The following is a 144179-nucleotide window of genomic DNA, read 5'->3' on the forward strand; positions in this document are numbered from 1 at the left end:
AATCAAAATCACAATGACATGTTATTTCACTCACCAGGATGGCTGTAACAAAAAAAAAAAAAAAAATAGAAAAATAACATGTGTTGGTGAGGATGTGGAAAAATAAGAACCTACATGCATTTCTCATGGGAATGTTAAATAGTACAGCCACTGTGGAAAACAGTTTGATGGTTCTTTAAAAGGTTAAACAGAGAATTTCAATATGACCTAGCAGTTCCAGTCCCAGGTATATACCTCAAAGAATCAAAACTGGGTACCTAATATTTATTTCCAAGTCTTCATAGCAGCACTATTTTCAAGAGTCAAAAGGTAGAAAAAAACAAATGTTCATCAACAGAAGAGTGGATAAGCCAATTATGGTATACAAACACAGTGTAATATTATTCAGTCATCAAAAGGAATTCAGTACTGATATATGCTACAACTTTCATGAATCTTGAAATATTATGCTAAGTAAAAGAAGCCAGACATAAAAGATCACATATTTTATTATTCTTTTTATGGGAACTAACAAGAATAGGCAATTCCTTACAGCTAGAACAGAATTAGTAGGTTCCGGGGGATGAGAGTAGGAGAAAATAAAGAGTGATTGTTATTAAGTAGAGGGTAAGGGTATTCTGAGGTGATGGAAATCTTTTGAAACTGGAGAGAGGTAGTGGTTTCACAAAACTGTGAATGTATGTACTAAATGCCACGGAATTGTATGCTTTGAAAGGGGTAATAGTATGTTATGTGAATTTCACTTCAATTTTTTATTTCAGTTAACCACTCTGAGCTCAGTCACGACCTCAAACACCTCTGCTACATTTTTCCCGAGATAAGCTTGAGTAGGCTTTGATCTCCATGTTTACTGCATATTTCCTGTCTGAATTTCGTGAGTTCTCTTGTTCGCTACCATAGCTAGTTCTCAAGGAGATCAAACACCCCACTCCATTTAGGTACTGCATATTTAAATAATATTCCAAATCTTTCCCTAATAAAATGTCCTTATATCCTCTGTCTTTTAATCTGACATTTCTTTTCTAAATTTTGAACTCTGCTCCTTAAATATCAAGAGAAAAACTTTGATAATCAAATCTCTTTTGATTTCTTCAGAGCCCTGGGAAAATGACCATCCTCAAAAAGAAAAATATTAATATCAAATTGATTTTGTCACATTTAAACTGCACCACAGAAAAACTATGACATTTCATTTCGACTAGACCAAAACTTTTTGCAATTATAAAATAAAAGGTTCAGTGAGGAAAATTGAAAAAGTTTAGAAATATTCTTCATATTAGCAAACAGCAGCATTACACCATTGTTAACACATTGACATTAATAAAGCTAAGGGTTACACAATTTTCATGGGCTGACAGGTGTAGTGCAGAGCTAAACCTGGCCTTGGAATCCTAATAAATCTTTAAAATTCAGGCTATGTCATCTTTAACATATGATATGATGTGTGTAAAAGCGTTTTATGAAAATACAGTAATTTCCCCTTGTCTTCTGTTTTGCTTCTGTGGGTTCAGTTGCTTGTGACCAACCATGTTCCAAATATATTAAGATATTTTGAGAAAGAGAGACTAGATTCACAAAGCTTTTATTACAGCATATCATTATAAGTATTCTATTCTATTATTCTTGTTGTCAATCTCTTACAATACCTAATTTATAAACTAAATTTTAACATAGGCATGTGTCTATAGAAAAAAAAAAGTATATATAGAGTTTGGTATTATTTGCAGTTTCAGGCATCCACTGGAGGTCTTGGAACATATCCCCTGCCAGTAAGATGGGGCTGTTATACCTCCTCAAACCACTAAAGTATAAAATATTATTTACATGCTCTCTGTAAAAACTGATGGTGAAAAAAGAAACAAAGTTAAAGCTTCTGGATTATGTAATAGCATTTTTAACAAGGATATTCATTTATCCAACATTTATTGGATTTGTTATTGGAAAGGGCCATAATAGGCACCATGGATGAAGAGATAAATAAGGAAGTCTTTGACTTCAAAATGTTTTCAGTATGATAAGTGCCAATATATCTAATCAGACTTCTGGAAAGAAAAGACTAGAAAGGATAAGGCAAGAACCATATTAGAAAGAGATATTGGTTGAGTCTTTTGCATCTGCCTATAATGAAAAGGCATCTATCAGACAAATCCTTCTGCCCAGAAGAACTATAGTATCAGATATATTAGTCCATTCTCACACTGCTATAAAGAACTACCTGAGACTGGTAATTTATGAAGAAAAGAGATTTAATTCACTCACAGTTCTGCAACCTTAACAGGAAGCATGACTGGGAGGCCTCAGGAAACTTACAGTCATGGTGAAAGGCAAAGAGGAAGCAAGCACATCTTACCATGGTGGAGCAGGAGAGAGACAGAGAGCAAAGGCGGAAGTGACACACACTTTCAAACAACCAGATCCCCTGAGAACTCACTCACTTTCAGGAGAACAGGAAGGTGGAAGTCTGCCCCCATGGTTCAGTCATCTCCCACCAGGCCCTTCCTTCCACATGTGGGGATTACAATTTGAGATGAGATTTGCCTGGGGACACAGAGCCAAACCATGTCATCTGATAAATAAAACAAGAAGCTGTTTAAAACCATCAGCAAGCAATCAAGGCAGCTAGCCAAGGTCCTAGAAAGAAGAAAATTTTTGTTAAAAGTGAGCTTGACATAGTTAAGCTGATTTTTCCTCTCAAGACATTTGCTGACTTGTAAGTATCTACAGGTTAAGAATAGGCTGTGGCTCCGCCGGGAGCTGTGCCTCACGCCTGTAATCCCAGCAAGTTGGGAGGGCGAGGCGGGTGGATCACAAGGTCAGGATATCGAGACCATCCTGGCTAACATGGTGAAACCCCGTCTCTACGAAAAATACAAAAAATTAGCCGGGCGTGGTGGCGGGCGCCTGTAGTCCCAGCTACACGGGAGGCTGAGGCAGGAGAATGGCGTAAACCCGGGAGGCGGAGCTTGCAGTGAGCCGAGATTGCACCACTGCACTCCAGCCTGGGAGACAGAGGGAGACTCTGTCTCGGAAAAAAAAAAAAAAAAAAAAAGAATAGGCTGTGGCTCAAATCAGAGAAGATGAAGTAGCTAGGCTAGATTCACCCTTCCTGTTAAAATTAGCAGACAAAATAAAAGAAAAAATGGTTTCCAAGACATTAAATATTAGAAGGTAAAGAACAGTAGCCCCTGAGATACGTGAAACAAATGAGGTGACATCTACAATTACCCCAGTTTACTGCATTGAGAGAATTTCCAGACTGTAGCCAAGGAAGGGATAATCCTATCTGAGTTTATAAACTGTTACTAATTTGATAGCATAGAAACATTATTTTAATTTTGATCTTTTTATAATGAGTGAAATTAAACATCTTTTTTATATTTAAGAATAATTTTAATATCTTCTTCATTAATTGTCTATTCATGTCTTCTGCCAGGTTTCTATGAGGTCTTTTTGTTCTCAATATTTAAGAGTCCTATATAAATTAAGAATCACTTCCTTTTATAATACTTGAGATATATATTGTTAACACATTATTTTATTTTGTCATTTAACTTTAATTTGTCATACAACCCTTTTTTATTTGTATATAGTTAAATGTAGTCATTGTTTTTCCTGAATCTGAATTTTGAGGTGTAGTTAGAAAGTCTTTGCCTATACCAAGGTTATACAGGAATTTATTCCCATTTTCTTATAGCACTTATATGGTTTTATTATTTCACATTACATCCCTTATCCATTTGGAGTTAATGCTTGTGTAAACTGAATATAAGGATTTTATTTTACTAGTTTTTTCTCAATGTCTATTGTCTGTCCAACAGTCCCAGAAGCATTTATTTAAAAGTCCATCTTTGCCAAGTAATATGAGATCTCACCTTCATCATAAACCAAATATCCATGTGACTTCTGTGTCTTTCTGTATTTCCCATTCCATTCCCCTGACATGTCCATTCATTTAGGTACCAGTTGCACATTGTTTTAACAAGGGGTTTACAGCGTATTTTAATATTTGGCAGGGCTCTTGTAGTTTTTCCTTTTCAGTGTTTTTCAGCTATTCTTGCAATATTTATTTTTCAATACTAGCTTTCATATCAATTTTCCTAACTTCATAAAAATTTGCTTTTTATTGGGATTGCTTTAAATCTATAAATTAATTTAGAGGGAACTGACATCTGCATATAGTAACAGATTCTGTTTGAAAATAAAAACCATCTTTCCCGCTGAGGCAGGAGGATCATCTGAGCCCAGGAGTTCAAGACTAGCCTAGACAACACAACGAGACCCTATCTCTACCAAAAAAAATAAATAGAAAATTAGCCGGGTATGGTGGTATGCACCTGTAGCCCAGCTACTCAAGAGACTGAAGCAGATGGATCACCAGAGGCCAGGAGTTCCAGACCAGTCTGGGCAACATAAGCCCTATCACTATTAAACAAACAAACAAACAACAACAACAACAACAACAACAAAACCAATATTTCCATTTAAGTCTACTTTTGTATCTTTTAAGATGTTATAAAGATTTTCTCATATAGGTTTGGCATACTCCTTGTTAAGTTTACCCCCATTACTCCATCTCCTTTGCTATTATTGTAAATAGAGTCTCTCTGCTATTATGTCCCCTACCTACTTATTGTTTGTAACGTAAGGTCATTGATTTCTACAGGTTAATCCTATACCTGCTATCTTACAGGTATACTATTATATCATCTGCAAATAGAGACACTTTTAATTCTAATCCAATTATTACAACTCTAATAGGTTTCACTTCTCTAATTTCATTTGCTAATACGTTCAGTATAATGTTAAATATTAGTGAATGTAATAAGCATCTTTGCCTTGATGACCTTGAGGTGACTATGCCTCTAGATACATAGATAGATAGATAGATAGATAGATAGATAGATAGATAGATAGATAGATCTATATATAGATATATTTGGTTTAAGAAAGTATTCATCAGTTCTGTTTTTCTTCTTAGATCTATTAATATGATATATTGCACTGATAGATACTCAAATATTAACCAAACTTGCACTCCTGGAATTAACCTACTGAGTCATAATGTATTTTATTTTCTTGTTGTGGTGTTGGATTCTGATGGCTAATATTTTATTTAGCATTTTTGCATTGATGTTTATACATTACATAGACCAGTGATTTTATTTTTTGTACTGTCTTCACCATATTTAGGTATTAATGTTATATGTGATTTATAAAAAGAATTTGATCATTTTCCTTGATTTCCTATGCTCTAAAACAATCTATGTAGCATTAGGACTACCTGGACTTTAAATATTTTGTAAACTTCCCTTGTGAGGTTGTTTATTGATCACAAAGTTGTTTCTTGATATGTTTTATATGAAAAGGGTTTATTTAAACTTTCTATTTCTAATAGGTTCAATAAATTAAGACAGAGTATTTCTCTAGGAAATCATTTATTTCATCTACGTCTTCAAATATAGTTGCATAAATGTCAACAGCATAGTCTTTTGATTATTTTAAAATTTCTTCTGTTCCTGTGACTACTTACTTCTTCCTTGTATTGCATATTTGGGATTTCTCCCATTTTGGGAAATTAAATAAGTTAACTAGCAACTTGCCTATTTTGTTAATTTTTCCTGAAAAATCAAGATTTGATTTATTAATTAGACAAACTGACTTTCATATTTCTACATTGTTAATTTCTGCTTTTATCTTTATTATTTCCTGTGTTAACCTTTCATTTTTCTGTGTATAGCTTCTTGAGTTGGGAACTTAATATGTTTATTTTCATTCTTTAATTTTAATAAGTATTCAAACCTATAGTATTTTTCTAAGTGTTGCTCATATAAGTAATTTTCAATATTTAGGTGAAAAGGTATTTTTATTTTGTTATTGAATTTTAGTTTATTCATTATGACCAGTGAGTGTTGTTATGTTTACAAAACTTTCTGATACTCTCTTTGTGACTTAATGCAGAACTGATTTTGTAATTGTCCAATGTGCACTTGAGGAGAAACTGGATTCTCTGGTATCAGCATCAGTATCAGTGTCAGTAGATATATTTCCTTAAGATTTAACTTATTTATTACTTTGTTTAGGTCATATGTATCTTACTTAGATTTTTGTTTCTTGATCTGCCTGGTATTTAGATTTGGTGTCTTAAAGTTTGTCTTAGTTTGTTTCTAGCTGTGTCTAATTACACTCTTGTTTTAAAAATGTAGATTCTGTGTGATTCTGTGCATAAATATCCATAACAGTTATGTCTTCATTATGATTTTTGGTTATCAGAATTTATAACTACCCTTAATTTTAATGTTTAATGCTTTTCTTCTCTTGAAATTTACTTTATTGACATCAACCTTGCAATCTGCTGGGCCTTTTTTTATTGCTTCCATTTGTCTGGAAATCTTTGCTCCTTCCTAACATTCTTTATATATAATTTTATTTTAGCTTTGTCTTTTGTATGAAGCATATAGTTGGATCTGCTTCACAGGTCAAATTTAAATCTCTTGATAGCTGGTTAAACCTATTAACATTTATTGATATGAGTGATCAATTTTAGTGTTACAAATATTATGTGTACTATGTTTAGTTTCCATGATTTTTTATATGTATCATGTGTTTCTCTTATTTTTGTTTCTTCTAGAATTTAGAAATATTTATATTTTATACTTACATAACTGTTAAATATTTGTGGAGTTCTCTTTCTTGTTTAATCTTTACTATCTGGTTTGTTAGTTCATTTTTAGTGGTACTCTTTGATTTCCATTAAACTGCTTATATACCAATCAATAAGCTTCTTGATTGTATATATTGCTTATATTATAATCAATGAGCTTCTTGATTGTACATATTGCTTATATAATAATCAATGAGCTTATTCTACTTATTCCTTACCTCTTTCTTTTCTTCTATTAGCTACATTATTTGTCCTTTCTAAAAGCATATAATATTTACATGTGACATATTGACATACTTCAACCTCATCCTCACCTTTCTTAATCTTACTTATATTTAAAACTAAGTCATTTCTTTTGCTGGAATTTTCTTTTATTTGGTTTTTGGTTGGATGAAGTTTATTCTCTCAAAGTTTGCCCAAAGGAAAATCAAGAATACAATATACCTCAAGTTTTTACATGTTTAAAACTATTTTTGTATAGCTTAAGAGACAACTTAAATGGATATAAAACATTTGTCTCATACTTTCTTTTTTGATTTTCCTTGAAAATGATATTCCTTTGATACTTTGATTTATATTTTGCTTTTCCTTAGGCCACGAGTATTTATCTTTATAACTAATTGTTTTACTAAAATATGTATAGGGTTAATAATTTGGGGATAATTTTACCAAGTACCTGATAGTTCTTTATTTTTTTCTTTTTTCTTTTTTAGATGGAGTTTCGCTCTTATTGCCCAGGCTGGACAATGGTGCCATCTCAGCTCACTGGAACCTCTGCCTCCCGGGGTTCAGGAGAGTCTCCTGCCTCAGCCTCCCAAGTAGCTGGGAATACAGGCACCTGCCACCACACCCAGCTAATTTTTGTGTCTTTAGTAGAGATGGGTTTCACCATGTTGGCCTGGCTGGTTTCGAACTCCTGACCTCAAGTGATCTGCCCATGTTGGCCTCCCAAAGTGCTGGGATTACAGGCATGAACCACTCCACCCAGCCACTTCCTTGTAATACATAGACATAGATCTCATTTTACTTCAGAAAACGTTTCTTGTATTAGAGTTGTAAATATTATTTATTTGTCAGTGTTGAATTTTCCATCTTCAGGGAGTCCAGTTATAATTATGTTGGTTCCTCCTTGCCTGTGTTAATTTAAAAAACTTTATCTCTGACCCTTTTTACTTTTTCATTATCATTTTCTGAATTTCTTTAGAGTATCTTAGTTTTTATTTACATCTATTCTATTCTTGATTTGCAAGATTGATCTTGTCAATCAGTCTTCATTTCTGATATGATCTAAACTCTTTTTATTTTTTCCTGAAATCAATCCATTCTCAATTCATTTCTTTTTGTTGCTTGTGTTCATTTTTGTACATAGATTTTGAATATCTGATACAAGATCTTTCTTCATGTGTTCGTTTAAGGATGTATGCTTCAGTATGGAACTATGCATTACAATTTTCTTCTCCCTTCTGGTTGATCCAGAGTGGAGGAATGGCATTTTCTTCACCTGAAAAACTTATATTTAAATGTTGTATTTGCTTTTTCTTATGCTGTTGCTATGGTTTGAATGCTTGTCTCCTCCAAAACTCATGTTGAAATTTAACCCCCAATGTGGCAGTATGTAGAGGTGGAACCTTTAAAAGGAAATTGGGTCATGAGGGTCCTAATGAATGAATTAATGCATTAATGGGTTATCACAGGAGTGGGAATAGAGGCTTTATAAGAAGAGGAAGAGATAATTGAGTAAGCACACCCAGCCCCCTCACCACGTGATGTCTTGTGCCGCCTAAGGACTCTACAGAGTTCCCACCGGCAAGAAGGCCCTCACCAGATGTGGCTACTAAACCATGAGCATCTCCCCTCCAAAACTGTAAGAAGTAAATTCCTTTCAAAAAATACCCAGTGTCAGGTATTCTGTTATAAACAACAGAAACTGACTAAGACAACTGCATATGTAAGATTGGTTGTACTTCTGAATTTCTGTGAGCAGGCTGACAGTTGCGTAGTTTTTAAAATACCTAGTTTAAGACCACTTTTCTGTCAGTGTTACAACATGTAGTTTCTTTAATAGATGGTTGTTTCAGCAGGGAAGAAGGAATGAAGTGTTATGGCCTCCAGATGTTTGAATTTTTATTTTGTCTTGCAGGATCATCCATTTCTCTCTTACTCTTTTTCTCTTTAGGATGTAGTTTTCAGAGGCAGACTTTTCTCTCCTTTTTACTCTCCTCTTCTCGAAGTGTTGCCTTTCTAAGATTGCCTCCTAGAGGCCTCCCTCATTTTCAAGTAACTTTCTTATAGTCAGTGCTCAAATTTACTGGAACATTTTTTCAGCATCTCCTCTCATAAATTGAATTCTTCTTCCTACAGTTAATTTTAGTTCAATCATAGGTCTTTTATTTCCCTCTTCTTTCTTCAACACTTTTTCTCAACCCACCTTACAAAGGCTTATATTGGATATGTAAGAAGCACTTCCAGTAAAAATTAATATTTACTTTTTCTGCTAAATACAATTTTGAAGTTTGTAATTTCTCTGACTTACAATTGTATTCAATGTATGAGATTTGCGTGGTTACATTTGTTTTCCTGCTTTAGAGTTCAGCTCACTATGGTTCCCAAGCCAAATCTAGCACATTATCTGCCTAAAATAAAGTTTTATTGGAACATAGGCATACTAATTTGTTTATCAATTATTATGGCTGCTTTCACACTACAACAGCAGAGTTCATTAGTTGTGACAGAGATGCTATGGCCCCAAATCCTCAATTATTTATCCTTTACAGAAAAACAATTTACTAACCTCTGCTTTACTTGATGTTTATTTTTGGAAGATGTGTTAGAAGACATTCAAATTTAGGTGCATGATGTTGACTTGATGATGTATATATCCTCATAGAGAAGTTAATTTTAAGAATTTAACCTTACTAAAATATAAGCCCTTAAGAATTTTACAATAGATAAGCCAAAACAAAGCAATACTACATTTTTCTGACAGTAGATGATATAAGTAATATTTCTAAATACCTACTGTGAGATAGGCAGTTGGAAATTTGAATGTATTATAATGTTTCCCACAAAAATTCAAGTAAATATTCATTATTATTTCTCTTTCCACAGATGAGAACAATGGTGCCCAGAAAGTTTGCTTACTTTGTTCAAGAACTTTTTATTGATAAATAGAAGAGTTGATATTCCAACTTAGGCCTCTCCAGTTTCAAATTATGTATTCTACCAGGACTCATCTGCTAATTGCTGAATGTGAATTAGGCAAATTACGCAACTGGTTCAGGTCTTAAGAATGTCAGATGCCCTTTAAGAATATCACATTTTTTCCTTCTGTTTGAACTTGTATTATCCCTGATTAATTTGAACCATTTAATTCCACACTACACACTCCCAACCCCTTTCTTTATTCCTGTGCCTAACTTTCATGAAGGATAACTGTGTCTACATGAAGGAACACCAAGCCGAGTATTTTCAAAATATGCAATATAATAAACACATCAGGAAAATTGTATTAATACCTTGGGGACCAACCCATCCTTCTAACCAGAGAACTATCAAATTTAGCTTCTGCTTTAGTCTAAGACTCTGAAAGCCGGAATAATTAAAGATTTGAAGTTTTCTTTTTGTGTCCCACATCACCAAGCCTCACAAATCAACGAGAGTAAAAATGGTACATACATGCAGACAGACACACATACATACACACACACAGACATACACACATTACTGACTTGTAGAGCAAAGCATGGCTGCCCCTGTTCAGAGCTTCTGGAATTGAGAAAGCAGAATGCTTAGACTGTGCCTCCACAAGAAAGTAATCTGAAGCAAAATGTACATGCAGAGCACCCTGAGGAGCTCTCCAGCGTTCTTTATAATATACACTTTCCATGTGAAAACCGTCAGTCCTTCACTTCACCTCAACTTAAGGAGGTGCTTCCCCAGGCTGTGCCTTTCATTACAACCAATAAACCACTGAGTCCATTCTTACTGCACAAAACAATTTCATATAGCAGAAAATTTGACATAGAAAAAAATCTAGTTTTTACACCAGTTGCCTACTACACATGCAAGGACTCTCTAAGCAGACAGGGTTCCTCTGGCTAAGAACTCCTATTTTTAAATGATGTTTTAGGAATTCAGAGGGTGTGCATAATATCCTGCTTCCTTGCTTCTTCCAAAATTATTTTTTCTATAGTAGTCATTGCACAGGCACTGTTTTCAGAAATTGCTCCTCAGAATATGTTTTGGTTGAAGTGGAAAGGTTAAAGAGACCTCGCAGACCTGCAGTTTTAGGATGGCAATTTATTCCTATAAATAAAGGGCATGACAACAAACTGAATATTTTCCATTTTTGAAAATTCTTTTTTATTCTAGTGCTCACAGGTGACTCAAACTCTCCAAAAAACTTGGAAGAAGACTGTTCACACACATACAGCCAAAAAGACAGACAGAGAGACACTAAGTATTTGAGTAACATCTTTCAAAATTCTTTTTTTATCATAAAGTACTTTTATTCTTTATTATTATTATTATTATACTTTAAGTTCTAGGGTACATGTGCATAATGTGCAGATTTGTTACATATGTATACTTGTGCCATGTTGGTGTGCTGCACCCATCAACTCGTCAGCACCCATCAACTCGTCATTTACATCAGGTATAACTCCCAGTGCAATCCCTCCCCCCTCCCCCCTCCCCATAATAGGCCCCAGTGTGTGATGTTCCCCTTCTCGAGTCCAAGTGATCTGATTGTTCAGTTCCCACCTATGAGTGAGAACATGCGGTGTTTGGTTTTCTGTTCTTGCGATAGTTTGCTGAGAATGATGGTTTCCAGCTGCATCCATGTCCCTACAAAGGACACGAACTCATCCTTTTTTATGGCTGCATAGTATTCCATGGTGTATATGTGCCACATTTTCTTAATCCAGTCTGTCACTGATGGACATTTGGGTTGATTCCAAGTCTTTGCTATTGTGAATAGTGCTGCAATAAACATATGTGTGCATGTGTCTTTATAGCAGGATGATTTATAATCCTTTGGGTATAACCCAGTAATGGGATGGCTGGGTCATATGGTACTTCTAGTTCTAGATCCTTGAGGAATCGCCATACTGTTTTCCATAATGGTTGAACTAGTTTACAATCCCACCAACAGTGTAAAAGTGTTCCTATTTCTCCACATCCTCTCCAGCACCTGTTGTTTCCTGACTTTTATATTTAAGGTTAATATTGTTATGTGTGAATTTGATCCTGTCATTATGATATTAACTGGTTTGCTCGTTAGTTGATGCAGTTTCTTCCTAGCATCGATGGTCTTTACATTTTGGCATGTTTTTGCAATGGCTGGTACCGGTTTTTTCTTTCCGTGTTTAGTGCTTCCTTCAGGGTCTCTTGTAAGGCAGGCCTGGTGGTGACAAAATCTCTAAGCATTTGCTTATCTATAAAGGATTTTACTTCTCCTTCACTTATGAAACTTAGTTTGGCTGGATATGAAATTCTGGGTTGAAAATTCTTTTCTTTAAAAATGTTGAATATTGGCCCCCACTCTCTTCTGTCTTGTAGAGTTTCTGCCGAGAGATCTGCTGTTAGTCTGATGGGCTTCCCTTTGTGGGTAACCTGACCTTTCTCTCTGGTTGCCCTTAACAGTTTTTCGTTCATTTCAACTTTGGTGAATCTGACAATTATGTGTCTTGGAGTTGCTCTTCTCGAGGAGTATCTTTGTGGCATTCTCTGTATTTCCTGAATTTGAATGTTGACCTGCCTTACTAGGTTGGGGAAGTTCTCCTGGATGATATCCTGAAGAGTGTTTTCCAACTTGGTTCCATTTTCCCCCTCACTTTCAGTCACCCCAGTCAGATGTAGATTTGGTCTTTTCACATAATCCCATACTTCTTGAAGGCTTTGTTCATTTCTTTTTCCTCTTTTTTCTTTAGACTTCTCTTCTCACTTCATTTCATTCATTTGATCCTCAATCGCTGATACTCTTTCTTCCAGTTGATTGAGTCAGTTACTGAAGCTTGTGCATTTGTCATGTATTTCTCGTGTCATGGTTTTCATCTCTGTCAGTTTGTTTATGGCCTTCTCTGCATTGATTATTCTAGTTATCCATTCTTCCATTCTTTTTTCAAGATTTTTAGTTTCTTTGCGCTGGGTACATAATTCCTCCTGTAGCTCTGAGAAGTTTGATGGACTGAAGCCTTCTTCTCTCAACTCGTCAAAGTCATTCTCCGTACAGCTTTGATCCGTTGCTGGCGATGAGCTGCGTTCCTTTGGAGGGGGAGATGCGCTCTTATTTTTTGAATTTCCAGCTTTTCTGCCCTGCTTTTTCCCCATCTTTGTGGTTTTATCTGCCTTTGGTCTTTGATGATGGTGACGTACTGATGGGGTTTTGGTGTGGGTGTCCTTCCTGTTTGTTAGTTTTCCTTCTAACAGTCAGGACCCTCAGCTGTAGGTCTGTTGGAGATTGCCTGAGGTCCACTCCAGACGCAGTTTGCCTGGGTATCAGCAGCAGAGGCTGCAGAAGATAGAATATTGCTGAACAGCGAGTGTACCTGTCTGATTCTTGCCTTGGAAGCTTCGTCTCAGGGGTGTACCCCACCATGTGAGGTGTGGGGTGTCGGTCTGCCCCTAGTGGGGGATGTCTCCCAGTTAGGCTACTCAGGGTTCAGGGACCCACGTGAGCAGGCAGTCTGTCCATTCTCAGATCTCAGCCTCTGTGTTGGGAGATCCACTGCTGTCTTCAAAGCTGTCAGACAGGGTCGTTTGCATCTGCAAAGGTTTCTGCTACTTTTTTGTTGTTGTTTAGCTGTGCCCTGTCCCCAGACATGGAGTCTACAGAGACAGGCAGGCCTCCTTGAGCAGCTATGGGCTCCACCCAGTTCGAGCTTCCCAACAGCTTTGCTTACCTACTTAACCCTCAGCAATGGCGGGCGCCCCTCCCCTAGCCTTGCTGCTGCCTTGCAGTTAGATTGCAGACTGCTGTGCTAGCAATGAGGGAGGCTCCGTGGGCGTGGGACCTTCCCGGCCAGGTGTGGGATATAATCTCCTGACGTGCCCTTTGCTAAGACCCTTGGTAAAGTGCAGTATTGGGGTGAGAGTTACTTGATTTTCCAGGTGTTGTGTGTCTCAGTTCCCCTGACTAGGGAAAGGGATTCCCTTCCCCCTTGCACTTCCCAGGTGAGGCCATGCCTCGCCCTGCTTCAGCTCTCGCTGGTCGGGCTGCAGCAGCTGACCAGCACCGATTGTTCGGCACTCCCTAGTGAGATGAACTCGGTACCTCAGTTGAAAACACAGAAATCACCCGTCTTCTGTGTCACTCGCGCTGGGAGCTGGAGACTGGAGCTGTTCCTATTCGGCCATCTTGCTCCACCGCCCAGTCCTAAATCCTTTTAACAATGACAACTACAATCCCAGTGAGCACATCATAATATTTTCTAAATTTATAATTTTGTTTATAGTGATTCAGGGAGTAATACAACTTTTTCCAAAAGCAACACTGATGAGCTCAGATAAATATATTTGAGACAATATGTAACATCTCTATTGTTTTTACACCCAGTGGACACTGCTTTGAAACCATCTTTGGCAGGTTACTCTATATCACCAGTAAATAAAACAAAGGGCACTGTTTAAAATTGGCACAGAGGTGGCTGATGGGAATTGTGGTATGTTTGAATAGCATATTGAAGTAGATAGTCCTTGTCCTTTTTCATAAGAAAGTCCCCAGGTGAAAGGTAAGTACTTTGAAAACTGATGAAAAACACTCGAGCCTCTATTACTAAGTGACAACAAAAAATCTTAACACAAAATATTAAGCTATCAAGTTTATAAGAAATGTAGCTCTCATAAGAATGTAACTTTCAATTAGAGGATGGTTTATGCACTCTGAGACTATGCTCGACTAAGAATGCTAAGTGGGAAGTATTGATCAGAGACAATCTATGGGAGAAGATGAGAGGAAGGCATAAAGTTAGCTGGTAAAATTAGGAGTTACATAGTAAATTCAGAAGGAGACATTCAGTTTAGACAAACTTTAGGAAATATAGAGTCAAATAAGGAGAGAAATCCAGCTGTACTTTTTAGTGGGTTGCATTTTTTTTTAAACACGGAAGTGAGGGTAGCTGTGCACGTAATGAATTTCCTACTAGATAGATACAAACATATTGATCAAAGCTGCACTGAACATATTCCTTTTTCAGATATTTATGAAAGGAGAACCTCACCTAACGATAACAGGAATAAAATTTTTTTTAAATGCATGCAATTAAAATAAGTAAAAAGTGAGACAACCTCACAGGGACAAGTAGGTTCCAACCATGGGAAGATTTGGGAGTTTGTATCCCTGACAAAGGAATAGTCCATTTAAAAAATGACTTATGTAAGAAAAAAACATTAATTTTAGCTTATGTGTTTGAAGAAGCTTCCAGCTTCTGCTGACATTTTGTTTCTCTTGCTACTAGTCAGAAGTAGGGTTAATAATTCATATATTATATATCCATGTTGTCCCATCTAATCTATTTCTACTTTGCTGCTTGGAAAGGATCCCTGGAAATGAGAAATGCAGGGCGGAGAAAAGACAGACATACATGTTACTGATATTTTGACTAAGGTTCAAGGCAATATCTGTAGCCTGCTCCTAGGATTGCTTGCCTTGACTTACATTCATCCAGATTTCGGCCAAGACAGGAGGCAGAGAACAGAATCAATAAAATGTTAGCAAAATATCATACACAGGTTCACAGGAGAGTCTATTATTTTTTACAAGTCCGACATAACTGCAAGTCCTGATTCTGCTATTTTTTTTACTTTTTTACTTAGGCATCTTTGTCAAATTACAGTATATCTCTAAGCCTCAGTTCACTCATCTTTGTAATGAGGGTAATAATTATACTTCATATACCTCATAAAAATAAGTATATATAAAAACTATTCTTCCAAGTAGTTGTATGCATAATAGAAAATAATGTATCTAAGTTTTCTATAAACTCTATACAAATTTTTCTTTTTATCATTACAAACTTTAGCATGTACTGCATATAGCCCTCATTGTGTACTTGAGCATATGTTTTTAATTCCATAAATTCAGGAACCATATGTTACTCTTCCTTGTCAATGCATATAGTTCCTATGACATTTCTGAGGAAATCATAGAGAAAAAGAGAAATTGAGGAAGTTTTTGATTGATATCTCCAATTTTTATTCAAAAGAAAATACGCTACAAAGAGAGAGATGCATACTTGCAACCATCAGTGAGTCAATAGAAGGAGTGAACCAAAGACAAGTAAAAGCATTGAAAATGGTGCTAAGGACTCAGCTTGGGTTAGAGAGCATACATTTGCATGTAAATCAGCCTGGGAATTGAAGGTGTGAAAGGAAAAGGCAGGTCATTGAAGAGGCACTGCCTGAAGAAGATGTGTAAGTAGGAGGCACTGCCTGAAGAAGATGTGTAAGTAGAAGGCCCTGAAAGAATCTCCAAGTGTCCCACATATTAGTCTGGTTTGGGCAAAAGCATGTGAGATTTACTTTTGTTCTCATGAAGGTGACAGAGCAGGGTGACTGGAAGGGTCTCAAGAATATAATGAAGAATCAGGTTAGCATCAATGACTGTTGAAAGACAATGGATATAAACAATAGATATGTTACAGAGTTCATTGCCTAACAAACAGGCTAAGTGACAAATAACCCAATGGATGCTATCAATGAACAAAAGATAGCCACAGACAAGGCCACCCTTAGAATTAAGACCTCAATTGTGTATCCGTGTGTAAATTCTTATCTCATGGAATGGCTGAGTTTATATGGAAGTAATTAGATTAAGTTAGTTTCCATTAGGCAGATTCTGGGTAGCAAATGAGCTTACTTATTAAAAGGGAAATACTTACGTGTTTGCTAAGTGAAGTGACTATGAAATTTGTTTTCACTTCACAAACATTAGTTTTAAAGTGAGATAGGCTAGATTGAAATCTCAGCTCTATTACATTGTAGCTGTGTGACCTTAAGCATATAATGTAATACCTCTAATCCTGAATGTTGCCATGTATAGAAAAATAACTTGTAAACTATTTAGTGGAAAAAAAATGAGACTCTGGGGGCCTGGACTAGGGAAGCCAGGTAAAAAAAGGAAGCTAGCTCAGTTGCTCTGCTAAAGGAAAAAATGAGAATTCAGAAAGTAGAACAAAAGAATAAAGACAGAAAATGCAAATAAACATCAAGGCAGGAGGCAGAGGTCTTACTTTGAGACTTTTAGGACTGGGAAGAACTAACACTGAGTTTCAAATTGTGTTACCATAATGAAAATACTTCTATATTCTTAACACCCTCAGTAAAGTCTTACATACACACAAATGCCTTTGTGTGAATAGTTTGTGTGCTACTAAGTTCATCAACTCAGCAAACGCAAGATAGAAAAATGCAAGACAAATAGAATGACAAAAATAATCCTTAAAATCAACTCATTCAGTGGAAGTAGTTGGAAGCCACAGAGAAGTATAAGAATATAAGCTTCTAGCAATAGGCAAAGATTCTAGAGAGGTTTATATTTATACAACATATAAAATAAGGGGTTTATGAAATCATTTCTACAGCAATAACCCCATCTCCAATCTCTTAGTCTTCTTTATTCTTCTTTGTGGTAAGAGTACACGCTTTGTGTTTTTTATTTGTGTATTGTCTATTCCTCACAAAAAAATGTAAGTGCCATGAAAATAGTTTTTCTTATTCATTATTGCATCCTTGTAGATTACAAGCGCCTAGAACATAAGTATTGAATGACCGAATGGATGATTATATATGTAGATCTTAAGCTATAAGAAGAAGTTGGCTAACCTCTGAATTACACATATAAATAATTATAAAACAAAAAGCCCACCAACACTGTCTGATAACCTGGGAGAACATGAGTTAGAGGACTGTGAAAGGGAAAGAAAGATGGAAGAGGAGGTGTACCATAGAAAAGCACCAACAGGAAGAGAGGATTGTGGGTTGGCAGTGGGGTAGATGGTTCTTCCATGGGGAATAAAACTCTTTTAGGGTAGTTCTATCAGTCAGCTATTATCACTATAACATTGCATACCAATTCATCTCAAAACACAGTTGCAAGCAACAATAAGCATTTATTACTTGCTCATGCATATCAGCAGGTGAGCTGATGTTCAACTGATCTAGACTAGACAGCTGAACTGAACTCCAGGCCATAAGTTCATTTCAGGAATGCTGAAGGTATTTCCCACTTTCCCAGGACCAGTAGGTCGTCTGATTTATATGTTTTCCTTTTCTTAATTTTATTTTTTCTTTATTTTTCTTTTTTTATTCATATTTTTTTTAAAGGAGAAGACAAAAACTCAAAAAGTTAATCAGAATCATGAAATAGTCTTCCAGCCTACACTTAGCATCAGCACACTGTCTTTCTGTCAGCACTCCATTGGCCAAAGCAAATCACCTGGCCAGGCTCGGTATCAGTGAGGCAAGAAAGTTGAGGTTATGGAGGTTAAGGGAAGACAAAGGAAATGTACTGAATATTTGCTGCATGATAATTTAAACTTCCATAGGACACTAGCTGATAATCACAAATCCAAAAATCTTTTTTTATTATTATATTTTAAGTTCTAGGGTACATGTGCACAACATGCAGGTTTGTTACATATGTATACATGTGCCATGTTGGTGTGCTGCACCCGTTAACTCTACATTTACATTAGGTATATCTCCTAATGCTATCCCTCCCCCTTCCCCCCACTCCATGACAGGCTGTCCTGTGTGATGTTCCCCATCCTGTGTCCAAGTGTTCTCATTGTTCCAAAATCTTAATTGACAAATCTCAGACTTGACACAGGTTTATTTCTTACATGACAGTTCATTGTAGATCAGTGATGCAGGACATTTCTCCATAGTCATTCAGTGACCCAGGGTTTTCCATCTAATAACTGTTCCATTCTCTTTACTCCATCCTTCAAAAATGTACCATCCAGTAGAATAGTCATTATCCATATGTGACCGTTTAGCACTTGAAATGTACATGTAGTCTGGATTGAAATGTGCTTATAAGATAGACACCGAATTCTGAAGACTTGGTATTAAAAAAACAGAATATGAGCTATCTTTTAAACAATTTTTATATTGGTTACATTTTTTAATAATATATTGTGTTAAATAAGTATATTATTGAAATTAATTTCATCTGTTTGTTTTCACAGTTTTTATTTACATTTATTTATTTATTTATTTATTTATTTATTTTTGAGACAGAGTCTCCTTCTGTCTCCCAGACTGGAGAGCAATGGTGTGATCTTGGCTCACTGCAACCTCTGCTTCCTGGGTTCAAGCAATTCTCCCACCTTAGCCTCCCAAGTAGCTGGGATTACAGGCACATGCCACCACTCCCAGCTAATTTTTTGTATTTTTAGTAGAGAGAGGTTTTCGCCATGTTGGCCAGGCTGGTCTCGAACTCCTGACCTCAGGTGATCCACCTGCCTCGGCCTCCCAAAGTGCCGGAATTACAGGCATCAGCCACTGCACCTGGCCCTTTTCACTGTTTTTAATATGACCACTGGAATACTTTAAATTATACATATTTTTGCTTTATATTTTTCATCAGATAGCACTGCTCTAGAGCCAACCACTACACCAGAAAAATGAAAATAATGCTAAAGGGACTTTAACAAAGATTTTGGGGACCAACTGGGAGATTCATCATTCTGCTTGTATTCCACCGGCCAGAACTATCTAGGTGCAAGGGGACAAAGAATGTACTGGATCCAGGAAGAAGAGTGGAATACAAATACTCATGACCACTTTAATTCCTCATTTGCTATCTTGCCTTCAGCATCTAAAAATGAATTTCTTTCTATAAATACAGAAAAATAAATAAAGCTTTGGACATGGGCCAAGATGTTGCATCACAAAAGAGGAATGAAATAGTGTGGAAAGCATAAGGGAAGATCCATTATAATTGGGGAAATAATTGTTAAAGAAAAAACAATGAAGGCACCTATCTAAGTGGTAAATGACCCAGGCTCACAGGGTAACACAGACATTAAGGACCCAGATCTCTGGCTGTGAGATTACTATTCTTCTCCCCCTTAGGTTTTTTGGTGTTGTTTTTTTCCCCCAACCCCAGTGGTTACTTTGATAGACAATGAGAACAGAGATATTGCGAAATATTTGCTATTTATATGTAATCTCCAGATTCAAGTTTTTATTACATAAATACATAAAATATACTATATTTTCTTTTGTATCTCTTAAATGTTCTCCGACAAGCTTGTATGAAGAGTGCTGGTGAGATTAGGCTGTGGCCTATATCAGTTCTCTACCACATCAGGGTTTTAGGAGCAGGTAATAAGTGAGCAAACACAATAATCTTAAGTTTGCGATTTGGTGGACCCATGGAAAGAGAATGCCTATCATTAGTGTTTATATAACTACTCAGAGACATGATTTTCACATCCTAAAATACCTCTGCTCTATATTTTTCTTCTTAATATAATTTTTGTGAAGTTTTCAAATCTTCTAAGAAACATAATTCTACAGTATCTATTTCAGCAGAGTATACTGCAAAGAAACCCTGTTCTTGGTGAGTCTGCAAGTTTGTCTTCACCTGTTCTGTGCTGCTGTCTTGCTGTGTTGTGTTAACATTATTCTCAAACCATTTTTTAATGACTGGAGATAGCCATCACCAACTAATGATTACTCCTCCACCAATCTCCTCTCATCTATTCTTTGAGAAACAGACAGCAGCTTTTTTTAATTGTTTTTGCAGCTATCTCAATACAAAATTAACTTTGCTTGTGGATCATAATCTTAATTTCTCTGTATCCATCTGATTGGTCCATTCAAAAACACATTTTCTTTAGTGTGTATATTATTCTAATCCCTGGGCCTTTCCTGTATGGTATGAGGAACATGTTTTAAGAGTTACCCTGGTCTCTAACTCTCTATTTTCCTTTCTTGGATGAAAGAACAATTCCATCTGGCTGGCAAGACCTAACCCTTTTTCTTCTGGCAGGGGAAATAGACCAATAGATAATGATGATAGACAGATACCCTTATTACTTTGTGGTAGTTCCACAAACATAAAGCGTATTTCATAAGTCAGAACAATTTTTCCAAAAGACTCTATATTAAGTCTAATACATTAATTCCTTTAATAAATATTTAAGTGATGATAATGGGCCAAACACTTAGGCATTGGGGATATGGCAGTGAACAATAAAAAAGTTTCCTTGCCTTTAAGAAGTTAACAGTCTATCAGAGAAAATTAGAAAATTAAACAAATAGTTGGATCAGGTGTTACAACAGAGTTAAGGCAGGTTGTTTTCCAAGGAAGAAACATATAACTAAAAGATTAAAGAATGAGGAGATGGTATGTTCAGAGACAGAGAACAATGTCCTAGTCAGAAGTGCAGCATGTGTGAAGGCCCAAGAATAAGAGAGAACATCTCAGGTTGAAGGAACTACATGAAACATATTTGAACAGAAGGGACATATTTGATCCACAAGGGAGGATCAATGAGACAGGAGTGCACAGTGGTGACCCAGAGGAGGGAGAGGTAAACTCTGCCTGGGGACAGAGGCAAGCCATGGTAGCTTCATGTGAATTAAGTTTGATGTGCAACTTGACCAAGATAGAGGCAGTTTTGCAGGTAAAGGAAACAATAGTAAGAGGAAAGGCTCATGGAGATGAATGGCGAGTAACTTATCCAAGTGTATCTAACTAGTATGCAACAACTCCAGGGCAGCTCCTCTACAAAGTCTACGCTCTAACCCCATAAACAACCTTGGGGCCATTTTAGGGCGTCAGTAAAACATATAGAATCAAAGAGCCCTATATTAATTATTGTTCTCCAAAGAAACAGGACCAAAAGGGGATATGTAGATATATGCAAAGACATTTGTTACAAGGAACTGGTTCATGTGATTACGAAGGCAGAGAAGTCCTGTGTGATCTGCCGTTTGCAAGACGGAGTCTCAGTAAAGCTTTGGTGTAGTTCCAGACCAAGTCAGGGCAGGCAGTCATGACAGTTGCTGTTGGAGTTTGAAGGCCCAAGAACTGAGAGCACAGTTGCCCAAGGGCAGGAGAAAATGGACGCCTTAGCTCAAGCAGAGGGAGCAAATTCCTCCTTCCTCCATGTTTTTGTTCTGCTTAGGGCATCAAAAAAATGGATGATGTCCATCCACCCTGCTGAAGGTAGACCTTCTTTACTTAGTTTATGGATTTAAATGCTAACCTCTTCCAGAAACACCCTCGCAAATGCACCACAAATAATGTTTTACCAACTATCTCAGCATCCCTTAGCCCAGTCAAGTTGACACATAAAATTAACTATCAGAAGCCCTGAAGTTAGCTGGTGTGTCTTTTGACCTAATGATATTCTGGCTTTGCTTAGTTCCTTATTATTTACAATGCACTTGCGCTTTTAATTTTCACACGGGCCACTGAGCCTGCTTTTCTTAGGCACATATTACAGATGTGAAAACAGAACCACAAGTGATTACCCACGGTCACACAACCAGTGAATATTAACTGAAACCAAACCCAGATCTTCATATGTTAAAACATTGATTCTTTATATTAAGCAACACTAAAAATTATGTCAACATTAAATAATCCAGCAGATAAAAATTCAGGACTAATAGAGCTATGGATCCTATAATACCAAAATAGTTGTAAGTTTGAACACTATCAAAGACTCCTAATTTCTGCTTCTTTGTTTATCAATAAACGAGAAGCAAATAAGCAGAATTGTTGCTCATGTCAGAAGCATAGAAATTTACTATCTTGTAGAAATCCTTCTTGTAAGATAGAGGAAAGGCAGTGCCTTTATAACAGTGCTCTGAAGGTAGTTGAAGAAATAATTTTAAGTTGCGTCAGGTATTACCAAAGAAGTTAAAAAATGATTAGTCATATCCATAACCTTTACAATAGAGAGCACTGAGGCCAGTTACCCGTTGTTTATCTACTGCTTATTTTTAGTATGTTCTAGTCATTTGGCTATGTAGTCAATATTTTTTAGCAAAAACCTAGAGTGAGTCCACTACATTAGGGATAGTGAGGGAATAAAATAATGAGTCATTGTCCTTGCATAAGAATCCTTTCTAATTCAGTGGAGGAGAGATAATATCTAAAGTATATAGACAGAAGCAATAATTAGAGCAGATTGATTCCAATTATAGACTCATCAGAGCCAAATGGGGTTAACCTGGAACAATATCACCAAGAAATCAAAGCTTGACTTGGTAACATTTATTCATGCATCTCTCCTTTATAGGTTAATGAAGGCAGGGTTTTAGAGCTAATCTCTGGAATAATAAAAGACCCAGAGTTTCTGTCACTCACTAGCTCTCAGAAGTTGAACCTGTTACTCAGGCTTTCTATATATCAGTTTCTTCCTATGTAAAATAAGGATAATAACAGTACTGACATTATTGGGTGAAGATTAAATGAGATAATGCAAGTAAAATGCTTAGCATAATGTCTGGAAAAATATAAGCCATTATCATTATTTATCTAATATTTATTGGAGATTTAATAGGTACCAGCCACTCTCTGTATGACAAGAATACAAAGATGAATCAAAGAACATTGGATTGCTAAATCCCCTGCCAATAGTTTTACCAAGGTAATTTTTGAAGCAGAAATAACTTCTATATTCACGTTTTCATGACTTGTAAGCTAGTCATGAGTTCTACAAAATTCCTCAAGTGTTAAGAATAAGAATGATTCAATGTTGAGAGGGCAGGTGAAAGAACAGCCTTAAATTAGACAATTCCAAGGAGGATAATCATTCTTACTCTTCTTATTAAAAACAAAAAACAGTCCCTCCTGCCACTCATAAAGAAATCTCTCATAACTAGTGGCTTATAGTACCTAGAAAATTACTGGTTTAGAGTTTAGACTGTTTAAGCAAGACTAGTCTTTGTGAAGATGTATTTGGGCATAGAATAGGAAACCATCTTGAACTAAAAAGTACAATTGTCTTAAGTGCTTCTCTGCTGCATGGTTCTTCATTATTGAAGCAGATGGGTATGTGCAAAACTAAAAGATAATCCCCTAGTGGAAAACAAAACAAACCCCAAGTGTGATATATGCTAAGCCTGTATTTATATATTTTTGCCTATATGGATAAGTTCTTTGTTTTTGTTTATGTAGTAATATTGGAAAAGCATATGTAACACAAGAAAACTAACATAACTCATAATAGATCTCAGTGCAGATATAAGGAAGTTTAAAGCCAGATGTATGTCAACGTAGGAAAACCAAGCTAATAAATTTTCCAACAGACGTTTTTCTTATTCACTCTCTTAGATCTATCCCCAAACTACCAATCAGAACCTTTAGCTAAGAGGTCAATATTTTCAACAATACCCCCAGGAATCATTATAAATATACACAGACTAGTACTGGATCACAAGTGTTTATTGGATAAGCATAAAAATAATAAATAGATAACCCTTATTACCCCATATTATCTACAAACACTTTCTCCACTTTCTACAGGTGTTAACTCATTTAATCCTTATAGCTGTCCTATGAACTGAGTTCTCTTATTATCCACATTTTACGGATGTGAGACAGGCACTGAAAGAATGTGACTTGCCAAAGCCCATGAAATAGACTTCAGTTCCTCATTTGGAGGTAATAATGATCACAAACATACCAACAGTGCTTCACTGTTTACAATGTGATCTTAATTATCATTTTTCTATCTGAACTCTTAAAACACCATTGAAGTTAGTAGCAAAGTTATAAGCATGTTATATAAATGAAGTCACTTCAGAAGTCTCACAACTGAGCTCAAACCACGCCTTCTGACCCTGTTCTTATTTCTTTTCATTCTGGTTTCAAAAATTCCTTTCAACACTATTGTTCCAGAAACTTGCGGAGTTACAGAATCCTTTTTGTATACATACATATATATGTGTATACATATACACACACATACACATATATATATACATCTCAAACTCTTTTTGTGGGTATATTGCCTATATTTTAGCTCGTTTAATTCTCATAATTCCATGGGTAAGTTCTATCTAGATGAGAAAACTCAAGAACTGAGAGGTAAATAATTGCTTCAAAACATAGTAGGATTAGGATTCAAACCCAAGTAACCTGACTCTAAAGACTGTGCTCTTAACCATTACACTATGTGGTCTCACAGCAAAAAAAAAAAATCCTAAATGGTATTTATTTATTTATTTATTTATTTATTTATTTATTTTTTGAGATGGAGTCTCGCTCTGTCGCCCAGGCTGGAGTGCAATGGCCGCATCTCAGCTCACTGCAAGCTCCGCCTCCCGGGTCTACGCCATTCTCCTGCCTCAGCCTCCCGAGTAGCTGGGACTACAGGCGCCCGCCACCTCACCCGGCTAGTTTTTTGTATTTTTTAGTAGAGACGGGGTTTCACCGTATTAGCCAGGCTGGTCTCGATCTCCTGACCTTGTGATCCGCCCGTCTCGGCCTCCCAAAGTGCTGGGATTACAGGCTTGAGCCACCGCGCCCGGCAATGGTATTTATTTAAAAAAAAAAAAAGTATAAGTTTAAAATAGCACTTATGACTTGAAACACCACTTGGAAGGTAAAGTTAGTAAATCAATCAGTAAGTATTTATTGAACATTCTCCTTGGGCAGGCATTGTGATAAACACTGCTGAGAATATAAATATAATAAAATATTTTTATATTTTATGAAAAAATGTAAGCTATATCCCTCTTCTCAAAAGAAGTTCATTCTAGCTGTGGAAAATAGATTTCTATATATATGTAAGTAATCTTCAACAAAATTTAAACAATCATGTTCATAACACAATAAATGCTATAAAAATTCCTATGATATGGAATATAAAACCCAACAAAAGGAATTTTGTGGAGGGAAGTCCTTTTACAACTTAAACCAAAATAAAAATAAAAGTTGATTCTTAAGGAAACAGTATCCATTTCATATACAAACATAAAGAGCACAATTTAGTGATAGATTTGCCCTAAATCTCATTAACCCTTTTTTAAAAAGTGCATTACTTTGTATTTGAGATCTATATTTGAAGCAACAGAGAAAAAAATAAGAGGTAAAAAGTGCCTGACATCTTTTACATAGACCTAAATTCTTTCAAACATCTGATTGTGAAGAGTTGTCTACAGAATTTAATGAGATGCTTAATTGCTACATAAGACCATTGCTGCATTATTTCTTGATGAGAACACACTTTATGTCTACAATATTGATGAGAATACAATGGAGTACAGAACACTAAAAGACTATGTGCAACCTTAGATATCTTCTAGATAGAGATGTGTGTCCTTCCCTCTGAGTAAAAAGTACAGGCGTGTATGCCTGCTCTTCTGGTATCCTTCTCTTGATAGAGTTTATAGTAGAGAATCATGACAAGTACAAGGTCCATTAGTAACAAAAATAAAGGCAGGGTGGCAGTAAAACTGAACATCATTAGCAAACATCACACTAATTACTCATTTTGTTATTAGTGTTAACTGTGCTGCCAGTTAATTATATTTGAATAAGAAAATGACAATACACACAGAAAAATTCAAACCACACTGAAACAAAATGAAAAGGAATCACACTTGGGCATGGAAATTCACTGTAAAGAAGAAAACTTCTGTGTTAGGAAGCAAACAATCTGCTGGAGTCTTTTGCACCAAAGGAATATTTTTCATGTAAGAAACATTCAGAAAACGTGTACTATTATGCTAAAAGCATAGAAATGTGAAAAAAAGATACATAGTCCTCAATATTTAGGTTCACGTTTATTTTTAAAAAAACACATAAAAGATAATTGTAATACATTGTGTTAAGCATTATAATAGAGATTGGTTCCTCATACGGAAACATGTGAAACTTAAGAGGAAACCTCTAATCCTCTGGAGAAATTAGAAAAGGCATAAATGAAGACATGACTGTGGGTAGCATATTGAAACTTGAGCAAAAAAATAAGCACATGGAAAGAAAGAAAGCAGGGAAAATGAAATCCTGGAATTACACCAGGCTTTTCTCCTATGAAAAAGAAAGTTTGTTTGCAAGGTAAGTGACCCAAACAGGTGAGGTTTCCTCTTTAATAAGAAAAAATTTCCTGTGAAGGGCTGATTAATCCTGGCTAACATGTTGAAACAGCTCTGTATTAGCAAAACTCTTGAACCTTTCCCTCAAAGATCTTCAGATTGGTCAAAACTCTAGTCCTTTAGAAAGCAGAAAGGATTAAAATGCTGTTGGTAAAATTCACAGACGAACTGATAAAATGAAAATAGGATTATAAAGTACAAATTATTTGCTAGAAATTATCTGCAGCAAGTATATTCAATGCTATTTTTATTGTGATGCAAGTCACAACCCCACTCTTACTGCAAGGACTTCTGTGTTTGGACTGGTCAGAATCTCCTTTTTTTTTTTTTTTTTTTTTTGGATAAATGATAGAATCGACAATCTTCAGGATGGTAGTTTTCCTAACAAAAAAATGCAGAGGTCTCTCTAAAGCAGAGACCTGCATGTTTAATCAAATGACTCAGCCTGGGCAACATAGAGAGACCCTGTCTCTACAAAAAATAAGAATACAAATAAAAATAAATGAGCCAGGAGTGGTGGCATGCACTTGTGACTTCAGCTGCTCAAGAGGCTGAGGTGGGAGGATCACTTGAGCCCTCAGAGGTCAAGGCTGCAGTGAGCCGTGATTGCACCACTCCACTTCAGCCTGGGCGACAAAGCAAGACCCTATCTCAAGAAAAAAAAAAAATGACTCACCCTCTTCAAAAGCAAAGGAGGCTGACAAGTGACCCTAGAGGGGAACAAATATTGAGGAAAAGGATCCGACTGTAATTCTCTGAGGACAACCCCTCAGCTCCATGATATGCAAATGCCCTATGGGTACCTAGAATTCAGAGGGCATTCCTCCGTCAAATGTATACTAATGAGTCCTGCAAAGATTCTCAAACTCTGGGCATCAGTCCCTTGAGCAAATCTGTCTGGGCAGTTGATGTCACCTAGCATATTTATTAAATCAATTTTTAACAGACCAGATGGTGTTATTGTTAACCAAAAAATATTACCCTGTGATTTAATAGAACATAAGATATATAGATTTTTTTTCTTTTATCTCCCAACTGCCCCTGGAGTCCTGCTTTTGAAAATAAGATACACAAGGACAAATAATTTAAGTGATTCGTTCTCTGGTTTCACAAACTACTAAAGAAGAGTAGTCTGAGAGACAGATGACAAGGTGACAATCCATTACTAAAAAAAAAAAAAGAAGAAATCTCCCAGGAAACTATATTTGATGTTTTAAGCTGTAAATAGCGAATGCCCTTCAGGAATAATTTAGTTGAAGAATGTGGATTGTTTGCTGAATTTCATTCTTCTTATTTTATGACAACAAAACCTGCAACTTCCCCTTAATTTTGGGATACTGCTCCATTCACATCTCTTTCTTTCTTTAGTATAGAATAGGGTAAATCTCCTTTTAACATCTCATCTCTTCCTGTCACCCATGCTTAGATTGATAGCAAGAAAGGCAACCTGCCTTAAAGTGAAATGGTCTCTTGGCCTCTTCCAAATCCACTTTCTTAAATAGAATAGAAATCATCAGGTTTTATGTTTGAACATTGACCTTCATATTTTTGAAAACTGAAAAAAACTGCCATTTTTAAAGCAGTCAATAGCTTTTCTATTTCTCTAAATATTAAGGATTCTACTCATCTCTAAGAGAAGAGAAGACCACATTTTCACTTTAGGATGAGACAGTTTAAAACATAGTTTGGCTAGGTAAAAAATAAGCAAGGAACCCATATGGCATGAAAAGCTGTAAATTATTAAGGTGCTCAGGCACTTCCCTGGACTGTCATTGGCTAAGTATTCATTGCCAGTGATATTTCAAATATCTAGAATTTGTTTCTTCTTTAGGATGCTGTTTTTCCTTTCTGAGGGCCTGAATTCAAACAGGAAGTGGCAGGATCTCGTCAAGATGTTCCAACTGAGCAGTAGAGCAGTCTCTACAACATGGTAGAAAGCCAGACCCTAAGGAGACAGACAGCTGTTAGAAGACTTCTTATGGAGAGTCTTAGTATGTGAGTCTGGGAACCATTGTGTATAGTAGATTAGCTAGTTTTAAATTATTTTCTTCATTGTTGCTTCAGTCACTATGATCACACAACAGATTGCTCTCACACTAATAAACATGTACAATATAAAGCAACCATTTATTTTGCTTTTAGGTTTTATGGATTAAGGAGTCCAACAGGGTACAATAGAGGTGGCTTGTCTATGCCTTATAATGTCTGCGGTCTCAGATGGAAAACTCAAAGATGACAAAGTGCAATTATCTAAAGACTGCCCTCCTATGTCAGGTAGTTGATGCCTGCTGTTGACTGATGGCCTCTCCTCTCCAAATGGGCCTTTCCCTGAAGTCTCTCCAACATAGTGGCTTCAGGGTCATAGGCTTTTTTTTCACAGCACCTCATGATTCCAAGGATGTATGTCCTGAAACAGATAAAGAATGAAAGAAAGAGTTTGAGACGAGGGAAGGAAAGGATTATACCACGTCCTTTGACCTAACTTCAGAAGTCACAAAGCATCATTTCCACTGCATCCTACATAATAGAAGCAAGTCAAAAAGAAGGACTCATTCAATAGAAAGAAACATACTGGTCCCCACCTCTTGATGGAAGAGTGTGTCAACATTACTACAGCAAACACACTTTAAGGTGACTCCAACGAGAGACACACTTATGTAATTCATTCTCCTTTAAAGTAGAACTGAAGACTTGCCTCTAAACTGCAAAGTATGACAAAAACCTTGATTAGATTATGTTATGAGATAAATGTGGTGTTATGCTGTGACCTTAATTGGGCTATGTTTTATGGAATGAATCTTTTTGTTCACTCAAAATTCATATGTTGAAACTCTAACCCCTAATGTGATGGTATTTGAAGGCGGGTCCATTGGGGATGATTAGATCATGAGGTTGGAGACTCATGATGAGATTAGTGTACGTATAAGAACAAACACTGGAAATCTCTATTTCTTTCTCTATTTCTCTCTCCAACAAGTGATAATACTGCAAAAACATAGCAGTCTGCAAGTCAGGAAGAGAGCCCTTACCGGAAACCAACCATAGTGGCACCCTGATCTTGGACTTCTGGCCTCTAGAACTGTGAGAAAATAAATTTTTGTCATAAAGTCACTCTATCTATGGTATTTTGTTATGACAGCCTGAGCAGACTTGTATGTTATATAGCAAAGATGATGTGATGTCACTACCAGGATGCTATTATGCCATATAAGACTCATCTTGACAGACGGGCAAGCAAAGTTCTCCTGGCCTTGAAGAAACAAGTTGCTTTGATGGAAACCGCCTATAGATAGGTTCATAGGTCAAGTAACTACGTGGCCTTTAGGAACTGACAGTCTCAGGCCTAGAGTTGCAAGTTACAGAGGGAAAAACCTGAGCAAGCTTGGAAGTGACTTCTTTCCAGCCAGAACCTCCAAATGAGAATGTAGTCCAGGCAATGCCTTGATTACTGCCTGGTGAGATCCTGAAGCAGAAAACCCAGCTAAGCCATGCCTGGACTCTGATCAACAGAGACTGCGAGAGATAATAAATAGGTATTATTGAAACCACTAAATTTTTAGTAAATTGGTATTCAGCAATAAAAAACTAATAGAATCACCCATCACATGAAGAACATTTAGGATGGTGTGGCCATCTTAGGAAAATGTAATCTGCCCTAACTGTTCATTCCTCTTTGTCCATCCATAAATCTTCAGTAACCTGAGATGGACACAGCAGCTCAGGCTCAATTATGCTGTGGGAAATTAAGGAATGAAATTGTGTCCCCACTTTTAGCAAAGTAGTTTAGAGGAGAGTAGCAGCACAGGAAGAACCACTCCCAAGACCCCAGTAAGTAACTTGCAGAACATTGGAGCAAAGGCCCACAGTCAGAAAGCTGGGTGAAACAGCAAATTACATCCAGACAGTTTTGTGGAATATGTGAAGTGAACATGTTAGTCAAGAATTTTAGGACATGATAAGAGTTGGGAACCTGGTAAAATGGCAGTACTTTCTATTTCAAGTGTATTTGAGAATCAGACTTATTTGGGCATTGAAAAGGACTGTAATTTCTAGACCATGGCAAAGTCTGTAATGCATGGGTCACATATGTGTGGCATAACAAGACTAGACATATTAGAATGTACCACTTTTTATACAAATCATGGATTTGTTTTCCCTTCTTAAATTCAATTATGTTTAATCTTTTGTTTGTAGTTTGCTGACTACTCAAGAATTTAAATCCCTTTTTAATCCAATATGTCTTTATATTTAGAAATAAATATTTAATAAATATATGCTATGAACTTGGCTAAAAGTACATAGACAAGACTGTCCTCAGTGGGGAAACCAAATATATTCATCAAACACCATAAAATGCAAACATGTGCATTTTTCACTGTTCCTGTTACTTTACCCAGACAATTTTCTTATTGCATTAAAAGGAATTAAAAAAATCACCTTTGTATTTTCTGTTTGGAAAAATATAGTAATGATGATGATGATCATAAAAGTATTAAATGTTATTGAATATATTTTATGGCCAGACACTGCTAAACTTATATGCATTATTTCTTTTAATCCTCACAACTCTTCGAGGTGGATACTGTTATTTTCCCAATATTATAGATGAGAACATTGAGAATTAGAGACTGTTAAAATTACCTAAGTGACCCACTAAGTAATACAGATAGGATTGAAGCCCATTCTGTTTGATTTCAAAATTCATATTTTTAACTCAACCATGCAATGTCTTCTTTTCATACTCAGAATCATGTAGATGAATATGAAATCTTAAAAGTCATTTAATCTTACGGCTCTTCTAAGATTCCTTTATAAGTAATTCATTAAAGAAATGTTCTCAGAAGAAACCTGCAAAGGTGTGAAGCAGGACAGGACAGAGGAAGAAATGAGGCATAGATGTGGTTTCACGAGAATTTTAGTCACACCCTGGTCCTCTGGGGGGCTCTTATAACAGAATTGGTCTTTCCAACAGCAAGGTTACTGCGTGGTTACAGCCCCACATCAGGCAGTCATTGGCTGCAAGCTGGAGTTAAGAGAAAGGATAAAGGGAGAAAGAAGAGAGAGGGCTAAAGGCATCTCCAGGGAAGGTGGCTCCCATCAGCTTAGGAAAATCCTCAGAAAAAGAATACAGGTGTGTGCCATGATCAGTCAACACCTGTAGCAACCAGGGTTGGTTTCAGGGCCTGCTAAAGGGCAAGACTCTAACAACATTGATAAATGTGCCAAGTATTTAGCCAATCCCTGCTTGAATACCTTCAAGTGAGAAAGAACTCCCCATAACTCCCTCTCCTCCACCCAACAAGGTAGTCCATTATGATCCTCAGAAACCTGGTTAGAAAATTCTTCCTTTTGTTGGATGAGAGAATACTAAAGGGAGGTCATTCCAAGACAGCATATGCAAAAGCACAGAGTGTAAAAGAGCATGATGGTGTATGTTGTTCTGTAGCTAGTACTGTGTTTTGTGGTGGTTAGAACTTAAGGTGTAAAAGTAGAAAATGAAAAAGATGAGTCTAGGAAGATAGTTATAGGAAAGATCAACAAATAATGAAAGACAAACTTGCCTCACTAAAAAGTTGTGATGATGGCACAAGGTACAACTAAATGAGTTTTAGCAGAAGAGGCAAAGAATAATCTCTTCTAGAAAGCCAACCTGCTAGCAATAAAGAGAGCAACCCTACCTCGTTCCTTTCATGTTGTGGGCTTTCACATCTGTGTTTCCTCTGGACTTCTTCAAGGACAGGATGTTTGCATTGTGAATCCCTAAAACAATAAATGATTATGGAACTGAAATGAAGTGAACTCATCATAAGTAAGAGAAACCATTACAAAACCCCTGGTGAGAGATGCCACAGGTCTCAGTCAGGAGACAACAAGCCATAGCTCACAGGCCTAACCAGGCCCACCACCTGTTTTTGCAAATAAAGTAGAACACAGCCACAACAGTTTGTTAACGTATTGTCTATGGTTGTAGTCATACTATAACAGCAGAGTTGAGTTGCAACAGAGACCATATGGCCTGCAAAACCTAAAATATTTACTATTTGGCCCTTTTCAGAAAAGGTTTGCCAATCCCTGGTCCAGAGTAAAGCAGTAGTAATATATGTGAATAGGTAAGATAGATGGAAATGATACTTAAGAGCAAAAATCAATTGGAGTAACCACTACTCACTTCTCCTATTTTTATTTCTTCATGCCATGTACACATTAGAGGACATTATAAAAATGTATAAAAGCTTTCCAGCATTCCACGGCCTCTTTTGACAATTTCTACTTATTCTATCACAGTTAAATTAAATCATCATTTCTATAAAGACCCTTACACTCAGAAGAGCACAGAGTAGTCCACTCACTCCTCCTAGTTCTATTTCTTCATGCCATGTAGGCATTAGAGGACATTATAAATATGTATAAAAGCTTTCCAGCATTCCATGGCCTCTTTTGGCAATTTCTATTTTTTATTTATTCTCTCACATTTAAATTAAACCATCATTTCCATAAAGACCCTTACACTCTGAAGAACACACAGTCAAGTCCACTCACCACACAGGCCTACCGATCCAAAACAGAATCAGTATCCCATTCAGTCCACTTAGAATGAGATCATCCTGCAATAATGGGACAGTATCAGCCCTGTGTCCCTTATATAAATCTGCTAAAATGCCCCCGACTTTTAAATCGTTGGGACGTGCTTGTTTTCACTGCAGGCCTTCATAAACTGCCTAAATCTTTTTCACTTCATTAAGCGGCTCTGTACCAAAGTCCTTTAAAAACTTTTCATCAGAAAATTCCCCATAAGGCCTAAAACTTCTTTTCGCATCTCTATGTGGTTGGGACATAAAAGATGGCAATTCAAAGAAAAAATAAAGAACTGCCATGGTCCTTTTTGTTGGTGTTAATCTCTGAACAGCAGATTTAGGACGACTATTTTTTTCTAGTTCCTGGTTCTCCACTTCCTGTTTGAATATCCACTACAAAGTGTTGGTAAAATGTATTTATAGGATACAGTGAGCCAGTTGCTAGGCCTTTTGTATAGGACTTGAAAGATAAAGGCAAGTTCCTGTCTCTTAAAAAAAAAGTAATCTGCAGCCATAGAAACATCTAATCTTAGTCATAGCACCAACACCCCCACATGGGCCAAAAATACAATTCAGAATAAAAGTTGCTTATAAAAAATGGATTTTTAAAAATCACACCTTGAATAAAAAACCAATAAGAAAAACTTTTCCTACTTTCCAGGGAGGAAATTTAAGAAAAACAAAACAACAAATGGTGTATTGGTATTTTTATATTTGAAGATTATTTGCCTCAAATATTTAGTTGCTGTCACTATCTGGAAGAAAGTAAAGTTTAGCCCTATCATACACAGTGCACCAAAATAATTTTCAAATTAAAGAAAAATTTAAAAGTGTAGATAAGCACAAATATACAGAACTAGAGGAAAATATAAATTACTATCTCTCTGGCTTTAGAATGGCAAAGAATATGAGCCAAGATAAAGTCTATGAAAGACAAAGTGATAAATTTAATGTACAAAATCTATATATTTCTGAATATGTTAAAATAATATTCAAAATTATAAAACAGGTAACCTACATGGAAAATTTTCCAATGAATCTGACTACAAGTTTCTTCCTTTTAATTCTGTAAGAAGCAACACGTGAAGACACAATTTTTAAAAATATTTATAGACTCCAAAGTTATTCATAAAGAAGGAATACCAAATGGCCAATATTAAATATATTTTAAAAATCATTTAAATAATTATAAACTGAAACAGCAATGAACTATTTTTTTGCCTGTATTTTAGCAAAAAATGTTTATTTAACAGAGCACACAGATTTATTAGTTTAAATGTTTTTGGTTGTGAATAACAGAAAATCACTTCAAAATAACTACACGAAAGATGAGTGGACTCTTAAAGTTTTTCAAATTCAGAAGTAGATTTGTTTTTAGGCATGATTTAATCAGTGATCCAGCTCCAGTTCTAATACTTTAGATCAGTTCTATCTATCTGCATTGTGCTTAAGGTGGCTACCATTATGGAGGCAAAATGGCCAGCTCCAGTAATTCCAGGAGTCAGTTTCTTAGCATGTCATTGGGAAAAAGTGTATCACTTTTCTCAACCAGTACACGCCTGACATCCGTTCTGACTGGATAAATTTAGGTCATGTGACCAATTCTTAACTAATCATCACATTCAGGGAAATGGCACCTTCCAATTGGATTAGGTCTGTGTTAAATACTCGTGCCTGGACCAATCATTGTAGAAAAGGAGGTTGGCTTAAAGCATTCAGGGCCACCCTTGGCACCAAGGTAGGGTAAATCCTCTTTAAATCATATAATGAAGGAAGGAAAAAATAGCTGCACTGAGGCTGTACATAGAAGCATGCACAGTTAGGCACAGTGGGTGGAGCAATAAATTATTTCTGTGTATGGAAAAATTGGACTGTATATATAAAAGCCTTGAAAATACGTGTACCACGTTTGTCCCAGAAATACCAGATCTTGAAATTTATCCCAAAGGAATTATACAGTTCATTACAAAGATTTATCTTTTAGGATGATTTAGGGTAGCTGAAAAATCAATGCCTGACAATGGAAAAACAAATAAATTATGACACATGAATACAATGCTATATTATGCAACCTTAAAATATAAAATTTCAAAAAATATTACTGACAAGTAAAACTGTTTAAGATATGTTAAGTGATTGAATTCAGGTCACATTAAATTATTCTATTTTTATAAAAAGAATATACACATATGTGTAGTCATTGAAAAAGACTTAAATATATCAAAATATAAAGGGTTATCTCCATATAGTGGAATTGTGGATAGTTGAATTTCCTTTTTATGACCTTCTATATTTCATAAATTTTATTCATGCATATGAATTATTCGAGTAATGAGAAACATTCATATTTAGTTTTTAAAAAATAATAAAACAAATCCACATTTTTAAAAAATGTGATGGGGACTATGACTTTAAGAATGTATTCATGAAGAATTCTAAGAGTCCACAATTGCAAGTTGAGGGGAAGCCCACACAAAAGCAGAGCTCTAGGAATGAAATCTTTAAATAATCTGCTTCTTATCCCTGGAGGAGCACCAGCATTCACACCGACCTTTAGTTAAGCAGCCTTAGCCCACGTGAGAACCAATGTGCTGACTTCAACCATAGTGACTTTCCTACCCTCTGAAAAAGGGCTTTGGGTAAACAAAGAACTATCAAACCTCTCAAGAAGGATTTCCAACTCCCTGAGGAATCCCCTTTTGAAAATAAACACAAATACTCATTTATAAATCTGTGCAAATGATGGCTAACGGCCCAAAATTGCACCATATATAGCTCCATCTGCACTATATGTAGCTTCAACTTTCATGTAATTGATCCAAAGAGCAAAAGTTGGTGTGACCTGTGTGAAAATGTATGTGCACTGAGCTACAGGACTAACCATCTTAATTGAATTGAATTTTTTTTTAAATCAGTTAAATTATAGCTACATTTATTGGTTTCATTTATTGACATATCATAATATAGGCAACAGACCATAGGAGGAGAATATGTATCATTTAAGGGAAAACTGCATGGTTGAAATGTGTATAGCAATGGATGATGTGAGATGATTCCACACATATATGCTGTCTGCACACAGTTGATCCTAACTCCATTGCTGTAGAATAAACCCTTTTCTCCAGCAACATAAGACAAAATTACCTCAAGTGAAGAAAAGGGGAGAGAAAAGTAAAAGGGATGAAAGCAAAGTTTGTTCTTTTGATTTCTGATTTAAGGGAGGACTGAGTGCAAAATTCAAAACATTCTTTTATTCAGCATCCAATCAATATTTGTTCAGCACACAGAAGTTAATTAAATGAAAGAAAATCCCTGCCTTCATGGAATATACATCCTAGTAGATACACAGGCTATGCACAAAGTCTAAACAAGCTTCTTTGGTTTTTGTTTTTATTTTTCTGTTTTTTGTTTTGGGGTTTTGTTTTGTTTTGTTTTTGTTTTTTTTGAGACGGAGTTTTGCTCTTGTTGCCCAGGCTGGAGTGCAATGGCACCATCTAGGCTCACTGCAACCTCCCCCTCCCGGGTTCAAGAGATTCTCCTGCCTCAGCCTCCTGAGTAGCTGGGATTACAGGAATGTGCCACCATGCCCAGCTAATTTTGTATTTTCAGTAGAGACGGGGTTTCTCCATGTTGGTCAGGCTGGTCTCGAACTCCCTACCTCAGGTAATCCACCTGCTTCAGCCTCCCTCTTTCCTTAATATTAAGTGAGAATGAAAACAGAGAATTGGGTGTCTGAGAGAGTCAAGGCAGGACTTAATGAGAGATACGCTTGGCTAAGATGAAAGCTTAAAAAGCTTATTTTGCCTGAAGAGGAAAGGGGAAAGGCAAATTTTCTGTAAAAACCTAACCAGAAATGTATCTTTGGTTCTCACTTCTACCGCCCTCACTTAATTACTGGGCCCTCTTTTTTGTTCCTTAATGCCAACCGTTCATTTAGATGCCTCTAGTCAATAGTGTAAGAAAGAATTAGGCATGTCATATATTTACTCTCTATGGGTTCTGTTGTGCCTGTCAGCATCTGACCCATGCTGGAGAGTATTAAGGGAGGAAGGGATGAATGCCTGGATGGATGGATGGATGGATGGATGGATGGATGGATGGAGAGATGGATAGATGGATGGAGAGATGGTTGAATTTTTGCATGGGACATAGCTTAATAAGTGAAAAAATAAGTGAATGAAAAAGTAAAACAATAAATGAAGGAATTAGCAAAAGAATAATTAGGTAAAGCAGGGGAAAAGACATAAAGGTGCCTACAGAAAGCTTATGAAATTGAAAAATGGTGAAGATGGGAGTGAAATAAAAATAAATAATACCCTAAAGATGTGACTGAAGTGACAGAACTGGGGAGGGAGGAACAATAAATAAAATTGTAGAGCTAAGTCCCAAGGAAAAGGGAAAAAAAATCACAACATGCTTAAAGATGAGCAGAGGAGCCAGGGGAGAGGTTAGAAGATCAGCTCTGACTCCAACCTTGAATCTCCAGGCAGTGAGAACTTTTCTGCTTGTGCAAGCAATAGGCACTGAGGGCTTCCCTGAAAGTGGTGTTAGGTATTCATGCATTAGAGGAATGCATAGAAATATTATAAACTCTTGTTAAGGGTTCAAACATTGTGCACTTCAAGTTGAGATAAATTCTAGTTATTCAGTGATAGCCTTCATTATTATTTGACAAAAATGTATATCCTTAAATATTGAAAAATACAAATAAAAATCTAAAATTACCTATAACATCCCACTTTCAGAAATGATATTTTAAGAACTTTATACTTCTTTAATACGTGTGTATGTGCATATATATATGTGTTTAATAAAATATTGATTTAATCTAATTAAATTAGTTTAATATATTTAATATTTTGATAGTATAGTTTATTTAAACAGCTCAATATTATCTATATGCTTTCACATATATACACAAAAGCAAACATTATTTTTTGAGACAGAGTCTCACTCTGTCACCCAGACCAGAGTGCAGTGGAGTGATCTTGGCTCATTGTAGCCTCTGCTTCCTGGGTTCAAGCAATTCTCCTGCCTCAGCCTCCTAAGTAGCTGGGACTACAGGCGTGTACCACCATACCCTGCTTCTTTTTTCTATTTTTGTAGAGATGGGGTGCTGGCATTACAAGTGTGAGCCACTGCACCCAGTCATGTATATGTTTTCAACTTGCCTTTTTCACTTAAATATGCTATAAATATTTCTGTGTTAGGAAACTGCCTGTGGCATTATAATATTGTGTCACCATACTATTTTATTCTAGTAATGTACCAGAATTTATCAGTCAATCCTCTATTGTTGGAAAATTAGTTTTTTTCCCAATGTTTTGCTATTTAAAACAAAGTAATTTGGTTATGTTTTCCTTCATACTGTTTTATGCTATAGAATAAAGTCCTACATTCTTATAGCTTTATTATTGCACATTGCTCCTGATTGTGTCATTATTATAAAATCCTTATGCTGAAATTGCTTAGTCAAATCAAATTCAAAATGCTAAGGCTTTTGATGTACATATCAACCACGATGTCTTCAGTTGCCATTTGCCAAAAAAAAAAAAAAAAGACTCAATCAATGGAATGGCTTAAATAAAGCCTTTTTTAATGTATCTCGTAAATACAGTCTAGAAATAATTCAGGTCACAGAATTGGTTTTCTCCAGTAGCTCAACAATGCCACCAAGAACCCGCTTGTTTTGGTCTCCTGCTCTGCCTACAGTGATATGAGCCTCACCGATATAAAATGGGCTGCAAATAACTCTTAGAAATACACTTTTACTCCTTGAGGTTCAGAGAATAAAACACATCTTCCCCAGTTCTCAAACAAAAGGCCTAAGCTTCACCTTGGATGAATTTGCATCATGTGCTCATTCCTGAGTCCACTGCTTTAGCAAGGGAGTTAGATGATCTCATTAATAGTCCCACAAATACAATGAGTTCAAGTTTCCTCCAGCCTTCACTAACATTGAGAATTAATCTTTAAAAACCACAATAAAATCAAAAGCTGCCAAGTTGATAGGTAAAAAGAGTAGACCATTATTCTCTTCTCTCTTTTTCTTCCCTTTCTTCCTTCATTCCATCTATCAGTTTGGAAATGCTGAAAGCCTGGGCTCTAAAATCAGATGGTCTATATTTGCATTTTGATTCTCTGCATAGAGTTGTGTCATATTAGGTAAGTTAGAGAAATTCTCTGCAAAACAAGAATAATAATAGTAGAGTCCCCTCCTTGGGGTTCTCATGAAAATAAAATAAAATAGTAATTAAAAAACTGGTAAATGTTATGTCTTATTAACAATTATAGTATTATTTTCATAATTGAATTATTGTGAATTACTTTTTCATTCCAGTGCTCATTTTTCTGTTGGGAGTAGTCATTTTAAAGGTAAAAAGAAGGTTTTATTTTGTTGTTTGAAGTGTTTATTGTCTTATTTAAGACATATGTATTTAGGTACTCATATTTTCTTCATGCGTTAAAAGACAATGTCTACAGACCCTGGCCATGAGTGTCTGAAAATCTAGAAAGAGTAAAAAAATCAATCAATGATGAGAAGGTGAGGAAATATTGGCTTAAATATTCTTGAACAAGAAATCCTTTCCATTTCTCAAATACTTTGCAAACGAGGCACTGGTGTTAACATTATAGCTCCCTGGAATCTACACCAGACTTTCTTCACTATAATATTTCAGATAAAAGTGCCAGCTATGATAGTTAAAGGAATGACTAATGCCAAAATGAGTCACTGTAAAGACATTACAGAAGCCAGGTGCGGTGGCTTACACCTATAATCCCAGCACTCTGGGAGGCCAAAGTGGGCAGATCACCTGAGGTCAGGAGTTCCATACCAGCCTGGCCAACATGACGAAACCCTGCTTCTACTAAAAATACAAAAATTAGCCGGTTGTGGTGATGCATGTCTGTAATCCCAGCTACTTGGGAGGTTGAAGCAGGAGACTCGTTTAAACCTACAAAGTGGAGGTTGCAATGAGCCAAGATGGTGCCACTGCACTCCAGCTTGAGTGACAAGAGTGAGTAATAAATGTTATTTGTTAGACTTTTCATTAGTTCTAAAAATAATTAACTGTTAATCTCAGCCTCTTATACTGCAAATATTTTTAACAAATAAAGGGAATGTTTTAGGGGGAAATACACCTAATGAAAGAAGCTTCTCATTCACAAGTTATGAATACCCCTATCCTGACATAAGAGAACTAGCTTAGTTTACAGAAACCTTATATGAAGCCATCTCTCTGACTGGGAATAGAAATGACGATTTTTAGTTTGTTCAGCATGTAGTGTGGTTCCTGCCTGAGTGGTGTTATTTCTGGCACCCTGATGAACCACTCTTAGGATTGGTCAAACAGGATCCAAGCCCCCTTCTTCCCTTTCAGATATTTTCTTCCTCTGGCATTGGTTAGGAAAAAAAGAGCCTCTTTCTTCCACTTCAAATTATCAGTTCTTTGATTCCTGAACAAGTAAGTCCTATTGGAAATGAATTTGTTTTAGCTGTGTCCCAAAAATCTCCCACCCTGCCCCCTGCATGCCTGCCCTAGCTACATTTCCAGTGGGTGTTCAACCCTCATCCTTCCTTATCCCTCATGATATATAAATGGTGATTGTGAAAAGCTCTGTATTGTGCAAATAGTCTTTATTATCTTAAGCTTTAAAAAAAAAAAAACCTGTCTTTTGAGAAAGTGGGAAGGTGTGGCCTGTTCTCCAATATTTGGCAGTGTTCATTTTAACTGAATCACTTGTTAGGACAAAATTGCTATAACCTATAATAAATGTTAATATTGTCAGATGCATACTTGTACTGAATTAATATTTTATAGCTCCTCAGCCCTGTGTGGGTTGGCTGTTCTACTGGAATGCTCTACCACCATGGAAACGCTGGGAGATATTTTCTGTTAATTGTAAGAATGTTTGACAGATAACAGTACAGTACCATGGAATTAAACTTTATTGCTGATGAATTCTGATTACTTTATAACCTTATTCTATTAGAAAAGGTTTTGTTTTTGTTTTATTTTTAAGCATTGAAACACCTCTCCTTGTCCATAATCACTTTTTTAAAAACTTAGTCAGTAAGTATTTTATTATCTATATAATTATCATCAGGTAGAGAAAGATATCCAGTTTTTTTTAAATTAAAAATTATCTCTATTTTTTTAAAAACCCAACCTGTGAACTATGAATAAAATCTTTTTAGATAAATATTTCTTTAAAGAAGAAGAAAGAATCCTGCTAATATCTTTCTATGACTAAACTATAATTTTAGTCACAATTATGTTAGCCTTAAATTCTAATGCTAAAAGATATTGGGATTTAGCTAGAAAAAAATGTGTGATCCTAAAAACAAAATATATATGTATTATGCATTATTTATGTCTAAGAGAAATAGACGATGCTTCCACTCTTCCAGTCCAGTGAAAAAAAAATTTCTTATTTTTCTAAGCTTAAGACCTGTGAACCAGTTGACTCAGTCTTACTCTCAAACACTTTTGGCTCTTGTAAGTCAAGTTTATGATGGAAGCTAAGCATCCTAATCCTTAGGCAGAGCTTAGTAAAAGGACAGGTAACTGCTAGGCTTGTTCTTTCTTGTTTGTCTCTTTTCTCAAAATCACTTAACAAGGTCCAAGAAGCTGCTTATAGCCAACTAATTAAAACCCTTTATTTTGTTCTTTCACGGCGCTATGAAAAGCAATGGGAGGATTTCTCTCTGAGCTCTAAAACAATAAAGTCTTTCACTCATCGTCTGCCCTCCCCGTGGGTCCCTTGTCAGCACCCGTCTTCACAAATCTGAGAAGTGGAGAGTAGCTAAGAAAGCAACACTCAAAATATCCAGTTGAAGACTGGTGGAGGAAACATGTGACCACATCAAAAATGTTTCTCCTATCACAGAGAGTTTATTAAGGAAAGAGATTTTTTTCCAGTTGGGAGTAATTGGAAAGGTTTGTGGCAAAGAAGACACTTAAGTAGGATGTGCACTTGTTCTATGGGAGTAGCAAACCCAAGGTGGAAGGAGAAACTAAACAAAATGCGGTAGACAAAAAAAAAAAAAAGGTCCCTGGAAGTCTCTATATCTTAACCCTACATTACCTTACTGGGCAAAAGGGACTTCGAAGAGTGATTAAATTAAGGGAATTGAGATGGGGAGATTATCCTGGATTATCTAAGTGGGCCCTAAACATGGTCACGGTCACAATAGTTCTTCTAGGAGGGAGACAGGAGTGTGAGACAGAGAAGGAGATAGGAGAACAAAAGCAGAGGTCATAGTGATGCAATTGCTGAAATGTGGGCAGCCTCTAGATGCCAGAAAAGGCAAAAAGACAATTCCCCTCAGCACATCCAGAAGAAACACAGCTCTGCCAACACCTTGATTTTAGCCTACTGAGGCCCGTTTTTGACTTCTGACCTCTAGAATTATAAGATAATAAATTTGCATAGTTTTAAGCCCCCACACTTATGTGTACTGCAGTTACAGCAGCAATAGGAAACTAATACACAAGAGTAAAATGTGGGCTATTTGTGAAGAATATTAAATACTTCAGAATAGACAGTGCATAAGGACATTCAATGGAGGAAAGGGTAGGAAGAATAATCACAAACAAGAATAAGGATAACATTTTGTTCTCTACTTAAAGGGCTTTCATAGTCATTGTTTTAAAAATATGATTCCCTTAACAACCTTTTAATCCAGGCATTATGATACTCTCCAATTTTAAGATGAAGTAGCTCTGGCTCATGGAAGCTAATTGCTTTGCCCTAGTTCACAGTTGTGTAAGCAGTAGAATTGGGCAACAGCCAAGGTCTCCCAACTCCTCACCTCTTTCTCCTGCAGCACGTCACTCATTCATATCAGGGCAACTAATTTTAGAAGGGCTTCAGTGTCAGACCAAAAGGTGTAAAGTTTATTCTCCAGCAATAAATTAAAGGTTTTTAAGCATGGAATGACATAATTAATTAATATAACAGCATAATATAAAGTAGATTAGAGAGGGATAGATAAAAATCTAGAGACAGGTTAGACTAAAAGAATAATCCAGGAAATAGGAAAAGAAGGCCTGAACTAAAGCCAGCAGACAGAATGGAGAGAAGTATACTGTCTGATACAAGGTGGGGAGGGGGTGGGGGCAGGTGGAGAGAAAAACAAGAAATTCATCATTTTGATTATCACCAATGAAAACGTTATGTTCTAACATGTGCATATTTTTGGACAACAAATTAGTGTACACTTAAATAGGATTTATAGATATAAATTATGATTTCCAAAATAAAAATTAAGCTTTTATACCTACATTAGACTATGTGAGTTTTTACCTTTCCACTTCAGAAGATGGCAAAATTTTGCTTAAAACACTGAATCCCAATACCGTATTTTCATAGTAATCCCTGACTTCTTTTTATCTCATTGAAGTCAACTATCTGATCACCAGTGGAAACTGAGAATAAAAAAGTGCCACTCTGTTATTCTCACAGTAATGGCAATATACTTTCTAAATCATCACCTTTCTGACAAATATTTCTTGACCCCATCCGTCTCTCACTCTATTACTTGTTTTCTATTCCTTTTGTTTGCTGTTGTTAAGCTACAAAAAATACCTTTGCGTGGATGTCTTTGTTATCTATCTGAAACATTCACTGCTGCATTGTGCCATATTATTTATTGCTGGTATTCGTCTGTCAGTTCTCATCGTGCCCATTTTTCAATATTTGATTGCCTTTTATGACCTTGATTCCTAGAAGCTTTCATAATTTTTTTCCCTTTTACTTCAAAGATTTAAGAATTCTGATACTACCATGGTAGGCTGAATATTGGCCCATCAAAGATGTTCATGTCCTAATCCTCAGAACCTGGGCATATGTTACCTTACAGAGTAAAAGAAATTAAGAATGGGCAAATGTAATTAAGTTAAGATTATCTTGCTATGAGATGTTATCCTGGCTTATCCAGGTGAGCTCAGTGTAATCACAAGTGTTCTTATAAGTGAAAGAGAGAGGCAGAAGAAAAAAGAAAGAAGGAGACAACAGAAGCAGAGATCTGAGAGGAGTACAGATGTTATATTGCTGAGTTTGAAGAGAGAGGAAGGGGCCATGAGCCAAGGAATGTAGGGAGCTTCTAAAAGCTGAAATAGGCAAGGAAACACATTTTTCCCTAGAGCTTCCAGGAAGAACACTCTGGGATGGGTCCTGTGGTCCCATTTTAGACTTCTGACCTCCAGAACTGTAAAACTGTTGTTTTAAGCCACTAGGTTTGTGCTAATTTGTTACTGCAGCAATAAATAACAAACATGTTGGTCCCACAGCAAAAAAAAAGAAATCCCAAATGTCTCATCTTTTGCACATTTTCAAGTTGAGATGAGAAATTAGAGTACCTCAAAAAAGTGCTCTTAAATGCTGTCTCATCATCCTAATTATTAGTCATTACTGTCCTTCCTCAGTTACAAAAAGCAAGCGTTCTCACTAATTGTTTCATCTTGCAATGTCAGTTTTGGAAAAACCAAAAACCATAATCTATTTCATAGCCATATAAGAAATAAGTAATTTAAAAGCTATTCAGAACTTCATACGTGGAATCACTGGTCCTATGTGACTGAAAACTATTCATGCCTTCTGATCTAGAAGAGCCATTTAGAAAATTTTTATGTGTTTAAGAGAAACACCCAATGTAGATGATGGCTTGATGAGTGCAGCAATCCACCATGGCACGTGTGTACCTATGTAATAAACCTGCACATTCTGCACATGTACCCCAGAACTTAAAGTATAATAAAAAAATGTGAAATTAAAATGTTTTTAGTCAAATAATTGAAAATAATTATTTTGAAAATTATTTCAATGATTATCAATAACTGCTGTAATTAAAAATAATATCAAAAGCTTTAATATTATAAAAGTGATATATTAGGTAACCTACACCTCCTTCAATATTATTCAAAATAAAACCCTGTATTTCATTGATTCCAACACCTAAGAGCAATATCAAAAGTTTACTTAGAATCATTTCTGATCCCAAATTGCTAAGAGAAAAAAAGGAAAAGAATTCGAAAGCAAGCATAAGAATGATGGACAGGTAGGAGAAGAAAGATAAAGAGAGGCATGATGATCACATTCAGATTCTCAGAAATAGCTTGATCTAAAAGTAACATCAACTTCTATTTACTCCTATACTCAACAAAAGGGAGATATGGAGCAACACAACACAAACATTCCTATAGAAATGTCTAGCTTGGAAGGCTTGAGGAGTAGGGTGAGATAAATCTTAACAGTTTTCAAAAGCTAAGGAAAACATTTTAGTGAAATGCTGTTACTGTCTTTCACTTTTATCTTCACATTTTGCCAACTTCACCCCATCTCTCTCCATATCTCCCTACCTCTCACAATAAGGACAAAAGGAAAATGAAGAAGAAGAAAATTAACATGTTTTGTGTGCCTATTAATGTCAGAGAAAATGCAAGTTTTTTTTTGTTTGTTTGTTTGTTTTGTTGTTGCTGTTTTTTTTTTTTTTTTTTTTTTGAGACAGAGTCTCACTCCATAGCCCAGACTGGAGTGCAGAGTGGTGCATTTTTGACTAATTGCAACCTCCCCATCCCTGGTCAAAGTGATTCTCTTGCCTCAACCTCTCGAGTAGCTGGAACTACAGGTATGTGCCACCACAATTGGCCAATTTTTGTATTTTCAGTAGAAATGGGGTTTCACCATATTGACCAGGCACTTACAAAGAGATGGTTTGGAATTGGGACTTATGTTTAAAATGGAACCAGAGCATAAGTGTTTGGAAAATTTGCTACCTGATGATGCAATAGAAAAGAAAAACCCATTTTTCTGAGGAGAAATTCAAGCTAGCTGCAGAGATTTGCATAAGCAATGAGAAACCAAATGTTAATCTCAAGACAATGGGGAAAATGTCTCCAGGACATGTCAGAGGTCTTCACGGCAGCCCTTCCCATCACAGGCCTGGAGGCCTAGGAGGAAAAAATGGTTTCATGGACTGAGCCCAGGGCCTTGCTACTTTGTGCAGTCTCGGGACTTGGTGCTCTGTGTCTCAGCTGTGGCTAAAAGAGGCCAACATAGAGCTCACGCTGTTGCTTCAGAGGATGAAACCCCTAAGCATTGGCAGCTTACACATGGTAGTGGACCTGTGGGTCCACAGAAGTCAATAATTGAGGTTTGGGAACCTCTGCTTAGATTTCAGCGGATGTATGGAAACACCTGGATGTCCAGGTAGAAGTTTCCTGCAGGGGTGGAACCCTCATGGAGAACCTCTGCTAGAACAGTACAGAAGGGAAATGTGGGGTCTGAGCAGTCCCCACTGGGGAACTGCGTAGTGGAGCTGTGATAAGACCGCCATTGTCCATCCTCCAGATCGCAGAATGGTAGATCCACTGTCAGCTTGCACTATGTGCCCAGAAAAGCCACAGACACTTAACACCAGTCCATGAAAGCAGCTGGGAGCCAGGGGGAGCTGTACCTTACAAAGCCACAAGAGTGGAGCTGTCCAAGGACATGAGCAGCCACCTCTTGCATCAGCATGACCTGGATGTGAGATATGGAGTCAAAGGATGTCATTTTGGAACTTTAAGACTTGACTTTCCCACTGGATTCCAGACTTGCATGGGGTCTGTAGCCCCTTCATTTTGGTCAATTTCTCCCATTTGGAATGGGAGCATTTGTTCAATGCCTGTACCCCCACTGTATCTTGGAAGTAACTAACTTGCTTTTGATTTTACAGACTCATAGGCAGAAGGGACTTGTCTTGTCTCAGATGAGACTTTGGACTTGGACTTTTGGGTTAATAGCAACTATCCCCTCACTCAGTGAGAGGAGGCTCACTTGGTATCCAGAAATTGATGTTAGGTAAATCTCAGTATTCAGATCTACAAAGTAGGACCTACTGATTCACCCAAAGGCAGAAGCAGGGTTTGAAACAATAGAGTCAATGTCTGAATTTGGAATAATTAAATCTGTCATGCACAACTGTGCTTTTAATTTTCAAACATGCTTTTCAAGGAAATTTTATGTTACATAATCCCAAAAGTTAATTTCTCTTAAGTTCATCTAATTGGTGAGAGTTACAGTAGGTAGGAAACTACTGACAGAAAGAACCTCATACAAACCCTCTCCAACCAGAGTCTCAACATGACGGATCTGTGTTTCCTGTGGTGCTCCTCTGACCACCAGGGCTACATGCAACCTATATGGTTCACAGATAAAACACAATACATATTGCTTCTTCCTCAATCTGTTTGCTTCAGCAACCAAGCCCCCAATAACAAAATCGAGGGTTCTTTTGCACTTCTTTCTTTTGGCTCAGGCATATGTTCATGTGCAAAATACACAAAAGCTTATTATGTTTTTGATTAAAGCTTCTAATTTGGGCAATGCAGGAGCTAAACTTGGATACTGCAGAACACATCCATTTTATTCCTACCAGTCTTTTAAAATGTGTGTTAATGTATCCAGCGCTTGTGCCACAGTAAAAATAACTTCACATGTACCTGTAATACCTCACAACTTGAGAAATATGACCACAAAAATAGTTCATCAGAGTCACATGTGTTCTGGTGAGAATACAAAAGAAGCTACTAATTAGGAAAAACAAAACCACCATCGATGGAGCAGCTGCAGTAATTTGCTGTGCCTTTCTGGCATTATGGGAAACTGAATGCATTATCACAATCACTTTTCACAGAGTAGAGAGGCTTCATTAGCTTATTCTTTTCCCCATAAATTCATCTACATTAGACTAAAGAGAAGAGTTCGCAAATCTAAGGTTGAAATGCTGAATTTCAGAAATAACGTTTGAAAAGTATCCTTTAATGAATTTTGAAAACAACCTTTCTGAATAATTTTTAATTACAGTCACAAAGTGTTCAATTGCAAAGTTCCCTTTTCCTTGATGAAAATTCAGGAAAGCTGCTATTTTACTTGCTGAAATGTAGTAGAAATGTAGACTTGGTTGGCAATAAATGGAACAAGAAAATGGGGAATGAGGTGAGAACAGAGGAGAGAAGCAAAGTTGCCAGCCAAACAGAAATACTGAGTTTATGATAGAGGTCTGAGAGATGTAAAGAAATCTAGCCAAAATTCAGTGGGACATAGCATTGCATTCTCTTGGGATGTGGGCAGTGGAGAGGGTAGGGGAGCTGAGGGTACCAGATTCAGCAACCCTGCTCTGGAATGAGAGGGTAAAAGGACCAAAGCCAAAAATGGACAGCTCTGCGTTCAGAGGACAAATTTGGACAAGTCCCACCCAAATCTGGTCATACAGAATTCCTCTCTTCAGCCACAACAAACAGAGTGACTTACAAGCATGGACTTTATTTCTGGTTTTAAAAGAAGTCATTACTATGTCCAGAGGAGAAGCAGGAGTTCACCCATTCCACCATACAGAGAACTGTACTCTCTGGGTGCCTGCTATTTTCCCATGTAAAAAGAGATCCTTGTTAAGTTATAGGGTATTGCACACATAATTTTAAATGTAATTATATTATATAAGACAAAAATCGAGCTCAGGATTGAGTTTCACCATTTCCCCTTCTCCTTGACTGACTGGGAGGCCTTATGGAAACCAGCCCTGGCCAACCAGTTGGCATGGAGAAAGAGCATCAGGCCTTCCAACAATTGCTTTCAACAAATAGTAACTGAGCATCTGCTGTGTTTCTACCCAAAGGGAATGAGGCTGAAGGCTGTATATGGAATATGGTGCATAAGGCTGATTTCCAAGGCTGAACCAGATAAGTTTATCCAAAATAGGTAGTCAAACAAGGGCATCCTGAGACTATTGAGGGCTGAGGTGCACGGGAAGAAAAGCTAATCTAAATGAATTTGGTAGACTGTTGTTAATGCCCATTGAAGGGCAATTACCTGCTCTTGGCACATTCTCATAGATGTATCAGTGCCATTTGAAGGAGCTAGAATGTGGTAGTAAACTACACTATTTTCTAAAAGCAATAGGCAGCTTATGACATAGAGTAACGATTTGAGTCTATGTACTGCATACCCCACTTCCTACATTCCCTTTGAAAGGATCAAAGAAACATAAATATTAGGAAAACATCTGTACCAATGATGGGAATCAGCAATAGTGTCAGGAAACAAACCTTTTTTTGCTGTAAGCCACTGAAATTTGGGGGACTTGTTTGTTCCAGCAGCATATTGATATGCTATTTTTTCTAATTATAAAATGAATACAATAAAGTAACTTAAAGAAATGTATGGAAATGGGTTGGCAGTTTATACATCAAATTAATCACAGTGGTTAGCTTCAGAGAAGCGAAGAGAATAGCGCTGAGGATGGTGGATAAAAGGGACTATTTCTTTTTCTTAAAAAAAGACTTGAAACAAATATAACAACATGATAATTGCTAATTTAAGTTGTGGGTATATGAGTACTTGCTGTGGTATTCTCTGTAGTGTACTATATTTTTAAGGTCTTAAAATTAAAAATAAACACAATTATAAACATGCACTGTAGATAATTGGGGAACGTATAAAAAGCATGGAGAAAATTAAAACCACGTATAGCCCCACCACTAAGAGACACAATTCTACTAACACTGAATATAGATATTCAGTAACTATATAAACATATACATATATATACATATATCCATATAAACATATACATATATATATACATTTTTACTAAAAATGTTATGAAGACTTAGACTTATTGTACAGTCTGTGTCCTGATTTCACATAACAATTAAAATTTTTATTATATTAAATATTATTTTATAACGTGATTATTTTCTCAAGAAAAATCTTACAAACCAGAAAGTCAAAGAGTTTCTATTTCCCTCCATCACATAATGTTATTATTTATCTATTATTTCTCAGTCTGAGTGAAAACCATCATCTTCTTTATGTTGTTTTTTGATCACCTGTTGGATTGTACATTTTTTTCATGTCTACATTACATTGTAATACATACAATTCTGTACACTTGTAGCAGTCATCTGCCCTATTTGCCTGCCTGTATCTCCCTCTTTAAGGAGGAACTGCCTCTCTCCTTTCCTACATGGTTCTGATGGGACTGACACTCAAGTTGCCTTTGCCCACTCCAGTTGCAGGAATGAGCATGTAACCCAGTGAGATACTATCCTCCTAATGGCAGGAATTACTCCAGGGGGTGGGCCTTTGCCCCAGTGAACACCAATCAGAGCATCTCCCTGGGATTTAACTTTTGGATTCTGGGAGATGGCATGGGGCAGGGCATGGCCTTTTACTTCCCCAGAATTCATGAGGGGTAAAATGATGACCACCACAACTGTTTGTAATCATCTTTCCCAGATGCCCAGAGAAACCCAGCTGCATTAAGAGCCAATGAGGCTCACACACAAAAAGAAGAGAAGACAGAGATGGAGACACCAGATAAAAAACGCAGCTAGCCTTTAAACCCCTTCATGTAAGCACACCTTTAGCCAATCTACTCCTGAAATTCTCAGTACTTTCTTTGATGTAGATACAGATTAGACATGTTAGAGATAGAGAGAGACAGAAATAAAGGTAGTTGTTCTTGTCATGTAGTCTACTTTGTATGAACTTTCTTCCCATCAGGATTTCATTACATGAAGGGTGGAGTCAGGCAAAGCAGGTAAGTCTGCACAGAACCACAAATATTTAGGTTATTTATTTACAAGAATTGGAAGGAGTTGCTATAGGTCTGAAATACCAAAAAGTTGCTGAGCACAAATTCAAACGAAATTTTTTTTTTTTTGAGATGGAATCTCGCCCTGTAGCCCAGACTGGAGTTCGGTGGTGTGATCTCAGCTCACTGCAACCTCCACCTCCTGGGCTCAAGTGATTCTCCTGCGTCACTCTCCCAAGTAGCTGGGATTACAGGCATGTGCCACCATGCCCAGCTAATTTTTGTATTGTTTTTAAATAGAGACGGGGTTTCACCATGTTGGCCAGGCTGGTCTCAGACTCCTGACCTCAGGTGACCTGCCAACCTGAGCCTCCCAAAGTGCTGAGATTACAGGTGTGAGCCACTACACCCGGCTTCAAACCAATTTCTTTTCTCTGCAATCCAAAACACTTTTCTTATTATAACATGCTTCATACTGCATACACAAGGCTCTTCCAAAACCCTTTCCAGATTTTTCCCCCAAAGTCTAACAGCTGCCTCTCGTTATTATTCACTTCATTAACATAGCCTTTTAAAATTCTAATAGCACTGTATGAGAAAGGGGACTCTCTCAGGATTTTCTTATAGAGCTGTGCATTGTACATGCCTTAGAGATCTCCCTTCTTACAGACCTACGTGAATGATGCCCTCAAGAAGTTCAGGCACAGCATCCCTAACCCCAGTCATGAGGCAACTAAGGGAGAACCAGACACTGCTCAGTCCCAACTATGCCCCTGCTTCACTTGTGCAAATGCCAACTCTATTCCAGGCTCAATGCCACAAACAATGTTTTGTGGCCACAAGAAAGTAGATATTCTATGTCTTTTTCTGACCTTCCTATCTTGCCACATTGTCTTCCTGAACCCTACGTGTTTCCATAAAATTAGAGACTTAACATTCTTTTTTTTACTGATACAATTGAATGCATTTAAGGAGTTCTGACTATACAGAGTCTCTTATCCTCTTACCTATTTTTCTATTACATTTGTTTTTTTTCAATATACTTTTGTTTGCTTTCTGTTTTATTTTGTAACATTCACAAGTTCTAACTTATACTTTGCCAATGTGTTTTTCTTTCATTGCTTCTCCTTGAGTTGCTACACCTAGAGAAACCTTTCTTAACCTAAAATCTCATAAATATTTACTTGTGTTCTCTTCCAGTACTTTTTAATGAGCACTTTTTTCATTTTAATGCATCTAGAATGTAGATTTTAAAATCATATGTGGATGTACTATTTCCAAAGACCTAGTAATAGTTGAAGAAGTTAATGTGTTGTTGTAAGTAAAGGAGCCTCTAGATTGATTTTGTATTAACTGGCTCACATCCTCAATATAGGCTTCAATAAAGCTCTTGACATTCTGCTTGGTTCTGCTTGGACTTTTATAGACCAAAAGATCCCTGATGATGAAAGATCCAGGTCAGCAGCCTGATTCACTGAATTTTAGTTTGGTTCTGTATCCACACTTCACTGCATTCAGACATTTTCTCCATTTTTACATAGGCTAAGGCCTCACCTAAGCTAGGAAGGCAGCTTCATAATTTATGTCACTTGGGCATTAATTATTTTCCATAGACTATGACTATATGATTATAGCATTTAGAGAGTGCTGCTTCTACTTGTAGAATGCTTTATTACTCTCAGTATGGCTATTGAATTTCTTGATTAATTGTATTCTCAAATGTGCAAAAAAGGGGAAATATACTGCCCAGACATACAAGCCCAGGTATGGTACTGTGTGTGTGTTAGTGTGTGTGTGTATACACACGCATACTCGAAAGTTATAATTTTAATTATATTTTTATTTTAGTTTAGTTAATTTAATTATAATTAATTATAATTTTAAACATCTAACAACTAAATACCAGTATGCTTATTTCATGAACTTTACTCTCACAAATATGGTTTAGGTGATGCCTGCTTTGTCAATCAGCAAGTCATCTGCTCTGAGCTACACACTGAGGGGAGCTACATGAAGGAAAATGATAACTTCTGAACTATAAGAACTCACAGTAGAATGGAACTATCAATACTAAGAAAGAAACAAGCAAAAAAAGACAAATCTCAGTAACAGCAATGTCAAAAAATATATAAAAATGCCAGTTACAAATTAACAAGACATGGGCATAGGAATGATTTTTAACAGTTAATTTTATATCTAAACATCTAGGAATTGAGAACCCATGACTTGACTGGAACTTGAAACCTTTGTGTCTGTTTGTAGGTAATAATCATCAGTTGGTTCTCTTGATGATCTGGAGGAATAGACTATCTGGTTTCATTAAGACTTTATGTTAGTATCAAATGAGGCACAAGTTATCAAAACTGGATAAATTATAAAATATATGTTCCTGCTTCCTTCTTCTAGTTATCTCTTTTGCCACTGGCATGTATTAATTTATTTTAAACACTGTCTTTTTATCAAATGTAAAATTAATTTATAATATCTATAATGACATAAGTTTTATGTTAAGCATTGAAAATAAAGAGATGAATGATTCAGTCCCTCCCCTTATAGAGTCCATAACCTGATGGAAGGAGACACATAAGCAAACAACTGCAGTATAGCATGAAAAAATGCTACCTATCTGAGGAAAGATTTAAAAAAAAGGGGGGGCCTCTGAAGGAGGTGCTACTCACACTAAAATATTAAAGATGAATAAAAACCTGGAATCTTAAGTATGATTATTGTGGGGAGGTGTATGTGGTTTGAAGAAAAAGGTTTTAGTCCTGGTTCACGATCAATGAGAAAAGCACCATCAAAATAAGTAATGATACATTGTGTTTTCATAGCTCTTTTCAGGCTTACAATGCCCTTTCTTGTTACCCATAGCCACCAATAAAAATAGAAATGTGGTAACAGAATATAAATCTCCAAATTCAAAACCAACTACCAGCTTCAGCCACTCCAGCATGGTTCTTAGAAATAGAGATCATATGCATCTGGCAAATATATGGTATTTACTACAAGCCAGAGCTATGTCTTAGAAAAATGAGTATTTTTCTACCTGAAGGAAATGGATAGAGCCACAAAAATACCTTTGAAACACCAGTGGTAAAAAAAAAAACCAATGGTGAAAATAAACTGGTACACACTGGTTTTCATGCTCTGTGCACTAGGGCCTCAGTGTTCTCAGGAAGAACCATAGCATGGGACAATGAGCAGGCAGAAGTCCCAGCCCTCATCCCATGGTTAAATAAATGGCTTATATATGGGTTTATATATTGGATTTCTGCCTAAGATTTTACTTGTAAATATTCCATTTACTGGATAAAACAAAAGAGAGAGAGAATGTAAAACCATTGTCCCACTCCTCTATATATTGACTGCTTCCATTTTTGTAGAGGGTATCTGATCTCTAATAAAACTTAGAAAAATATCTAGAAATAACAAGAGAAAAGCATGTAGTCACATATAAGCGATACCTATCAGAAGAGTAAGAGATTTATCAGTAGAAAACTTACAAGCCAGGAGAGAATGGGATGATGTATTTAAAGTGCTGAAAAGAAATGTCATCCAAGAATACTATACCAAGCAAACTTAGCTTTCATAATTGTAGAAGTGAAGACTTTCCCAGACAAGCAAAAGCAGGAAATTCATCACCACTAGAGCAGCTCTACAAGACATGCTCTATAGAGTCCCGTACATAGAAGCAAAAGGTCAATATTTACAATGATGAAAACACATGAAAGTATAAAACTCACTGGTGGAACAAATAACACAAATAAGTAACAAAACGGAGTCAAATGGTACCACCAAACCACAAAGGCAAACAATGAGAAAGAGAGATAAAGGAACAAAGGAGCTAAAGAACAGTCAAGAAACAAACAAAATGATAGGAAAGAGTTCTTACTTATCAGTAGTAACCTTGAATGTAAACAAATTAAATTTTAATTAAAATATATAGACTGGCTGAATAGTTTCTAAAAAACATAACCTGGATTGTCTCCAAGATGGCCAAATAGGAACAGCTCCAGTCTACAGTTCCCAGTGTGAGCGATGCAGAAGACAGGTGATTTCTGCATTTCTAGCTGAGGTACCGAGTTCATCTCACTGGGGCTTGTCAGACAGTGGGTGCAGCCCATGGAGTGTGAGGCGAAGCAGGGCAGGGTATTGCCATACCCAGGAAGTGAAAGGGGTCGTGGAATAAACTTTCCTAGCCAAGGGAAGTTGTGACAGATTGTGTCTGGAGAATCGGGACACTCCAACTCTAATACCGCTTTTCCAACGGTCTTAGCAAACGACATACCAGGAGATTATATCCCACGCCTGGCTTGAAGGGTCCCACATCCACAGAGCCTCACTCACTGCTAGCACAGCAGTCTGAGATCGAACTGCAAGGCAGCAGTGAGACTGGGGGAGGGGCATCCGCCATTGCTGAAGTTTGAGTAGGTAAAAAAAGCAGCTGGGAAGCTCGAACTGAGTGGAGCCCAATGCAGCTCAAGGAGGCCTGCCCACCTCTGTAGAATCCATCTCTGGGGGCAGGGCATAGCTGAACAAAAGGCAGCAGAAACTTCTGCAGACTTAAACGTCCCGGTCTGACAGCTTTGAAGAGAGCAGTGGTTCTCCCAGCATGGAGTTTGAGATCTGAGAACAGACAGACTACTTCCTCAAGTGGGTCCCTGATCTCCAAGTAGCCTAACTGGGAAACACTTCCCAGTAGGGGCTGACTGATACCTCATACAGCTGGGTGCCCCTCGGAGACGAAGTTTCCAGAAGAAGGATCAGGCAGCAACATTTGCCATTCTGCAATTATTGCTGTTTTGCAGCCTCTGCTGGTGATACCCAAGCAAACAGGGCTTGGAGTGGACCACCAGCAAACTCCAACAGACCTGCAGCTGAGACCTGCAGCTCTTAGAAGGAAAACTAACAAACAGAAAGGATATTCACACCAAAATCCCATCTGTACGTCATCATCATCAAAGACCAAAGGTAGATAAAACCACAAAGATAGGGAGAAACCAGAGCAGAAAGGCTGAAAATTCTAAAAATTGGAGTGCCTCTTCTCCTCAAAAGGAATGCAGCTCCTTGCCAGCAATGGAACAAAGCTGGAAAGGAGAATGACTTTGATGAGTTGAGAGAAGAAGGCTTCAGATGATAGGCAATAACAAACTTCCTTGAGCTAAAGGAGGAAGTTTGAACCCATCGCAAAGAAGCTAAAAATCTTGAAAAAAGATTAGACAAATGGCTTACTAGAATCAATAGCATAGAGAAGATCTTAAATGACCTGATGGAGCTGAAAACCATGGCATGAGAAGTACATGACACATGCACAAGCTTCAGTAGCCAATTTGACCAAGTGGAAGAAAGGATATCCGTGATTGAACATCAAATGAATGAAAAGAAGCAAGAAGAGAAGTTTACAGAAAAATAAAGAGTAAAAAGAAATGAACAAATCCTCCAAGAAATATAGGACTATGTGAAAAGACCAAATCTACATCTGATTGGTGTACCTGAAAGTGACAGTGAAAATGGAACCAAGATGGAAACACTCTTCAGGATATTCTCCAGCAAAATTTCTCCAACCCAGCAAGGCAGGACAACATTCAAATTCAGGAAATAAAGAGAATGCCACAAAGATACTCCTCAAGAAGAGCAACTCCAAGACACATAAATGTCAGAGTCACCAAAGCTGAAATGAAGGAAAAAATGTTAAGGGCAGCCAGAGAGAAAGGTCGGGTTACCCAAAAGGGAAGCTCATCAGACTAACAGCAGATCTCTCGGCAGAAATTCTACAAGCCAGAAGAGAGTGGGGGCCAATATCCAACATTCTTAAAGAAAAGAATTTTCAATGCAGAATTTCATATCCAGCTAAACTAAACTTCGTAAGTGAAGGAGAAATACAATCCTTTACAGACAAGCAAATGCTAAGAGATTTTGTCAACATCAGGCCTGTCCTACAAGAGTTCCTGAAAGAAGCACTAAACATGGAAAGGAACAACCGGTACCAGCCTCTGCAAAAACATGCCAAATTGTAAACACCATTGATGCTAGAAAGAAACTGCATCAACTAATGAGCAAAATAACCAGCTAACATCATAATGACAGGATCAAATTCACACATGACAACATTAACCTCAAACGTAAATGGGCTAAATGCTCAAATTCAAAGACACAGACTGACAAATTGGATAAAGAGTCAAGACCCATCAGTGTGCTGTATTCAGGAGACCCATCTCACATGCAGAGACACACTTAGGCTCAAAATAAAGGGATGGAGGAAGATCTACCAACCAAATGGAAAAAAAAAAAAAAAAAGCAGGCATTGCAATCCTAGTCTCTGATGAAACAGACTTGAAACCAACAAAGATCAAAAGAGACAAAGAAGGCCATTACATAATGGTCAAGGGATCAATTCAACAAGAAGAGCTAATTATCCTAAATATATATGCAACCAATACAGGAGCACCCAGATTCATAAAGTACTTAGAGACCTACAAAGAGACTTAGACTCCCATACAATAATAATGGGAGACTTTAACACTCCACTGTCAACATTAGACAGTTCAACAAGACAGAAAGTTAAAAAGAATATCCAGGAGTTAAACTTAGTTCTGCACCAAGCGACCTAATAGACATCTACAGAACTCTCCACCACAAATCAACAGAATATACATTCTTCTCAGCACCACATCACACTTACGCCAAAATTGACCACATAGTTGGAAGTAAAGCACTCCTCAGCAAATGTAAAAGAACAGAAATTATAACAAACTGTCTCTCAGACCACAGTGCAATCAAACTGCAACTCAGGATTGAGAAACTCATTCAAAACTGCTCAACTACATGGAAACTGAACCACCTGCTCCTGAATGACTACTGGGTACATAATGAAATGAAGGCACAAATAAAGATGTTCTTTGTAACCAATGAGAATAAACACACAACATACCAGAATCTCTGGGACACATTTAAAGCAGTGTGTAGAGGGAAATTTATACCACTAAATGCCCACAAGAGAAAGCAGGAGAGATCTAAAATTGACACCCTAACATCACAATGCAAAGAACTAGAGAAGCAAGAGCAAACACATTCAAAAGCTCTCAGAAGGCAAGAAATAACTAAGATCAGAGCAGAACTGAAGGAGATAGAGATACAAAAAAACCCTCCAAAAAATCAATGAATCCAGGAGTTGGTTTTTTGAAAACATCAACAAAATTGACAGACCACTAGCAAGACTAATACAGAAGAAAAGAGAGAAGAATCAAATAGATGCAATGAAAATGATAAAGGGGATATCACCACCAATCCCACAGAAATACAAACAACCATCAGAGAATACTATAAACACCTCTATGCAAATAAACTAGAAAATCTGGAAGAAATGAATAAATTCCTGGACGCATACACCCTCCCAAGACTAAACCAGGAAGAAGTGGAATCCTTGAAGAGACCAATAACAGACTCTGAAATTGAGGCAATAATTAATAGCCTACCAACCAAAAAAACTCCAGGCCCAGATGAATTCACAGCCGAATTCTACCAGAGGTACAAGGAGGAGCTGTTAACATTCCTTCTGAAACTATTACAATCAATGGAAAAAGAGAGAATCCTCCCTAAGTCATTTTATGAGGCTAGCATCATCCTGATACCAAAGGCTGGCAGAGACACAACCAAAAAAGGGAATTTTAGACCAATATCCCTGATGAACATCAGTGCAAAAATACTCATTAAAATACGGGCAAACCAAATCCAGGAGCACATCAAAAAGCTTATCCACCATGATCAAGTGGGCTTCATCCCTGGGATGCAAGGCTGGTTCAACATATGCTAATCAATAGATGCGATCAAGCATATAAACAGAACCAAAGACAAAAACTGCATGATTATCTCAATAGATGCAGAAAACACATTTGACAAAATTCAACAGCACTTCATGGTAAAAACTCTCAATAAACTAGGTATTGATGGGACATATCTCAAAATAAAGGAGCTATTTATGACAAACCTGCAGCCAATATCATACTGAATGGACAAAATCTGGAAGCATTCCCTTTGAAAACTGGCACAAGGCAGGGATACCCTTTCTCACCACTCCTATTCAACATAGTGTTGGAAGTTCTGGCCAGGGCAGTCAGGCAGGAGAAAGAAATAAACAGTATTCAATTAGGAAAAGAGGAAGTCAAATTGTCCCTGTTTGCAGATGACATGATTGTCTATTTAGAAAACCCCATTGTTTCAGTTCAAAATCTCCTTAAGCTGATAAGGAACTTCAGCAGTCTCAGGATACAAAATCAATGTGCAAAAATCACAAGCATTCTTATACACCAATAACAGACAAACAGAGAGCCAAATTATCAGTGTACTCCCATTCACAATTGCTCAAAGAGAATAAAATACCTAGGAATCCAACTTACAAGGGATGTGAATGCCCTCTTCAAGGAGAACTACAAACCACTGCTCAATAAAATAAAAGAGGACACAAACACATGGAAGAATATTCCATGCTCATGGATAGGAAGAATCAATATTGTGAAAATGGCCATACTGCCCAAGGTAATTTATAGATTCAATGCCATCCCCATCAAGCTACCAATGACTTTATTCACAGAATTGGAAAAAAACTACTTTAAAGTTCATTTGGAACTAAAAAAGAGCCTGCATTGACAAGAGAATCCTAAGCCACAAGAACAAAGCTGGAGGCATCACGCTACCTGACTTCAAACTATACTGCAAGGCTACAGTAACCAAAATAGCATGGTACTGGTACCAAAACAGAGATATAGGCCAATGGATCAGAACAGAGCCCTCAGAAGTAATACCACACATCTACAACCACGTGATCTTTGACAAACCTGATAAAAACAGGAAATGGGGAAAGGATTCCCTATTTCATAAATGGTGCTGGGAAAACTTGCTAGTCGTATGTAGAAAGCTGAAACTGGATCCCTTCCTTACACCTTATACAAAAATTAATTCAAGATGGATTAAAGACTTAAATATTAGACCTAAAACCATAAAAATCCTAGAAGAAAACCTAGGCATTACCATTCAGGACATAGGCATGGACAAGGACTTCATGACTAAAACACCAAAAGTAATGGCAACAAAAGCCAAAATTGACAAATGGGATCTAATTAAACTAAAGAGCTTCTGCACAGCAAAATAAACTAACATCAGAGTGAACAGGCAACCTACAGAATGGGAGAAAATTTTTACAATCTACTCATCTGACAAAGGGCTAATATCCAGAATGTACAAAGAACTTAAACAAATTTACAAGAAAAATCAAACAAGCCCATCAAAAAGTGGGCAAAGGATATGAACAGACACTTCTCAAAAGAAGACATTTATGCAGACAACAGGCACACGAAAAAATGCTCATCATCACTGGCCATCAGAAAAATGCAAATCAAAACCACCATGATATATACCATCTCACACCAGTTAGAATGGCGATCATTAAAAAATCAGGAAACAACAGGCACTGGAGAGGATGTGGAGCAATAGGAACACTTTTACACTGTTTGTGAGGATGTAAACTAGTTCAACCATTTGGAAGACAGTGTGGCGATTCCTCAAGGATCTAGAACTAGAAATACAATTTGACCCAGCCATCCCATTACTGGGTATATACCCAAAGGATTATAAATCATGCTGCTATAAAGACACATGAATATGTATGTTTATTGCGGCAGTATTCACAATAGCAAAGACTTGGAACAAACCCAAATGTCCATCAATGATAGACTGGATTAAGAAAATGTGGCACATATATACCATGACATACTATGCAGCCATAAAAAAGGATGAGTTGATGTCCTTTGTAGGGACATGGATGAAGCTGGAAACCATCATTCTCAGCAAACTATCACAAGGACAGAAACCCAAGTACCACATGTTCTCACTCATAAGTGGTAAATGAACAATGAGAACACTTGGACATAGGGTAGGGAACATCACACACTGGGGCCTGTTGTGGGGTGGGGAATGCGGGGAGGGATAGCATTAGGAGATATACCTAATGTAAATGATGAGTTAATGGGTGCAGCACACCAACATGGCACATGTATGCTTATGTAACAAACCTGCACGTTGTGCAAATGTACCCTAGAACTTAAAGTATAATAAAATAAATAAACAAATAAACAAACAAACAAACAAAAAATATTGAAGCCCTGAGAATCACCTTTGGAGAAAAGCAAAAAAAAAAAAAAAAAACTCAACCAAATTTTGCCTATAAGAAACTCACTTAATCTGCAAAGACATAATAGACTAAAAGTAAAGAGAAAAAAGTATTTCATGCAAGCAAAAACCAAAAGCAAGCAAGAATAGCTATACTTACATCACATAAAATAAACTTTAAGTCAGAAACAGTAAAAAGAGACATAGAAAATTCTTACATAATGATAAAGGGGAAAATTCAGAAAGAAAATATAACAATTCTAATGTATAGGCACCCAGCACTGGAGCACCCAATTATATGACACAAATATCATTATATCTAAAGGGAGAGATAGACTCTAATACAGTAATAGTTAGGCACTTCAACACTCCACTCTCAGCACTAGATAGATTATCTAGATAAAAAGTAAACAAAGAAACATTGGATTTAAGCTGCACTTTAGACAAAATAAAACTAACATTAGGAGCATTCTAACAGAACCATTTTATAAAACATTTTATCCAACAGCTGCAGAATACATTCTTCTCATCAGCACATGAAATATTCTCCAGAATAGATCATATGCTAGGCTAAAAAAACAAGTATCAAGAAATTTCAAAAATTCAAAATCATACCAAGTATCTCCTCAGAACACAACAGAATAAAACTAGATATCAATAACAAGGGGAACTTTGGAAACTGTACAAATGCATGAAAAATAAACAACATGCTACTGAATAACTATTGGTAAATAAAGAAATTAATGAGTCAAAAAATATCTTGAAACAAATGAAAATGGAAACACAACATACTAAAACCCAGGAAGACAGCAAAAGCAGTGCTAAGTGGAGAGTTTATAACAATAAATGTCTACATCAAAAAAGCAGAAAGATTTCAAATAAAACAATCCAATGATGTACCTACAGGAAATAGAAAAGCAAGAACAAACCAAACCTAAACTTAATAGGAGGAAAAAATAATAAGTATCAGAGAAGTAAACAAAATAGAGACTTAAATAGATACAAAGAATCAACAAAACAAGATGTTAGTTCTTTTAAACTATAAAATTAGTAAACTACTATCAAGACTAACCCCCCAAAAAAGAGAGAAGAGCCAAATAAATAAAATCTGAAATGAAAAAGCAGAAATTACAACTGATAGCAAGAATTATAAAAGATCATCAGAGATTAGTGTGAACAACCATATGCTAACAAGCTAGAAAACCTAGAGGATATGGATAAATTCTTGAAAACATACAACCTACCAAGATTGAACCAGGAAGAAATTTAAAAAGAAGGAAAACTGAATAGACTGATATGAGTAACAAGACTGAACCAGTAACAAAAAAAAAGTCTCTCCACAAAGAAAAGTCCATGACCAGATAGTTTCACTGCCAAATTCTAACCAAACTTACAAAAAAAGAATGAATATCAGTTCTCCTCTCTATTCCAAAAATTTGAAGAAGAGGAAATTCTTCCCAGCTCATTCTATGATGCCAGCAACATTCTGATACTAAAACCAGAGATCCAACAACAACAACAAAAAAAATCAATCTATCAAAATAAAAACACTATGGACCAATATCGATGATGAACATAGATCCAAAAATCTTCAATAAAATACTACAATAGCAAACTAAATCCAACAGCACATCAAAAAGATAATATACCACAATCACGTGAGATTTATCCCAAGAATGTAAATATGGTTAACACATACAAATCAATAAACATGATACATCATATCAACAAAATAAAGAACAAAAACTACATGACCACAAAAAAAGCATAAAATTCAACATGATGAAAATACTCAACAAACTCGGCCTAACAGAACATAACTCAATATAATAAAGGCCATATGTGGCAAACCCATGGCTAATATACTGAATGAGGAAAAGCTGAAAGTCTTTTCTCTAAGAACTGGACCACAACAAGGATGCCCACCTTCACCACTCCTATTCAACATAGGACTAGAAGTCCTACCCAGTGAAACTGGGCAAGAAGAAAAAATAAAGTGCCTCCAAATTGGAAAAGTCAAATTGTCTCTCTTTACAGATGACATTATCTTATACTTAGAAAAACCTAATAATTACACCAAAAACCTTTTAGATCTAGTAAACAAGTTTAGTAAAGTTGCAGGATGCAAAATCAGCATACAGAAACCAGTAGTGTTTTCATATGCCGATAATGAACTAGCTGAGAAAGAAATCAAGAAAGCAATCTCATTTACAATAGCTACCAAAAAAATACCTAGAAATAAATTTAGCCAAGGAGGTGAAAGATCTCTACAGGGAAAACTACAAAACACTGACAAAAGAAATTGAAAAAGACACAAACAAATGGAAAGATATCCCATGCTCATGGACTGGACAAACTTAGATTGTTAATTTAATCATACTACCGAAAGCAATACATAGATTCAATGCAATCCCTATCAAAATCAAAATAACAATGACATTTTGTATAGGAAAAGATAAAAACAATCATAAATTTTTTATAGAACCAGAAAAGAAAAAAAATCATAAAATTTTTATAGAACCAGAAAAGAAAAAGAAATCATAAAATTTTTATAGGACCAGAAAACAAATATTCAAAGCAATCTTAAGAAAAGGAATAAACCTGGAGGCATCACACTACCTGACTTCAAATTACATTACATAGCTATAGTAATCAAAATAATAATAATATTTTTATGCCAAAACATTGGCATAAACACTGATACATAAACCAAAGGGACAGAATAGAAAGCCTAGAAATAAACTCATGTTTTTACAACCAACTGACTTTTTACAAAGGCCTCAAAAACATACATTGGGGAAAAGACACTCTCTCAATAAATGGTGAAGGGAAAAGTGGATATCCATATGCAGAAGAGTGAAATTAGCAGCCTATCTTTCACCATATACAAAAATCAATTTAAGGTGGATTGAAGACTTAAACTTAAGATCAAAAAGAGAGGGCCTGGAGCGGTGGCTCATGCCTGTAATCCCAGCACTTTGGGAGGCTGAGGGCAGATCACGAGGTCAAGAGTTCAAGACCAGCCTGGCTAACATGGTGAAACCCCATCTCTACTAAAAATAAAAAATTAGCTAGGTATAGTGGAGCACACCTGTAATCCAGGCTACTCAGGAGGCTGAGGCAGGAGAATCGCTTGAACCTCGGAGGCGGAGGTTGCAGTGAATCGAGATCATGCCACTGCCTGGCTGACAGAGCAAGGTTTCATCTCAAAAAAAAAAAAAAAAAATCCAAAAGAGAAAGAAATAGTGGAGACACTCCAGGTCATTGGTCTAGGCAAAGACTTTATGGTTAAGACCTGAAAAGCACAGGCAACAACAACAAAAAATAGACAAATGGGACTATGTTAAACTAAAAAGTTCTGCACAGCAAAGGAAACAACAAAGTGAAGAGACAAAAGGTTGAAGGGAAGAAAATATTTGCAAATTATTCATCTGACAATAGACTACTATTCAGAGAGTACAAAGAACTTAAACTACTCAACAATAAAACACAGTTAAGGACATGCATTGAAATACATATGTAACCATATGGGGTAGCCTGGAGAATGTTCTGAGGCAGACTGCTCTCAGGCTCCAGAGGTATACACTTTGGTTCCTTTTGTCCCAGCGGCAGCCTCCCCAGTGTGCTGCACCACCCATTCCTCAGGCATAGGACACTGCATGAGCTAGGGTGCTGGGGACCCCGCAGTGTCATACCTCTGCTACACTCTGGGTGAATGTGAGGAGATGTCAGTGGGACTTCAGAGATGTGGAGACACCGGGGCCGTTGGGCCCTAGGGCAGGATGCAGTCTAGTGCACACTGGGCTGGGTTCTCTAGCTGCTATGCTACAGCTACTTAGGTCTCAGGGAGTGTGCAGGACCCAGTGTGAGCTTCCTCTCTGGAGCAAGGCCATTGTGCGATCTTCATGAAGTTCCCTATGCTATTCTCAGGGCCCAAGAGGGTCTAGGGACTCTCTCATGGCTAGAATTGCAGGGGTCCATAGTGAAAATGTGGACCACTAGAATCTCTCACCCATCGTTTCCTTGCACTGGGGAGTCTCCAACTGCAGCCAACCTGGCTGCCTGACTTCGCCTTTCTTCTCTTCCTCAGGTGTTTCCTATCACTTCTCTGTTGAATTTCATTGTTCTTTCTTAGATGCTCTAATTGAAGTTTGATTATCTACTCACTATTTTGATTCTTCTTTGTGGAGGACGGAAAAGCCAGATACTTCTAGTCAGCCATCTTGAAGCCTCGTTAGTCCAAAAGTTTTATCAGCAAAATCTGCAGAGCAATCCGGAGCAAAACCTCCTTAGCCACCTTTGCTTTTCTACACAAAATAAACATTTTATTTAAACCCCAACATATAATACTAGTAAGTATTGCATAGAGATCTACAGTAATGAAGTAGAAAGTTTAAATAGCTAACTGGAGAAAGTTGATAATTATTTTATTCTCTTAGATGAAGAATTAATTTTTGTCATTATGATGAACATTAGAGTTATCAAATAAGAGAATTTGGAAAAAGAAGTGTCAACATATGATTAATGCCCAAGAAGCAGTATAGAATGGAGATTAAATGTGTACATTAGGTCAGATCTTGGTTTAAATCGGGGGAATCCTGAGAAAGTCTCTCTGAGCCTCCATTTTTCTTTACAATAAAATGTACAGTTGCCTCCTAAGGTTGTTGGGAAGAATAAGTAGATACATGAGATGGAGCAGCCAATAGATAATAGATAATAAATGGTAGGAATGTATTAAGTTCATTATAGTTGATGAATTGTGGATGTTAACTATTCCTTTTTTTCTAGACTTTGACAAAAATTTTAAGTGTTAAACTATTATCAATCACTTTAGAGTTCACTTCTGAAACAAAACATCACATTTAACCAGGCAAGAGTTCACTTTATATGGTAATATTTCACAGTTGTGCTTTAATGTATTTATTTTGGTTCTATCAGTCAACAACTCTTCACTTTCCTTATCTTCAATCTGAAATACTTCAATAAAACGTATCCTTTTATAGATGTATGTGTCAACATTAACTCTTCTCTACATTATAAAATGACAACAATGAAAAGATAATGTTTTGAGTTACTCTAGCATTGTACCTTCTTATTACATCACTAGTGGAACCAATAACATGATTTGTCTTAAAAGTTCTTCTTCAGGAAAGTAATTAGAGCATCCAATTCCTAAGAAATAATCAATTTTCCTGTAACACAAATTCTCAGATATTTTATAGTCTCTCATTTGCCACCTTTCAAGTTAAGAAAGCATAAGAATAAAAGGAAATAATTAGTCTACGTGACATAGCACTCATTAAAGACACTGAGAACATGCTCCAGAATGTAAAGAAGAAACACTGAATAAGGGTTAAAAGAACTGGAACATGATCTCACCTTCACCATTCATCAGCTTTGGCCACTTAAGCTCTCTGAGCTTTAATTTTCTTATCTATATATTGAGAATAATAATATATAACTCACAAGGTAATGTGAAAATTAAATGTAAAGTGCCAAAGCTGGTGCTCACATGTAGTAGGTCCTCCAAAACTTAATAAATAAATATAAAAAAAAGAAAATGCCTGAATATTCCCTGCAGTTATCTCTCCTCCCTAGGTTTTACAAAAGAAAATTAATTCTGTTAAAGCATCTTCTAAAAGCACTAGTTTTTTAATAGGTTTAACATAAGAACTCTTTTTCAAGCAAAACTTTATGTGGAAGGATAAAATGTCATATGTTAAATGGTCAGAAGCAGAGCACTTTCTTACAATCACCAACCCACCCATCCATCCACCTACTAAATGTCATTGTCAATAGGTGTCAGGCATGGTGCTAGACCCTGGGAATACAAAGAATGACATATGGCTCCTGCTTTTAAGGAAATGGCATACAACCCTATCTAACCTCTTCTCCTGGATGAATGTGACATGCTGGTTGGTGCAAGTATAGCATCAGGGATGGACACACAATAACTAAGGTCAGGTGTAAAGGCACATGGAATAAACTGTTGACTGTAGACTCCGCATAATATAACACAAAGTCAGACTTGAATGATGCTGCTGGGAGCAAGAAACAGTTTGAAACATCACATGCACAAGGACAGGTAGAAAACAAGAAGCAGTTCCAACAGGAAGGCTCAACTCTAAAGTCAAGCAAGGCAAAACAAAAACATTATCTGTCCAAAGGCAGACAATGGAGAAATCTCATGTGGTGGTACTTTACTGGAGAGGGCTTAAAATTCAAGGGGCATGGATGCTTGAGGATTGGGTAGAAGTAAATGGCTTAGAGCAAGTTTGAATAAGGAGATGATGAAAATACAGGAAAAAGATATTCAGTGAAGTAATAATATGTGAAATTGTATGATACAAGGTTCAGTGAGGCACCACATCCTAGGAGAAATGTTGATTATTTATAATGCATTCAGAGGAAAGAACTGTATGAGGAAATGGTGCAGATATGATTTCATGCTGGGAATATTTGCACCAACTGGGCTTATGCAGCCTGAAGAAGAGAAGGTTTAATTGTGCTGTGATAGCTGCAGTGGACTAACTGTATGTGTCCCCAAACTTCATATGTTGAAATCCTAATCCCTAATTTGATGGCATTAGGAGGTGAGGCCTTTGGGAGGTACTTAGGACATGAGGGTGGAAGCCTCATGAAAGGGATTGGAGCCCATATAAAAGGGACCCCAGAGAAATGCCATGTGAGGACACAAGGAGAAGATAGCAGTCTGCAATACAGAAGAGGAGCCTCACTGGAACTCAACCACGCAGACATTGTGATCTTACAGTTCCAACCTGAAGAACTGTCAAAAATAAATGTCTGAAGTTTCTGAGACACTCAATCATAAAATTTTTTTATGATTTTGTTATAGTAGCCTAAACTGACCAGATGATAGCTGACTCCAAATATCTAAATGACTATTGAGGAAAGAGGAAACACATTCCGAGTAGCTCCACAAAAGCCGTTCCCAGAGTTTTCACTGTGATCTCTAGTCTCTTCTGAGATCTAGATCAATATATCTAATTGTAATCTGCATAGTTAATTCAGGCTGTACACTTGAACTTTAAACATAATTGCCTAAAACTAATTGTTTTACACTTCCCACCAGAACTCCTTCTTATTCAAAAATCTCTATCCTTTTTTTTGGCATCTCCATACCAAGACAGAAACCTGAAAGTCATCCAAGGTGCTTTCTCTAGTACCTCTCCATCAATTTAGTTACGTCCCCTAGCTTCTCACTGGTAATGTCAACATTCAAGCTTCAGCATTTCTTACCTATGCAATGACAATAATCTGCAGGGGTCTCCCCAACTACAGACCTACCCTCTTGCAATTAATCTCTGCACCAAAATATTTTTTCTAAACAACAGTTATGGATCCCTGTTGCCTAGAATAGCCTTGCCAGTGCACACAATACCAGGTCCTATAGGCAGGGTATGAACAGGTGTTAGGAGTTTCTCAGTTACAGAAGTTTGGGAAACAGAGTTTAATAAAAACCTGTCTTAGATATCAAAATCAACATCAGCATAATAATACCTGAGGAGCCTTTAAGTAAAAAAAAAAAAAAAAGAACTTAAATGTGTAACCAATGTTTCTTTTTGACTACTTAATCCCTCTTAGCTTTTTAAAGAGTTGGTATTCCATAGAATATATTTCAGTGAACCCTGGACTGTAAGATGAAATCTCAACTCAGTATTGTGGCCTGTAGAACCATTCATAAGTGGTTTTCAACTTTATCTACTAGTGTATTATTAATTAGTCAATTCAGTAAATATTAATTGAACTGCTATGATGTTATGTGCTAAAGATACAATAGTGAGCAACTAGACATGGTACCTGTCTTCAAGTATTTATTTCTAGTTTCCAAAATGACCATCTTTTTCTTTCTTCAAGCCTTTGCACATACTATGCCTACTCCTCCGAATATCTTCCTCTATCTTCACCTGACAAACTCCTCTCTATTCTTCAGTTGTTTACTCCCTGAACTGTGAGGTCCTTGACCATAGAGAATTTCTTATTCACTTTTATTTTCTTATTCCTAGTGCCGTACCTGACACCTAGTTCTGGTCAATAGATGCATATTACATTAATAAATGTATAAATGACAAGATTAAAATTCCTTCTTTTTAATATTAAATAAATCCGTTTAAAAATCAAATTAAAACATGTTATTATAGTAGAGTGTTTGCAAATTAAAAAAAATAATGTATTACTTGAAGTAAATGCTTATAAGTGTCTTTTAAAATTTTTATCTTCTGACTTCTTATCATAGTTGTTTGGCATAAATTACAGGTACAACTGTCATAGTCCTAATTGTGCATGAAATACTAATTTGCAAGAGTTTTAAAATTTTATGTTACATGGAAATGGAAGTAAAACATCAATTAAAAACTACATTTCAATTGTAAATAATCTCATCTCAGGAAAACACAAATATACAGTAAAATCACTTTATTTTATCACTAACATAAACTCTAAGTCACAAATGTTCACCTTTTGGCATTTCATAAGCTTGAAGAAGCTAAGAAAAAATGGCACAGATTGCCAAGAGTTGAAGAGTCAGAGAACTAAGGTTTTTTTTTTACACTAAAAACAGTGAATATGTTAGTTCTTTATAGCTCAAGTATGATTCAAACATTACCTAGATCTGTTACAGTCAAGTGTCAACAAGTGGGTCATTCTGGTGAATAAATTTATAGAGAAATATTTATATACCAGTGAAGGTAAAGAAAAAGACATGATATAAATAGAGGAAAGAAAACTTGAAGATAGGAAAGGGTCTAGAAATTGACAAAGGGCTGGTAAATATGGAAGCTAAGGCATGGATACATGAGATCATTATACCATTCTATCTACTTTTGTGTATAATTTTTTATAATAAAAAGGCAAGAAGGGAGAAATAAAAAATTCAAGAAGTAAAAGAGGGAGGGAAGAGAGAAAGAAAAGAATAATATACTGGGAAAAGGAAAAAAATGAAAACAGGCACAAAAAAAGAAAAATATATTTTGCCAACCTGGACTACATAATGGCAACATTCTGGTTGGCCCATGATTCAGTATATTTGATCTTTTGGGTCCCTTTTGTGAGATAATCATGTTTTTATGATCATTATTTATTGAACATGTATTTATAAGTCAGGGGCTTTACATGTATTATCATACTTGGTCCTTGCATGAACCCTATGGTTGGTACTGTTACTACCTATGTTGAGAGATGACAAAGTGAAACTTAGAGATAAGTGACTTGCCCCAGTTCTCACAGTTGACAAGTGTCAGTACTGAATTTCAAGCCAGGAATGTGTGACTGCAGAGGCAGAACCATCATGCACTGTTACATGTTACATAAGCAGCTCATCTGCACACCTTGTTTTGGCTTATATTGTGATTCAGGTTGATCCAAAGATATCAGGGTAAAGTGCTGTGGAATAACTGGGATGCGCTAGAGCTAGATTGTCAGCTAAAATATACTTCATAAGAGAGACCATTTTTCTTTTTGACTTAAAATCCATTTATATATTTTTGTATCCAGGAGAATATTTTTAAAGTTATTACATTTACAAGCATATTGATATCTGTTGCAGATATTCTATTTTAAGAAACAATATTTTTTACATGCACAGTAACTACATATATCAGTGCAAAAATTAAATTTGTCAGTAAGACAGTGCTACTTTATATAAGTGGCCTTCAATTATACTTTGAGCCCCCATTTCACCATATATGGGTGCCCATATTTTCAGACAATTTGGGTTCTTTCATTTTCTCTCCAAGCTATGTCTAAATTCCAGGGCATTTCTGTAGTGAGATAGCGGAAGGGAGCAGTGAAACAGTATGTCTAATCCTTGAATGTCATGAAAACTACACACTGGCATTCCATTAGATGTTACTGCCTAGTGTTCAATCAGCAGTACACATGGATCACTGCAGCTTTCTTCCATTTCCAGGTCACAAGGTTTCTTCAGGTCTTGTGTACTCTCTCTCATTGGCTGCCCTATCCTTCTCAAATGCTTCTTCACTCTTTTGGGGCAATAAGAAGCTCAGAGGGGCTATCTAAAGCTCTCCTGTGAAGATTCCTTAAAGAACTAAAAGTAGAACTACCTTTTCATCCAGCCATCCCACTACTGGGTATCTAGCAAGAGGAAAAGAAGTCATTATGAGAAAAAAGATACTTGCACATGCATGTTTATAACAGTGCAATTCGCAATTGCAAAAATGTGGAACCAACCCAAATGCCCATCAATCAATGAGTGGATAAAGAAACTGTGGCAAGTCGTATAATTATGTTATTATATATTACAATGTAATAATAATAGAAATAAGGTGCACAATAAGTGTAACATGCTTAAATCATCCTGAAACCATCCCCCCTTCCAGATCCATGGAAAAATTATCTTCCATAAAACTGGTCCCTGGTACCAAAAACATTGGGGACCACTGTACTAGGTAATGGGCATTACAAAATTTTGTTTGCTTCTTGTGCTGGGCTCTCTGGGGTTCCTGCACATCAACCCGACTGCCAGATTGTAGACCAGAGTCTTGAGTCAACTGATGAGCTCATCGAACGTAGCTTTCATCTTTGTTCCTGTTTTTTTTTCTTTTGTTTCTTTCAATTATTTCCGCTTGATTCTCTCTTGTAGTCTTCATCTTGCTGCTGAAATTTCCCATCTGATCTTGTATGTGGCCAACTTTTTATTAGAATCTTTAACATATTCTTTATGTTAAAGGATCTAACATATTCTTTAACATAAGTGGCCTTTAATTATACTTTGAGCCCCCATTCCACCATATATGGGTGCCCATATTTTCAGATAATTTGGGTTCTTTCATTTTCTCTCCAAGCTAAAGAAATCCTTAGATCCTTTAACGTCTGTGTCACAGCCATATTTGATATTGACGATAGTTTTGTACCTCAGGAGTGGTTTTCTCGCCTTTTTCTATGCCTTGTATTTTTTCGTTAAGAGCCAAATATCTCATGTTGGAGAGTAGAGGTTGAGATAAATAATTTTTATGCCTCAACATGGGCGCTCTTTGTACTTGTAGGTCTTCATCGTGGGGTTTTGAGTTAATATAATCAGGAATCTGTCTGGGTTTGAGGTTTACTGTTTTATGTTTACCCAGAGGGCACTGTAGAGTTTAAAATATTCTGGTGACACCTTTGTGTATAAAGTCACGTTGATTTACCACAGCAGTGTGTGTTAGACCACAAGCTGTAAGGTGTACCTTTATGTTGTGTCTCTGAAAGTGTTTCTTTGCCTTCTGTTTTTCTCTCCCACACCTCTCCCAGCAGTAATCTGCTTTTGCTATTTTGGGTGTGCTGGGCTGTGGGGCAATATGGGGAGCATTCTCTATTCAAATTAAGTTTTACTCTTAGTCAGGCGGTGTGTCCTTGATTCTTGGATCCCTGAACTAGGATCTGGGGATTGGGCTGATACAACAGGAACTCTAGAGAGCCTTCAGCTCTATTGTCCTTCTTTAGGAGTAGATTTTTTTTCCCCTACTGTTCTTTCCTCCGGGTGCAATCGGTTTTACTACTATCTTGAGGGGGACAGTGTTTGTTGCCCGACTTCTCACAGACTAAGACTTCTGTTCCATAAAGGAATTAGGAAAGAAGGGTCTGTGTAAGGTTTCTTACCTCTTTAGCATGGCCAGTCTTCGTCTCTCTCGGGTCTGAAACACAATAGAGACTTTTTAAGGGACCTTTCTAACTATTCTATGACTACCCCATGAGATTCATTGGGAAGGAACATGCAGGAGAGTTCAGACTCTTTACACTTCTGAAGTGTTTACAGGCTTTAACCTCTCCACCAGTCTGCACATAGCTTTCACCTACGAATTAACTATTTTTGGTAAACTATTTATATTGACATCTGATTGCATTTATCCAGATATTTGACTGCTCACATTTCTTCTCTTTCTACAGGTGCCTGTATCTTCACAGATTTTGGGTCAGTTGGTTGTTCTGAAATACTATCTCTCTTGGATTGGAAAAAAGTCATACATTTGAAGTTAATTCAATCCTATTCTCTTATTATAATGATAACAGTAACATTCTCTCCAGTTCTCTATATCACAGAGCAAAAGTCAGATTTCTCTTTATAATTTATTTTTACATTACTAGTTATTTGCAAAGTAATTCACACATATCAAGAGTTCAATAATTAAAATATTTAATGCATGCAATATTCATGTATGCATGCCCGAGTTCCTCCACAATCAACCAGCACAGCAGGAACACCATACAGCAGCAGAATGGGTTAGCAAATCATGACACTATATATCACTTCCATGTTAAGACTATGCTACTAAATTCTAGGTTTTCTAGTTTTTCTGTTCTACAGTTCTTTTCCACCATCTACAGAAAGATCTTGGATTAAATTTAGGAATATAATGTGTTTTTAAGTTTTGTGATAAATGAACAGTGATTTTTTTTTTTACATACAAAGCAAAATATACCTATTTTTAGAGACGGAGTCTTGATATTTTGCCCAGGCTAGTCTCAAACTCCTGGTTTCAAGAGATTCTCCCACCTTGGCCTCACAAAGTGCTGGAGTTATAGACATGTGCCACCATGCCTGGCCAAAGCATATTTTTTCATGAATATGCATGGTGCACAATATTTTGAGGTATTAACTAATATTTTTTTACCCTTGTAGATTTTATTTTTTCGTTCTGCTGACTTTTATCCAACCCAAACAGCTGAAGATACTGCGTTCACTACTTTGGAAAGGGAGAACAACAAGGTGAGGATAAAAAATAACCAAACACTTGTCTAAAATGTAGACTCTTGGGAAAAACAGCACGTTTGGAAGAAGACATTATCAATGAGAGCCAGTATTTCACCCAGTTGAAGACTAGAAAAGTTTTCTTGAATTGTGTGGCACAATAGAGTTTAGAAGCTGGCTGGTGCAACTCTGTGAAGTGATCTTGTGCACTATTACTCTCAACTCTGAAGAAAGAAGCAAAGAATGTACAGATGGATCAACAGAAGTAACCCATACCAAAATACAAAAAGAAAAGAATAGTGAGGGTAGCAAATAGTACTAAACAGTTGAGAGATGTGGAACTATATAGAATAGTTTAATATGTAAGCAATTAAAGTCTTAGCAGAAGAAGAGAGACCAGAGAAATAGAATGTGGGAGAAAATCAAATTTAAGGAAAAAAATTAAAATTAATTACAGACAGCAAACCATGAATTCAAGAACAACAGAGACTACCAAGCAGAGTTAAATCCAAACAAATCAAAATAGGTATGTCATACTCAAACTGCTGAAAACTGAGACCAAGAGATATTCTTTCTCTGCCAGAGAAAGAAGAAACAATATATAGAGAGGACAAAGAATAAATATTACAGTAAACTTCTTAACAGAAAACAGGCCAACCAGAACACCAAAAAAGTGACGTCTATAAATCTCTGAAAGGAAAACAACTGTGAATTGAGAATTCTGTATCCAGCAAATAAATGTTTAGAGAAGTGAAAGAAAAATAAAAACTTTCTCAAACAAACAAACATAAAAAACTATAAGAACTCATCCTAAGACTACTTTTCAAGAAATGTTAAGGCTGGATGTAGTGGCTAATGCTTGTAATCCCAGTACTTTGGCAATCTGAGGCGGGTGGATCACCTGAGGTCAGGAGTTCGAGACTAGCCTGACCAACGTGGTGAAACCCCGTCTCTACTAAAAATACAAAATTAGTGGGGCGTGGTACCTCACGCCTGTAATCCCAGCTACTCAGGATGCTGAGGCAGGAGAACCGCTTGAACCCGGGAGGTGGAGGTTGCAGTGAGCCGAGATTGTGTCAATGCACTCCAGCCTGGGCAACAAAAGCAAAACTCCATCTCAATAAAACAATTTTTTTAAAAAAATGATTTTTAAAAAATTGGCTGGGCGCGGATTGGATTACGCCTGTAATCCCACCACTCTGGGAGGCCGAGGCGCGTGGATCACAAGGTCAGGAGATTGAGACCATCCTGGCTAACACGGTGAAACCCCATCTCTACTAAAAAAATACAAAAGATTAGCCGGGCGGTGATGGGCGCCTGTAGTCCCAGCTACTCGGGAGGCCGAGGCAGGAGAATGGCCTAAACCCGGGAGGTGGAGCTTGCAGTGAGCCGAGATCGCGCCACGGCACTCCAGCCTGGGTGACAAGGCGAGACTCTGTCTCAAAAAAAAAAAAAAAAGAAAGAAAAAAAAAAGTTCTGGGCAGAATGATTATGATGTCAGACTGAAAGTAGGATCTACACAAAGAAATGAATAATGGAGCACTAGAAAAAAAAGGAAGGTAAATTTTTTTACATTTAATTTATCTAAAAAATGTGAATGTGCAAACCAAAAATTGTTGCAATGCATTTTGTGTTTGTAGTATATACAAAAGTAGTATGTATAACAAAGCACAAAAAAATGAAAAGGGCAGATCGAGTAGTATAATACGACTTATACCATGGAAATATTGCAGGTTCAGTTTTCAGACCACCTCAATTAAGGAAATATTGCAATAAAGTGAGTCAAATAAATATTTAAGTTTCCCAGTGCATATAAAAGCTATGTTTATGCTATACTATAATCTACTAAATGTGCAATAGCAGTATGTCTTTAAAAACAACATACATACCTTAATTTGAAAATATTTTATTGCTAAGACATGCTAACAATCATCTGAACCTTCAATGAGTCATAATCTTTTTGCTGGTGGAGCGCCTTGACTCAGTATTGATAGCTGCTGACTGATTAGGATGGTAGTTGCTATTAAGTTCGGAGTGGTTGTAGCAATTTCATAAAATAAGACAATGGAATTTGCTGCATTGATTGACTCTTCCCTTCACAAAAGATTTGACTGTAGTATGTGATGCTGTTTAATAATATTTTACCCACAGTAGAACTTTTTTCAAAATTAACATCAATCCTCTCAAATCCTGCCACTGCTTTATCAACTAAGTTTATGTCACATTCTAAATTCTTTGCTATCATTTCAACGTATTTATAGGAGGTTCAAGAGGAGCAGACTCCAATTCAAGAAACCACTTTTTTTGCTCAACCACAAAAAGAAGCTCCTCATTTATTCAAGTTTTAGCGTGAGATGGAGCAATTCAGACACAAATTTGAGCTCCACTTTTACTTCTAGTTCTCTTGCTCTTTTTATCACATCAGCAGTGACTTCCTGAACTGGGGTTTTGAACTCCTTAGAGTCACCCATGAGGGTTGGAATCAAGTTTTTTCAAACTCCTATTAATGTTGATAGTTTCACCTTCTGCCATGAATCATGAATGTTCTTAATGGCATTTAGAATGGTGAGTCCTTTCCAAAGGTTTTCAATTTATCTTGCCCAGATCCTCAGATAAGTCACTATCTAAGGCAGCTAGAAATGTACAATATGTATTTATTAAATAATAAGACCTGAAAGTTAAAGCTACTCCTTGATCTGGGAGCTGAAGAATGGCTGTTGTGTTAGCAGGCATGAAAACATTCATCTTCTCATACCTCTCCATCAGAGATATTGGGTGATGAGGTGCATTGTCAATGAGCAGTAATATTTTGGAAACAAAAAACTCTTAAGGGCCATAGGATTTTCAGAATCCTACATAAATGAGCATTAAATCCACTGCTGCGTTAGCCCCTAACAAGAGAGTCAGCTTGGTCTTTGAAGCTTTGAAGCCAGGAGTTGGCTTCTCCTCCTAGCTATGAAAGTCCTAGATGGTGTTTCCTCTAATAGAAGGCATTTCATCTACATTAAAAATCTGTTGTTTAGTATAGCCACCTTCATCAATGACCTCAGCTGAATTTTCTGGATAACTTGTTGCCCCTTCTTTCTTAAACTTTTGTTATTGAGATGGCTTCTTTCCTTAAATCTCAAAAACCAGCCTCTGCTGTCTTCAAACTTTTCTTCTGTGGCTTCCTTAACTTCTCTCAGCCTTCATAGGACTGAAGAGAATTAAGACTTTTCTAGATTTGGATTTTGCTTACAGGTATGTTGTGGCTGGTCTGATCTTCTGTCCAGATCACTCAAACTTTCTTCATATCAGCAATAAGGCTGTTTTGCTTTCTTCTCATTCATATGTTGACTGGAGCAGCACTTTTAATTTTTTAAGAAAACTTTTACTTTGCATTCACAAACTTGGCTAATTGTTTAGGGCAAGTGGCCTAGCTTTCAGCCTTTATTGGCTTTTGACATATCTTTCTCACTGTTTAATCATTCCTAGTTTTTTATTTTAAATGAGAGACATATAATTCCTCCTTTCACTTGAACACTTGGAAGCCATTGTAGGCTATTAATTGGCCTAATTTTGATATTGTTGTGTCTTTGGGAATAGGGAGGCCCAAACAGGGAATAGGGAGGCCCAAAGAGAGGGAAAGAGATGAGGCATGGCTGGTCATTAGAGCCAATAGAACACACACAGCATTTATGGAATAAGTTTGCGGTCTTATATGGGTGCAGTTTATGTTCCCACCAAACAATTACAATGATAACATCAAAGATTGCTGACCACAGTTCATCATAACAGATATAATAATAATAATACAAAAATTTAAAGTATCTTGAGAATTACCAAAATGTGGCTGACATAGAGACACAAAGTGAGTATATACTATTGCAAAAATAGCACTGACAGACTTGCGCAATGCAGGGTTGCCATAAACCTTCTATTTATACAAAATGTAATGCAAAGCACAATAAAATGAGGTATGTCTGTATTTGAAAGTAGGATATCAAGGGAAATTTGAAATGTAGACCATGACAAATGAATCTAACTGTATTATACATTAATTATATAACTATACATAAGAGAATGGGGGGAAAGGTCCTGAACTAAGTAATTTTGGAAAACAGTTTTCTGACAGGGTACTGTAAAACTAAAGGCAAAAAGACTAACTATGCTGAAACACCATTCTGTAGTTTATACATTTGTTTTTTATTAGGGGTACGTGGTACCATTTCTCAAACTACTTTATTTTTATACTAGGGTTGAACAAATAAGTAAATATGTACTATGAGAGCTATGTTTCTCATCATTGAATCAAAGACATTGAAAAATACAGAAAGATAGAGTCTACAGTGAACCCTGTGGGGCATGACTGAAATCAGAAGCATCAATAAAGATTCCTTTTAAAAGTGTATATATATACAGAGAGATAGACACAGAAATAAATGTAGATATGTGTCATATGTTAATATGTAGGAACCAACACTGAAAAAACTCTCAATGTCCAAATTTGGAACAATTCAAACAATAAAATACATAATGAGAGTATTGAATTCTAACCCAATAAATTAGAAGAATTCCTACATCCATACCGGGATAGGCAGATAGATACATAGATACATAAAAGATCAAGGAAATCGCTTCCTTACAGATGATTTCCAGGTAAGAAATGTAGAAAGAATAAAGAAAGTATAAACTCACCATAAGAACACCATGATATTCTGTTTTTATGAAAATTCCAATTATGACTAAATTCGTGGGCAAAGTTTAAGGAGAAATAAGATATCTGCATAGTTTCAAAATATCTATTCCACAATATTTAGAAATCACAAAGGGAAAAAATAGTAAAGTTTGGAGAATCCTGGCAGATAGTACTTAACCCAGGTTAATATCATGGCTAATACATATCAACATTGTGAAACTTCTATTATGACGCTCTGAGAAGGGCACGTCACATCTGTGAGATCCTTTCTACTAATATATACCTCAAGCTAATTATGAGAAAATATCAGACAAACAATTGGGAAATATTCTGCAAAATAACCCTTCACAAAAATCAAGGTCATGAAGAACAAGGAAAGTTTGAGCAACTGACACAATTGAATGAATGAGAGAACATGAAAACTAAACACTGAATTGGACCCTGAAAGAGAAAAAAAGGCCTCAGTGAAACAATTGATGAAATCCAAATAAAAATCCAAATAAACTATGTAGTTTAGTTAATAATATTTTACCAAGATTAATTTCTTTTTTTTTTTTTTCTTTTCTTTTTTGAGACAGAGTCTTGCTCCGTCGCCCAGGCTGGAGTGCAGTGGCGCAATCTCAGCTCACTGAAAGCTCCACCTCCCGGGTTCACGCCATTCTCCTGCCTCAGCCTCCCCAGTAGCTGGGACTACAGGCACCCACCACCACGCCCAGCTAATTTTTTGTATTTTTTAGTAGAGACGGGGTTTCACCCTGTCAACCAGGATGGTCTGCATCTCCTGACCTCGTGATCCGCCCGCCTCAGCCTCCCAGAGTGCTGGGATTACAGGCGTGAGCCACCGCGCCCAGCCACCAAGGTTAATTTCTTTTCTTTTTTTTTTTTTTTTTTAGACGGAGTCTCGCTCTGTCGCAGTGGCCGGATCTCAGCTCACTGCAAGCTCCGCCTCCCGGGTTTATGCCATTCTCCTGCCTCAGCCTCCCGCGTAGCTGGGATTACAGGCGCCCGCCACCTCACCCGGCTAGTTTTTTGTATTTTTCAGTAGAGACGGGGTTTCACCGTGTTAGCCAGGATGGTCTCGATCTCCTGACCTCGTGATCCACCCACCTCGGCCTCCCAAAGTGCTGGGATTACAGGCTTGAGCCACCGCGCCTGGCCGGTTAATTTCTTAATCTTGGTAAATATTCTACAGTCATGTAAGATATTAATATAAAATGAATCTGGGTGAAGGGTATATGGAAACTGTACTGTTTCTGAAACTCTTCTGTAAGTATAAATATATCAAATATATCTCATAATAAAAAAGATGGAGAAATGGATTATTGCTTAGTCAGCATCTCAATGAACAGTCGATAGGAAAAGAAAATACATAAAACAATATCATAATATAACTGTCATGAATATCAAGGACTAACTAGACTGCCTGTAGGAGAAAGCATATCATTTGAGATAATCCATATAAAATGCTTCTGATAGAAGCAAGCTGGAATTTCCAGAAAAAAATGATAAGCATATATGAAAGACTGTGGAGTGTCCCAGTGGTTGATAGGGTTGAAACAAAAGTGAAGTGGTAAAAAAAAATACAAGTAAACATCAGACCCTGGGTAATGTTGTCTTATATTCCAAACAATAAGGGATAACCAAAAGGCTTTGTATCTGCATCTTAGTCTGTTTGGGGTGCTATAATAAAATGCCATAGATGAGTACCATAGGCTTATAAACAACAGAAACTTATTTCTCAGAGTTCTTGAGGATGGGAAGTCCAAGATTAAGGTAGCAGCAGATTCAGTGTCTGGTGAGGGCTGCCTCCTCACACACAGCCATCTTCTTACTCTAACTTCACATGGCGGCAGGGCTGAAGAGTTTCTTTGGGGTATCTCTTATAAGGGCAGTAACCTTATTCACGAAAGCTCCATCACCATTACCTAATCACCTCCCAATGGCTCCACTTCCGAATACCATCACCTTGGGGGTGAGGATTTAAACATACGAATTTTGGGGAGATGTAAACATTCAGACTGTTAGCAATAAGGAGGATGACAGAGCAGTTTTGTGTTTTAGAAACGTCATTTTTGATAGCCCTGTGGAAAATAACATGAAACAGTGCAAGTAGCTAGTTATAGTTCAATGCTTATACCTCTGATTTACCTTTTATTTAGTGCTCTAAATTAATGCAACCTATGGTGATAGAAACATTTGAAGTCTTCAAATGCCAATACATTAATCCTCACTCCTCAAATGAAACAACTTGGAAATATCTACTCCAAATTGCAGAAAATGCATTTAAAAATTCAAATACTGTGCCTTATTAATATATCAAAAATATTTTTATCTATCTTTGAACAATGTAAATAATATCATTTGCCTAGATAATAAATATTTACTGAGCACCCACTGTGTGTCAAGCACTATTCTGGGTATTAAAGATTTAATACTTTTATGGACAAATGTTAGCAGTATATATTAAGTGGAAAAAGTGCCAAAAGAGTATATCAATTTTTATGTGTTATATGAAAGATTGAACATTTTTATGACAAAAAAAATTCATTCTTCATGGAGCTCATGTTCTAGGGGTGAGTGGTGAGACAGAAAAAATGATTAGCACCTGTAATTCCAGACTTTGGGAGGCTGAGGCAGGCAGACCACCTGAAGTCATGAGTTCAAGACCAGCCTGGCCAACATGGCAAAACCCTGTCTCTATTAAAATATGTGTGTGTATATGGGGTAATGGGGATGGAGCTTTCATGAATAAGATTACTGCCCTTATAAGAGATGCCCCAAAGAAACTCTTCACCCCTGCTGCCACATGAAGTGTATATGTATATGCGTGTGTGTGTATATATGTATCTATATCTGTGTGTATATACAGTATATATGTGTATGTGTATATACACACATATATGTGTGTGTGTGTGTATATGTGTGTGTGTGTGTGTGTATATATATATATAAAATTAGCCAGATGTGGTGGTGGGCTCCTGTAATCCCAGCTTCTTGGGAGGCTGAGGTACAAGAATCACCTGAACATGGGAAACAGAGGTTCCAGTGAGCTGAGATCGTGCCACTGCACTCCAGCCTGGGCAGCAGAGCGAGACTCCATCTCAAAAAAAGAAAAAAGAAAAAAAAAAAAAGATTGGCTAAATTGTATATTCACAGTGTATTAGAAGATAATAAGCGCTGTGAAGAAAAATAAATCAGGGTAAGGATGATAAGGAATGCTGGAAAGGAGGGAGATGCGCAATTTTAAATAAAGTGATTAGTTAGGTCTTATTTAAAAAGTGATATTTGACCAACAACCCATGCAAATATACCTAAGGGAAGAGCCTTGCTTGTATAAGGAAAAGCTAGGGAATATCTCTGGAGACAGTATTATTGGGGTCCGTGCCGGGGGTGGTGGAGAATGAAAGAACACACAAAAGACAAAGACACACAGAGAACATGGCGGCCGCGCTCAGAGCCTCCGCCTCACTTTATTTATACTCCATAAACCCCACGTCAGCAGAAAGAATGCAATGCAAAACAAACTTTCTTTTCCCAGATGTAACCTTCTACTCAGTTCTTTGTTTCTATGCTCTTCCTTATCTGCCCGCCTTCTTGGCGCCTACGGGAGTTCATTAAAAGTTCAATTGGAGATACTGTCCTTGAGCCCTATCTATTCTCAGCATACTGTTTTCAAAGGCCCCTGCATTTCCCCCCCCCCACTTTTTTTTGTTTTGCCTCAATCCTAAAAAGGTAGCCCATATCTGTTCTTGTGTTTTCTTTTGTTTTTGGAGGCGACGGAGGGAGCATCGAATCACCAAAAGAAATAGACCAAATCCAAGTGCCCAAAGCAATATACTTCCAGAGATTGTAGAAATCCATGTCTTCATCTGGGTCCATGGGTTAAAGGCAGCAAGGCGCTGACCCAGCTCCTGAAGGGTTACAGTTCCGGACAACACATGTAATTGTTGTCGAAATGCTTTGGAAATGTTCTGAGTGAGCTCTTGGATGTCCAAACTAATATTTTTATGGCCTATTAATAATTTTTGGATTACGGTCCAATTTTGAGAGATGTTAAAAAGCACAGGCGTTACACAAAATTGAGTGGAGTTCCAATCACATTGTAATGTCATCCGAGTACTGAGGACAGTGAGCTGATCTCCAAGCCATGTCAAGGCTTGTTCCATGTTGTCCAATCTTTCAGCAAGTTAAGAATCAATGTTTCTTTGTTGAAGCCATAACCGATGAGATTGTTTGTGCCATTGCTGCACAAATTCAGCATTTTGTATGCTTTGATGAAGAGCGAGCCCTGCTATGGCCGCAGTGGAGACGATGGCGACAAGGCTCATCACCAAGGCAATTATAAGTCCAAGGGCACGGAGGCTTTGCTGGAGAGAAGTCCAAATATAAGTCTCAAGAGGTGATGCCCCCCACGGTCGCGTAAGGTTAACAGGTAGCCAAATTTCCTTACGAGCTCTGAGGATATAAATATCCTCAGTAAAGTTGTGCCACCAGGAATGATTGAGGCAAGACAAAAATGTACACGTATCTGTACAATTAACAATCCCCGTATCATTATCCCATGTCAAATTCCCTGCTAATAACAGGTAGGGCTTACGGACACAAGCAATAATATATCAGGAGGTATTTCGATATAACTGAATATGAAAGGAGTTATTCGGGTTAGAAAGATTAAGGGGCATATTCCCCACAAAAGTGCTAATGGCATCGCCTGCAGCTAACAACTTCCAAAAATAACTCTGTACTTCAGTCCTCCTTCACGCCATACCAAGGTTTCATTACTGTTAGCAGCAATACTTTTATTTACCCAGTGTCATTTCAAAGGTATGTGACTAAATTTTGTTTGAAAATCACCACGCATACTTCAATCAGTTATTTGCATCCCATTGTATTCTAATAAAATCCGGGGTTAAGTTCCCCGACATTGTTGTCACTCCAGCACCTCAATATTAGGAGAAACCTCTAGAATAGGACAAAAAAGTAAAGAACTAGGAATAGTTTCATTACTATATACAGTATGATTATATTAAAAACTTCTAGTTACAATAATAACAGTATTAGCAGCCACATGACTATGATTATAACGAACAGCCCAGGCTTCATGCGATCTTCGGAGACAATGAGAACTATTTCCCATACATATTGGAACTCCTTCCACTCCAAATTGATATGTGTTGTTTATGCTTCCCGTTTCCCGTTCTATATTGTCCTTGTCTATATAGGGGGACGGCATCCAAGTAGTGTCATTGGTGAAAACCTTAATTTCCGCCTCCCCCCAGGCGACTCCCTGATACAAGGGCGGAAAGGGAATATAAGTCCAATATTCATACAAAGCCTCACTAAGAGAAATAAGTCCCCCGCCGAGGCATATCCAACAAAGGAAGAAATGCATGCTGAATCCAGTTTTCTTTTCAACAGGGATTCAATCATCTTGTAGGAAACCACTCAGGTCCGCTCCCTGTAAGGACAAGAGCATAGCCCCGTCCCTGTTTTAGAACTTGCCCTTGAACATACTTACCTTCTTCATTAGGATACCAAACCTTTAAACTGTCAGCGGGGACTATCACCGAGGGAGGTGAGGAAAGATGGGTTACGGCAGCGGAATCTTGCAATTGTCTCCATGGATTCAAAAAAATTAAGGTAAAAAGAACCTTCAAAATCTGGTTTCAAAATCTGGTTTCTGGGGGGCTCATTTCCCCCTTTTTGTTTTGTTTTAATAGTTAAGTTTTTAAAGTTAAATTTGCGCGCTCAATGATGGCTTGACCTTGACTGTTGCCCGGGATACCGGTGATATGTTGAATATTGTATTGCTGTAAGAAAACTTGTAATTTATGAGAGACATAAGCAGGGGCATTATCAGTTTTAAGTATAAGAGGAACGCCCATGATGGCGAAACAAACTAAGAGATGAGTAATAACAGAAATGAGAAAAGGTATCAATGGTATGACGAACATTTTAATCGTCCAAAAGAAGGGACATCTCGTGGATTAACCCCAGGATGGAAGGATGGAATGCTCAAAGGAGCACAGGAAGGACAAGCTCGAATAAGAGAACAAGCTTGTGTATGAGTTAAATGAAACAATCGTTGAAGGCCAGAACTATTAGTGTGATGTAGAGTATATTTTTGTTCTGCAGCATGTAGGTGGCCGATTAAAAGCAAATCAATTTGAGTATTACCATGAACTAATGGTCCAGAAAGTTGAGAATGAGAACGAAGATGAGTGATGAATAAAGGAGCTCGACGTTGGCTCAAAGTAAAGGATAACAAAGAAAAGAATTTCTGAAGAGAAGAAGTAGCACAAAGAGGTAAAGTGGCCTGAGAAATATAAGAAGTAACATAAATGGCGTATTGAGAATCACTAACAATGTTACAACCAGTAGTAGGGAAATCAAGTAAGACCATGAGAATAGCAAACAATTCTCCCTATTGCACCGAGGGATAAGGATAAACTATAACTCAAGATTGATGAAGCTTCTTGCCAAGAATCAGAAGTTGCAAGAAGATAAGTGATCTGACTATGAGTGAATTGAGAGATAATTAAGGAAGGATCTCCTCCCCAAAGTTGTCGACAGTGATACCGTCCTTTGATGATCAGTTCAGCTAAACGATCAATATAAGTAGCCAAGCGTTTAGATATTTTATTGGACAAAAAGATCCATTTTAGTGGTCGATTAGTTTGATGAATCATTCCTGTGGGAGAAGGTAAAGTATGAAATAAACAAAAGGAAGGGCCTTTTGAAGTTGCTCTTCAACAAGCTGGAATTCCTGTAAAGCCAAAGGAGTTAAATGGTGTGAGTTGTCCAAGTGACTGTCTCCTTCTAGAATAGAAAAAAGATGTTATAACTGATATGTTGGTATTCCTAAAACAGGATGCATCCAATTAATGTCTCCTAGAAGCTTTTGAAAATCATTTAATGTTTTTAAATGATCACGTCGAATTTGAATTTTTGGGGGTCGAATATTTTGTGCCCCCAAGGTATAATCTAAATATTGAATAAGAAAATCCAGTTAAATTTTTTCTGTGGCAATATTAAGTGAGTAGAAAGAAAGCTGAGTTTGTAATGATACAAAAGCATCTTGCTGCTTTTCTCTGGTTTTAACTTTGTGGGATAAGGGCAGGATTACGAAGACCAGGCTGTAAACTTTCCCTAGGTTTAATGTAAACATTTATAGTTTTAAGACAAGACAAAGACGGGAATTCCATGCAGAAATACATGGCTTTATATTCCTCTCGGCCATTTGTTTTTTGACTTACTCTTTTAGAGTCCTAAGTATTTCTTTAAATAATGGTCACTGTTTCACCTAAATAGGAGTGGTGGCTATGAGTTTAAAGGATTGTAGCCCATTTTGAACATCATATTTTTGGCAGCTGAGGAAATATGAGGAATGTTTTAAAAAGCAGCAAATTGTTGTGAAAGATCTTGTTCCCAAAAATTAATATTGACAGGAACAATATAAAAATAAAAAAAAACACTTGACCTTGTTGACCTTTAGGACCGACACAGGTTAAAGGTTCTACGTCTTGATAAATCACAGAAGCAGCACCCAAGCCAGTGAGTATAACTGAAACTTGTCTTTTTTCCCATTGTATAGGCCACTAATTTAAACAAATAATAGACATATTCACCCCCGTATCAATTAACTCTTTTAAAACTATCCCATTAATGTGCAATGAACATAAGGGCTTTTGATTAGAAACTAAAGTTTCCCAAAAAACAGTTTTTTCTGTGCTATGAAACCCTCTCTATTGAGAATACATTCCCCTGCCTCTAGGCGTATAAATTGTGAAACTTGTACCAAAATAAAAATTTTATTAGTAATATCATGTCCTTTTGGCAAAGGGCCACACACTCTAATAGCTAATTTATATACTCCTCTATTAGGAGACAAAGTATAAGGCTGAGTAATAGCTAAGTCAGCAGCGGCGCTCTGCTTAGTTGCCGCATAAAGCTGAGAAACTGGGGTAAGGAGGACTTGAATTTATTCCTTAATGTTGTAGGCCATTGCTCACTGAATATTGTAGTAGACTTGTATTGTAATTGTTGGGGCCCCAAGCCTGTGGGCCCCGGCTCCCGTTTCCCAGGAGAGGAGACAGTAAATTTCCACTTTTATCAGTTTTGGAACGACATTTATTTGTCCAATGTCGACCTTTACCACAATATTTGTACACCTCTGAAGGCAGCTTTCTGCCTTGAGGGATAAAAGTGTTCAATTTTTATGACATTCTTTTTTGAAATGTCTAGGTTTACCACACTGAAAGCAAACACCTTGTTTGTTATTTCCTTTTAAGGCTTTAGACAAAGCTCCAGCAAATAATTGAGCATTATAAATAGCCCCTCCAACACTAACACAAGTTTTAATATATTTATCTAAATTGGCCCCATTGGCCTTTAACGATTTTAACAATTTTTAACAGTCAGCATAAGCATTTTTAAAAGGCAATGTTTGTAACAAAATTTTTGAAGCAAGGCCAGCACCCACAATTTTGAAGACAGCATCCTGAAGACAGGCTACGAAATCTGGATATAGTTCATTTGTGCCCTGTAAAATCTTCACAGAGGAAAGGGAACATTTTCCTGTTATCTCTACCTTATTTCAGGCCCTTAAAAACAAAGTCTTGATTTGAGTAAGGGCAACATCATCTAAACCAGCCTGAGCATTAAGAGTAGCATATTGGCCCGTGCCTGTGAGTTGTTTCTCAGTGGGTCCAGGGGGATCACACATAATATTTTTCCTAGCCTATACATGTGCCTTGTTCATTTACCAGCTGTGCAATTGTAACCACTGAGAACGATCAAGAAAAGCCTTCCCCAAAGTCTTCCAGTCTATAGGAATTATCAAATTTTCTGACGAAAAATATCAAGAAGACCAAGGATAAAAGGAGATTGAGGTCCATAGTTAGAAATGGCAGCTTTCATTTCTTTTTAAAAATTTAATTTGTAAGGCATTAAATTGGACATTATTGCCACCATTTGAAAACTGAGCATTAGGAGCAAAAGAAGCACACATAATTGGAAACAGATCCAGCTCCTTAAATTTTTTTTTTAATTAAAAGTATATATAATATATAATAATACTCATATCCCCAAATATAAAGAATCTCAACATATTAATAAGAAAAGGCAAATAACCCAACCAAAAGTAGCAGAACAAGGAAATGACAATAAACCTATATGTCTAACATCATTACTCACTAGGAAATATGTATATTAATACCAAATTGAGAATCATTACATACACAATACAATGGTTAAAATTTCAAAACACAGAAAATATCAAGAGGTAGTTGATGTGTTAAGCAGCTCAAATACTCAACTTCTGTTTGGAGTGTAAATTGGTGGAACCTATGCACCCCTATAACATAACAATTTCCTAGCTGGGGTTATTAATACTATATTAATATTAATAGTTAATATTAATGTGCTTATTTATTAACTATTGAAATACTCATAATATTTTAACAAACAACAAGATATACATATACACTGGTTTTGACATATTAAACAGGTGTTTAGTATAAATTTAAAGTATGTCTGATGTGAACAGGGCTTCAACTTTGCCAAACAAAGGTAAAGATAAGGAAGCCGGGGGGTTGGAGGCACTGGAAAATCCTCTTTTAACGGGGCAGAAGGAAAAGAAACAGGGAAAGCTCACAAAGGTGAATTAGAAGAATGTATCTGTAATATTTGTTGAAGCATTTCCATAATACACTGCATGTCAGAATTTCCCTTAGAAGAAGGAAGAGCTGGCTTTTTCTCTTCTCCCCCTTTTGCTACCCCCACCATCCTCTGTTATCCTGGCACAAATGGGCTCCATTTCAGATTTATTTATTTATTTATTTATTTTTTCCAAATCCTCAGATACCTTTCCTCCTGTGGCTACATTACCACACTCTGTATCAGTCTCAAGTAACTCTAATGTCTGAGTGATAGAGTCACACAAGGTCCACAATTTTAGAGGCATAATATCCCCTAACTGGAGAGCTCTAAGCAGAGTTTTTACTACCTGTAACCATTCTCTGCGATTCAGCTGCACTTTAGTCTGATACTGAAACCAGTAACAATGTTGTTCAACATGGGCAAACAATCACTTCAAAGTCTTTTTCTTTCACTTCTACTCCTATAGACAGCAATAGTCCTTGAAACAGCCGTAAATATTCTGAGGCCAGAGAGATGGAATTCCCCATAATGAAAGCTTAAGAAGGTTCCCCTTAACAATATCTGGGCCTTACCCGCCCCTAGGGGGTTCCCCTTCTTGTTCTCCCCTACTCACCCGTGCTGACCCTGCTCGCTGCGCCACTTGTTGGGGTCCGTGCCCGGGGGTGGTGGAGAATGAAAGAACACAAAAAAGACAAAGACACACAGAGAACATGGCGGCCGCGCTCAGAGCCTCCGCCTCACTTTATTTATACTCCATAAACCCCACGTCAGCAGAAAGAATGCAATGCAAAACAAACTTTCTTTTCCCAGATGTAACCTTCTACTCAGTTCTTTGTTTCTATGCTCTTCCTTATCTGCCCGCCTTCTTGGCGCCTACGGGAGTTCATTAAAAGTTCAATTGGAGATACTGTCCTTGAGCCCTATCTATTCTCAGCATACTGTTTTCAAAGGCCCCTGCACAGTATGCCTGAAATATTAAAGGAAGAGAAAGCAGCCTAGTGTGGCTAAAGTTGAGTGTACAAAAGGGAGAGAAATAGGACATGACCTTGGAGAGGTAGCTTGGGGTCAAGCCTTATAGGACTGAGCAGCCATCGCAGAGAGTTTGGCTCTTATTCTGAATGAGAGGAGGGCTAGTGGAGGATTATGAGCAAAGGAATGACATCGCTTAGCTTGTATTTTAAGAGAATACCCTTTCTTCCATATTACAAATAGAAGAGGCAAGGATAGAATCATAAAAGCTAATTAGAAGGCAATTGCAGTAATCTAAGAAAGAAATTTTGATTACTTGTGCCAGAAGGGGAGAAATGGTCAGATTCTGGATAATTTTCAAGTTAGAGCATTCAGGATTTCCAGACAAATTAGATATAAGATACAACAGAAACATAAAGATAACTCCAGGGTTTTTACCTAAGCAACTGAAACGATAGAATTACCCTGAACTGAGATGGAGAAAACTGTAGATGAAACAAAATTGGAGAGGAAGATTAGATGTTCCCTTTTGAACATGTTAAGTCTGGGATGACGATTAGACATCCAGGTGAACATCTCATCAGCAACTGGATTTCTAAGTCTGAGGTTTGGAGGAGATGTCTCATCTGAATACAAATGGAGAAATATCAGTATACAGTATGTATTTAAATCATGCATCTGAATGCATTCACAGAGGACATAAGCGTGGAGGAAATGTCAGCAAGCTTTTTCTGTAAAGGGCCAGATAGCAACTATTTTAGGCTTTAAGGACTGTAGAGCCTCTGTTGCAACTAATGAGATCTATCTACGTAGCTCAAAAGGGACCATAAAAAAGCATAAATAAATGGGCATGGCTGTGATTCAATAAAACTTTTATTTATCAAAACAGGCACAAATTGGACTTGGGACCATGGGCCTTAGTTTGCCAACTGATGATCTAAGTAAATAAGAAAAATCAAGTACTGAGCCCAGGTGCACAAGTTTAACTTAGAGAGGAAAAATAAAAGAAACTGGCACCAGAAATTGAAAAGAAGCATCCAGAGACATAGTAGAAAAAACAGGAAAATGTCCTGTTGTGAGCAAGAAATGGAGCAAGTATTTGAGGGAAGAATGTTCAAGTCTATCAAATGCAGCTGACAGTCCACTTAAAATGAAGACTGAGAATTGCCAACAAGATGAGGCAAGAACAATGGAAAGCATGGTTTTGGTAAAGTGACTGGGGGCAAAAGTCTGACTAAGTGGGTTCAAGATTAGACTGAGAGGAAAGGACAAAAAGATATACTCTTGCTAAATATACAATTAGTTAAATATGCATTTAGAAAGTTTTTAAGAAATATGTAAAAAGACAGTTTATATTTAGAATTATGTAAAGCTCTTGTCGGAAGTTGTGCTGCAAAAAGAAGGAAAAGGTAAAGTTGAGAGTTTTAAGCAAAATGGGACAAAAACAGCCTATTTTTATGTTGTTGGGAATGACCCTATAAAAAGGAAATAATTGTCAGTGCAGGAAAAGGAGGTGGGAATTGCTGGGGCCACATCCTTGAGTAGGAAAAAGTAATGAAGTCTTGCATACCAACTGCAAGGCCATTCTTAGATAAAAGTGGGACGGGTCATTTCTAACAACAGGTGGCAGAAAAGTATATGACAATTTGTGGCAGGTTGTTAAATCTGATCATGAAAAGTTGTAAAAGTCATTTTCTGAAAGTGAACAGCTGAGAGTGAAGATGGATAAAGAAAATTTGGAGATTTGAGGAAAGAGAGATAGTATAAGATAGCTAACGCAAAAGTGGAAAAGTGATTGGAGGGAAAGTCCAGTGATTGAAAAGGAGCATTAGATGTCCAGTCCACTCACATTCACAACTTGATTTACAAGTGAAAAGAGTCAGCCATGCTGTTTTCATTTTTTGTCTGCTCTGTTCATCTATAGAGGAACAAACAACTCTATGCTAGATTTAATCAGTGTTAGAGTTTCACAAAAGTGTATGACAGAGAGAAAGGCAAGAGAATGAACTCTAGATGAAGGGAGATGACTATAACGAAGAAAAATAGCAATTAAGCTGGATGAAAAGGAAGAGGACACCATGAAGAGGTGAGACAGTGAAAAGGTGGTAAGATCAAAGGATTGTAGGTTCCAATGGGGTGGAAGGATAGTTAAATGCAGAGAATTAGATAGAGTAACCTGGAAGAGAAGAGGTACAAATCAAAGAGTGGGGTACATAAAATTGGGATTATAAGGCAACCACAATTACCAGTAATGACAAGACCACTGACTGTTTATCAAGTCCCAGTCATTCTTCCAGGCACTGGATATGTAGTCATCCATTTAAATTACATAGAATACTGATGAAGCACTTAACATCAGCAAGCATGATAAACCATTGCCGCCCTGAGTAGAGAGGTAATTAATGACTTTTCTTCCTCGTGACTGTCCATAGTTTTCTTCAGAGGCAGATCATCACAGTTCCTTTCTCATGCAACCTTGGATAGGCAAGGATAACTTTCCAGAAGATTCCTGTAAATCTCTAATGAAGGTAGTAATCACTTAGTTTATGTAAAACTGTCTGCTTTTTAGGGCTTCTGTTATTATGGAGGATAATATTTATAGTACATTTATGAACAAGGAAGGTATATTCTGCAGCAAGGGTACATTGCCTACATGGTGATAGAATTAATCACCTTCCCTTAGGAAGAAAGAAATATAATTTAAATCTTAGAGGAAAACACAAAATTCAACAAAATAATCAAAGGGGTTATGATATATTACACATATGCAGTTGATGCTCGCTGTGAATGTGATGTTTCACATTCGTGGATCCAACTAACTGCAGATAGAAAATATTCAGAAAAAAAAATGATGGTTTTTGTCTGTACTGAACATGTATAATGTTTCTCCTGTCATTATTTCCTAAACAATACAACAACTATTTATATGGCATTTATATCTTATTAGGTATTATAAGCTATATAGAGATGATTCAAAGTATATAGGAGAATGTGTTTAGGTTATATTCAAATATTATATCATTTTATATTAGAGACTTGAGCATCCATGGATACCATGGGGGTAGGGTCCTGGAACCAATGCCTGATGGATACTGAGGGATAACTATACATATATGAGAACTAACTAACTATACATATACATATATACACCATATATAATATCATTATATTATGATGTGTATCATTAGGTTATATTATATATACTGTATATATATCATTATATATTATATGTTTAATGTCATCAATGCTTTAATTATTTTAGAATTACTAAAGTTTTTCTCCAAACTTAGCAAATTTCAGAATAATGTTCACTTCTCAGGAGATTATCTGGCATTTAGTTGGAACTCACCATGTGTTAGCTAAATGAATCAACAAAAAGTGAGACTGCTTTCTCTTAGAAACAAGTGACCTCCCTCCAACATTTAGGGTTTTTTTCGTTTTACTTATGATATGAAATCTCTGAGACAAGGCTTGTTTTTTCCTTTTCCCAGGACTATACTTACACAAGTTATTCTCCAACTCACATTAGGTAACAGCCTTGCTTCATAAATACAATACTTTCAGAACTATGTTATTTATAGTCCCTTGGCTTCAAAAGACATTTCCCCCTTCATTAATTCGTTTCTTTGGTCCCAGTCCTCACCCTTTATAAGATGGTATGTAACAGGGACAAATCTTCCCCTGCATTGCGCATGCTCCTGAGGAAGCTAAGAGCCTGGAAAGCTATACTTCACACACTAAGGTGACATCAGCCAAGCTCTGGCAAGAGAATGATTGAACATTCTCAGATTAATTTCATGGCTATTTGTTCCATCCCAGAATCACATCAAGCACAGGCCTCCAAGTTGAAATTGCATCACTTTGTCCTTGCTACCCAGGTAAGGGCAATGAAAAATGAGCATATTCCCCACCTCTTAATGATAAATAATGACTTTTCCCTTCACAACTGATATGCATTTTACAACATCATCAGAGAAGTCTAATTACCAAACAAAATGATAAGATATATCAGGACACAAGGAGTCTAGATTAAACTCACAAGGAATAGGCATTTGCATTTTTGCCATCATTCAGTGTCACTGCAGTAATAGGAAAACGGCAACCAGAGGGTGCATAATGAATATAATATTAAATATTCATTTGGATTGTAAATAACTTAAAATTTTAAACTGCCCAGCAAAAGAAGGTAAGAGAAGGGTACAAATGTGTTCAGCTGATAATAGAGAACTGACAAGCAAAGTTAGAGGGAAAAATAAAAGGCAGGTTTAGCATTAAAATGAATAAATAAATGCTGAGGGGCCCACAAGAAAAGAAAGGGGTGCATTTGCTTTTAGGAATCTGACTGGGCAAATTTGGCTTTCACAAATTTTGATCCATAATTTTTCAGGTAAACTAACATTATGTACTCTGCAATGGGGTCATTCTTATCATCACATTTTAAAAATTACAATAACATTGCTATAAGCGTAGGAGTGGTTTTTAGCATTTGGAGGTTTTCCTGATTGGGAACTTCTTTCTTGTTTTAGGCCTGCATGGCTCATTGAGCTGGGCACTTAATTGAGACTTTGAGTACTGCAGATTCTTGTTTATTGAGATTGGACTAGTCATTCCAGTATCAGTAAAATAGAAACAGCAATAATAACTTGTCATACAGGGAGCAGTGGCCAAAAAAAAATTTAAAAGAAGAAGGTTGAAAGCATGGGGTACAGAACAGGAATCAACATTCACTGAGTATCTGCCAAGAACCAGGCACCATCTAAGTACAAAGCAAGTCACATACAAAATCTTACTTTATTCCACAACAATACTGCCTGGTTGGTCTTAGTATAACCCATTTTGTGAAGGAGGAAAATGAAATTCAGAGCAGTTAAGTAATTTGCCAAAAGTCACGCTGTAGGAAAGAGGTAGAATATGAATTTGAACCCAAGTCTATGTAAACCCACAGGCTTTATTATCTTATTCTTTCAATTACCCTGTACGGTCTTATTTGCCTATGTGAGAGCCATTATAGACCATAGTTTTAAAATGTAGATGTTACAGGCAGATTCAGGTTATGTTTTGTATACCCAGTGTGTCTTAAAGTATCTGGAGCATAGTATGTACCCAACGAATATTTACCAATGAATATTTGTGGGACATGAGTACCCAATGAATATTTGTGGGACATAAGGAGAAAGATAACCAATCTGGCACTCAATACTAAACTATTTCTGGTAAAACTACATAAAAAACAAAGTTCATTTTCAAAAAGTAAAATAAACCACAATATAAAATGAATACATGTGCCAAAGATTTTATTAAATTCACTAAATAATGAGGGAACCAATAAGATGTTACAAATGGCAAAAGGGTAATTGAAAGAACTACGCATACATAGCACATGAGAAATGGTGAAATAAATTTGCTTAATAGATGAAAACCCAGTTAATACTCATAGAGCAAGTATCAGCTGCATTTCCAGGGGATATAATTTGTATTTCCACAGGCAAGAAATCATTTGCATTTCTATCTGTATTATCAACCTTATAGAGTTGTAAAATAGCTTAAAGACGATAAAAACACTAGACAGAATACCTAATAGTCTTTTCTCCCCCATTTCAATCTTTCAAAATTTTTTCTGACAAATTAAGATAAAAAATGTAATATAGAAACAAGAATACCTTCAGTTTAACAAAATAGTATCCCAAAGGTTTGACTCAAAGAATAGCAATGTTTTCCTCTTTTATTACTTTTAACTTGTTAGAAACCATTGATGACCTACCTATGAAACAAAAATACTTATCATCTAAATTTCCTGTGAGACTAGAAGACTTCTAATATACCACAAAATCAAACATTTTTTCTAAAAATTTGAATATGCAAAATTTAAGCAGCAGATAATTCTAATGTCAGAACTAAAACCAGAATTCTGCTGGCTGCCCGTGCTAAATATCCATGCTCCCACTGCCATATTCAACCATTGCCAAAGAGAGTAAATAAAGGTCATATATGCTTCTATGTTTGCAGATTGGAGCCTGTCATCTTTAACTTTTTTGCTTGTTTGTTTTGGTATATTGCTATACTTATCTTTCTTCTTTGTGTCTTAACATCTCTCACCCTTTTCTTTCTGCAGAGCTTATGTGTGCTGTTTAGGTCTATATTTCTAAAACTGGAATTTAGTACAAACATATGAGTTTTAAAGAAATATGCTTTATCAGTGACATTTCAGGAATGCACAACATCCAGAGATTTAGATATATCTGCACTGTTACCTTAGAGCCTGAAGTTAATGCCTAAGTTTTAAAACCACTTAATTCTTAAAGATCATTGCCACTGGCTTACAACTCGTTTTCACATCATTTCCTGTATGGATGGTGCATTAATCTCCCTGTCCATACATATTTCCTCGTCCAAAGATCAACACTGCATACTCTAGGTAGTGCATTACCTCTTTCAACATTACTTAGCAATTTATTACTGGAGAATGATTAACCAATATCAGAAAATATCTCCTCTGAGTTCAAGACATACATGATAAATAAAAAAACTGGTTAAGTATGGGATAAAATTCACATGCTTAGCATGAATTGTGGTGCTAAGTTGGTCTACTCTGGCTTCCTACCTGAGACACAGGAATTATGTAGGTGACAAAAAAAAAATCCCAAAGTTATGGAAGGAGCTTCCGTTCATTTGTAGTCTAGAAAGGGACAAACCATGGCCAGCACACGTCAGCACAACTCTGACAGTTATGCATGGGTGGCAATTTAAGGGCATTTGTAGCAGCTGCTAGAGTGCTTCCCATCCAGGATTTTGTTATGCTGGTTTTGAAAAGACATGATCAAACTTTATGCCAGCTATTACATTAGGCTCTTGGCAGCAGAAAGTTTATTCTGTCCTAGAAAATAGTAGGAGCACAATAGAAAGTGGCTCTTCTCCTCATTTCACCGCAGTGCCCTCCTCAGCACATCTCCAGCTTTGTTGATGGAAGTTTATCCAGACTGTTGGGAGAAAGCTACTTCAAGAGTGTTTTGACTATGCACAACAAATGGAAACAGTGATATTCTGAATAACTGAAAACCTGGAAAAGAAATCATAGGAACATTATTTTTATTTCCATAAAATTTATATCCAAGATGTACCCAAAAAGGATTTAAGATGATTCAAAAGTCATTCAACTATCATTGGGCTAATTATAAACATGATATGGTCTCCCCATGAAGAATTTACTAGAAAGAGAGGTCAAAAACTAGTTAAAGTATCAAGGGAAGGAAGAGAAAGGAGTGATTTATTCTTCTCAGAAATAGTTCTTGAGGGTTTCACAAAATTAATCTGAACCTGGAAGGATACATTTAAAGACAAAGAGGAAGAAAATCATTTCCAAATGTCTCCTTAAAGGGCATGCTAAGGGAATTAAATATAGTTAGCTATGTTGAGAAAAAGGGCACTTGATAAAGAGCAGGGGCAAGGGAAGCTGAAAAAGAATGGTGCATATAATGCCTCAAATCAAAACAGCAGTATCATAAAGGGCATTGAATACCATGATAAAGGCTTTATACTTAAACTCTTGGTGATAGGGAGACATGAAGAGTAGAAAAACAGGTGTGGTATCCAGAAATCAGGTACAGAAAATCTTTCTTTTTTTCAAATTGTAGTATTCATTTTTTAATGTTTTTTTAAAAATATTGTTATACTTAAAGTTCTGAGATACATGTGCAGAACATACAAGTTTGTGCATAGGTATACATGTGCCATGGTGGTTTGTGGCACCTATCAACCTGTCATCTACATTAGGTATTTCTCCTAATAATATCCCTCCCCAGCCCTCCACCCCCTGACAGGCCCCAGCGTGTGATGTTCCCCTCCCTGTGTCTATGTGTTCTCATTGTTCAACTCTCATGTATGAGTCAGAACATGCAGTGTTTGCTTTTCTGTTCTGGTGTTAGTTTGCTGAGAATGATGGTTTCCAGCTTCATCCATGTCCCTGCAAAGGACATAAACTCATCCTTTCTTATGGCTGCATAGTACTCCATGGTGTATATGTGCCACATTTTCTTTATCCGGTCTATCATTGATAGGTATTTGGGTTGATTCCAAGTCTTTGCTATTGTGAACAGTGCCACAGTAAACATATGTGTGCATGTGTCTTTATAGTAGAATGATTTATAAACCTTTGGGTATATACCCAGTAATGGGATTGCTGGTTCAAATGATATTTCTTGTTCTAGATCCTTGAGGAAGCACCACACTATCTTCCATAATGGTTGAACTTATTTACACTCCCACCAACAGTGTAAAAGCATTCCTATTTCTCCACATCCTCTCCAGCATCTGTTGCTTACTGACTTTTTAATGATCGACATTCTAACTGGCGTGAGATCATATCTCATTGTGGTTTTGATTTGCATTTCTCTAATGACTAGTGATGATAAGCTTTTCCTCATAGGTTTATTGGCTACATAAATGTCTTCTTTTGAGAAGTGTCTGTTCATATTTTCTGCCCACTTTTTGATGGGTTGTTTTTTTCTTGTAAATTTGTTCAAGTTCTTTGTAGATTCTGGATATTAGCTCTTTGTCAGATGGATAGATTGCAAAACTTTTCTCCCATTCTGTAGGTTGTCTGTTCACTCTGCTCATAGTTTCTTTTGCTGTGCAGAAGCTCTTTAGTTTAATTAGATCCCATTCGTCAGTTTTGGCTTTTGTTTCCATTGCTTTTGGTGTTTTAGTCATGAAGTCTTTGCCCATGCCTATGTCCTGAATGGTATTCCTAGGTTTTCTTCTAGGGTTTTTATGGTTTTAGGTCTTAGATTTAAGTCTTTAATCCATCTTGAGTTAATTTTTGTATAAAGTGTAAGGAAGGGATCCAGTTTCAGTTTTCTCCATATGGCTAGCCAGTTTTCCCAGCACCATTTATTAAATAGGGACTCCTTTCCCCATTGCTTGTTTTTGTCAGGTTTGTCAAAGATCCGATGGTTGTAGATGTGTGGTGTTATTTCTGAGGCCTCTGTTCTGTTCCATTGGTCAATATATCTGTTTCGGTACCAGTACCATGCTGTTTTGGCTACTGTAGCCTTGTACTATAGTTTGAAGTCAGGTAGCATAATGCCTCCAGTTTTGTTCTTTGTGCTTAGGACTGTCTCGGCTATATGGGCTGTTTTTTGGTTCCATATGAAATTTAAAGTAGTTTTTCTAATTCTGTGAAGAAAGTCAATGGTAGCTTGATGAGAATAGCATTGAATCTGTAAATTACTTTGGGCAGTATGGCCATTTTCATGATATTGGTTCTTCCTATTCATGAGCATGGAATGTTTTTCCATTTGTTTGTGTCCTCTCTTATTTCCTTGAGCAGTAGTTTGTAGTTCTCCTTGAAGAGGTGATTTGAATCCCTTGTAAGTTGTATTCCTAGGTATTTTATTCCCTTTGATGCAATTGTCAATGGGAGTGCACTCATGATTACACTCTGTTTGTCTATTATTGCTGTATAGGGATGCTTGTGATTTTTGCACATTAATTTTGTATCCTGAGACTTTGCTGAAGTTGTTTATCAGCTTAAGGAGATTTGGGGCTGAGTCAATGGGGTTTTCTAAGTATATAATCAAGTCATCTGCAAACAGAGGCAAATTGACTTCCTCTTTTCCTAATTCAATACCCTTGATTTCTTTTTCTTGCCTGATTGCCCTGGCCAGAACATCCAATACTATATTGGAGTGGAGAGCGAGGGCATCCTTGTCTTGTGCTGGTTTTCAAAGGGAATGCTTCCAGGTTTTGCCCTTTCAGTATGATATTTGTTCTGGGTTTGTCATAAATAGCTCTTATTATTTTGAGATATGTTCCATCAATACCTAGTTTATTGAGAGTTTTTAGCATGAAGGGGTGTTGAATTTTATTTTCTGCATCTGTTGAGATAATCATGTGGTTTTTGTCATTGATTCTGTTTACATGATGGATTACATGTATTGATTTGCATATGTTGAACCAGTTTTGCATCCCAAGGATGAAGCCGACTTGATCATGGTTGATAAGCTCTTTGATGTGCTGCTAGATTCAGTTTGCCAGTATTTTATTGAAGATTTTCGCATCGATGTTTATTAGGGATATCAGGAAAGGATTGGGTAATGGTACCAAAGGCCACAGAGTGATCATGGAAGGAACATTTGTATTTTGCTTTTCAACATCTTTAAAAGACTTTTTTATTTTAGGGGCGATTTCTGTTTCATGTGAAGTTCAAAGGACCATGTCCCCACTAGAGAAGCTAGAACATGCAGGGTTCATCAAGACAACTGGCCTAGACTCAGGCAATTGGATGTTCAACCCAGGAATCTGAGTCTCAACAGAGGTTGGAAATGTACAGAGATACCTAAGAATTCATAGTCAGTGACTGTGGAAGGGTTCAGTGTTCCTCAGCATTTAACTGAAGTGTGGTTTGGCCATTGGTCCTATTAGTTTCCTTTGTTGCTTCTCCATTATCAAATCCTTGTTCCACGGCATTATTTTTGGCTCTGTGAGCTACTCAAAGTCTTTCTCATAAATTTCTTTTCAGTTTATCTCAGCAAGAGGTAGTTTATATTGCTTACATATAAGAACCCACACCACACCAATACCAAGGACTGAAAGTAGACTTTGGGTTTGTTAATTCTTGGAAGAGCATTGGTTTTTGTACTGATAGAAGTTCCAAAACACCAATGGGGCAGTAGCCATACTTAATTGGAGTATGGATTTATGTTTTGAGGAAAGTGGACCCACAGATATAGACCCTTTTTTTCAGTAGTTTGGAAGTAAATGAAGAAAAGAAAACAGTAAAAGCCAGATTTGAATGCGATCTTTCTTTTTTATTTTTTAATAAAAAGGTTTACGTACTTCATAGGCTGAATAATACAGTGGTTAGAAAGATACTAATTTTAAAAGAGTAAATATTTGATGACAAGACGTTCCAAATAAAGAGTTGGAAAATGAATTGTTAGAAGGCTCTTATAGAAATGTCAGTCTTTAAATAATGTAAATGACAAATGAAGATAAATATAAAACTTAGTGGTTCAGTGAGAGGAACTTTGAGAGTTTTCACACCCATTAGAATCTATTTTATCTGTAAAATAAAATAAAAGAGAAGTAGAACTGTATCTCAATTAAGGAAAATGGAAAAGGTTAGAACAGTTACCAAGAAAAAAAGAACTACTTACTAAGCATGTGAAGAAAATGTTTGCAAAACATAACATATTGAAAAATAAATACATCATACCAATAAAAATATTTTATAATAATGCAGTCATATTTTTCATATAGCCATTTCTTATGAAAATTCATGACCACACTAGTAAAACAACCCAATGAAAGATTCTGCAGGAGGATAAGATATCGCAGTCTATGAATAGAGATGTCATGTTTTTAAAATTTTTATTTTAGACTCGGGTACATGTGCAGGTTTGTTACATGGGTATATTGGCTGAGAAAACCTACTTGGTACCATGTTGACTATTTTGGTGATGATCATTGTACCATGTTGACTATTTTGGTGATGATCATTGTACCATGTTGACTATTTTGGTGATAAGTTCATTAGAAGTTCTAAGTTTGGACTTCTACTGAACTCATCACCAAAATAGTAAACGTGGTACCCAATAGTTGGGTTTTCAACCTCGCCCACTTCTCTCCACTATTGATGTCCCTAGTGCCTATTGTTTCCATCTTTATGTCCATGTGTACCCACTGTTTAGCTCCCACATATCAGGGAGAAAATATGGTATTTGATTTTTTGTTTTTGTGTTAATTCACTTAGGAAAATGGCTCTGAACTCCATCCATGTTGCTGCACAGAACATGATTTTATTCTTTTTATGACTGCACATTATTCCTTGGTGTATAACTACCACATTTTCTTTATCCAACGCACTGTTCATGGACATCTAGGTTGATTCCATGACTTTGCTATTGTGAGTAGTGCTTCAATAACCATGCAAGTGCAGGTGTCTTTCTTATAAAACCATTTATTTTCCACTGGGTAAATAAATACCCAGTAATGGGATTGCTGGTTTGAATGGTAGTTCTATTTTTAGTTATTTGAGATATCTCTATACTGTTTTCCATAGATGCTGAACTAATTTATATTTCTACCAACAATGTATAATGTTCCCTTTTTCCTGCATTATTGTCAACATCTGCTGGTTTCTGACTTTTTAATATTAAGTATTCTGACTGATGTGAGATGATATTTCAATGTGGTTTTATTTTGCATTTCTCTGATGATTATTACAGAGAATTATCGATTTTGAGCATTTTTTTCATATGTTTGTTGGTTGTTCATATATCTTCTTTTGAGAAGTGTCTGTTCATGTCCTTTGCACGCTTTTTAATTGGGTTGTTTTATTTCATGTTGATTTGTTTAAGATCCTTGTATATTCTGGATATTAGTCTTTTGTCAGATACATAGTTTGCAAATATTTACTCTTTCTGAAGGCTGTATTTAATCTGTTGATTATTTTGTTTTCTTTACAGAAACTTTCATTTAATTAAGCCCCATTTGTCAATGTTTGCTTTTGTTGCAATTGCTTTTGAGGTCTTAGTCAAAAATTCTTTGTCTATGCCAGTATCCAGAAGAGTTCTTTTCTAGATTTTCTTCAGGATTTTTATAGTTTTAGGTCTTACATTGAAGTCTTTAATCCATCTTGAGTTAATTTTTGTATATGATGAAAGGGTAAGGGTCCAGTGTTTTTCTTCTGCAAGTGGCCAGGCTTTTTTCCTAGCACCATTTATTGAATAGGGTGACCTTGCCCCAGTTTTAGTTTTTCTTAACTTTGTCAAAGTTCAGTTGGTTGTAGGTGTGTGGCCTTATGTTTTGGCTTTCAATTCTTTTCCATTGATCTTTATGTCAATTTTTGTACCACAAACACGCTGCTTTGTCAACTATAGTTGTCAACTATAGTTACTACAACTATAGTTTGAAGTGGGGTAATGTGTTGCGTCTCACTTTGTTCTTTTTGCTTGGGATTGCTTTGGCTATTTGGGCTCTCTTTTGTTTCCATACGAATTTTAGAATTGTTTTTTCTAAGTCTATGAAAAATGATGTTGGTAATTTGACAGGAATTGCCCTGAATCTGTAGATTGCTTTTGGCAGTATGGTCATTTTAATAATATTGATTCTTCCAATCCATGAGCATGGAATGCTTCAACATTTTTTGTGTGTAATTCATGATTTCTTTCATCAGTATTTTGTAGTTCTTTTGTAGAGATATTTCACCTACTTTGTTAAATGTATTCCTAGATTTTTTTGTGGCTATTGTAAATGGGATTGAGTTCTTGATTTGCTTCTCAACTTGCACATTGTTAATTCGATAAACATACAATAATTCGTATGTTTATTTTGTATCTTGAAACTTTGCTGAAGGTATTCATCAGGTATAGGAGTTTGGGGGAGAAATTTTTAGGGTTTTCTAGATGTAGGATCATGTAATTGGTGAACAAAGACAATTTCACTTCTTTTTCTATTTGGATGCCTTTTATTTCTTTCTCTTGCCTGATATGCTCCAAGACTTCCACTACTATGTTGAATAGGAGTGGTGACAGTGGACATCCTTGTCTTGCTCTAGCTCTTAGAGGAAACGCTTTCGTCTTTGGTGCATTCGGATTTGTGTTGTCTAAGGTTTTGTCATAGATGGTTCTTCAAGGTATATTATTTCAAGGTGTGTTCCTTAGATGCCTAATGGTTGAAGGTTTTTATCATGAAGGAGTGTTGTATTTTAGCAAATGTCTTTTATGCATCTATTGAGATTGAGATAATCATGAGTTTTGTTTTTAAGTCTGTTTATGTGGTGAAACACTTATTGATTTGCATATGTTGGACCATCCTTGCATTGCAGCAATAAAACCCACTTGATTGTGGTATGTTCTCTTTCTGATGTGCTGTTGAATTCAGTTCATTAATATTTTGTTGAGGATTTTTATATCTATGTTCATCAAGGGTATTGGCCCATAGTTTTCTTTTTTGTTGTGTTCTTGCTGGGTTTTGGATCAGGATGATACTGGGTTTCACAGAATGAGTTAGGGAGGAATCCCTCCTCTTTGATTTTTTAGCATGTTTTTAACAAAATTGGTACCAACTGTTCTTTGTACGTTTGGTAGAAATTGGCTGTAGATCCATCTGGTTCAGTGCTTTTATGGTTACTAGATTTTATTACTGATTCAATTTCATAACTCATTATTGGTCTGTTAAGGATTTCAATTTCTTCCTGGTTCAATTTTGGGGGACTGTGTGTTTCCATTTCCTCTAGATTTTCTAGTTTGTGTTCATGGAGATGTTTATAGGGTTTCAGAGGATATTTTGTATTTCTGTTGTAATGTCACCTTTGTTACTTCCGATTGTGCTTATTTGGATTTTCTCTTTTTTTCTTGGTTAATCTAGCTTGCAGTTTGTCCATTTTGTTTATCCTTTCCAAGACCAACATTTTGTTTCATTGATCCTTTGTGTGTTTTTATGGTCTCAGTTTCATTTAGTTCTGCTCTGAGCTTCATTATTTCTGTTGGATTTAGCATCGTTATTTCTTCGGATTTAGCTTATTCTTATTTTTCTAGTTTTTCCTTTAGCTTTGCTCTGATCTGCATTATTTCTGTTGGATTTAGCTTATTCTTATTTTTCTAGTTCCTTTAGGGGTGACATTAAGATTTCTGCTGAGAAGTCCACTGTTAGTCTGATGGGTTTTCCTCTATAGATAATTTGACCCTCTTCTCTAGCTGCCTTTAAGGGTTTTTCTGTTTTCCCCCAAGGGATCCTTTGGGAATCTGATGACTATATGCCTTGGAGATAGTCATCTTGTACAGGATCTCGCAGAATTTCTCTGAATTTTCCAAGTCCAGATGTTAACCTCTTAACAAGATTAGGTGAATTTTCCTTAATAATGCCTTCACATATGTTTTCCAAGTTGCTTACTTTTTCTTTTCCTCCCTCAGGAACACCAGTAAGTCAAAGGTTTGATTGCTTTACATATCCAATATTTCTCAAAAGCTTTATTTTTCAAGATTATTTTGTCTTTATTTTTGTCTGACTAGGGTTAATTTGAAAGACTTGTCTTCCAGCTCTGAAATTCTTTCTTCTGCTTGGTCTAGTCTATTGTTAACTCTTCCAACTGTATTTTGAAATTTCTGTAGTGGGTATTCAATTTGTGCAGTTCTAGTTGTTTTTTTCTCTGTATGGCTATCTCATCTTTTATATCCTTAATCTTTTTCTGATTTTTTTTCTTTTGTATTGGGTTTTAGCTTTCTCTTGGTTCTCTTGAGTCTCCTTGCATTCCATATTTTGAGTTTATTATCTGTCATCTTATTATCATTTAAATCTGACTAGGAGCCATTGCTAGAGAACTAGTACAATCTTTTGGAGGTATCAAAATACTCTGGTTTTTTGTACTGCTGGAGTTTTGCACTGATTTCTTTTCATCTGAGGGAACTATCACTTCTCATTTTTTTAATTGCTATCATCAGGAAGAGATTTTTATTCTTTTTTTCTTCTTAAAGGTATGACTGTAGTGTATGTGGTCTGTGATCATTTGGCTTCATCTCTGGGTGCTTTCAGGGAGCCAAAGTTCCTTGGTTGTGAATAGCTTCTGTGTAGTGGTTTTCTCAGTTGCTGCTTGTTGTAGTAATCTATCAGCTGTAACAGCAGATCTCCTATTTCCTGTGGGGCTGAGGGTGTGGAGGTACCAGGGGGCTTATCTCATGGACTAGCACTGAGCCCTTCTCATAGCAGGGTTTTTTGTTTTTTTGTTTGTTGTTTTTTGTTTTTTGGTAGTAAAGTTCAGGCTGCAGTACAGTAGATGGTGTTTGAGAGCTGGCAAGTAGACTGGTTTCTATCAGAAGCACCCTGCTGGACACAGGAGTGGCAAGAAGACACTTTCAGGTGCGCTGATATCTCAGGGTAGTGGGCAGGAGAGTTGCACCCACTTCTCATCCTGAGACAACAGGAACACAGTCTCTTTCCCTATCATGCCCCCGTTTCAGGGATCATGATCTTCATTTCATAAAGACTTTGTCCTTTGGTTTCTGGCTGTAGTATGACTGTGGGCTGTGGGTATGGCCCTCTGACAAACTACTACTGCCAAAATGCCCTCAGAGGAGAGTCTCTTCCTTCAAATCAAAGCAAGAAACTCTGCAACTTATCTTTCCTCCTTTGCTTTGATGGTGCTACTCATTGTAGGGAGGGGGATTTGGGTCCTAGCCTTCATGAAACCTTCAGTGGCACAGGGCTCACTTTCAGTGAGTTGAGCCACCACAAAAAGTGTGAAAAATGCTGTGAACAAGTATGTGATCACCAGCCCCTGGCAGAAAGAACCACTGCTGTGTCTTATATAGTGTAGGACAGGGGCAGGAGATGACCCCCATCTCCACATTCATTCCCAAGCATTGGTACTGCCTCTTTCAGCAGTTAGTGTCAGGCTACATTTCCTTTGTCCCAAGAGGAGGCTTTGGTGGGCTATATTCCCTTGTCCCTTGGGGCAACGTATGCCAAGGATTAGATCTCCGGGGATCCCACAGCTCCCCAGAACCCACCAGCCTCCTGTGCTTGCCAAAGTCAGAGCAGGTTGTGTGGTATGTTTGCAGGGGATCTAGTGGAGCAGCGTCTCAAGGGTGGAGAGTCCCTGGACGGGACAGTGTTCCACCGTGGGTGCATGACAAGTATGGTGCCCCACCATCTCAGCTCAGGTCTGAGGCAGTGTGGGCACACCTGTTTGAGCTAGCCATCTGGGTCTGTATCCCCAGTCAGTTATCAAATCACCACTGCTAGTGTTACCCTTGGCCATGAGGGCAGAGGGGCTCCCCAGTAGTTCGGCTGTTAGGAGACTGTGAGGGGTAAGGGGAGCAAAGAAGCATTCCCACCTACCTTTTTCTCAGGGCTTCAAGTTCCACAGGGATCAATCTCAGCCAGACTCTTGCTGCTTTCCTTTTCTGCACCATAGTGTCTTCCCATGAACACTCTGACAGGTCCTGGCTCACATCCCTCAGTTTACCCTCAGAATTTGTCCATTCACCAGTAACTTTGATCTTCTTTCTGCGGAGAACTGGCTTTCAATGTCTCTAGTCAGCCATCTTGAAAACAAGATGACCAGAAAACAACTAAGCATAGAATTTTCTTGTCATCTAATCTCTTAAAAGATAGAACTTAAAACATATAGAATAGATGAATTGTATATACCTTATATCATAATATTTTCTCTTTACTATAGCCACTTAGAAAATTCCTACACATTCTCCACAAATCTGTACAAATGTGACCTCCTCTCTAAAGACTTTTTCTGCCTCTAAAGACAGAATTTATCTTTCTTCTCTAGTGTCTCTGTGGCACTATATTAAGAAATCATTATAATGCTACCACATAGTGGATCATAACTAAGTATACCTCCTATAATATGGCATAAATATATTCCCTAGAGATAAGGATAACGTGTTATTCATTATGGAACCCCAATGTCTAAAATAGCATCCAAAACATAGTAGGAGCTGAACAAATGCCATTTGTGTTGATTGATGGATAGATGAATGTGAAGATTAAATTTTATTAAATACTATTTCTCTTAGTAAAGTGATTGATAGGATTTGACTAGTTCAAGGCTGCAGTGCACAAAATGGATGTAGAACGCAGATTCTCTGCAGTTCACCGCAGGATGTCCCATAGAGACCCAGTACTTTTGTTCTCCAAAGTTTTGAAAGATGTATTATAGTATGTTCTATTTGTTCATATAGAAATACTATATATTCTACTTTTGCTACAATGATTTCTGCTTCATATTATAAATAGGCTTCCAAAGAGTGGAAGATTCTGACCTTCTATATAGGAGAAATTTTGGAGCAGCACACTGGTTGCAGGTGTGCTTTTGTGGTGGGCACAGGGTAGGTTCTAAAAGATTTGCCAGAAGCTGTGCCTACATTCCAAGCATGCTTTTTGACATAAAATGTATGCTTACCGTGGGGTGATTTAGGAAAGTTATTGTAAATTTGAGTGAATATTGCCACATCACTTTGGTTATTCCAAAGTGAATAACCGCACTTTGGAGACGATCACTTCCATAATCAAGAGCTTTAGTACAACAATATGCTAACATATAAAATAAGTCCATCTTATCTTTATGGATAGTTACCCATCTTATCTTAAATCTTTTAAACTAAAGGAAGATTATGTACCTTAATGCATTTTCTGCAGCTTATAACGGAATACTACAAATTGGGTAATTTATAAAGAAAATAGATCCATTTGGCTCATTGTTCTTGAGGTTTGGAAGTTCAAGAGTATGGTGCTGGCATCTGGTATTGATGGCCTTCTTTCTGTATTATTCCATGGCAGAAGGGAAAGTGAACATGTGAGACAGAGAGAAAAAGGTGGTTGAACTCTTGAGATAACAAACCTACTCCCTCAATAACACCATTAAACCCAGCAAGAGGGTGGAACCTTCATAGCCTAATCACCTCTTAAAGACTTTGCCTCTTAATAGTGTTCCAATGACTATTTAGTTTCGATACATGAACTTTTGAGGACCATATTCAAACCACAGCACTATGGAAAAGTATAAAAACATATTGACTACAATGTAATTACTCTGTGTTATTTATAATGTAATAGAGAGCTGGGTCAGATATAGTTTCCTGTGCATCATTAGCATATTGTGCTTCATTATATCCTACTTAATTAGAATTGCCTGTTTACTTGTTAGCCTCCCCCACTAGGTTATGAGCTCCTTGATGTAGAGACTATGTCTTTTTTATCATTTGTCCTTCATGCTTAACATAGTCCTTGGTATTTAGTAAACTTTAAATAATGTTTTGGACTGAACAAATGCTTATAAGGTAGATATTCTTCAACAAGTAGAAAAAAGTCAACATTTATTTTTTAAAGTAGATATATGTTACGTGAATCTTTACTTGGCCTTCCATTTGAAGACTGAATCCATTATCATCTAACTCTTTTCTCATATTACTATTCCTTTGTTTTTCACTATGGCATTTTTTCATCCTTTCATCTTATTTAATAAGTGCCTGGAATGTCTAACAAAAATACTAGGAAATTCTTCAAAGAGACATAAAAATGACCAACAGGTATATTAAAAGGTGCTCAACATCATTAATCATCAGAGAAATGCAAATTAAACCCATTATAAGACTACGCCCATTAGGATAGCTATTATCAAAAAGATAAGTGACAACAAGTGGTGGCAATGGCGTGGAGAAAAGGGAACCCTTATAAACTATTAGTGAGAGTATAGATTGGTGCAGCTAGTATTGAAAACATTATGCAGATTCCTAAAGAAATTAAAACTAGAACTATCATATGACCTCACAATCCCTCTTCTGGGTATATACCCAAAGAAAATGGAGTCACCACCTCATAAACATATCTGTGTTCTTACATTTATTGCAGCATTATTCACAGAAGTAAAGAATTAGAAACAACCTAAATGTCTATCAGTGGATGAATGGATAAAGAAACTGTGATGTGTGTGTACGTGTGTGTGTGTACTTGTGTGTGTTTATGTGCACGGGTATATGTATACTTACATATACACTTGCACAAAATGGGATACTATTAAGCCTTAGAAATGGAGATCCTGCCATTTGCCACAACGTGGATGAGCCTGGAGAACATTATGCTAAGTGAAATGTGCCAGACACAGAAAGAAAAATATTGCATGATCCCAATTATATGTGGAATCTTAAAAACAGAAAGTCAAATATACAGAGACAGAGAATAAAACGATTGTGGGGTTGGGGAAAGAAATCGGAAAACATAGGTTAGAAGTTACAATGAAGCAGGTATATAGGATGAGCAAGTGTACAGAGCTGATATACAACATGAGGACTATAATTAATAAAATTGTACTGTATTTGGGATTCCTGATAAAATGAGCAGATTTTAGCTGCTCTTGTCACACACACTCAAAAATTGGTAACTATGTGAGATGATGGATATGCTAATTTGCTTCTCAATAGTAACCTTTTTACTATATATATGTGTTGCATTACATCGTGTTGTATATCCTAAATATACAAATAAAACTTAATTTTTAAATTAATAAAAATTGTAAATTCAAATGTGTTTCCATCCCTTTCTTGATAAAAAATGCTATAGTAACAGAAAAAAAATCATTACAAATGGCACACATTGGAAAAATAAATGATCGCTATTTAATGTCTAGATTTAAACAACAAAACATTTACAGTCATAAAAGTCTATACAGTTGTCATGTCATGATGGTTTTAAGACCCAAATAAGAACTTGGGATCAAAGTCAGAAATACCACTATCTGAAATCATAACCAGCAAAAATGAATGTAAAACGGGAGCGCTTAGCCATCTGCAGAAACAGCATACACAATGAGGTTCTTATTCCCCTCTATACCTGGAATAGTGCTTCTCAGGGAGCTGACATTTTAATGTCCACTAAAATGCCACAGCATGAGCAATGACCAGTGTAGACTACCTGCCAGGCAAATTTCCCATGGGGAATGTAATAAGGAAGCATTCGGGTTTATATCTACTTCTCTTCTGAGACCAGTTATTGTGGTAGGTTCCCCCAGAGCATAATCAGTTCTAGCTGAACTGATAAGAGGCCATTTCTAAATCTACAAAGCTCAGGAATGTATTCTGGACCCATGGTGACTACACTGATATTCAGACTCCTGTAAGCTCAGTCTAAATCTTTCCACAAAGCTCTTTTACCATCTTAACTGAATGAGAAGAGAAATGTCCCCTGAGAAAATAGCTGCATGGAGCATGGAGCCAAGGCCCTGCCGAGAAAAGCCTGCCTTCTGAAGTCACTACCACACCATTTGACAAGATGGAAAAGGGCTTTATTTCCTCCCTCTACTAAACCTATTCATTATAAAACTATTACTGAAAACTACACTTCTGGGAACAAAGTAACTGGAAATCCTAATTGTCTAAATATTTCTATAAGTCCATGGTGGTCATGAGGAAAATAAATAAGTTCTGACTTGTTAAACCCACATTTCTCAGAGTACAGAATGTAGCTCGCTGTATTTCTTCAACATTTTTTTGATCTGTGGGACAGATTGTGACTGACTACAGTATTCAGCAGACAAACTACATTTCATAATTTTATCCTATGACTCATTCTCTCAACAAGATGGTCGCCTCCAGACAAATGAAATGGTTTTGAATTCAAGCAAACAGAAGCTTCATAGCTTCCACATTATGCTGAATATAAAAGCAAACAAGCTCTTTTTCTAGGGGTCCTATAAGAAGCTGTGTTGAAGGGATCCTTAGACGCACTTGAGAAACTAGATGGCCATCTGTTCTGGATGATGCAGAAGTAATGTCTGCATGCAAATAGAGGGTCACACTAAGCAAATTCCAAGTTGACTTCTAATCCTAAATCTGCTATAAAAGATTGTGCGGAAGACAGTCAATCTAAGTGTCATTTAAAATTTCTTTTCTTCAATATAAATATCTACATCAACTTACAAAGAAACAGATGATGTTGGTCAACCCAATTAAAAGGGACAGTAATTAGAAAGACAATGCTCGAAACAAGATTCTCCTAGAAGAGGGATGATGAGAACGTTCCTGACGAGCAAAGATCCGTTTCCTAAAGAAGAAATGGCAATTCTCCTCAGGAAACACTGGCATCGATGTTTCCTGCTCTTTAAAAATAACATAAATGTGTAGGCGTCTTTTTTCTTTATGAAACTAATGTTTTATTGTTAGGTCTCCTTGGAGAAATATAATTTTTTACCATTTTAACTGACATCTGAAATCTATTTTTGTGTCTTAACAAGAGAAGCAACACTACCATCGTGTGGCAAAAGAGATTAAATTTGGTTTTTTTAAAGTTCCAGTCAGGGATGAAATTTAAATCCACAGATGAAAGTTCTAACCAAATGTACATTTATTTTTGTATCACTTGGATAATTAATATTCATGTGTCTCATGAAATAATTTGTAACTTAGCCAACTTCTTATAATAGAAGCAAAATTTATATGAAAAAGGAAACCCGTTATTAATTCTTCTCATTTAAGTTACACTTTTAACAGTGGCTTCTTGTTTCCTTGCAATACCAGTAAAACAAAAGAAAACATGTAAAAGCCCAGAAAAATATCAGATTTTTCTGCAACAAGGCAGTCATACATACTTAAAACAAACAAATAAGCAAGCAAGCAAAGAACTCTAGGCAAAATAATCAAGGAAAGGATAAAAATGAAAATTTAGAACATTATTTTATAAAGTACTTTCACCTGTGTTATCTTAACCCTAACAACAACCCTTTGATACAGCTATTAATATTCCCATTTTATTCATGGGAAAACTAAGATGAAAAGATAACAAATAATTTACTCCCAATTAGTTCATTCAGCCAGGAGGTGAGACAGCTCACCTAACACTTACTTTGTGTCAAGATTCTTATGAGGCACTAAGGAAAAAACAGTCCTTTCCTTTTCCAGCCCTGCTAATACTTTGTTCTAATTTCTGTATAGCACTTGCCACATTGTGTTGTAATGATGTGCTTTCTCCCTCAACTGGAAGTAGAATCTTTGACCTTTGTGATATTAGTTCATTTATTTAGTATACAGTATTGACATATTATCTACTCATAATGCATGCCCTGGAGTGACATTCCAAATACAGCCTTTTCTATATTGGTGGTTTTTAAAGTGCAGATCCAGAATCTGCAGCATCACTATCACCTGGGAACTTGTTAGATATGCAGATTTGAGACCCCTCTCCAGACCTATTAAATCAGAAAATCTGAGGGTGGGGCCAGCAATCTGTTTTAATATGCCCTTCAGGTGGTTCTGATGCACCCTCAGGTTTGAAAGCCCTGCTTTACCCAGATCACCAAGGTAGATACAATTGCCTGCAGCCCACATCCATGTGCAGGGCTGAGGCATTTGTTCCACCAGCTGCTATGAACCTTGGCAACTGAGTTATTCCCACACGCAAAAAAAAAAAAAAAAAAAAAAAAAATTCCCTCACCCGAAGCCACAAACGAACATCACCTGTTCCAGGAAGCCCTCCTTAAATAATATGCTCTTCTCCATGTGAGTTGAGAGTCCCAGAGCATTTTGTTGGTTATTCCATCATAACCTGGCACTTAAATGGCACTTGACAATAAATATTTACTTAACAAATATTACTCATCACAACACATTTAAGTTGTCTGTTAAAATGTCTACTGATTACCTTCCTCTCTGAGCTGTCAGCTGCTTGAGGGCCAGTACAATACCTCATTCATACTCTAGTGTCCGGTGTCTGGCAGGCTGTCTGACTGGTCAGTGCTAGACAAGTACTAATTGAATTAATAAACATTCTACTTTCTAGGGATTCAAAGATGAATGAAGTATGAACCCATCAATGGGAAGCGCAAAATCAAGTTGGAGAAAGAGGGATGTTAACAAATTGTGGTACAGTAAGATAAATGTTACAAAAGAGTTAAGAACGAACTGTATTGCACCATAAATAATACCATGCCTTTTCATTTATTTCAATCCTGCCTATCTTTTGCAGTTCAGCCCAAGAAGACAGGGCTATCCTTTTTTCTAGATTCCTATAATATGTACTCTTTGCTTCACGCATATGGCCAGTGCTGGATGTGTGTTGTCAATTAGCGTTTTATGTATCTACCCTGCCTGCACATGTAAGTTGCAAACTGAGGTCAGGAAATATGTCTTTGTATCTCCAATATCAATCCCAACAATTCAACAATTGTGATATAGTCATCAACTTAATAAATGCTTATTGAAATAAAAACTAAATTACCCCTGCCTTAGGTAGAGTTCCCTGGAAAACAGATTCTGAACAGAGATTTTCATGCCGTAGACCTACTACGGAGTATCCTCTGGAACAACACTTGTAACAAGGTGGGGAAAGTAAATCAGGCAGAGGAAGAAATTTCACTGTAAGGCTGTTGTAACGGAGATCTCACAGGATCCTATAAGAAGCTCTGAAGCTGGGATGGCCCTTCAGAGTTGTCCTATATTGAGATCTGGGCCTTTGTGTCCCACATCAACCACTGGACGCAGGGTATCCCCAAGAAGGGGTGTTAATCTTGGATGAGACAACTGCCTTCTGCACAGGAACTAGCTATGAACCATTAGACAACACTCCCAGCAGCTGCAAGAATAGATATTTTGCTCCAGAAGAGAGGATCTGGGCAGTGCACCCCTGTAGTATTATCAGTTCTTTAGTTGTGAGGAGCTTATATAGGTGTGGAGAGGTATTCACTACCATTTGTACTTTGCTTAATGCGTAATGTATTGAACTCATATTTCTCTTAAGCAAATTTTGAAAACCAGTTTGGCTCAGTGATTTAAATGGTAACTACAAATTTTACACAATAAATGTATTTAAATAATTTAAACTGCTACTATTATGGCTGATTCTTCACTTTCCTTTAAACAGTAAACAAATATACACAGAGCCAAAGATAAAAAACTCAAGTTTGTTCAGTACACTTAATTGGATATAAATTGTCAACACCACAGATATAATTTATTTATTATTTTCATACCTTCCAGAGTTATTGCTTTCTTTATATTGCTGTTTTCCTAGGAATTCTGAAGCATTTCGATTCCTTCCCAAAGAGTAATCATACCAGGTTTTAGGATCAGGTAGGAACATATAACCTGTTTGCTTAGTATAAGTGATTCAAATGAACCAGTGGTCATTAGATACAGGCCATTTCTAAAGTAAAGATTTGCTTGTTAAGACATGAATTTTTAAATTTCTGTCAGTCGGTATTAATTATCACAACTTAGTAGTTTTCCCAAAATGATGGATTCTTTTAATTTTGCATAACTGATAGACCCTAACTCATTGTCTTTTTATTATGATATATCAATATGGTCATTTGTATTTTCAATGCATGAATTTACTATGAATCTTTTATTATAATTGCCAAAACCATGTAAACATTTCATCTCATAAAACTTAAGGAAATAATCTGCATAGTTAGCTCTCCTAGTCAGGCTATTTGGCTAACTTGTCATTTTGGAACATCGTGCTGTACTTTCTTTACAGTAAGGAATCTTCAACCCATGAATATAGTACTGTTTATCTTTTGTATATTTAGGTATTATTTAATAATGTCTTTTAATAAGGTCTTGTTTTTTTCTCCATAGTAATCTTAAACTTTTTTTTATATTCAAAAACACTATTGCTATTGTAAATGATATCTTCTTAAATTACATTTTCTAATTACTTGTGGTGAGATATAAAAACGAAATTGACTTAATATCAATATTCTAACTTGACGCCTTATAAAACGTTAATTTTAGGCAGTTCTAAGATGACTGAATAGGAAGAGCTCCAGTCTACAGCTCCCAGCATGAGCAACACAGAAGACGGGTGATTTCTGCATTTCCAGTTGAGGTACCGGGTTCATCTCACTAGGGCTTGTTGGACAGTGCATGCAGGACACTGGGTGCAGCCACTGAGCATGAACCAAAGCAGGGCAAGGCATCACCTCACCAGGGAAGCACAAGGGGTCAGGGAATTCCCTTTCCTAGCCAAGGGAAGCTATGACAGATGGCACATGGAAAATTGGGTAACTCCCACCCTAATACTGTGTTTTTCCAATGGTCTTAGCAAACAGCACACCAGATTATATGCTGCACCTGGCTCAGAGGGTCTCACACCCACAGAACCTCGCTCATTGCTAGCACAGCAGTCTGAGATCGAACTGCAAGGTGGCAGCGAGGCTGGGGGAGGGGTGCCCGCCATTGCGGAGGCTTGAGTAGTTAAACAAAGTGGCTTGGAAGTTCGAACTTGTTGGAGCCCACCGCAGCTCAAGGAGGCCTGCCTGCCTCTGTAGACTCCACCTCTGGGGGCAGGGCCGTGTTGGAAAAAAGGCAGCAGAAACCTCTGCAGACTTAAATGTCCCTAACTCACAGCTTTGAAGAGAGTAGTGGTTCTCCCCGCACAGAGTTTGAGATCTGAGAATAGACAGACTGCCTCCTCAAGTGGGTCCCAGACCCCCGAGTAGCCTAACTGGGAAGCACCCCCCAGTAGGGGCATACTGACACCTCACATAGCCTGGAAACCCTCTGAGACGAAGCTTCCAGAAGAACAATCAGGCAGGGCAGCATTTGCTGTTCAGCAATATTCGCTGTTCTGCAGCCTCCACTGCTGATACCCAGGCAAACAGGGTTGGGAGTGGACCTCCAGCAAACTCCAACAGACCTGCAGCTGAGGGTCCTGACTGTTAGAAGGAAAACTAACAAGCAGAAAGGACATCCACACCCAAACCCCATCTGTTCGTCACCATCATCAAAGACCAAACATAGATAAAACCACAAAGATGGGGAAAAAACAGAGCAGAAAAGCTGAAAATTCTAAAAATCAGAGTGCCTCTCCCCTTCCAAAGGAATGCAGCTCCTCACCAGCAATGGAACAAAGCTGGATGGAAAACGACTTTGATAAGTTGAGAGAAGAAGTCTTCAGATGATCAAACTTCTCCCAGCTAAAGGAGGAAGTTTGGACCCATTGCAAAGAAGCTAAAAACGTTGAAAAAAGATTAGATGAATGGCTAACTAGAATAACCAGTGTAGAGAAGTCATTAAATGACCTGATGGAGCTGAAAACCATGGCACGAGAACTACGTGACACATGCAAAAGCTTCAGTAGCCGATTCAATCAACTGGAAGAAAGGGTATCAGTGATTGAAGATCAAATGACTAAAATGAAGTGAGAAGAGAAGGTCAGATAAAAAAGAGTAAAAAGAATTGAACAAATCCTCCAAGAAATATAGGACTATGTGAAAAGATCAAATCTACGTCTGATTGGTGTACCTGAAAGTGACGGGGAGAATGGAACCAAGTTGGAAAACACTCTTCAGGATATTATCCAGGAGTACTTCCCCAACCCAGCAAGGCAAGCCAACATTCAAATTCAGGAAATACAGAAAACGCCACAAAGATACTCCTTGAGAAGAGCAACTCCAAGACACATAATTGTCAGATTCACCAAAGTTGAAATGAAGGAAAAAATATTAAGGGCAGCCAGAGAGAAAGGTCAGATTACCCACAAAGGGAAGCCCATCAGGCCAGCAGCAGCTCTCTCAGAAGATACTCTACGAGCCAGAAGAGAGTGGGGGCCGATATCCAACATTCTTAAACAAAAGAATTTTCAACCCAGAATTTCATATCCAGCCAAACTAAGCTTCATAAGTGAAGGAGAAATAAAATCCTTTACAGACAAGCAGATGCTGACAGATTTTGTCACCACCAGGCCTGCCTTACAAGAGCTCCTGAAGGAAGCACTAAACATGGAAAGGAACAACTGGTATCAGCCTCTGCAAAAACATGCCAAATTGTAAAGACCATTGATGCTAGGAAGAAACTGCATCAACTAACAAGCAAAATAACCAGCTAACTTCATAATGACAGGATCAAATTCACACATAACAATATTAACCTCATATGGAAATGGGCTAAATGTTCGAATTAAAAGGCATAGACTGACAAATTGGATAAAGAGTCAAAACCCATCAGTGTGCTGTATTCAGGAGACCCATCTCACATGCAGAGACACACTTAGGCTCAAAATAAAGGGATGGAGGAAGATCTACCAACCAAATGGAAAACAAAAAATGGCAGGGGTTGCAATCCTAGTCTCTGAAAAAACAGACTTGACACCAACAAAGATCAAAGGAGAAAAAGAAGGCCATTACATAACGGTAAAGGGATCAATTCAACAAGAAGAGCTAACTATCCTAAATATATATGCACCCAATACAGGAGCAACCAGATTCATAAAACAAGTATTTAGAGACCTACAAAGAGACTTAGACTCCCACACAACAATAATGGGAGACTTTAACACCCCACTGTCAACATTAGACAGTTCAACGAGACAGAAAGTTAAAAAGAAAATCCAGGAATTAAACTCAGCTCTGCACCAAGTGCCTAACAGACATCTACAGAACTCTCCACCCCAAATCAACAGAATATACATTCTTCTCAGCATCATATGGCACTTATTCCAACATTGACCACATAGTTGGAAGTAAAGCACTCCTCAGCAAATGTAAAAGAACAGAAATTATAACAAACTGTCTCTCAGACCACACTGCAATCAAACTACAACTCAGGATTAAGAAACTCACTCAAAACCCCGCAACTAGATCTCTGGGACACATTTAAAGCAGTGTGTAGAGGGAAATTTATAGCACTAAATGCCCACAAGAGAAAGCAGGAGAGATCTAAAATTGACACCCTAACATCACAATTAAAAGAACTAGAGAAGCAAGAGCAAACACATTCAAAAACTCTCAGAAGGCAAGAAATAACTAAGATCAGAGCAGAACTGAAGGAGATAGAGACACAAAAACCCTTCAAAAAATCAATGAATCCAGGAACTGGTTTTTTGAAAAGATCAACAAAATTGATAGACCACTAGCAAGACTAATAAAGAAGACAAGAGAGAAGAATCCAATAGATGTAATAAAAAATGATAAAGGGGATATCACCACTGATCCCACAGAAATACAAACTACCATCAGAGAATACTATGCACACCTCTATGCAAATAAACTAGAAAATCTAGAAGAAATGGATAAATTCCTGGACACATGCACCATCCCAAGACTAAACCAGGAAGAAGCTGAATCCCTGAATAGACCAATAACAGGCTCTCAAACTGAGGCAATAATTAATAGCATACCAACCAAAAAAAAGTCCTGGACCAGAAGGATTCACAGTGGAATTCTACCAGAGGTACAAGGAGGAGCTGGTAACATTCCTTCTCAAACTATTACAATCAATAGAAAAAGAGGGAATCCTCCCTAACTCATTTTATGAGGCTAGCATCATCCTGATAACAAAGCCTGGCAGAGATACAACAAAAAAAGAGAATTTTAGACCAATATCCCTGATGAACATCAACGCAAAAATCCTGCATAAAATACTGGCAAACCGAATCCAGCAGCACATCAAAAAGTTTATCCACATGATCAAGTGAGCTTCATCCCTGGGATGCAAGGTTGGTTCAACATATGCAAATCAATAAATGTAATCCATCATATAAACAGAAGCAAAGACAAAAACCACATGGTTATCTCAATAGATGCAGAAAAGGCCTTCAACAATATTCAACAGCCTTTCATGCTAAAAACTCTCAATAAACTAGGTATTGATGGGACATATCTCAAAATAATAAGAACTATTTATGACAAACCCACAGCCAATATCATACTGAATGGCAAAAACTGGATGCATTCCCTTTGAAAACTGGCACAAGGCAGGGATGCCCTGTCTCACCACTCCTATTCAACATAGTGTTGGAAGTTCTGGCCAGGGCAGTCAGGCAGAAGAAAGAAATAAAGGGTATTCAATTAGGAAAAGAGGAAGTCAAATTGTCCCTGTTTGCAGATGACATGATTGTCTATTTAGAAAACCCCATTGTTTCAGTTCAAAATCTCCTTAAGCTGATAAGGAACTTCAGCAGTCTCAGGATACAAAATCAACATGCAAAAATCACAAGCATTCCTATACACCAATAACAGACCAACAGAGAGCCAAATCATGAGTGAACTCCCATTTACAATTGCATCAAAGAGAATAAAATACCTAGGAATCCAACTTAAAAGGGATGTGAAGGACCTCTTCAAGGAGAACTACAAAACACTGCTCAATGAAATAAAAGAGGACACAAACACATGGGAGAACATTCCATGCTCATGGATAGGAAGAATGGAAGAATCAATATTGTGAGAATGACCATACTGCCCAAAGTAATTTATAGATTCAATGCCATCCCCATCAAGCTACCAATGACTTTCTTCACAGAATTGGAAAAAACTACTTTAAAGTTCATATGGAATAAAAAAAGAGCCTGTATTGCCAAGACAATCCTAAGCCAAAAGAACAAAACTGGAGGCATTATGCTACCTGACTTCAAACTATACTACAAGGTTACAGTAACCAAAACAATATGGTACCGGTACCAAAACAGCTATATTGACCAATGGAACAGAACAGAGGCCTCAGAAATAATACCACACATCTACAACCATCTGATCTTTGACAAACCTGACAAAAACAAGCAATGGGGAAAGGAGTCCCTATTTAATAAATGGTGCTGGGAAAACTGGCTAATCATATGTAGAAAGCTGAAACTGGATCCCTTCCTTACACCTTATACAAAAATTAATTCAAGATGAATTAAAGACTTAAATGTTAGACCTAATACCGTAAAAACCCTAGAAGAAAACCTGGGAATACCATTCAGGACATAGGCATGGGCAAGGACTTCACATCTAAAACACCAAAAGCAATGGTAACAAAAGCCAAAATTGACAAATGGGATCTAATTAAACTAAAGAGCTTCTGCACAGCAAAAGAAACTACCATCAGAGTGAACAGGCAACCTACATAATGGGAGAAAAATTTCACAATCTACTCATCTGTCAAAGGGCTAATATCCAGAACCTACAAAGAACTCAATCAAATTTACAAGAAAAAAAAAAAAAAACAACCCCATCAAAAAGTAGGCAAAGGATATGAACAGACACTTCTCAAAAGAAGACATTTATGCAGCCAACAGACACATGAAGAAAGGTTCATCATTACTGGTCATCAGAGAATTGCAAATCAAAACCACAATGAGATATCGTCTCACACTAGTTAGAATGGCAATCATTAAAAAGTCAGGAAACAACAGGTGCTGGAGAGGAAGTGGAGAAATAGGAATGCTTTTACACTGTTGGTGGGACTGTAAACTAGTTCAACCATTGTGGAAGACAGTATGGTGATTCCTCAAGGATCTAGAACTAGAAATCTCATTTGACCCAGCCATCCCATTACTGGGTATATATCCAAAGGATTATATATCATTCTACTATAAAGACACATGCACATGTGTATTTATTGTGGCACTATTCACAATAGCAAAGACTTGGAACCAACCCAAATGTCCACCAATGATAGACTGGATTAAGAAAATGTGGCACATATGCACCATGGAATACTACGCAGCCATGAAAAAGGATGAGTTCATGTCCTTTGCAGGGACATGGATGAAGCTGGAAACCATCATTCTGAGTAAACTATCACAAGGACAATAAACCAAACACCACATGTTCTCACTCATAGGTGGGAATTGAACAATGAGAACACCTGGACACAGGAAGGGGAACATCAAACACCGGGGCCTGTTGTGGGGTGAGGGGAGGGGGGAGGGATAGCATTAGGAGATACACCTAATGTAAATGACAAGGTAATGGGTGCAGCACACCAACATGGCACATGTATACATTTGTAACAAACCTGCACGTTGTGCACGTGCACCGTAGAACTTAAAGTGTAATAAAATAAATAAATAAATAAAACATTAATTTTAATAATTTATCTCTAGATTTATTTTCTTACCCAGGTAATAATATTGGCTGCAATAATTTATTTTTTCTCCTATGTATTCCAAATGTTATTCTTCTAATTGAAATGACTGGTAACTAGTTAAATGTTAAATTAAAGTGGTGATATCAGGCATCCAAGTCTTGTTCTTGATTTTTAAAAAATTATATTAGCAGTGATGTTTAGTGTAAATTTTTGTAGATACCTTTATTAGGACAAGGAAGCTCTCATCTATAATTTGCTTTCTAAGAGTTTTTTTAGAATATTGAATTAGTGTTTAATTTTTTATTATATTTTATATTTTGAAATGATTACATCATTCTTGCTCTTTAAATTATTCTAGTAAAATACATTGTCTAATTCTGAACCTCTACTGAATTCCTAGAATAAATCCAATTCAATGATGATGGATTACCTTTTGATAAATTCTATTCACTAATATTTGTTTGTGTTTGCACATTTCTATGTGAAATGGGCCCAAAATTTTTCTCATTATTTTTTCATTTGGTTTTGGTATCGAGGTCTTATCAATCTCATAATATCAGTTGAGAAATGTTATATGTGCCTATTATGACAAATGTAGATGTGCCAATTGTTTAATACATATTTAAAACTAGATATTAAGTGCATATGAGTCGAGTATCATATTTTCATAGGGAAGAAAAACTGTTATCAAGGTATGCTGATATTTTTTTCATAATGCTCTGTCATAAATTCTGTTTTGTCTGATATTTAAGTAGCAGGTTGTTTATTTGAAAGGTTTGGATCAAGGTAAAATAGATAAGAAATTCCAAAGCAAAAGGCATACCAGCATGTAGATTTTCAAATGATGCACTGAGAACTAGTTTTACATATCTAAAGTCATTTGCATTCAAACAGTATCAAAACATATCAAGAGTGACAAGTAGGTATGATTTAATAAGGATGATTTTGAAGTTATTCAGTACAGTGCTAGGAATCCACCCCCCTCATCCCACATTAGCCACCACAGACAGAAAAAAAAAATTATGTTGGAAACAATTCTTCATGAATATTTCATGTTTCTACATTCATAGATATGAACAACCTATCTACTTCATGACTAATTTTTCAGAAATATTTTCAAGTGGCCCTGAAAGAAAAGAAACAGAAATTCACTCTGGAACAAATTTATTTACATTTATGAATAATAAAGATAGAGAGATCTTTCCCTGAGACATCACAGGATAATAAAGATAGAGATGCCTCCCTCCTCTCCCCAGAGAGTTTTGCTCATAGTCTAAGGTAATATAGGCACTGCCTCTCTCCAGAGAGGATAATGAGTTTGTGGGTTTGTTAGTAGTCCCTTAGGAGACTGCGGGTTTACCTAAGATCAGTGTTCCTGTTTTGATGCAGACCCACTGTGGGTGCAGAACCTACCTGGATCCACTTCCAGATAACCTCCTGGGGACTTGGAAGAAAAGGAAAACTCACGTGAACATGAAGGTCCTTTCGGTTGCTGTGCTGTAAGTAACAAACTCTAAATCTCTTCGGATTCATTGTGTGCTTATCAGCCAAAACTACGGAAGTCTAGCAAGACAAGCTGGCATCTGTCATCACACTGCTGTTTTGAAACTATTTGAGAGGAATTTCATGTCTGCTAAAGCTAAAGGAGGCTACAGAAGCTTTAGTAACTTGTCCTCTACACAAGATGACTAAATCCCAGAGATCATACATGAAATTGATGGTTGGAATATCAGTATGAGATCATTTTCAAAGACTCCTAGCCAAGAGTGTTTATTGCTAGGACAAGATGACCCTAACAGAAAGGAAATATAGAAAGTATCATCAGGGGCACACTGTGAAAGGGTATTATCTCAAGAAGAGCCACTCTGCACTAAGAAAATTGTAGTGAGATGGGAAAAACAAGTTTTCAGAGAAGCCATGAAAGGGCTCCAAAAGAGAAACATACAGGTCTGAATATTAGTAAGAAATTAGTAGAATATTACTAAAGAATTAATTTAAGGCCGGGCGCGGTGGCTCAAGCCTGTAATCCCAGCACTTTGGGAGGCCGAGACGGGCGGATCACGAGGTCAGGAGATCGAGACCATCCTGTCTAACACGGTGAAACCCCGTCTCTATTAAGAAATACAAAAAACTAGCCGGGCGAGGTGGCGGGCGCCTGTAGTCCCAGCTACTCGGGAGGCTGAGGCCGGAGAATGGCGTAAACCCGGGAGGCGGAGCTTGCAGTGAGCTGAGATCCGGCCACTGCACTCCAGCCTGGGTGACAGAGCGAGACTCCGTCTCAAAAAAAAAAAAAAAATTTAATTTAATTTAAAAATTACTCAAAAAAGAATTTAGATATCTCCTTTTTTCTTTTCACAGTCTAAAACACCTCCTACCCCAAACACTACCCAATTACAATGAAACTTTTAAACAAATACAGAAGTGTTAATTAATGCTTAGAATGGAATACATTTTCCAACTCAATGTAATCTTAGAATTATTTCCTACAATCAAACATAAAAGTCAGAAGGCCTAGAATTTCATTGAGCAGCAAAGGCCTTCTGACTTTTATGTTTGTACTTTGAACTACTGAACAAGTTTGAAAAAATAAGTTACAAAAGTGTTGGCTTCATATTTCATGAGTCCTGATTGTTCAATATCCCATTATATGAAAAGAATTCAATTAGATTTCATTTAGTTTCCATTTGCCTTCTACAATTTTTCTCAACTTTTTTTACTCTAGTCTGAAAATCTTTTACCTAAATGATTGAGTCCATTTACACTTTCGTTTCGTAATTTATTTTACATTTTTGTGATTTTGGTTTTATCTTCCTTCTCGTGTTCTTTTGTATTTGTTGAATTCATTTATTTAATTTTTGTTTTTGAACTTATTCTACTTTTTCTCATGTACTAGTTTTAAAGTTAGGTTATCATTCTATTTTAATTATTTTAAAGGTCACTTTAGAAATTTTAACACCAAAATTTAGAAATTAAGGAATCAACATAGAAGCTTAAAATTTTTTAACTACAATCATTATCTCTTGATTTACATTCTATTGTTCAGTCCTTCATTCTTCAGTCTTTTTGAAAATTTTCTAGTAATTTAAACTTTTTATAACCTCAAAAATGAGATACTATTATATTATTACATGTGCTCACATTATTAAATTTACCTACATTTGCTATTTTCTTTTGTCACAATTTCAAGTCTCTGTCACTAGTTGTCTTATGAATGAAATATATCTTGTAAAGTTTCGTTAGTGAGAGCTAAATGACAGTAAATTTTTTTGTATGCCTGAAAATTACCTGGTGGCAATTGTTTTCTCTGAAATCTTTGAAGATTTTATTCAGTTGTCTTATGGCTTCTCTTGCTACAATTGAGAAGTTTATTGTCAGATCAGTTATAGTTTATTTGTTAAAAAAAAAAAAAGTATATATTATTTTATCTCTAGATTATTTATTTGGTCTCTCTGTTGTTCTATGTTTAATTTTTTAAGATCTATCTTCTAGACCTCTAGGCTACTTAGTTTACCTATTTATAATATAAAGTATCCAATTATCCACTTAAAGAAATTTGTGTGGCTTTTTAAAATAATTTTTTAAAATTATTATTAGAGACAGGACCTCTCTATATTGCCTATGCTGGTCACAAACTCCTAGCTTCAAGTGACCTTCCCACCTCAGCCTCCTAAAGAGCTGTAATTACAGGTGTGAGCCACCATGACTGGCTGACTTTTTAAAAAAATATAATCACTTTTATACATTCTTGTTTTGTTAGTCAAAAATATGTGTGTTATTTATATTTGAATAATATATGAGTTGGTGTATAAGTCTGGAATCACAATTTTCTTATTTCGGGATTTTTTTTTTAAAGTATTACACCATTGTCTTTATTGAGTGTTTAGCAGTGCTAAGAGGAAATTTTATAGCACTAAATGCCTATATCAAAAATTAGAAAGATCTCAAATGAACAACCTAATATTGCATGTAAAGGAACTAGAAAAAAACAAGAACAAGCCAAACTCAAAACTAGCACAAAAAAATAAGTAACTAAGATCAGAGCAGAACTAAATGAAATTGAGACCAAAAAAATATGTATACAAAGAACTAATGAAACGATCAGTTGGTTCTTTGAAAAGATAAACAAAATGGACAGACTGCTAGCTAGATTAACCAAGAAAAGGAACAAAAAGATGAAAATAAGTAACATTTAGAAATAATACAGATGACATTACAATAAATACCACAGCAATACAAAAGACCATCAGAGGCTAACATGAACACCTCTATGTGTATATATTGCAACACCTGAAGGAAATGGATAACTTCCTGGAAACATGCAACCTCCCAAGAATGAACCAAGTAGAAATTAAAATGCTGAGCAGATCAATAATGAGAAACAAAATTGAATCAGTAATAAAAAAAATCTTCCAACAAAAATAATCTCAGATTACAGACAGATTCACAGCTGAATTTTACCACACAAACAGAGAAGAGCTGGTACCAATCTTACTGAGACTATTCCGAAAAATAGAAGAGAAGGGATTCCTCCCTAACTCATTCTATGAAACCAATATCACCCTGATACCAAAATCAGGAAAGGACACAACAAGAAAAGAAAACTATAGGTTAATATCCCTGATGAACATAAACGCAAAAGTCCTCAACAAAATAGGAATGAACCAAATCCAGCAGCACATCAAGAAGAGAATACATCACAATCAAGTGGACTGTGTTCCAGGGAGGCAAGGATGGACCAACAACTTCAAATCAATAAATATGACTCATCATATCAACAGAACTAAACAAAAACTATAGGATCACCTGAATAGATGCAGAAAAGCCATTTAACAAAATATAACATCTCTTCATGATAAAAAAAAAAAAAACTTCAACAAACCAGGCATCTAAGAAGCATACCTCAAAATAATAAGCACCATCAATGACAAACCAATTACCAACATAATACCGAATGAGCAAAAATTGAAAGCATTCCCCATAAGAGCCGGAAGAAAACAAGGATGTCCACTCGAAACACTCCTATTCAACATAGTACTGGAAGTCCTAACCAGACCGATCTGGCAAGAGAAAAAAGTAAACTGTATCCAAATAAGAAAAAAGGAAGTCAAATTATTTCTGAATTCACCAGTGACATGATCGTGCACTTAGTAAACCCTAAAGACTCTCCAAAAGACTCAAAGACTTGATAAACAACTTTAGTAAAGTTTCAGGATACACAATCAATGTACAAAACTCAGGGTCAGGTGTGGTGTGGTGGCTTATGCCTGTAATCCCAGCACTTTGGGAGGCCCAGGCAGGTGGATCACTTGATTAGGACTTCAAGGTCAGTCTGGCCAATATGGTGAAATCCAGTCTCTGCTGAAAATACAATAATTAGCTGAACATGGTGGTATACACCTGTAATCTCAGCTACACAGGAGACTGAGGCATGAAAATTGCTTGAACCTGGGAGGTGAAGGTTGCAGTGAGCTGAGATCACACCACTGCACTCCAGCCTGGGCAACAGAGTGAGACTCCATCTCAAAAAAAAAAAAAAAAAGTAACATTTATATAAACTAATATTGCTCATTCTGAGAACCAAATCAAGAATACAATCCCATTTAAAATAGCCACACAAAAAATAAAAATACCTAGGAATATATTTAACCAAGAAGGTGAAAGATTTCCATAAGGAGAACTAAAAATACAGATGAAAGAAATCATAGATGACACAAACAAATGGAAAAACATCCCATGCTCGCGGATTTGAAGAAACAGTATTATCAAAATAACCATACTGATCAAGGCAATCTACATATTCAAAGAAATCCCTATCAAATTACCAATGTCATTTTTCACAATATTAGAAAAAGCAATCCTAAAGTTCATATGAAACAAAAATGACAGTAGAATCAGAAAAAGCAACACAATCCTAAGAAAAAAGAACGAATTTAGAGACATCACATTGCCTGACTCCACATGTACTACAGCCTTATACTATAGTCTTATACTACAAGACTATAGTAACAACAACAGCATGGTACTAGTACAAAAATAGATACGTAGGTCAATGGAACACAATAAAGAACCCAAAAATAAAGCCACACACCTACAACCAACTAATCTTTGACAAGGTCAACAAAAATTTAAAATGAGGAGAGGACACTATTTATTCAATAAATGGTGCTGGGAAAACGGGCTGGCCATTTGCGGAGGAATAAAACTGGACCCCTACCTCTCACCATATACAAAAAATAACTCAAGATGAAGTAAAGACTTAAATGTGAGGCCTCCAAAAACCCTAGAAGAAAATGTAGAAAAAACTCTTCTGGTTATTAGAATAGGCAAAGAATTTTTTACTAAGACCTCGAAAGCAATTGCATGAAAACAACAATTGACAAATGAAGCTTACTTAAATGAAAGAGCTTCTGCACAGCAAAAGAAACAACAGATTAAATGAACAACCTACAGAAAGGGAGTAAATATTTGCAAGCTGTGTATCTGAGAAAAGACTAATATCCAGAATATGAAAAGAGTTTAAAAAATTAACATGAAATAAATAACTCCACTAAAAAGTGTGCAAAGGACATAAACAGATGCTTCTTAAAAGACAACATACAAACGGCCAGCAAACATGAAAAAATGCTCAACATCAATAATGTTCAACAATACTTAGAGAAATGTAAATTAAAACCACAATGAGATATCAGCTCACATAAGTCAGAATGCCTCTTATTAAAAAATGAAAAACAACAGATATTGGCGAGAATGCAGAGAAAAAAAGGGACGCTTCTATACTGTTAGTGGGAGTATAAATTAGTTCAACCTCTATGGAAAACGGTAATGGAGATCTCTCAAAGAACTAAAAGTAGAACTACCATTCAACCTAGCAATCCCACTACTGGGTATCTATCCAAAGGGAAAAAAAAAATCATTTTATCAAAAAGACACCGCACTCTTACATGTATCACAACATTATTCACAATAACAAAGTCATGGAATCACACTAAGTGTCCATCAGTGGTTGACTGGACAAAAAAAAATGTGGTAAACATACACAGTGGAATGCTGAGCAACCATAAAAAAAAGAATGAAAGCATGTCTTCTGAGCAGCACTGATGAAGGTAGAGACAATTATCCCAGTGAACTAACTCAGAAACAGAAAACCAGATACCACATGTTCTCACTTACAGGTGGGAGCAAAACAGTGGGTACACATGAATATAAATATGGAAATAAGAAAATGGGGATTCCAAAAATGAGGAGGGTGAGAGTGGGTCAATGGTTGAAAAACTATCTACGGGGTTTAATGTTTACTGTTTGTGTAATTAGTACACTAGAAGCCCAATCCCTACCGGTATACAATATGCCCATGTAACAAATCTGCACATGTACTCCCTGAATTGAAAATAAAGCAAATTTTTAAAAATAGCACAAAGGATAGGGGGATAAAAGTATACACTTGCAAAAATTTTACACTGTTTATGATGTGGTATAATATTGCTTGAAGGTGAACTGTGATAAATTAAGAATGCACATTTTAAAATCTAGAGCAGCTGCAAAAAAATAGCTATTAGATCAATAAGGAAAACAAAATGAAAGATTAAAATAGAATCAATCTAAACAAAGACAGTAAGTGAAGAAAAAAGAGAGCAAATCCCACAAATAGGAAATAAATAGCTGATAGTAGACTTAAACCCAAACATAATGAAAATTATATTAAATATAAAGGGCCTTAACTGCCAATTAAAATACAAAGATTGCCAGAATGGTTTAAATTATCATATGGATTTTTATGATGACAATATGTCTTGGAATATGGTATGACTTTTTAATTTGTTGATTCAAATCTTTTAGTTCTGAAAACATTTCTTAAACTGTATTTTTTAATCTATTCAATTCTGTTCTTCAAAGTAATTATGAATAATTGAAATATTGTTTGTCTCTTTTCCATACTTATAAATTTCTCTCTAATCCTGTTATTTCCTACAGCTGCTGTAATAAATTACCACAAATTTAATGGCTGAAAACAGCAACGACTTATTATCTTACAATTCCAGAGGTGGGAAGTCTGAACTGGGTTTCACTTGAGCTGCAACCAAGGGGTGGGTGAGACTGTGCTCCCTCCAGAAACTCTAGCAAATAATCCATTTATTTGCCTTTCCCAGGTTCTAGACCTGCATTCCTGACATTCCTTGGCTCATGGCCTCTTCTTCCATCTTCAGAGTCAACAGGGTACCGTCTTTAAATCTATCTCTGCTTTATCATTACATCACCTTCTCCTTTTCTGTCTCTGTGGTCAAATATCTCTCTGCTCTCCTTTTATAGGAACACTTATGGTTACATTTAGAAATCGCCAGAATAATCTCCCATTCTAAAGCCTATCGCTAATAGCCAGAACCAACTTTCTAGCCATTTGAGTGGGTAACTTTGAAAGCAGATCCTTCAGCCACATTTAAACCTTCAGATGATTGCAGTCCTGACTAACGTCTTGACTGCAACCTATTCATGATATTTCTGATCCACAGAAACTGTGAGGATAATCAATATTTATTGTTAAGTCACTGAGTTTTAAAGTAATTTGCTGTGGAGCAATAGATATCTAATACATAAATGTAACATATTATAAATTAAGAAGCATAACAATAAGATATACAACTATGAAACATCCACCAACTTAAAACCAGTCAATTGCATCTGAGGTGTTGACAGTACTGTTTCTCTCTCACTCTGACTTGTCTATTGACTGGTTTGGTTTGGTTTGGTTTTGTTTTGTTTTGTTTTGTTTTGTTTTGTTTTGTTTGAGATGCAGTCTCACTCTGTCGCCCAGGCTGGAGTGCAGTGGCATGATTTCGGCTGCACTGCAAGCTCCGCCTCCCAGGTTCACGCCATTCTCCTGCCTCAGCCTCCTGAGTAGCTGGGACTACAGGCGCCCACTACCGCGCCCGGTTAATTTTTTGTATTTTTAGTAGAGACGGGGTTTCACCGTGGTCTCTATTTCCTGACCTTGTGATCCGCCCGCCTCGGCCTCCCAAAGTGCTGGGATTACAGGCATGAGCCACCATGCCAGGCTGACTGTTTTCTTAAAATACGACACATGCATAGGATCCTTCTTCTAGTTTCACCATATGTGATTTTCCTCTGTGCTAGTCTTAATCCAAGAAAGCATCTTTAGGAAGCCCAATTACCCTACTCCTCTTGCTTAAAACAAGGAATCGATATTTTCCCTTGGGTTATAGCACCAATTTTAGAGAATTGTGCTGCATTGATTTTCTTTCCTTTTTTTTTTTTAAATGCTTTTGCTCTTCAAAAGCCCAGCTTTTCAGAACTGTTATATGAAAGCCATGCTCTAAGGAATGTGGTAACTTCTCAATATTTTAAGACTTTGACAATTTTATCCATATATTACAGCAAATAATTAAAAGTTGCATTCCCGAACCACTACATTCTCTTGTTTCCTTCTGCTCACCCAGTCACTAACCACTAACAATTTCCCCACAGATCTTTACTTTCTCATTATTTCATTGACTTTCACTGACTGCCATTATAATAAATGATATGTGGAAAAACACCTTTGCATTTCTTCTAAAGATACTCCTGATTTCATTTTCTATATTTACATATATTTCCTATATGTTAATTATTCTCACCCCAAACATTTGAATTGATAAATTTATCTTAGGATTCAAGGCCAGGGAGGGAAAAATGGGTTTCTGATGAACGAGTATGTAGTCTTTAGTAACAAAAATTTTTTATTTCAGAGTTTACAGAAGTGGGATTCATGTGCGTATATTTCATGTTATCATTGAATTTAAGAAAAGTAGAAAAGAAGGTTTCATAGGAGATGTACTAGAAGGAAAAATGGAAGAATTGAGTCTTCACAAGAGAGCAATTAGTAAAAGATTCATACTGTTAACAAAAATTATGTTTTTTCAGAACGTTGTTATTTATAAGAGTGTATAGGCCTTTTCTTGATTAATTTTTTTTTGTAATAAGGAAGGTATGAAACTAGTTCCAAATCTGTATGTCGTGCTTCTGGCTCCTCCCATTTCTTTTAATATTCTCGAATCAAAATGCACAACAGTAGCCCTAGATAATGGTGTTGTCTACACATTTTTGGTAAGTCTTTTCACTTACTGCCTTTTCATCTTAAGCCCTATTTTGGGAGGAGAAAGAGGAGGAGAAAAATTATAGAAAGAGATAGGTATACAAGCATGCCAAACCCAGAAGAATCTGTGCCGTAGTAGTCAGTAATACATTTGTGTTGTAAACAGTCATTTAATGTCAGTAAACATCCAAATGTACTCCTATTTTTGTTTGAATTGTACTTAATTTATACATTTCTTTTTCTTTTTAAAATTTCCTACTTTTATTTTAAGTTTAGAGGTACATGTGCAGTATATGCAGGTTTGTTACCTAGGCAAATATGTGCCATGGTGGTTTGCTGCACAGATCATTCCATCGTCAGGTACTGAGCCCAGCATCCATTAGCTATTCTTCCTGATCCTCTCCCGCCTCTCACCCACTGGCCCTCCAACAGGCCCCAGTGTATTGTTTCCCATTATGTCCATGTGTTCTCATCATTTAGCTCCCACTTATATCTGAGAACATGCAGTATTTGGTTTTCTGTTCCTCAGTTAATTTGCCTCCAGCTCCATCTGTGTCCCTGCAAATGACATGATCTCATTCCTTTTTATGACTGCTTAGTAGTATTCCATGGTGTATATGTACCACATTTTCTTTACCCAGTCTATCACTGATGGGCATTTAGGTTGATTCCATGTCTTTGCTATTGTGAATAGGGCTGCAGTGAACACACGCATGCAGGTGTCTTGATAAGAGAATGATTTATATTCCTTTGGGTATATACCCAGTAATGGGATTGCTGGGTCAAATGGTATTTCTGTCTCTAGGTCTGTATTAGTCTGTCCTCACACTGCAAATAAAGACATTCCAAAAACTGGGTAATTTATAAAGGAAAAGGGTTTAATGGACTCACAGTACCACATGGCTGGGAGGCCTTATAATCATGGCAGAAGGTGAAGGAGAAGCAAAGCCATGTCTTATATGATGGCAGGCAAGAGAGTTTGTGCAAGGGAACTCCCATTTATAAAACCATCAGATCTTGTGTGACTTATTCACTACAACAAGAAGAGTATGAGGGAAACTGCTCCCATGACTCAGTTGTTTCAACCTTGCCCCACCTTTGACACATAGGAATTATTACAATTCAAGGTGAAATTTGACTGGAGACAGAGCCAAACCATATCATTCTGTCCCTGGCCCCTCCCAAATCTTATGTCCTCACATTTCAAAACCAATCATGCCTTCCCAACAGTCCCCCAAAATCTTAACTCATTTCATCATTAACTCAGAAATCCTCAGTCCAGTCTCATCTGAGACAAGGCAAGTCCCTTCCACCTAGGAACCTGTAAAATCAAAAGCAAGTTAGTTACTTCCCAGATACAATGGGGGTACAGACATTGGGTAAATACAGCCTTTCCAAATGGGAGAAATTGGTCAAAATAAAGGGGCTACAGACCCCAAGCAAGTCTGAAATCCAGCAGGGCAATCAAATCTTTTTATTATTATTATTTTACTTTAAGTTCTAGGGTACATGTACACAACGTGAAGGTTTGTTACATATGTACACTTGTGCCGTGGTGGTTTGCTGCACCCATGAACTCATAATTTACGTTAGGTATTTCTCCTAATGCTATTCCTCCCCCAACCCCTCACCCCATGACAGGCCCTGGTGTGTGATGGTCCCTGCCCTGTGTCCAAGTGTTCTCTTGTTCAATTCTCACCCATGAGTGAGAACATGTGGTGTTTGGTTTGCTGTCCTTGTGACAGTTTGCTCAGAATGATGGTTTCCAGCTTCATCCATGTCACTACAAAGGACATGAACTCATCCTTTTTTATGGCTGCATAGTATTCCATAGGGTATATGTGCCACATTTTCTTAATCCAATCAATCATTGATGGACATTTGGGTTGGTTCCAAGTCTTTGCTATTGTGCATGGGGCCACAGTAAGCATATGTGTGGATTTGTCTTTATAGCAGCATGATTTATAATCCTTTAGGTATATACCCAGTAATGGGATGGCTGGGTCAAATGGTATTTCTAGTTCTAGATCCTTGAGGAATTGCCACACTGTCTTCCACAATGGTTGAACTAGTTTATAGTCCCACCAAAAGTGTAAAAGCGTTCCTATTTCTCCACATCCTCTCCAGCAGCTGTTGTTTCCTGACTTTTTAATGATCGCCATTCTAACTGGTGTGAGATGATATCTCATTGTGGTTTTGATTTGCATTTCTCTGATGACCAGTGATGATGAGCATTTTTTCATGTGTCTGTTGGCTGTATAAATGTCTTCTTTGAAAAGTGTCTGTTCATATCCTTTGCCCACTTTTTGTTGGGGTTGTTTGATTTTTTTCTTGTAAATTTGTTTCAGTTCTTTGTAGATTCTGGATATTAGCCCTTTGTCAGATGGGTAGATTGCAAAAATGTTCTCCCATTCTCTAGGTTGCCTGTTCACCTGATGGTAGTTTCTTTTGCTGTGCAGAAGCTCTTTAGTTTAGCTAGGTCTCATTTGTCTATTTTGGCTTTAGGGCAATCAAATCTTAAACTACAGAATTATCTCCTTTGAACTCCATGTCTCACATCCAGGTCACACTGATACAAGAGGTGGGTTCCTATGGTCTTGGGCAGCTCTACCCCTGTGGCTTTGCAGGGTAAAGACCCCTTCCTGGCTGCTTTCATGGGCTGGTGTTGAGTGTCTGCAGCTTTTCCAGGCACATGGTGCAAGCTGTTGGTGGATCTACCATTCTTGGGTCTGGAGGTCAGTGACCCTCTTCTCACAGCTCCATTAAGCGGTGCCCCAGTGGAGACTCTCTATAGGGGCTCATACCCCACATTTTCCTTTTGCACTTCCCTAGCAGAATTTCTCCAGGTGGGCTCCTCCCCTGTGCCAAACCTCTGCCTGGACATCCAGGCATTTCCATACATCCTCTGAAATGCAGGCAGAGGTTCCCAAACCTCAATTATTAACTTCTGTGCACCTAAAGGCCCAACAACACATGTAAGCTGCCAAGGCTTGGGGCTTGTACCCTCTGAAGCATTGGTCTGACACAGGGCACAAAGTTCTGAGACTGTACAAAGCAACAAGGCCCTGGTCACAGCCCACAAAACCATTTCTTTCCTCCTAGGTCCCCTAGCTTGTGATGGGAGGGCTGCAGTGAAGACCTCTAACATACCCTGGAGAAATTCTCCCCATTGTCATGGCGATTAACATTTGGCTCCTGGTTACTATGCAAATTTCTGCAGTCTGTTTAAATTTCTCCTCCGAAAATGGGTTTTCCCTTTCTATTGCTATCGAGGGAACCAGCCCCCAGTATTTCAATGTAAGTCCTTTTCTATTTTCCCTAAGTTTTGGCCAGTCTGAGAAATAAGGGGAAAGAGTACAAAAGAGAGAAATTTTAAAGCTGGGTGTCAGGGGAGACATCACATGTCGGCAGGTTCTGTGATGCCCCCTGAGCAACAAAATCTGCAGGTTTTTATTAGCAATTTTCAAAGAGTAGGTAGTGTACGAACAGCGTGTGTGTCACAGAGATCACGTACTTCAAAGGCAATAAAATATCACAAGGTAAATGGGCAGAGCAAGGTCACAAGGCCAGGGTGAAACTAGAATTGCAATGAAGTTTCATTTCCCACTGTGCACACTTTGTCATCGATAAACATCTTAACAGGAAACAGGGTTCCAGAGCAGAGAACCAGTCTGACTAGAATTCACCAGACTGGAATTTCCTAATCCTAGCAAGCCTGGGAGCACTGCAGGAGACCAGGGCATGCTTCATCCCTATCTACAACTGCATGAGGAACACACTCCCAGAGCAGCCATTTTAGAGCCCCCCCCCCACCCCCCAGGAATGCATTCTTTTCCCAGAGCTGTTAATTATTAATATTCCTTACTGGGGAAAGAATTCAGAGATATTTCTCTCACCTGTTTTTGGTAATAAGAGAAATATGACTCTGTTCTGCCTGGCTCCCAGGCAGTCAGAAACAGTGGTTATCTCCCTTGTTCCCTGAACATTGCTGTTATCCTGTTCTTTTTACAAGGTGCCCAGATTTCATATTGTTCAAACACACATGCTTTATGAACAATTTGTGTAGTTAATGCAATCATCACAGGGTCCTGAAGTATCATACATCCTCAGCTTACGAAGATAACAGGATTAAGAGATTAAAGTAAAGACAGGCATAGGAAATTATAAGAGTATTGATTGGGGAGGTGATAAATGTCCATGAAATATTCACAATTTATGTTCTTCCGCCATGGCTTCAGCCAGTCCCTCCATTTGGGGTCCCTGACTTCCCACAATATCACATCATCAGACTGCAAATTTTCTGAACTTTTATGCTCTGCTTCTCTTTTAAACATAAGTTCCTATTCCAAACCATATTTTTGTGAATATGTAAAATTGAATGCTTTCAACAGTACACAAGTAACCTCTTGAACACTTTGTCATTTAGGAATTTCTTCTGCCAGGTACCCTAAATCATTTCTCTCAAGTTCAAAGTTCCACAAATCTCTAGGGCATGGGCAAAATGCCACCAATCTCTTTGCTAAAACATAGCAAGTCACCTTTGGTCCAGTTTCCAACAAGTTCTTCATCTCCATCTGAGACCACCTCAGCCTGGATCTTATTGTCCATATCACTATCAGCATTTTGGTCAAAGCCATTCAACAAGTCTCTAGGAAGTTCCAAACATTCCTACATCTTCCTGTCTTCTTCTGAGCCCTACAAACTGTTCCGAGTTCTGTCTGTTACTCAGTTCCAAAGTCACTTCCACATTTTCAGGTATCTTCATAGGAGCAACCCACTACCTGGTACTACCTGGTACCAATTTACTGTGTTAGCCTGTTCTCACACTGCTAATAAAGACATACCCCAGACTGAGTAATTTATAAAGGAAAGAGGTTTAATGGACTCATAGTTCTACATGGCTGAGGAGACCTTACAATCATGGTGTAAGGCAAAGGAGAAGTAAAGCCACATCTTACATGGTGGCAAGCAAGAGAGCTTGTGCAGGGGAATTACCATTTATAAAAACATCAGTGCTTGTAAAACATATTAACTACAATAAGAACAGTATGTGGGAAACCATCTGCATGATTCAGTAATCTGAACCTGGCCCTGTCTTTGCCATGTGGAAATTATTACAATTCAAGATGAGATTTGGCTGGGAACACAGTCAAACCATATCAAGTTCTTTGAAGAATCACCACACTGTCTTCCACGATGGTTGTACTAATTTACGCCCCCACCAACAGGGTAAAAGCATTCATTTTTCTCCATTACCTCACCAACATCTGTTGTTTTTTGACCTTTTAGTAATAGCCATTCTGCCTAGTGTGAGATGGTGTATCTCATTATGGTTTTGATTTGCCTCTCTCTAATGACTGGTGATGTAGAGCTTTTTTTCATATGTTTGTTGGCCACACACATATCTTCTTTTAGGAAGTGTCTGTTTATGTCTTTTGCCCACTTTTTAATGTGGTTAGGTTTTTTCTTATAAATTTGTTTAATTTTCTTATAGAAGCTGGATATGAGACCTTTATCAGATATCTAGATTGGACCAATGTTCTCCTACTCTGTAGGCTATCTGTTTACTCTGTTGACAGTTTCTTTTGCTGGGCAGAAGTTCTTTAGTTTAATTAGATCCCATTTGTTAATTTTTACTTTTGTTGCAATTGCTTTTTGCATCTTCATCATGAAATCTTTGCCCATGCCTATGTCCTGAATGGTATTGCCTAGGTTTTCTTCTACGGTTTTCATAGTTTTTGGTTTTACATTTAAGCCTTTAATACATCTTCAGTTGATTTGTGTAAATGGTGTAAGAAAGAAGTCCAGTTTCAATTTTCTGCATATGGCTAGCCAGTTCTCTGAGCACCATTCATTAAATAAGGAATCTTTTGCCCATTGCTTGTTTTTTTCAGGTTTGTTGAAGATCAGATGGTCATAGGTGTGTGGCCTTATTTCTGGGTTCTCTGTTCTGTTCCATTGGTCTATGTGTCTGTTCCTGTACCAATACCATGCTGTTTTGGTTACTGTAGCACTATAGTGTAGTTTGATGTCAGGTAGTGTGATGCCTTCAGATTTGTTCTTTTTGCTTAGGATTACCTTGGCTATTTGGGCTCTTTTTTGGTTGCATATGAATTTTAGGTGTTTTTTTTTTTTCTAATTCTGTGAAGAATGTCAATGGTAGTTTGATGGAAATGGCATTGAATCTATATATTGCTTTGGGCATTATGGCCATTTTCATGATATTGATTCTTTCTATCCATGCACATGGAATGTTTCTCCATTTGTTTGTATCCTCTCTGATTTCCTTAAGCAGTGGCTTGTAGTTAACCTTGAAGAGGTTCTCCACTTCCTTTGTCAGCTGTATTCTTAGCTATTTTATACTTTTTGTGGCAACTATGAATGACAGTTCATATGTGATTTGGCTCTCAGCTTGCCTGATATTGGTGCATAAGAATGTTAGTGATTGTTGCATATTGATTTTGTATCTTGAGACTTTGCTGAAGTTGCTCATCAGCTTAAGAAGCTTTTGGGCTGAGACATTGAGGTTTTCTGAATATAGGAACATGTCATCTACAAACAAAGATAATTTGACTTCCTCTCTTCCTACTTAAATACCCTTTATTTCTCTGGCCCTTGCCAGAACTTCCAATACTATGTTGAATAGAGGCGGTGAGACAGGGCAACTTTGTCTTTTCCTGATTTTCAAGGAGAATATGTCCAACTTTTGACCATTCAGTATGATATTGGCTATGGGTGTGTCATATATGACTCATTATTTTGAGATATGTTCCTTCAATACCTGGTTCTTTTAGAGTTTTCAACATGAAGGGATGTTGGATTTTATCAAAGGTCTTTTTTGCTGATATTGAGATAATTATGTGGTTTTTGTCTTAGTTCTGTTTATGTAATGAATCACATTTATTGATTTGCATATGTTGAACCAGGCTTACATCCTGAGGATGATGCCTACATGATTGTGGTGGATAAGCTTTTTGATGTGCTGTGGGATTTGGTTTGCCAGAATTTTGTTGAAGATTTTTGCATTGATGTTCATTAAGGATACTGGCCTGAAGTTTTCTGTTTTTGTTGTATCTCTGCCAAGTTTTGGTATAAGGATGACGCTGCCCTCATAAAATAATTTAGGGAGAAGTCCCTCCTTTTCAATTATTTGGAATAGTTCCCATAGGATCAATACCAGTTTTTCTTTTACCTCTAGTAGAATTCAGTTGTGAATCTATCTGGTCCTGGGCTGCTTTTTTTTTTTTTTTTTTTTTTTTCCCCCAGTTGGTAAGCTATTTATTACTGCCTCAATTTCAGAAGTCATTACTAGTCTATCGGGGATTCAATTTCTTCTTGGTTCAGTCTTGGGAGGGAAGGTGCGTGTGTCCAGGAATTTATCCACTTCTAGATTTTCTAGTGTATATGCATAGAAGTGTTTATATTACACTATTATCAGATGGTTGTTAGTATTTGTTTAGGATCAGTGGTAATATCCCCCTTATCATTTCTGATTGTGTTTATTTGACTCTTTTTTCTTTTCTTTTTATTAATCTAGCTAGTGGCATATCTATTTTATTAACTTTTTCAAAAAAAAAAAACAAAAACAGCTTCTGGATTCATTGATTTTTGAAGGGTTTTTCATGTCCCTATCTCCTTTAGTTCAGCTCTGATCTTGGTTATTTTTCTTGTCTTCTGCTAGCCCTGGAGTTTGTTTGCTCTTGGGTCTCTAGTTCTTTTAGCTGTGATGTTAGGTTGTTAACTTAAGATCTTAAGTATTTTGATATTTTGATGTGGGCATTTAGTGCTATACATTTCCCTCTTAATACGACTTTAGCTATGTCCCAGAGATTCTGGTATGTTGTTTCGTTGTTCTCATTCATTTCAAAGAACTTCTTAATTTCTGCCTTAATTTCATCATTTACCCAAAAGTCATTCAGGAGCTAGTTGTCCAATTTCAAGGTAGTTGTATGGTTTTGAGTGAACTTCTTAATCTTGAGTTTGAATTTGGTTGTGCTGTGGTTCAAGAAACTTTGAGTTCAGATTTTTTTTTCATTTACTGAGGAGTGTTTTACTTCCGATTATGTGATCAATTTTCAAGTAAGTTTTGTGTGGTGATAAGAATGTATATTCTGTTGTTTTGAGGTGGAGAGTTCTGTAGATATCTATGAAGTCCACTTGAGCCAGGGTTGAGTTCAGGTACTGATATCTTTGTTTTGTTTCAGTGATCTGTCTAATATTGTCAGTAGGTTGTTAAAGTCTCCCACTATTATTGTGTGAGAGTCTAAGTCTCTTAGAAGGTTTTGGAGAACTTGCTTTATGAATCTTGGAGCTCCTGTGTTGGGTGCATATATATTTAGTATAATTAGCTCTTCCTGTTGAATTGAACTCTTTACCATTATATGTTTTTCTTTGCTTTTTTTGTTTTTGTTTTTGTTTTGTTTTTTCTTCGTTGGTTTAAAGTCTGTTTTGTCAGAAACTGTGATTGCAAATCCTGCTTTTTTTCTATTTTCCATTTCCTTGGTACATTTTTCCCCATCCTTTATTTTGAGCCATGTGTGTCTTTGCATGTGATATGAGTGTCTTGAAGACAGCATACCAGTGGGTCTTGATTCTTTATCCAGCTTGCCATTCTGTGTTTTTTAACTGGGACATTTAGCCTGTTTACATTTAAGGTTAGGATTATTATGTGTGGATTTGTTCCTGTCATCTTGATGCTAATTGGTTTGTGGACTTGTTTATGTGGTTGCTTCAAAGTGTCATTGGTCTGTGCACTTCAGTGTGTTTTTGTAGTGGCTGGTAACAGTTTTTCCTTTCCATACTTAATGCTTCCTTCAGGAGCTCTTGTAAGGCAGATCTGGTGGTAATGAATTGTCTCACCATTTGCTTCTCTGAAAAGAATCTTATTTTCCCTTCACTTACGAAGCTTAGTTTGGCTGGATATGAAACTCTGGGTTGGAATTTCTTTTGTTTAAAAATGTTGAATATTGACCCCCAGTCTTTTTGAGCTTATAGGGTTTCTGCTGAGAGGTGCACTGTTAGTCTGATGTGCTTCCCTTTGTAGATGACCTGGCCTTTCTCTCTGGCTGCACTTACATTTTTTCTTTCATTCCAACCTCGGAAAATCTGATGATTATGTGTCCTGGGGATGATCTTCTCATGGAGTATCCTACAGGAGTTTTCTACTTTTCCTGAAGTTGAATGTTGGTCTATCTAGGTAGGTTTGGAAAGTTCCCCTGGATGATATAGTGAAATATGTTTTCCAAATTGGTTTCATTTTCACACCTCTCTTTCAAGAACCCCAATCAGTGGTAGATTTTGTCTCTTCACATAATCCCATATTTCTCGAAGGTTTTGTTTATTCCTTTTTATTCTCTTCTCTCTACTCTTTTCTGTCTGTCTTATTTCGTAAAGACAGTCTTTAAGCTCTGAGATTCTTTCCTCTACTTGGTCTATTCTGCCATTAATACTTGGGATTGTACTGTGAAGTTCTTGTAATATGTTTTTCAGCTCTATCAGGTCAGTTATGTTCCACTCTCTATGGGCTATTTTAAGTGTCAGCTCCTGCATTGTTTTATCATGATTTTTATCTTCTTTGCATTGAGTTACAACATGATCCTTTAGCCCAGTGAAGTTTGGTTTTATCCACATTCTGAAGCCTACTTCTGTCATTTCATTCATCTCAGCCTCAACCCAGTTCTGAACCCTTACTGAAGAGGTGTTGCAGTCATTTGGAGGAAAGGGAGCACTCTGACTTTTTGAGTTTTCAGCTTGGTTTTTCTTATAACAGTCTGACCACTGTTCTGCAGGGCTGCTGTGGTGTGCTGGGGGTCCACTCCAGACCCCAGGCTGGTACCTGGAGGTATCACCAGGGAAGGCAGCAAAACAGCAGCCTGCTCCTTCCTCTGGAAGTGCCGTCCCAGGGGTATACTGACCTGTTGCACTCAAACACACTTGTAGGAGGTGGTTAGGGACCCTTGTTAGGAGGTCTCACCCAGTCAGGAGGAACAAGATAAGAGACCCACTTAAAGAAACAGTCTAGCTGTGTTTTGGTAGAGCAGCTGTACTGTGTTGGCAACCCCTTCAGCCCCCTATTGGTTTGGGCTCACCAAGGTCCACAGAAGGGACCAGTTGAGATGTCCAAACAATAAAGATGGTGGCCCACCCCACCCCATGGGAGAAATTAGAATTGCATCCCAGGGAGAAATTAAAACTCTGTTGGCCATAGAACACCTCCAGGAGTGGCAAGAGGCCCCAGCTGGGAGGATCCGCCCTATAAGGAGGAAAGGATGGAGTCCAGTTTAGCAGCCTGGCCACTGCTTAACAAAACAGCTATATCTGCTGGGGAGCCACCTCTGTTCTTGGACTCTCCAAAGCACGCAGGCTGGAATGGCTGATTTGTTCAAACAACAAAGTTGTCGGCCTGCCCCACACCCTAGGCAGTCCATCCCAGGGAGAGATCAGAGCTCACTTGGTAGAATACAGGCAGTTAGCGGTAGCTGAAAGCCCCAGATGGGAGGTCCCACCTACTGAAGAGGAATGGATCAGGGTCCAACTCAAAGAAGCAGTCTGGTAATGTTCTGGCAAAGCAGCTCCACTGCGCTCAGGGGGACCCTTCCTCATCCAGACCATCTGGACTCTCTAAAGCCTGCAAGCTAGAATGGCTATGTCGACCAAACAGTAAAGATGGTGACTGGCCTCTTCTTCTGGGGGCTCCATCCAGTCTCAGGCAGGCTCCACTTTGTTGCTAGTAGCTGGTTGGAATTTCAAGCCAGTGGGTCTTATCTTGTGAGATGCCATGGAGGTGGGGCCTGAAGACCAATGCTGCTCAGACCCGTGGATTCAGCCCTCTTCCTAGGGGTATGTACCGACCTGCCTTGCCTGAGTTACAGTGCCTTTGTCAAAGACCCTGGAGCTGGCGTATGTAAAGCTCCTGGGTCTCTGTATGTGCCTAAGCAGCTGTTCCGCCAAGACCATTCAGCTCTGTGTGTCAGACCCAAGACCCTGGTGGTGTGGGCTCATGAAGGGTTCTCCTGATCTGAAGGTTGCAAAGGCTTGTGGGAGAAGCATGATTTCCCAGGGCCACACATTTACTCACCAGTTCCCTTGGCTGGGAGTGGGGGGTTCCCTGGGCTCTGTGTTCCTCCTGGGTGGTCCATCACCCCACCCTGCTTTTCTTCATTTTCTGTGGATGAAGTTGTTTCCCTGATCAATTCCAATGTGAGTACTTGGATATTTCAGTTGAAGATTCTGTATTCACTTGCCCTTTTCATTCCTCTCCATGAGTGCCATGCACCACAGCTGCTTCTAACTGGACATCTTGCCCTGGTATCTATACATTTATTTTTCTAGTTTTATATTTTTATAAGAGCTACAAACATTAAGAAATACATACTTTATGAGCTTCATTTTAGTTCCACTTAAGTAACATTATAAGACAGGTGGCTTGCCTCGACCTTATGAATCTATGAACATACTTTTCTTTTTCCCTAAAATACTGATATTGATCATTGTTCTTCCCTCTTTGTCTAGCTGCTAAAAAGGTCAGAAATAAGTTTTGTAATCAATTACTATTCCACCACAAATAGTTCTCTGTAGAGTTTTCTTCTTTCTTCCTTATTATATCTCCATTTCTTTTTCTTTGGTAGGTTGTTTTTACTATATCATATTTGTTTTTTTATAAGCTGTCTGATATAGTTTAGATATTTGTCCCTGCCAAAATTTCATGTTAAATTGCAATTCCCAGTGTTGCAGATGGGGCCTGGTGGGAGATGTTTGAGTCATGGGGACAGATCTCTCATGGCTTGATGCTGTCCTCACCATAATGAGTGAGTTCTTGCAATATCTGGTTGTTGTAAAGTGTGGCACCTCCCCAACCCCCAGCCCCACTCTCTTTTGCCTCTGCTTCTGCCATGTGACATGTCTGCTCTCGCTTTACCTTTCACCTTGAGTAAAAGTTCCCTGAAGCCTCCCCAGAAGCTGAGCAGATGCCAGTGCCATGCTTGTACAGTCTGCAGAACCATGAGCCAAGTAAACCTCTTTATTATTATTCAATCTCTGGTATTTCTTCATAGCAATAAAAGAATAGCCTAACACACTTCCTAAAATGAATTTTTTTACATTGACAGTAAAAACAATCAGTAAGACATACACAATTTTTTTTTTTTGAGAAAGGATCTGGTTCTGTCACTCAGGTTAGAGTGCAGTGGCACAATCTCGGCTCCCTGAAACTTCCACTTTCTGGATTCAAGTTACCCTCCCACCCCTGCCTTCCAAGTAGCTGGGACTACAGGAGCATGCTACCACATCCAGCTAATTTTTGTATTTTCTATGGAGATAGATAGGGTTTTGCTATACTATCCAGGTTGGTCTCAAACTCCTTAGCTCAAGCAATCCCCGAGCCTTGTCCTCCCAAATTGCTTGGATTATAGGTATGAACCACTGCAACCAGCCTTCAGGTAGAACTTTCTGCAGTGCTGGAAATGTTCTATATCTGCACCATCCAATATGGTAGCCACTAATCACACATGCCTACTGAGCACTTGAAATATCACTAGTGTGCCTGAGGAACTGAATTTTTAATTGTATTTAATTTTAATTAATGTAAATCTAAATAGCAATACCTAACTGGTGGCTACACTATTGAACTGCACAGATATAACATTAAAATAATACCTTTTGCACTTAAGTGATTTTTGTCCTCCCCATAAGATGTAAACTTTTTGTGAAATTTTTATATTTTACATAACGCCTTAAACACACCAAGTTTATAAAAGTTTAAATAAAAACTAAGATAGTACATCTTTGTTCATGAAAGACTGTAAAACCATCAAGCATGTTGACTTATTTTATTAATGCAAATCAATACACCATTATGAGTTTCTTTATCTATAAAGTCCAGATATAATACGATAAATACTATATCTCACAAATATATGTTAAAAACTAATATCAATATTTTATTACTATACTGGAGACATGGGAAAAGAAGTAGTATACAGATGGTAACATTATTACATTATGACCTCTATTATATAGTTTGAGTGATGAGTTAGTTAATGCCCATAATATTAAACAATTTAATAAAACTTTTGGAGATGGCTAAATTAAATGGTTTAATGGCATAATATTGAGTTTAGAGTTAAGCAATTGAATAAAACCATAGGGAGCATCTGTAATCAAGCCAGATTTAGGCAACATCTGATGCACATTTATAGAATAATAGCCTTGATGGTAAGCTAATTTGAGGAAAGTAGGTCCAGCTGTATATTCATTAGAAAGAAGGAAGATGCTCTCTCTAAAACATAAAGCAACACACATGAGAGGCAATCTAGCAAAATATCCATTAGCTTAAGGGTATGTAAAAGCAGTCTTAGCTCCATCCCTGACTAGGCAAGTTCATTTCCGTTCCTTTATTTATGTGCTGGTGTCTCAGGAAAATAGAGGGGAACAATAACCTTACATTTACCTTGCGTATTTGATGAATAGATCGTGAGTATAAACATACTGATATGGAGACAGGGGATAAGGTGTCTTCCACATTTCCGATGATGCATTACTTCAATTTATTGAGACAAGACCTTGGGAACCTTTCAAATCATATACTCTATTTCCAAAAGACAATATGTTATCATTAAAGATAATGTTACATTTAAGCAGTTCAAACTTATTTGCACTTACTGACATTAATAAATGCCTGTGAAATTATTTTAATACCTTAGCAATTTCATAAAATGCTTTCAAATGCGGGT

At 37.0% G+C, this 144179-nt stretch overlaps 1 long non-coding RNA gene across 1 annotated transcript; it reads right to left on the reverse strand.

The window, feature by feature from the left end:
- Positions 1-26403: 26403 nt before the first annotated feature.
- LOC102121687 (uncharacterized) lies at positions 26404-88753 on the reverse strand. The gene is made up of 4 exons (XR_010577882.2): positions 88709-88753; positions 65219-65312; positions 32407-32488; positions 26404-29135 (listed from the first exon to the last, which is right to left on the reverse strand). It is a non-coding gene; the product is annotated as an uncharacterized lncRNA (long non-coding RNA).
- Between the last annotated feature and the right edge of the window lie 55426 nt (positions 88754-144179).

Source organism: Macaca fascicularis, chromosome 1 (assembly GCF_037993035.2).
Source record: "Macaca fascicularis isolate 582-1 chromosome 1, T2T-MFA8v1.1".
Lineage (NCBI taxonomy): Eukaryota > Metazoa > Chordata > Mammalia > Primates > Cercopithecidae > Macaca > Macaca fascicularis.